A 126,927-nucleotide genomic window follows, 5' to 3' on the forward strand; every position below is an offset into this window, starting at 1 on the left:
CAGATGAATTTAGGAAGATGCTGGTACTTCAGGGAGCTGACATTCCCTCAAGTGTTGCTGACATCGCTGCAGTGAGGGTCTGACCTGACATCCTCAAGTGTGGGGAAGCAGGCATAGAATTTGGGTGTAATTAAGAGTATTCCACCCCCTCCCCCTGCTCCAGTTTGAGCTTATATGTCTGAAATAGAAAGCATTTAGTTGGGAATTAGCTCCACAGAGTGCATATGGTTTGTTTAAGACCTTGTACTGGCTCCCTGGCTGAGCAGAGTTTTAACTGCCAGAGCTTTAGCCTCCTTTCTCATGTTCTGTGCGGTAAACTACTGTGCCTCACTTGCAGTACATGTTCAACTCTTCTCTTGTACCAGAGGAAAAATAATGTTGATCAGAAGCAAATTTTAGCAGAGATGCCTGCTGTTACTTATTTTGGATCCTTTTACGCTGCTGCAGCGGAGCCAAGTTGGATCTCCTTCCAGGAAATAAATTTAGTTAGTTGTTGGTATTTTTCTGACAGAAACATAATTCTTATTCTAAATGGAATCTTTTCTGTTGGTCTGTGTTGCATTTATGTTTTCTTTTTACAGCCTGGGTAAAATTCATCTCTGGTATAGTGCCATTGGCTTCTGTGTTGTTTCACAAAGCATTAATTTGTTTTTCTGTGTTAAAATACAGATTTCTGTTGTCCTGCTTTCCATAGAATACTTTTTTTTTTAAAGAAAGAAGTTTGATTTTAGAAGGAGACAAACATAAAATGTACATCTTCATTTTTATTTTGCCCACCTTTACTACTCGTAAAGAGATCTCTTCTTTTTCCACTTCTTTGGTAAATTAGGTTGAGTATGTATGTTTAGAGAATGTCTAGGCAGGAGAAGGGAGTAGCTACTATCTTCCTAGCTGATAACACCTTCAAAAAACAGTAGAAGCGAAAGCCATTAGCACATTCCATATTGATGATGTATGCTGTAGCTTTAATAATCTTGGGTTCTCTAATGTGCATTTCAATCATGCTCTTAATCCCGAAATCAAACGAACAACATCCCGTATCCAAATGAGCCAAAGCTGATGCTGTAGAAAGTTCAGTTGCAATCCCGTGTTTATGAAGTGAATGGCTCACCTGATAACCTCTTCCTGACAGCTCCTCATCTGGCTGCCTTCCCCCACTGGCGGTGGAAGTCAGGGTTTGATGTGGTTGGCAGGTTTGTGCAGACGCGGCTTTGCAGGTGGTTTGTAGGGAGCTGGAGTTTGCGGGTGAGGGATACAAAGTTTAGGAGTGCTTGCTGGGACAAAGGACAACTCACCCTGACAAGTTATTTAATGGCTTTTACTCAACTAGTCTTCCTTGCCCAGTGCACTTATGGATCAGGAAAAGCCTTTAAAAAAACCCAAAACTGAAAAAACCACCTCTCAGCAGCAGGGTTGCTTGAAGATAATGGGAAAAGGAGTTCTGTCTCACACAGGTTAATGGCTCTTGCTGCTTCTCACTCTCAAACAAGACCTTTACATCTGTGGTTGTTCCCCCTCAGCCAGCGTTTATGACTCAGTTCTGCCTCAAACCTCAGGTTCAGGATAGGCATCTATGGGTTCTCCCTTATTTTCCCTGGCATAGCTGAGGATGATTTGCAGGGCAGAGCCACAGGCATGTGCATCCCTCTTCTGACTCTGTGATTGTGGTTGCCTCTATCTAACAGGCTGCTGGTGTGGGAACAAAACTGCTGTACTAGGCTTTGTCAGACCTCACCTGTCAGCTTTTAGTTCTCACAGGTGATCTCTGAAGTCACATCAAGATTGGATCAGGCAGAAGTGATGGGAGGTAGTCTCAGGCAAAATATCTCCAGCAGACAAGAGGAAATGTTAGTATTCCTGCATAAGCCATGGGTGAAACTTAATCTGTAGAACAGTGTGCATCTCCAAGCATTCATCTTTGAGGAGAGTGAGCTGGAGCTGGAACCACAGCTAGAAGGTTGACTGGAGAATGGACAGTTTGTCTTTTGAAAGGAGATTAGAAAAGGCTTCAATGTCCTTTTTAGCAATGTGTAGTCTGCAAAGTGGTATGAAAATTCCCTCTCAAGTCACACAGGGAGTGAATCCCAGAGAGAAGTCGCTGTTCAAGCTAAATGACAATAAATGTGGATATAAACTGGGCCTGTTTAGGCCATAGTTTCCCAGAACACTTTCGGATGCATTGTCTAGAAAATGCAGCATTGAAAGTGAGAGTTTAAATTTGGTAATACTCTGTTTTGTGCATGCCTTTAAAGCCTGGGCTACTTGGAGAATATTTCCAAAAAGGTACCTCTGTGACCTTAGTTGTGACCAATAGGCTATGATTGACTAAGTCTTTTTAATCAACATTTCTATCAGTTAGCTTTTTAAAAGAATATACACATTTCTATATATGTGTGTGTGTATATATAGATATATGTGTCAACAATCAATTTCCATACCCAAAACTCACTATTTATTTTGAATGTTCCTGAGGTAGAAATTTGAAAAATGCCAGCTGACAGAAACATTTTTTAAAACACAGAATTTTTCACAGAAAAAAAAATCAATATCTATATTTATTATCAGTGAAAATTTTGCATAAGTTTTGTCAATGCGAGGAATTTCTGATATGTCTTTCACATAGGATTCTTAGTTTATTTTCATTCCAGCTGCAAAACTATTTCGCTTTCTATAGTTCTTCAAGTTTTCCAAATTAGACCTTTAATGCTTACAGTTTTCCTATGATTTCTTTAGTAGCATTCACTTTATTTTCAACACATTCTATAAGAAGGAGAGGGGAGATTCAGCAAAGAAACATGAGCAAAACGCCCTTTTTTATTTTTCTGACTTTTTTACAAAGGTAACTTAAAAACATCCTCTCGATCATCCAGTCACCCAGTCAACTTTCAGCGCGCTAATTTGCCTTTATGCCCAGTGTGTAAATCCTGGTGGGGCAGGAGCATCTCCCCTCCTGCAGCAGGGCACCGCAGGTGTGCCATCCACAATTGATCACATCTGCTGCCATCAGTGTTGCCAGGAGAGCAGGGAGAGGAGAGGGCAGGTGTTGAGTATAAGAACTCCGAATAACTGGTGGAAGCCAGAGACTCCAGGGGCTGCCGAAGCGGCTGAAAGTTTGCTTCCTAAGAGCCCTTTGCCTTAAAACAGCTTTATTTCCTTCCGTGAACTGAACTCGGCGGCGGCATTAGGTGGAAGAGATGCTTCAAGGGGAATATAGGTCCGTCGGCACGATCCCAGAGCCGCCAAGGGAAGGAGGGAGGAGCGCCCGTTCGCCAGGGCCTGGGAAATGGAATGGAATGGAATGGAGGTCTCTAGCTAAAATACCTATTCGAGTCTCCCCAGGATGCTTTCTAAACAAGGCAAGGCTCACCAAGAGGTTTAGTTCAGTTGCCCTAACAGAGGTTGATGGGCCATCCCTTAGCGCAGGGGACCGGTGCTGAATAATTCACAGATCGTTATCATTTCTGTAGCCCATTATGTACCCATTACACCCAGTCTTTTCTAAACGCTAAAGAGAGATAATCCGTGCGCTAAGGACCGCTCACCAAGGTAAACAGACATTCCTGGCTTGCCACCAAGAGGCAGGTGTGAGACCATTCATCTACAGCCTGCTCTGCCCTAAGTGGGACGGCAGGAGAGGGGTTTGACGGGCCGAACATCTGTATGGGACAGAGGGATGGCAGGGCGGCTGTCCCAGCTGGTGGCTGTAGGTGGGGTGTGATAGATGAGTAATGCGGTGATTGACTCTCACAATTAATAGGCACATATCCTGTATATAGGTTAAGAAAAGTTTTTATAGGTTTATAGTTGTGTTTTACCCCCTCGCGTGGTTATCAAGGGAAAGCTGGAGTTGAGACATCTGGGAGGGCCGGCTTGTTAACATCTGTATGGGACAGGGCCCCGAGCGATGGCAGGGCAGCTGTACCAGCTGGTGGCTGTGGGTGAAGGCATGGAGATCCTCACAGGAGAAAATGAGAAAAGGGCTGACTAAATGGGCAGAGGACAATTTACACCCTGGTTATCAAAGGCGGGTCACAGGTGCTAGGGATTTAGGGAGAGCCTTGAAGACTGGTGAAAGTCCAAGGGAGGAATTCAAACAGTCAAAAGGGAGAGCTGGGGCAGGTAGGACTCCAGCCTGTGTGGACAAACAAAAGGCCAGTGTGTTTATTCTAGGCATTCAAGAGATGGTCACTGATGAGATCCCGGTGAAATCTTACATGGATCTGCAGCTTGGCTCTGGGGAAAGGGGGAAAGAAGCAGTGGAGTTCAAGATGGCTGCAGATGTGAGCTGAGAGACAAAATGAGAAAGTGCAACCTTCCGTATCCTCCAGCTTTTCCTTACAGTGGCCTCTGTGGTACAAAAATAGCTTGGGATACCTGGAGGCAAAATGAGGACGTGATTTTTGCTATTAGCAGAAAACGGAATTTCTGAGGCTGGTAATGCTTTTTCAAGAAACCAGTAGGCAGGAGCGTTCCTGTTTGGGAAGAACTCTGGTCAAGAATAAAACAGCTCTTTCTCAGGGAGAGAGGTGGTTCTTTCAGGGAAAACTGTGGCTTTGAAAAGGCATTTTCTTTAACTCAAAAATTTGTGTTTATTACTGGCTGCATACAGTCTTTCCTTTTTTCCTTAGTCTTCCTTGAGTACTTGCATCAATGTCCTGCAACTGAGAGTTCCACAGGTTGCTGAGAGATAAGCTGTAGAGTGATATCCTTATTCATTTATAAGCTACTGCCTTTTTTAATTCCATTAGGTGCCCTCTTGTTTTATGAAGGGCATCTGATTTCTCCTTCACACCATTCATTATTTTATATACCTCAATTCCATCATCTTTTACTGTTTTCCTTTCTAAATGAAATAGTTCTGGTTTTAATCTTTTTGTTTAGAAATACCCCCACATGTCTCTAATCTTTTTTGTTGCCTTTGGCTATCTAGTGTAGCTATCTATCACTCCCATCTTGCTTCTCACTGGATCTTTTAAAGCTAGTTCCAAAGTCATCAGTGTGAAATAGGCTGAAGGATGGTATTGTGGTTAAAGTATATTACCGAGACTCCAAATTTCTTCTTCCAGATCTCCTGCCCTATGACCTTAGACTAATCACTTGGCTGCAGTTTCACAGTTTCCCTTTTAGTTCCAGAAAATACAACAGGGAAATCTCAAGCAAAATATGTTAAGTGTTTCTCCATGTCTAGGTAGAAATTATTCTAGATGCATAGCCTATAGTGGTTTTGGTTGTTTTTCCACAAGGCATCTGCATGTGTGTTGAAATTTGTAACTGCTCCCTAACTCTTTGATTGTATGGTGCTTGACTGTTTCCTATTTGTTACACTCCTCTGATATTAGGTTCCAAACATACTCAATTAAGTAATTTCTTTTTTGTTATTTTATGGTGAGCTTTGTATGGAAAGTATGAGTTGCTGGCAGTTTCGGCCAAGCAGACATATGACTTTCATGTATCCTTGGGGATTTGGAAAGTCAGCGCAGTTCTGATGAAGGTGAAAAACAGGATGGAATTCTGACTTTATACATGTAGGACACAGCCTGTTCCTGGGAGACACAAGGTACACCTAACTCCCACTCACACTTCCCACGTGTGGGATCTAGACCAAGGTATTGCTGGCTTGCCTCCAGTCTACACAAACTAATTATCCACAACCTGTCAAGGCTCTTACAAGGAGCATAAGACTCACCCATCTGGTTCTCTCCTCTGACGTTTACAGCAGGGCCTGGCTGTTACATATTTTTAGCACCTCTTTCACTCTCCAAAAGCCCACATCAGGTCTGGACACCTTACTGCCTGGGTGTGTCACTTGGTGCCTCATTTCTGGCACACAGGAACCAGGAGCACTCTACTCTGGATGGGTGTACATTGCTGTCACAGCCCCACACTCCAAGGAATCTCCCAAGCACACACCTTCCCAAGTGTTGTCGCTTGCTGCAAAAAGGTCATGTGTCATGAGGTGTCTGAACTATTAAACCTTTCTTTTAAAATCTTCTTGTGCCACAAAAGATGCTGGAAAAGTGCACTTTGATAGGATGCTATTCCAGCAGAATGACAAAAGCAAGCTGCTTCTACATTTGTAGCATGAAACTAAAGAAAACTGCGTTGTTCTTTACACTGCATTTTTTTTATCTGCTTGTTTTCCCCCTAGCCCCATAGCTGCTTTTTTCCTTTTTTTTTTTTTTTTTTTGCCTTGATGTCCCTCTTTCCCTTTGTAAACAGATAGTCAGCTCCTGCTTTCATGAATCCCCCAGACAGCACTGTCTGCTGGAGCTCAAGCCTCTGTACATATTCCTGTGCAAGCCCCAGGAAATTTGGTGCTCTTGTGGTCTCTGTGAAAAGAGGCCAATCCTGGAAGACTCCTGATAACCCCATTCAGGTCGATAAGCTTGTTTGTGTGATTAAGGATAACACATAAGGATGCTCAGGGGTGTTGAGACATCAAGAATATTTGCAGCTTTAAAAAAGAAAAAGGGTAGTTTGGATTTTGGTGGGGTTTGGAGTGCTTTGTTTCCCTTATGCCTTATAGCTGGCATTTTGTCATAGCTTTCTGCTCAGTAGCATTCCCATGGCACATGAACATGCTCAAAAAAAACTTCTTGTGAGAAGTCAGTGAGCTTCATTAAATTTTCAAAGTTTAGAGCTGTGATCCTCTTTGCCCCTCTCTACGGGCGGCTGGCCCTGCCAGATTCTGATTGCTTATGTGAGCATTTGATAAATCTCACTGTGGACTACATTTGCTCTTTCACCCAAGCAGTCATCACACACATTTTCCTAACACTTTAAAATTATGCCTGCCAAACATTTTCTGATGTAAAGTTAAAAGCCATCTATTACTGAAGTGATTTTTCAGCCCTTGTGGGCATGTTTTTCTTTCTTCTTTTTTTTTTTCTTCTTGTGTAGTTCAGATAGTTTCAAGCTCTTTTAAACAGACTGCCAAGGGTCAGTTTCAAAAAAAAATTTTCTTTAGTTTTCTCCTAAAAAGTATGGTGGTGCTGTTGTTTTCTTTTATGCAACTCCTTTCAAAGCTGAATTCCAGTGAATTTAATGTTTTCTTTCTGCCGTGGTCACAGAGAACTTAATATAAAGCTGGAGATTGCTGCTTATTCTCTGTAAAGGTGTCAGTCCTGCACTTATATCAGGAAGGAGACTTTTCCCATTGACTTCAGTCAGCCACAGCCAAATAGGGCCCAGCCCACAATGCTGAAGTCGATGACACTCTCTCTGAAGTCGATGACACTCTCTCTGAAGTGGCCTCCACCATGTGCAGTGACATTTATGCCCTGCTGTGCTCCTGAGATGCCCAAACTGGCAATGAGGCTTGAAGGATGCACAGCTCCCCCCTGGCTGCCGTGCTCACCCGCAGGGAAGGGAACTGGGATAGAATTGGATCCAACTCATCCAGACTTGGAGCACTCCCAGGTTCCCCAGTCTAAGCTGGGTCTGTGTGGATTTGGTTGCATCTTTGCAGTCCAGTGATCTGGTGTCATTCATAGCCAGGCTCTACATGCAAACCATTTGTTCATAGTCAGAGCTTTGCCTGACCCTTCCCTAATTTTTACTCTCTGTAAAGATCATATTCCTCCAGTCAGTGTGTGAGCAGAAGGCAAGATGTCGCTTCTTTCCTCCCTTTCCTCCCCTTCTCAGTGCTCCGGGCATTTTCCTTTAAATGCCTTTATTTTTCCTCTGGGTTCCAGAGCTGTGCATGGTTTTTGAAACTGATTAAAGCAGTTTGTCCTACCATGGCAGAGAGATGCTAAAACAAAGCATGTGTGTCTCTTGGTCTTAAACCAGGATTTTTCTTACTCTTTTTTCCCAGCTGCTTGTTCAGCAAACATGGTTAAACAGGATCATGGTGTAAAAAAACAAATCAGCTCTTACCTTTCTAGAGACCCCCAGCCTGATAACACACCCAGCTTTTTTCCAGAACCCTGCTAGTGCCCTTGAACTCACTGAAGCCTGCTCCAGCATGGAATGGTCTGACCAATCTGAATTCATCATTTCTCTTCAAAGTGCCTTGGCAGGACCTTTATTTGAAATCGTATTTGTTGCTTGTTTGTGTCACAACTGCACTTCGTGCAGTTTCTAGAAGTGTAGAGACTTGGGTCTGGGCCAGTGCTAAATAAAGAAGCGAATACACAGTTACCCCCCCAGCCTGGTGAAAGACAGGAAATACAAAATATCATATAAAGCCTCCTCGGGTGCAGATAGAAACTCTATAGCAATATAACACTTAAACTGCACTGCAATTAAAATATAATCCTTTACATTTCTTGCATTTGGAGGGAGGAGAGAGTTGGACAGAAGTGCAGAGAAGGACTCAGAAGTGGAGGCATTACAATCTTTACCCTCAACATGGAACTACTTAAGCTTACCATAATTGCATCACAGAAGGTATGCATACCCTGAAACCAAAAAGGAAGCAGGAAGGCTAGAGAAAACAAACACAGCCTGATGAACCAAACAGGTAACCTTCAGGAAAAGGAAATCTAGCCCTGGCTAACCCAAAAGACAGTAACGTAAACTGGCAAGGGAAAATGAAACACGGGAAACAGGAGCACTGAGGGGATATTTCAAATGCAAAGAGACACATTTCTACAAACAAACGAGAAATTAAAATATCTAAAACAGAATTACTGAATTGCTGGATCAAAGGGGCAGTTAAAAATGACAAGATACAATTATAGAGACTACATTATATCCTCCCATCACTCTTTACCAATTGAAAATGCAGTCAGTCTCTAGATATTCTATTTAATTACTGTAGATGGGTGCCTGTCAAACACTGAGGTATCAGAAGAGAAACTGCAGGATTGACATGCTAAAGTAACAAACCTCCCAGAGCAGATGGCATCAATCAAGACTGATAGCTGTTAACAAAATCATGCAAGTTCCCCTTACAAATAGGCTATTCTGCTATACCAAAGCAATGGAACATTGCATGTATTTTACTTTAAAATCAGGATCATCTCAACCAAATGAAAAAGAAAGAAATGTTGAAATATATGTTAGCAAACTAAAAAATCTGCTTAATGCTAAGTATGGCTGATCCAGTAACAGTGAAACATGCCTTTTATAATTTCCTAAAAAAAATCTTTAAGTTCTCGGTGATTATGCAGAACCATTTAATATAAAGTTTTAAGGAAATTTCAGAAAGTCTTTGATAATTTATCTCAGATGTTGCTAAGAAACTCTAAATCATGAAGTGAGATGTGAAATTCTGCCCTAGATATGTTTTACAAAACAAAGGAACTGTTGCAGGAATGAAAAATGAAAGGTGACGAGGAAGCCAGTAGACTACTTTGATGAATTATCAGAACAATAAGGTGGGACATGTAAACATAACAACATTGGGAAAATTATCTGGCTCCTTGGTCACCCAGGGAGAGATGACTGGAAAACCTGGGGACCCAAATAAACTGAGTTGAAAAGTGGCATTAATTTTATTGCTTTCCCAACATGGAAAGTGCCAAATACGAGAAGAAATATTTTGTGTTCTCTGGAAACACTCTCAGGTTATGAAGAAGCTCTTGAACCCTCTTACTTTCTTAGTCATGTAAGAGCAGAGCAGCAGTGGAAGGGGCAGACTGGTGCCCAGTCCCCTGAAGGCAAAGCTGGAGAGGCTCCAGGCGGCCCCAGAACCTGGAGGGCAGCAAGAGGGGCTCCCTGAACACAGCCAGGCTCCTCACCCAGGTGTGCTGGTCTGGTCACCCTGATGAGCAAGAGTTAAACACAGAATGGACCCAAAGTGCACCAAAAGAGCTGGTTTGTTAAGAGAGGAGACTGAACATATCATAAAAGTAAATTATATAATCAATACAGTTGGGAAAATAAATTCAGTCCTTCATTTTGCTCTGCCACAATATTAGGAAATTTTTTTTGTAGCAGTGTTAGTTTGTAAAAAAGAAACCAGTGTTATTCCCAGTGTTAACCAGTGAAGACTCAGCTTTTCTAAATTCTTGGGTAGAGTTGCCTGCAGCATCACTTCTGCCTATTTCCATGTTTATTTCCCTGCGTTTGCATACTCAACCAGCCAGGGCAATGATCTCACAAAGATCAGAAATGCAAAAGGAAACCTAAATCCAGAAAGTCTAAAGCTGATAAGAGGAATTATATTTTGATACTAAATGGAAACTCCATGGTGCAGGATGGACTAGATGACCTTTAATGGTCCCTCCCAACTCAAACTATTCTATGATTTGAAGATTCTATAACTGACAGCAAATATCATTCAGCTCAGCATGGACTGGCACAGTGAGCTTCACCTGGGGTTGGTCCTTAGGAGAGAGACAGAAGTCTGTACAAAAATGGGACTTAGTGCCTTACAACAAAGCTGTGATCCAGTTTTAAGGAGAACTGTACTGGAGCCTTCACATTTTTTTCCTGTAAAAATTACTAAATTTTGTAATCCAAAGGTTCCTTTCACTGCTCTTGTAGATTTTCCTTTCCTTACTCCTGCAGTGATCATGTTCTGCTGCAAAAAGTGTTCCGTTTGTTATGAGTCATTTGAAATTTTGTCAGTCCTGAAGTGGGCAAGAAAGAAATGAAGAGATGCTTGAATAAAGAGAAATCCTAATTTATAGAAATGAATAGGACATGATTAAAGCAGTGAATAAGTTCCTTTCATCTCACACCAAATACAGTATTTGTGGGATGTCAGGATTATGAATTTCTTGTGAGTGACTGAAGTTCAAAATACTCCTATCTGTAATTTTGCAGCTAGTGGCACTTCAGGGTCCAGGAGTCACCAGACAAAATTGCAGAGAGGGAAATGATTTAGAGAAGAAACTTATGACACAAATCACAGCAGAGAAGGGAATTTAGTTCCAACATACAGTACATGCTTTAGTCTGCAAGCTAAGAAATAATCATGTGAAACCTCTCTGCCTAACCTGATCTACAAATAAAATCCATTTAATTCCTCCACCTTTCCCTGGCAAAGAGTAACATTACAGGTAAAATGGTAGATACCTTCAGGGTGATATTACCAAAACTTTTTTTTTTATTATCTGAAACAAAACAAAAGAAAAAAGGAAAAAAGAGATTGCATTTTGTTCTTCTTAATCAGTGTCCCCAGCGGATGCTTCTGATCTTCTTTAATACAGTATTTTAGAAGAAACTGCATTTGAAAGCCCAGGATTTGACTTTTGTCATTTATAACAGGACTGATAATTTTAGGTGCAAAGTTGCTAAACTCTGAGGGTGCTGAGATTCCAGGCTTTAGAGGGCACCAGAAAACACAATCATTCAATATCCAATGCCTTCCCAAGAGCTCTCCTACAGAGACTCCTGGGCTAACACCTTGTGCTGTGTGTGCAGGAGAAGGGCAAGGAGGAAAGAGAAAAGCCACATCACACAGTTTTCTGTTCACAAGCACAGACTGTGTAATCTCCACAGCTTGGTGCACATCTTTGTGTATATTCTGGGATTAATGAATGTGGCATTCATATCTGCCAGTCACAAAACAGCAATTTGCATGCAAGCTGCTCCAAGCATCCCTGCCTGTGCCAGGGTTTGGGGAGGTGGTCAGAACCTTACAGGATTAGGCAAGCTGGACAAAAATTGCTATATTTAGCTATGCATAGGGAGTTCCCCTGTTCCCTTGGTTATCTAGTATATTTGCAACCAGATGTTCTACTGAAGGCATTTTCAAGTGTTATCAATAACTTCTTCAATCCATAAACCGATCACAGAGCAGGGTAAAACTGGTTGCTAAATAGAAAGCACAACTACATCCCAGTAGACTGTCAAACAGGACAGGAGTCACTGTCCTAAGGCAAAGAAATCAATACCAAGGTCTGTCCAGAAGTTAAAACAGAGCAGGTGGAACCTTTCCTAGTCACTCGCGGGGAAGGACATGGCTGCTCAGTGCACCTTGCTTTTGTGAATGGTGGGAAGATGATGAGCAGACAGTTAAACAAGGAGACGTATTTTTGTGCTCTGTTCTAAGTGAAATGAGAGAAACAAGTTCCCAAAAGACACAGAGAGTAAGCCATAGAAGTTGTGGATTTGTTTTCACTGTGCTCAGAACCTTTCTTTTGCTATGAGCCGATGACAGCAAAGTCATTGTAAAAATTATGCTTATTTGAATAGAAAAAACCACAAATTAATATAATGGTAGTAATTATATTGGCCCCCTGTCCTGTTGCAATTTTTATCAGCAGATTTCAGAGTTTATAAAAAAGAGGTATTTTACTTTAAATGCATTTTCCAGAGAGGGTAACTGCTGCACAAAAGATGGAGCGACCTATCCAAATTCAGCCAGGAGGCAATTGGCTGAGTCAGGAATAGAAACCAGAGTGCCAGCCCAATGAAGGCATCCTAAAACAAATGGAACCAAGCAGAAATGGGAACAATGTTCCCACATTTCAGCAGTGAGAAGTGCCAGCTGCCTTATTCACCATTTCTTTAAAATATTAGCACACACCTTTTTTTTTTTTTTTTAAGATGAGTATTTAATTAATTACTGAACTGGCTCTGCCATTCCTCTACAGAATGAAAACAGGCACTTAAACAAGTCTCTCCTGTCAACCCCACCCAACACCTACTCAGTTACAACAGATGGATGAGTGCCACAGACCAGATGTCAAAATGATCCCAAATTTGACGCTGCACAAGAAACTGTAGCGTGCTGCAGAAAAGAACCACTCCCACAGTAATGCCATTGAAATGCCAGGTTGCACTGGTCCCTGTCAGAGGTGGTGTGCACAGAACCCAGACAGCAAAGGCTGTAACTGCTGCCACAGCCTCCTGAAATCTTTCCATCTCTTTTAGTAGTCTTGCCTAAATTTTGTTGTCTTCTGAAAGTTGGAAGGTTCGCTGGAAAAGGAGATAGAAATAGCTGGCTGGAGTCCAAGAGGGATGAGATGAGTGTCTCCTCTCCTTGGAACAGCCTCGATTACACCTGCTTTTGTAGTGCCTAGTAAATAGGCTGCCTAGGAGGCTCCTGGCCGCCCTTGGACATCAGCCTTGAAGGACAGGTGATTTCTCTTCTGAGACACCTAAAGTCTTCTCCTTAAAGAGATTCACATGGGGTGTGGACAGGGAAGTATGTATGTGAAGAAGGTATGAAGCTTTGACATTTCCATAGGTGCCAGCTTCATTCAAATGGTTTATGGGATGTGGTATCCATTGACCCCTTTAAGCCTGAAGCAGTGTAGCCTTCTGGGCAAACCTGAGGGCCTTGAGGTTGGATGGGTGGCACAGAGTTACTGGGCTTACCAAGGAAATTGGTCACCCCCTGTGTCTGTAACATAGCATGATGACCTGAGCCAGGAGAGCTCCCCTGGAACTGTAGAGCATCTGTAGTTGATACAGAAGAGTTCAGATGAGCTCCAAGACGTGCCTTTGCAAGCCTAGTTTGACTTCTCCCAGAGCAACAATTCTTGCAAACAAAAACTTGTTCAGTGGGACTGGCACACTCATCCCTGGGCCAGGCCATAGTCTCAGCAGTTCAGACAGAAAATATGTACAAAACAGGCATCTGACAAGAAAAGGTCTGTCAAAACTGAAGTTTTTTGCAGGAATTTTTCAGTTTTGATTAAATCACGAAGGGAAAAGCCTTCTTGGTTAAACTGAGTGGACAAATGATCTAGAAGTACCAAAAGTCTGCTGATTTGAGCAACTACATAGGAGAGCCTAAACACCTGGAACCTGTATGAGACAGAGGTCCACCCTTCAGGCCTGAGAATGGTTTTCTTTTTGTCCTAATGGGGATTTGAAACTTCAAAACTATAATTTCCCAGATATGTACTTGATTCTGTCGCACTCTCCCTATGCTGGAAGAAGTATTTTGGACACAGGAAAGGGAGTCCAGGGAGATCATGGATGACACTGTCTTACTAATTTTAATTTTGAACCTCTGAGTGTCTCTATTTTTCAGAGTATTTAGCATTTTGCAGCATTCTGCCCCAGTTGCATGTAATGAGCACTTAGCTCTTTCACAAATGAGATGTCAAGTCATTACAGTCAGACACCCACAGCAAAAAAAGTAGAATGTTTTTGTGCCCACTTTGTTTGTTTTAAGTTACTAGTCCAGTACCCTAAGACAGAAACTTTGCAGCAGAGCCAGGGATATAATCAAAGGATGTATCTTCAGCTCCAGGCAAATCTGAGACAAACTGTCGGACTACAGATGCCTATTCAATGAGTCGCATCCATCCTGGGCACTGAATGAGGCAAAGGCCCTGTAGAAAAAGAAGGATGTGATTAGACCATTAAGTGCAAAAGAAAATGTGGCAGCAGGAGAAGCAACATAGCTATGCTGGCTTTAAGCTAATTAGTGGGGAAACAGATTTATTTGAGCTGTGGCTGTGTACGGAAGGCTCTAGTGTTGGGTAACTTGTATTAATGTCACACCTCTAGTTTGCTGAGCAGACTTACCATATTCTCTTTGGTGCTCACAAACTCTCAGCAGCATAAGAGAGTCAGGATCCCTTTTCAGATCAAAGCTTAATCATGTTTCTGCTGCCTTATCACGTTCTCTTTATTTTCAGCACACGCGTGGGATCACACAAGGCAGGCATGGCCTGAAATACCAAGGCACTACATGGAAAATGGTGGCTGATTCTTGGCAGCAGAGTCAGGAATTCAACACGTTTTTAATATTCTGTAAGATCTTTGTTTTCCAACACTAAAGAATAGAATCTATTCCAAAATCCCTGCAGTGCCTCTGTGCATCCCTACGTTTTTGATGTTATGTCCATAAGACACAAGGAGCTGATCCATGTTAATCATTAACCGGCTCCAGGACAATGACATGGGAGTGCAAGTGCTTTGTGCATATTGGACCCCTTTACTGTGTTCCTTTTGGAGCAGTGACCTCACTGTTCTGGCTTGTGTTGCATCAACACCATCTAACACTGTAGCAATGGCGGTACCAGAGGGTTACATACATGGTTATTGAATTCCCTGCGCTTTAGTAGAGCTTTGGTATACTGCATAATTTTGCAAGACAGGATTTTGCAGCTCTGATTCCCAAGCTGGAGAGCAGTTTCTGTCATCTAGCCAAGATCAAGGAGGTGATGCCCACTTGTATTTTCACATCAGTGCAACTGTGCTAACAGAGATGAGACTCTATCAGTACAATTGTTAGTCAAACTAAAATGAAAAGTTCCCCATGAATCGGTCACATTATTAAAACTGTCAACAGACAAGTCCTGGTATAGTAAAGGAAGCCTAGTAACAGAGGACAGGGAGGGACATGGGAGATCTTCTAGAGTTTTCTAGTTGATATTTTATACTAGTTGATTAGAAGATCGCTGAAATTTCTTGGAATAAATATTTTCTTCATGATGATTATGTTTGAAAAAGTGTTGAAGAGAGCAAGGAATAGTAAAGAAGAACACCAAGCAATGCATATCAACTCTCTAGGTAGTGATGATACAAGTTGAAAGAGGAGTCAGAGAAGAAGGGATGATCTGAAAAAGAAAGGAGGAAGAAAAGACAATAGAAATGTGAGGAGGCATAAGAGAGCAATTGAGGAAGTTCCTTGACAGCTGAAAAGTGCCAAATACATGTCTCTGGACTGCCCTGAGTTCCCAGTGAAGCCCCCAAGTAGGGGTGCAAATCAGAGCTTGAAATGTTTTCTATCAATGCCCTTTCCACCCCACAGTCTGTTGCCAGAGCCAGTTATCTACCCTTATCATCCAGCAGCCCTTCAGGAGCCCTGGCTAAAGGCAAAGGGAAGGAGCATCTGAGGCCATGGTTTCTGTGGCTCAGAAGACTGATTTCCCTTCATTTAAGGATTAATGTTTTTCACAGTTCTAAGGATGACTGCTCAAATGTTCTTAATCGTGTGTGTGCTTGCCTGATGGGAAATGTGCAAGAGCATTTGGGGACTGTGGCATTGGTACATGGCAAATGGCCATTAACAGAACAAACTCTGCCTTTGGCAAATTGACTTTGCCCAGAATTCTAGAGGGGTTTTTGTATTGGTGGTGGTAGTGGGTTTATTTGAAAGTGAATTTATTTGATGAAATAAAGGAAATGGAGGATGTAATTTCAGAAGTTTTGTGAGGATGAAGTCCTTCTTCCCTGACGCGTGCACTTATTTTTCTGTTCTGCTTTCCCACTTCTGTTTGCCTAGGCATTGGCCTGCATCCTTTCATGTGTATTGCCTCTGATGTCTGACTCATTATGGCAACAGAAATGTTGATGCCAGACCCAGAAGCAGTACTTATAAACCTGCTATTCTCTCTCCTTCAAGCTCAAAGCTAACCCAGTTTGTGGCAAATGAATGAAATGCAATCATTTGGCACCTTGTCCATGCATCAGTTTGGAAACATAGGACCTTTCTCCTCTGCCCTTCTGTGTCTTTTTCTATTTAACCAGGCTGCCATAAAGACCAGTAACTCTAGGGTGTGGAGTTTAATGATTGGAAAATAAATAACTGGTTTAGTGCATTCTCTCTTGTGTTGCCAAGCCTCTCCTCTCACCTCCTAGTATGTTTCCCATTGTCTCACATCTAGGATTAAAGAGATTCCTGGATTTTAAAAGGGAAAAACAATCACCCTTTATGTTTGGGATGAAGGATACTTAGCCTTTATGTTTGAGGTGGAGGATAAACGGATAAGGCAGTAAGAGAAGGGAAAGGTAGAACAGGACTTGAAAATTATTGCAGCCTGAAAACTCAAACCCAGAAGTTAAGTGACTACTCCCAAACACACTGTTTAAAAAATAATCCAGGTTTCATCTCTTTCTTCATGCTTTGTTTTGGAACATCATGTCGTCATGAATACTAGAGATTAGCAAGAGCTGGGCAGTGTTTTACCCAAACACCAGCAAGGACACGTGGCTGAAAGCAGACAGATTCCCCCACACATGGCTAGGGGGGGTCCTGGCAAGCAGTCCTGGCAAGACTGCAGTGCTTGGTGCCACCTTGAGTAGAGCATTACAATTGTTGGGCACCACGTGCCAAGGTGAGGAGCTGGAACCTCCTGAGGAGGCAGGCAGGGTTATAGAAAAATGAAGAAATTTAGAGAAAGAGGGGTAGAATCATCCTGTCTTTCCCACAGATATTACTGCTGTTTGTTCAGCTGTTTGTGTGGCCTCATAGGAGCAAGAGAGCAGCCAGGGATTCTCCCAGAGAAGTGTGGGAAGTCATCTATCATGAGATGTAATCACAGCTCAGAGAGGAAGGGGTTTTTCTTTTCTCCTGCTTTGAAGCTGACAGCCATGCAGTGTTTTATTTCCTCCTGTTTTCCACGGGATTGCAAAGGAGAAGAGCTAAAGCAGAAGGAGGATTGTAGAAGGCATGTTCAGTGTGCTCCACGTGTCAGTTCAGTGTATTTTCTGCACCGCTTTTCCCCGTCTTTCATCTTTCCAATCTCTCCTAGCAGAAACACAGGAAACAGTGAAGGTGGATGGGTATGTAATTCTGCTCATTCCCAAAGGAAGAACAGGTGGTGAAGGAAAGGGCATGGGAGAAAGCATGATGTGATTTGGAGAGAGGGGAGGATGAATGAGGAGGGGGAGCACTGTCCAAGCTGGGACTGATGTGTAGCATTTCGGTTACCTGGGTATGATGCACAAGGAAGAGGGGAAAAACTGAGGAGTTTATCTTAGAAGAATAAGAAAGAAGAGTCCCAGGTCAAGGATAATTATCAGCCAGATTTACCAGCTCAAGACGACTGTTGACAGTGGCATCAAAATTCAATTTCTAGTTTCTTTCAACTGGAGTGAACAAAGAGAAACTATTACATTTTGTACCCCTTTGAGAGTTGTGAAAATGGCAAATGAGAGAACCCTCGGTGTACCTTAAAACACAACTTTTGTTCACTTTCAGCCACCTTTGGGACAAAGTGGCTGAAGCCAAGCAAGATATGTGCTGCTTGGCACCACTGTTTGGAGTCCTTACCAAGTGTCCCAGGAGAAATCCTCTCTTGCCTCTGCAGGCACAGCAAATTTCCTTAGGCTTCACCTGTGACTGCAGGAGTTTGTCTTGAGAGAAGGTTGCTGGAGGTTTTGTACAGAGCTAACCTGAGGCTCTAGCAACACAGAAACTGCTGAGAGCAGCAGATTGCCTTGAGGAACAAATCAGCTCTGGTTCCAAGTCTATGTCATCTGTGCCAGAGCCCTAGAAGATGAGACTTGCTCCTGCTGCTGCCTTCACCAAGGCAGAGTCACTGCTGGGAGGGAAAAGAGGCAAATCCCATCTCTTGTCAGCTGTGGGATGAAGGGATGAAAGCAATCTGGTTCTGCAGCATCCTTTTATGCCTCTGTTACATCTGTCCCCTCCCTTTTCTGTGTCAAATACGCTCTTGCCCTGAACCTTGTCCACTCCTGCCCTTTACTAGGACAAGAGCTCAAATTTAGTTTTGCTGCTGAGAATAATTCGCCTCTTTTGGATATGGAGCTCATGAATATGTCTGCATGTGCCAAAGGAACATAAATGGATCAGGGCTACGGGAATGCTCTTACAGTGACTTTTTCTATCCACTGGGTCTGCTGATGGGAAGTTCTGCAGGCAACCAGACCACATCTTCCTCTGTTAAATGCTCCTCTCAGCAAAATTTCGGAGAATTGTAGACAGTTTGACAATGGGATGGCTTTAGGGCTCTAAAGGTTTGGCTAACTGCCAACAAACTTATAGGGCACACAGGGATTGTTAGAGGAAAGCACAACCTGAGTGGGAGTAATTTCAGAACTATTTAATGTCCTTTTGTGGTACAGCTCCAGCCCCCCACCTTTTCCTGTTGTTCACTGTTGTTCCATCTTGGTTAACCCAGCCCAGCCCTGATATCCCAGTATCAAATCTTCTCTGATACAGCAGTGGCAGTGGTTCAGAAGGAGCAAGACAGGATGCTAATAGAGGAAAGAGCCATCTGTTTGGTCTGGATTTCTGTGGGGTTTGGTTGGGGTAGTTTTTTTGGCAGGGGGAGGTCTTTACTCGAGAGGAGTGTCCATGGTGAAATTTTACTTCTCTCTGTTATGACTTTTAAGTTATAATGGGTCAGACTGGTTGTCATGAGTCCAAGAAGAGTTCCCCTCAACATTGTTAATTTTACTAATGTGGTGGTAGATTTTCTAGAGTTCTTGCTCTCTCCTAGAAAATCTTCATGACCCTGAGCTCTGTTTCAACATTAAGGTCTCACATATATCATTAGGGCACAGCAGCAGTCTTGGCATCCTTGCAGTTTACTGAGAATGTCCTTTAAAAATATAATAGTTAGTTGAATGATGGTTGATTTCACAGAGCAAGGGGGCTTTCTATTTCTTCCATGAGGAAAAAAGCCAAATATGTGATTCAGATTATTCGACCGGAAAGTTTTTAGCTCTTGTGCCCAGATTACTAATATTTTCCCCCAAGGTGTATGCATTTTGCAGCGAGCACAAACAGAGTGGCATGGATCACCAGAAGCTCTCAGATGACTGCAAACAGCTGAGACAGAATTCTCCTTTCCCCAGTCTATTTGCTAAGCCTTATTCTGTTGGCAGATTGAACAGAGTCAACCCAGGCAGTGTCAGCCCAGAACAGAAGGATGTTCTTCATGGCTGAATGCAAAGAGACAGGTGCAACCAGTGGTCTTAGATTCTCTTTTCTTGCTTTTGGAGTGTTTCTTGAAGTACTTTGCAGGATTAGGTAATGGGTGCTTTATAAGCCATAGGTAATTTCCACATGATAAAAGTTTGGTCTTCATTATCCAGCCAAGTGTCTTCAAACTGGTTATGCCAATACAATAAAATCCCTGCCCATTTCTGTACACTATTCTGTGATTTGGCAACATTTTACACACACTTGAGAGATACACTCTTTTAGCACTGTTTAAAACAATTGTGTCATCCAAGCCAGAAGTTTTACTAACTGGTTTTGATGTTTCCTTATTGATATTAGTTGGTTTTCAGCTGAAGTAGTTTTTTCCTCTGTTTGTTTTTTTTTTTATTCCAGTTGAAGTTGTATAACATCCACAACATTTCCTGTTTGTTTCATGTCCTTTCTGCAAAGCAGAAGGAATTGAGAGGAGCAATTCTCTCTCTGAGGTTAAAATGAAGGATAAATTTTCATACGGGCAAGTGATAGCTTGCCTACTGCCTATTAAAATAATCATTTATGCATAGGACTTTGAGAAACTACTATTGTAGGGCCAATATTTGCCACCTTTCATTAAAAAATGTATTATTACTGATGTATGGTGTGGAGGAGTCTTGCCTAATACCAATACCACAGTGCTTACATTCAAATTATGCTGGAAAATGTTGCTTTACATTTCTGAACTCTTTAAATGGTGAAAACTTTTCTTATTTCTTAGCATCAAAATTGTTCTGTTGACCAGCAGATAACGCACTATAAGCTTTCAGATATTACTCCACTAATTTAACCAAAAACACTGAAAAAGTATTTGACTTATGTATATTTGTTGTTTTATCAGCAGTCACCAGCTCTAGAGAAAGCTTAAGAGATGGAGCAGTCCTTCAGAGAGCATGACCAAAACCAGAATTCAGCAGCCTGTACCTCAGGTGGGCTTTTGAGCAGTGCAGAGAAGGGAGGTAGTGGCATTTGTCCATGGTACTAGGGAGAAGCTTCATGAAAGCTCAGAGTTCATGGACAGAAAGTATAAAGAAATGAAGATCTGGCAAAATTCCCCAAGGTGGAGGTGGTTTGTAGCTTCTGTGTGTATCTGGTACTACTGCAGAGATCTGGAATTCTCAATATTTCTTCCTAGACTAATACCAGGCTTCTTGGACTTCATAGATTTAAGAGCCAGGCAGGCAGGTACCCCTGCAAGGGTCAGACTCGTTCTTCTGAGCAGCCAAAAGGCCTCTGGTTTGTGTCCTCCATACAACAGAATTTCAGCAAGCCCAGTAAGTGAGAAGGATTATACAGGTCCTGAGTGGAAGGCTGGCCCATGAGCATCCCACCACGAGCTTCTGGCATGATATAGCTTCAGAATCGTTTTCCTGTATGAGTTTGGATGTGACCAAAGCCAGGAAGCAAAGCAGGCAGGTTCAAACAGATTTCCTGTCTGTGGATGCTAATTAGTCCTGCTGACCTCAGTAGGACATCAGGATTTTTCTAGTTTATTCAGCTGCATGTGGAGTTCTCTCTACCCATCCCTAATTAGCCCAGGCACTAGTGGTCAAACTGGAATTCAGTAGCCAAAATCCTGTCCCTCTCTATGTGGGATCTGACAAACTCATTTGAAGCAACGGGTTAACAAAATTCTTCTACAAGTTCCTTTGAAATACAGTGCCTGCCCCAAAAAATGTTAAAAAATGTTCCAGATACTTTGATCCATTTAGCTTTACAAACAAAGCTCCTATAATTCTGCCTCTACACTTTAGATATGACTGACATTCCTAAGTACTTAAACTCCACTTCTTTCTGATTGAATAAAACTAGTTCTTAGAGAATATTATGAAACATTTAGTGTAAGCCAAGCCAAATATATCTTGCTGGACAAAAGAAAAGCTTGAAAATTTGGGAACTCCAGTGAAGCTAGAGGAACTAAGATGATTAAATGCTCTGTCTGGAGTTGTGCAGAACGATCCAAGGACAACTGCTGAAATAGTAGAAGATTTTGGTAAAGTATCCAGAAAGTCACATCTAGCTAATCTTAAGGGAAAGAAAAATGTGGTACAGAAAATATAAACCATAGAAAGAATGTATTTCCCTTCACTCTACTACCATGTGCCAGAAAGAGCGAAGGTCAGCTGTTCAGAAGAACACTGTGTTCACTAACTCTAATTTAATTATCTACATAAGCAGCCATGTTTGTAAATGGCTAAGGACCAAGCAGCTCCCATGGAAACCGTATCAGGTGCAAGCCTGTTTAAAAGTACAGCTGGCTTAAATACCTATGCAACCATTATGGAGTGCAGAGACCTTCTGATAATCAGAACAAAAAAAGTTAATTGTTCTGAGAACTTGAAGAAATCTGGGTACGAACTTCTTGAAGTAGTTCTTTGTGATTCTCTGACTCTTCTACACATATTGCCAAAGAGGTAGCAAAAATGGCTTGTGTGTAGGATTTGGATGGTGATTTTTTGATTAAGAAATTATGTGAGGCAAAGAAGTCAGTAATTTAGAGACTTGTCCAGAAAACCAATTCAAGTTATCAGCTCAGTCAGTTCTCAGAGGCAATTTTATCTGGGAAATCCCAGGAGTTCCAACCACCAGCGTTCAGAATAAAATCTTAATCATATCTTAAAATTACAGGGATTTCTTCTTCCTAAAATTGCAAAACTGTGGCTCGCCTCCTGATTTCCAAGTATTTACAGAGAAGTAATTCAAGCTTTCAAAGTTGTCTGCCAAAGACTAATTTTAAACCTCTCAGTTCCAGCATATGGAGGAGGAAACTCCAACCAAGTATCGTGAGGCTCTGAGATTTGGCAACCTTGCCATCAAGATGCTCCTCTTGAGGCCAAATCCGTAGGAATGGCTTGAAAGAAAGACCCTATTATCTCATCTCTCACCAGCTCTTCAAACTCTCCATCCCCCAAGAAGCTCTCAATTGCAATAGGATGCTGGGCTGTTTGCAAATAGATTAAATTGTTCACAGCTGCTTGGGAATTAACAAACTTCCTCCTCTTTACAGCGTATTTCTGAGCCAGGTGGAGGATGCCGCGTGAGGTTCTTGTAGGACCTGGAGTTGGCACAAAGAACGTTTTCAAGTCTGCACATATATCTGAGTTACCAGGGCTCAATAATAATTTTCTGGCAGATTAGTCCTGCCCTACAGCAGGATTCTGTGATCACTAAAGCCAGAATGAAAGCAATGGGTCTGGATTTCACACTTTATATCCTTCCACACTGAAGCTTTGATTTTAAACACTGCTTTATTTTTTTCTTTTTCTTTTGACACTGATCTGCAAGAACAAGTGTGACAGTTCACAGGTAAACAGCAGAGTAAACTGAAGGAACAGGTCCATAACAGACCAAGTGACACACTCATAACTTGAAGGAAATTACTCAGAATAACTCGATAAACCTTTGCCAAGATTGCTGAGGGAGAGATCAAGCACTGCAAATTGCAAATGTGACCTTGTTTTGTCCAAGGCAAAGGAAGAGCTTGTAAATCTTCTCTTGCTTATTTTAACAATGCTCATTTCTACTAAAAGCAGGGTCTTTACTGGCAAATAACTACCTGCTCATAGTTGTATAATTCATGAATGTGCAAAGTCTTGGCTCTAGGATTTTTAGATTATTTTAATTTATTTGATGATACCTTTTGTTCTGTAAAAAGAAATTGAGTTTTAGCCTTGATCTTCAAATAAGAAAACTTTGATTCAAGCCCAGCTTAACCTTTCATAGATAGAAAAAGCAAGGCTATTCAAAGCACAGTACAGTTCGGGGCTGGACAAAAAAGCTTTGCAGTTAAGCATTCTCAACAGTTGCAGAAGTGGTTTGTTGGGGTGTTTTTAATGCCAAACTCTTACAAAATACTGATGCTTACCACATGCTAGAAGGTATTTATCATCTGTTTTATTACCTGATGCTGGAAAAAGAGAGGTATATCCAATACATCCAGTCTTTTTCACTAAACTTTATCAATTTTCGTTTTCTCTGAATCATTTCAGGTTTTCTACTTTTCCAGGCTTCACTCTCTATAACTTAAAATGCAGCAAAATGCAGGTGCAAACTGCAAAGAGACCTGAAAGGTCCTTTATGGCCTCTGGCTTTAAACCTCAAATGAAAGTCCTGACAGTATCCTGAGGCTTTTCCCCCGGTTTCATTTGAAGGCAGATACAGTGGGAACATTTAGTTCATGCAAGTGGTTTTGCATAATAGACATCCTTTATTTTTAAATATTCTGCCACATTTTCTACCATTTTTTTCTTGGTATGAATTAAACCACACTGATAAAGGAGGTGATGGGGTCTGGCAGTAAACATTGCAATGCTTTTTTTATCCCAGCACTCTTCTTTCATATGACCTATGAATTTATTCCCTTCTACTCGAATGCTGCTTTACAAGTTAGTGTAACTTAAAACTCAACAGCAGTGGAAAGGTGGGTCTGGGTGACAGCCTGAGCAGGGCTCTGGCACTGTTTAACAGTGTGTATACACCCTCTGTGGGCCTCCTTTGAACTCACACAATTCTAAAGTTGCTTAAATTGGGTTTGTGTCAACCCAGCTGAGATAACTCAATTGAGAAGACAAAATCCAAGAAGACAGACCATTGGTACTGGGGTTTTTGCTACATAAATACCTGAAAGGGAATTTCCAAATTCATGATGACACAGACATAATACTGGTGGAAAAGGGGAATAATCAGTTTATTTCAGTCACTAAATCAAAACAAAAGTATATTGACAGTGAATTCATTCTATAAAGAGGCTTTAAAGCCACTAGTTGACAGTCAAAAGAAGATTCCCTTTTCCATGCTGGGCTGTAGGCCAGCTGTTGTCCTGTCCCTTGAGGACCCCATGCTCTGAGAAAAGCCTGGTATGAATAAGATGCATGGGATGTAAAGCTCTACCTCTGGCCCTGTGCAGGAATCAGTGCTCAGCATACCTCATGGCAGCACAGAAGCTTTGGGTCATGCAATGGGGATGGTAACAGGAACCAAGATAAAATCCATATGGTACAGAAACAAGTGAGAAAGTGCACTCCCTCAGAGTCTCATGTTATTACATTCTTGTTTGGATTCAAGGCTTTTGGGTTTTTTCCCTTTTTTGATAAAGGAATGTTTAAGGAGTTTTCTTAGCCAGATCTTGTTATCACGTCATCAGCTGTCCCTCCTTGCATTTGTAGACCTCATCCAGCCCAGTGTGACTTCCAGCCAGAACTCATAGTTCAAAATAAACTTTTACTGGAAGATTATGATCAGAAAATAGGATTTCAAGAACTCCATATCCAATACAGCATAAAGTTATGCTCTATTACATAGTACTTAAAACACTGTATGAAGTAAAAACTTGTGCTTAGACCTACAACAAGACCCGTAAGCTTTGTGGTTTTGCAGGGATCCCTCTCTTTGGAGCTCCCTTTCTTGAGTTACTGGCTACGTCCTTCTAAATTTCCCTCCCCTTCATGTGGAATGTATGGACTCAGTTGAGAAGGAATACAAACTAACCAATTATCAGGCTGGACAGAAAGAGCTCTTTCTGCCTCCATGGAGAGCAAACTTTGTGCCACTAACACACCAGGTTGCTTGGTGTCAGTAGTTCATAGAAATGATCAGACAACCACGAGAGCAACTTTAACCAGCTACCACTGTGCCACACAGACCAGCCAATTTGTTTCATGTGCCTCAACACCAGAGAAGCAAAGACAAACACAAACTGAAATACAGCTAAATAAAAGCATTAATATATCTCCTGGCAACTTACCTCCAGCACATTTTAAAAGAACCTTAAAACCTTTGTGCAGCACAATGCAATTTATTACCTGCCTCTCTCCAAGCTGTCTGACAACATAGCTCTTCCATATTTTTGGAAGCAAAAGTGCTCCAGCTGCTTGACACTGAAAATAAAGGTGATTTGCAAAGTCTTGCCTTTTAGTTTGCCAAGCACTGAATGTGTGCTTTCTTACAAAGATGATGGCTTGGGGTTTCTCTGGTTTGTTTTGAAAACAAAGCAGTTGGGAAACAAAGTGTGGCCTCGGTAGTAGAAATATTGCTTTTGTAAAAAGAATAAAAAAAAAAAAAAAAAAGACCCGTGAGTGAGTAACGGCAAATACCTGCAGGGGAAAAAATAAAATAGGAGCGTACGGGGGAAATAGGCTTTCAATTGGCATCGGGGAGCTTCACAAGGGGGCTGGCTTGATGCTGCCTTCACGTTTCACAAGGTTTGGCTGGTAGCTGGTGCTTTGATATGTGCAAGTACTACTAACATTTCATAATATGACAATCTAAGAGGTGAAATAGCTTTTGTATTTTAAAATCCATTAAGAACAGCTGCAACTTAGTGCTGATGGATACATCCTCACTTTCCTAAATCAATGTCTCCTTTGTTGAGGTATATGAAGCTATTTCATTGCCATGCAGATGGGAGATGCTAAAAAAAAAAAAAAAGAAAAAGAAATTAAATAAAGGAGATTTAAAATCTGTTATAGCACACTACATGTTAGCATTAGCTGTCCCTAGTATGAAGAAGTAACGAAACAACTAGAAATATCATATACAAAAATAAAAGAGTAAAATAAAAACGGAATTAGCATTTGAAGCGACAGTTCTGAAATGCTAAAAAAGCTTATCTCAAAACTGCATGTTTCTGGGTGGGAGAAGGATTTCTAGGACATGCTTTTTCCCTAAGTGAATTTTCCAAGAGTCCCAAGTGTTATTTGCCTTCTAGTTCTGTAGTGTCAATATGGATTTCTCATACCAATTTCCACATAGGCTGCCCCTACAGTGAAAACATCTTGTGTTTAGAAAACGTATTACGACATTTAAAAATGTTTACTGTATTTAACAGTAAAAGCATGTGTGGAGGGAAAGTTATTGTCTTTAAAAAATGCCTGGTGGCCAGCATTAGGGTTAACCCACAAGCTTGTTTTAAGCAGTGTTTTTTAAATAAACTTTTCTAGATGCCTAGACAGGATCCTAAGAAGCAAACGGACCCCATGGTTTTTCTTTGCTTGTTGGCTTTTGGGATATTCCAGTTTAGTTCCTCGTGAAGCCTCATGATGAAACACCTACCAAGACTCACCAAAGCATGAAGGTTTAGGTGGCTGTAATGCAATAACCACTTACAGAGGCTACGGGAGAAGTAGATTTTGTTAGTCTGAAGGAGAATTGGGCTGTGGAAAGCTTTAGCACAATAGCCGATTGTCAAAGAACACAGCTCTAGCAAGCTCTCCGCTTGCCAGAGGCGACGCCAGGGGCAAGAGTAGCTTAAAAAAGAAGTGAAGAAAGACCTGAAACTATTTGCTAATGTGGTAACAAGCACTACCTTTATTATAAACCAACTGACTCATGGAGGAGGTTGTTTTGGTTTTTAAACTGGCGTGCTCAATCTGTGGTACATGAACTGATCTCCAAGTACTTCCAAGGATAATCCTTAGCGAGGCCAGTCCCTTATTAGTGTTCTGTGGGTATCACATCCCCTCTCCCGACAGCGGTAATAAAATGTATTCTCCAAGTGCGGACAGGACCTATTTGATAAACAGCCTCAAACCTTGAGTCCTAGGGGAGAATGCTGTCTCTGCCTGCACAGAGCTCTCAGCAGGATAAACCTCTGATTAGTGACGTGGAGGGTGGAGTGGATGTAAGTTTAATGTTATATGCCAGCTCACATTAGACAACCTTGTGCAACTCTGTCAGTTTTGGAATGCAGTTCGATTACCTTATCTAACTGGGGAGCTTGAACAATAGGATTTAAACTTCTGGAATACAACTGACTAGGCTAAATGCTATTTTTAGGAACATAGACAGATAGGTTAGTTAACATATATGTATATGATTAACTTACCTATTTGCATATAGATTATACAGGTATATAACTTACGCATGTGTCTTCCCAGTTATGGGCACCTGCAGCATTCTGAACACCTCACTTGCTACTCTCTCAATTCCCCCTGGCTGCTGAGGTGCTTCCAGTTGATGTGTGTAATACGGATGCTCCGTATACATTTTCCCCTCCAACCTCACTGCAAGTTCTTTATGTCCTTTATAGTTACTATTCGTATACGGGGCTGCATATTCATCTGCAAGTCTGTCAACACAGTTCACCTCCTGTAATCAGAAAATGGTGATTAAATGAACATCCAAGTACAGAAGCTGTCAACCTCGTGTTCATCTTTTTTAAAGTTAAAAAAAATATTCAATTACCTTTTGCACTCATATGGCTCTGAAAAAGTCTTAAAAAAAAAAAGTGTCTTCCACGATCGTAAAACAGAATCAAAGGTCAATGCCGATCACGTAGTTTTAAGCATTTACGGGAACAATAAAGAAAAATAATGTCTGTAAAAAAGTTTATGCTGCAAGCCCTGCAGTTCTCTGTCTTCTAGGGTGGGTTGTAATAGCTCCTAAAAGGAGCTTGTCTGGGGAATTTAGCTTTTAACCCCAACAAGGTACTGTTTGTTTTAGCTATCTGTTTCAGCATTTGGTCCATCTCATGGGACGTCTTTGAGACTTTGTTTCAGGATTAGGTTACAGATAGAGTATGACAAGGAAAGGGAAAAAAAAATCCTTATTTATATTCTCCTACGTGTATAGGGAAAAAAAATGCAGAATTTTATATATGTGCCATCGACCTAAGAGGCAACATAATCCACTCTCAAACTACAGAGTGAGCACAACTTCTGTAGTACGTGCAACAACTTTGACCTCCGTGTAATTACTCCAGGCTTACATCAATATAACAGTGCCGGGTTTCTCTTCAATTATTTCCCGGGAGTGGCAGGCTCTCTTCCCGCAGTGCTTATTTATTTCGAATTGGCCTAATTTGCCCAACAGTTTGCACATCCCTTCTTTGGCATCCCACGTCTCCCCGGACGGCGGGAGCTGGGGCTGTCCGGGCCGCCCCGTCCGTGGCCGTCGGTCTCTGCCCCGGAGGAGCGGCCGCGGGGCTCGGCACCGCCCAGCACCGGCGGGCACCGAGCCCCCCCAAAGGGAACCATCGCGGCTGGGGCCCGGCGCTGAGCAATTCTTACGGATGAGTAAGCAGCAAATGTGGTAACTCAGGCCAACAGCTCTGCAATTAGGGCTATAATTTCAGGTGTAGCCAGCAGTCGCAATGAATATTTATTTCATCGTACCGAATAAAAGAAATGGCTCTGCTAAATAGTTCGGGGAGCTATGTGGGGTACTTTGGTTTGGAGAGTTGGGGTGCTACCGGCGGGGACCCACCCTCCCGCCCACCCTCCCGTCCCGAGTGGGACAGGCTCCCTCTCCCCGCGGTGCGCGGCCTTACGCTTATGCCCTCGCTCCTGCCCGAGCCAAGCCCGGCCAAGGACCCTTCCCGGGAAGGAAGGGTAAGGAAGGCAGCGTGCAACCACCCGCCTTCCCGGGGCAGAGCCGGGCGGGGACGGAGCGCCCGGCGGGCAGGGGGCGCGGGCAGCGGGGCAGGGCTGAGCCGGGGCTCCGCGCCCCCCGCCCGCGCTGCGCCGCTCCGGGGCTCCCCTCTGCGAAAACACCCGCAAAGTGTCGGGTGGTTTTGGGTCCGGCGGCTCCGCACCCCGGCGCGGTTGCGGGAGCCCCCTCGGGCTTTGCTCCGTCGCGGAAGAGGGTAGCAGAGGAAGAGCGCGGCGGGCGCGATGGGAGGCAGCGGCGGCACGGGGGGGCCGAGGCCCCTCCGGCTGCCCTGAGGTCTGCAGCCCCAGCGAGCAAGAGGGCGGCCCGGAGCGCCCGTCAGCCCCCGAGTCCTTATTGCTCCCTCTCCGCAGCCAACCTCGCCGAGGCTCCCGCAAGCCAAGCGAGTGCCGCGGCTACCGACTGGCTGTTCCCGGGCGGACTCCAAGCCGCACGGATGCAATGCCCCGAGCGTCCGTCTCCTCCCGAGCCCCTCGACCGAAATCCGGGCGCCCGATTAAAGGTGCGAGGTCGGCGGCAGGCGATGTCGCGGCAGCACGGCAGGCGGGGAACGGGGCCGGGTCCTCCGCCCGCTCCCCGGCAGCATCCTATCGAGGTCTGAGCCGTCCTGCGGACAGGCACAGCCCGAGTCTTTTGTGTGGGGGGGGCTTGGGTTTCGTTTGGGTTTTTGTTTGGTTTTTCTTTTCTTCGCTTTGCGGGTTTTTTTTGGTTTTTTTTTTTCTCTTTTTGGTCTGTGTTTAAGTTACTGTGGAAAGAGGAGGTGCGAGGCGTCGTAGCAGCTCGGTGGCGGTGCGTCCCTATCGAAAGAGCCGCTCCACACGCGGAGTGCTTTCTTTTTCGGGGATGGGGAGGTGGGACGGGCGCCGGGGATGGCGGGGGAGCCTCCGGGCCGGGGCGCACCTGCCCGGCGGTTCCCCCCCGCGCCCGGCGCCCATCAGCGTTGCTCGACGGGACGGACCCGAGGTGAGCGGCGGGCGCGGTAAGTACCGCTCCCTTCCCCGCGGTACCCCCTCAGCGCGACTCAGCCTCCTCCCCATCCATCCCAAGCTCTCCCGCCCCTTCCCCGCCGCCGCCAGTGGGAGCGCGGCCCCTTTAAGAGCCCGGCTTTGCCTCCCGGTAGCTGAAGGTCATTAAAACACAAAAGCGCTCCAGCGCTGCGGTCCAATATAGCGCATGCGCCCTGCCCGAGGACTGGCAGGGAGACGGCAATATGGCGAGAATGCCTGGCAGCGGCGGCGGCGGCGGAGAGTGGAGCGGCGGCGGCGGAGGGGGCGGCGGACGCGGCGGAGGCGGCGGGAACAATGCGGGGGACCGGCCGTCCGGCCGCGGCGTCGCCCCCCGCCCGCACCGCTACTGCAGCGCCGGCGAGGAGGAGGAGGGCGAGGAGGAGGATGAGATCCAGGAGGTGCAGATAACGGGGGACGAGGAGGAGGAGGACGGAGCCGATGGGGGGCTGCTGCTGGACGAGGAGGAGGAGGAAGAGGAGATGGGTCTGGAGTGGGACGGCGAGGAGGAGACGGAGCCGCTGCCGCCCGCCCCGGGCTGTACGCCGGGCGGCGGCAGCAGCGGCGTCGGGGCTGCCCCGGGGGGCGCCGCGGCGGCTGCCCCGGGGGGCGGCGGCGGCGGCGGCCCCGGGGGGGCGGCGGAGGACGCGGAGCTGGAGGCGGCCCTGCTGCTGCAGCGGCCGGAGCGGGCGCGGCTGAGCGAGAACACGCGGCTGGCCACCCGCTACGCCGTGCGCATCTTCCGCGAGTACCTGAGCGAGAAGGCGCAGAGCCCCGACTTCGAGACCATGGACAAGGGGGCGCTCTGCCGGGTCCTGCGCTCCTTCTACGCCGAGGCGCGCTCCAAGAGCGGGCAGCTCTACTCCAAGTCCTCCCTCATCAGCATCCGCAGCTCCCTCAACCGCTACCTCAACGAGCCGCCCTACTGCCGCACCCTCGACCTCACCAAGGACCCCGAGCTGCGCGCCGCCAACCTCACCCTGGCCGCTGTCATCCGCAAGCTGGAGGAGCAGGGCGCCGGGCCGGTGGTGCAGAAGCAGGCCATCACCCGCGCCGACCTCCGCAAGCTCTACACGTGCAGCGTGTTCAGCACCCAGAGCCCCTTCGGGCTCCTCAACAAGGTCTGGTTTGAGACCTGCATGTACTTCTGCACCCGGGGCCGGGAGAACCAGCGGGAGCTGGAGGAGGACTCGTTTGGGCTGGCCGTGGATGAGGATGGACGCAAGTTCGTCTACTTCAAGGCGCTGGGGCCCTACCACAAGTCGCGCTCGTCCTCCTGGAGCAAGAAGCGGGCGGAGAGCAGCGATGAGGAGAACCTGCCTCGTATGTACGAGACTGGCACAGAGTTCTGCCCCTACGCCAGCTTTGTCAAGTACCTCTCCAAGCGCAACCCCCTCTGCAAGGCCTTCTTCCAGCGCCCGCGGGACCACTGCAGCGAGGGCGACATCACCTGGTACGAGAACAAGGCCATCGGGAAGAACCTCCTGGGTACCCGCATGCAGATGCTCTCCAAGGCGGCCAAGCTCTCCAAGACCTACACCAACCACTGCATTGGTGCCGTCTCCATTGCCACCCTCAACAGTATCGCTGGCATTGGCACCAAGCTGGGAGGACTGCAGCCACCCCACCACCACCACCCCCCTCCCCACCACCACCACCTCCTCCACCACCCCGCTGGCGGGGGCTGCTACACCCCCGCCGCCCTCAATGGTGGACCTCGGCCGCGGCCACCTGCTGCCAACCCCTATGTGCTGCCCAAAGACGGTGACGCTGCGCCGGTGAAAGCAGAAGCGGCCGCAGTGGCCCCGGCCAAGCGGGCGCTCTACGAGGCAGTGTTCCCGGCAGGGGCTGCGGCCGGCGGCGATGCCTGTGGGCCCTCCGCCTCCCCAAAAAGACTCTGCCGCCGCGCCGCTGAGCCCCTGGATGCCGCTGCACCCGCCGTGGTGGTGGTCTCAGTGAAACATGACCCCTTGCCTCACCTCCTCCCCGAAGCAAATGGGCACAGAAGCACCACCTCACCCACAGTAGTTTCACCTGCTATTGTTACCCCCACACAGGTAACCGGAAAAAGAAAAAGGAAAAAAAAAAAAAAGTGGCAACCCCTCACCCTGTTCCACATAGTCTGCACTGCCCCCCTCCTTTCTTGCCCCAAGGCTGGGCACTGAGGCACACTGCCAGCATTGGGGTGGCTCTTGGGTCACGCTCACTCTTCAGGCACCCAAAGAGCCCAGACGCGAGTTATCCAACTTACTTGCCCCCCCAGTCTCTTCATGCCCTGCCACTGGTCCAGTGGCCACTCACTGTGTGCCTGGTTGTTGGACTTGATGGGTGCCTAGGTGCTGCCATGCTTCCCGTCAGCGGCAGCACCGACAGCTCAGCCCTATGGGCTTCCCTTTTCCTCTTTTTAATTCTTTCCCCCCTCTTTTATTTCTCTTTTTGCGGGAGATGTGACTTAGGAAAGTCGAAAGTCGGGCCAGAATAGTAGATAGGGGCATCAGGTATCATTAGTGTGTGTGGTGTTCTTGATGTGCTAATGAACTATTTGAATAACCTCAAATGCAAGAAACAGCCGGGAGAATACTCAATTACACACTAGTAATGAGGGTGTAATTTTAAACTTCAGAAGTTAACAAGAGGGTTAATATGGCAATTGCATTCATCTTGTATTTGTTTATTTAAAATAGCTCTGTTTCCTGGCAGTGATCCTTTTTTTTTTTTTTTTAAGGCACATTGGCTTTACTTGCATTAGTTACCATAGTGGCGAAATATACAGTAAGAGCACAATTAAACGGGTTTAGGTGCAGCTTAGCGGTGGAATGAGCCCAAGTTCATTAGATGTGTTTCGTTAAGGTAAAACGGTGTTGTCGAAAACGCTGTTGAGCTGTGCCTTAATGTGTGCCTTGCAGAGCCCCCTCTGCTGTGTGCCAGCACGTGCTGGTGCCTGCTCCCCATCCCCTCCAAAAGTACTTTCCTCTCGGGTGTTTGAGCGCCGGAGCTAAATTACTTCAATTAAAGCCTCGCTGCACCTCTGCAATTGGCTTGGAAGTTTGGAAGCCATTCTAAGTAAATCTGTAAAGTGTGTGCAGTTACGTTGTGCCCCATAAAATTCCGCTTTTCGGGCAAGAACTTTACTGCTGGCTGCCCTACATGATTACAAAACCCCTCTGACATTCTTGTGTCAAGTAATAACAGGGATCGCAGCCGTCAGCCAGGGAGTGCGGCGCTGGGCAAGCACAGGTATATGACATGCCTGAGCTGTTTCCCGAGTGGAAATACCAGTTCTGGACAGACTGACCCTTTCAAAGAGTTTGCCAACTAATCAACCAGCCTGAAGGCTAATTGGGGTGGGGAGGGGGAGGGCAGGGCTCCCAGCGAATGCCTGCATAAGCATCTATGTTCTTTGAGATACCTGTGACCTCTCCTTTCTTTCAGGAGGCTTTTTTTGGGACCACTTCAGTGGAGTACTGTAGCTTGATCCCCTGCTGTGTGTATCTGGTGTCTCTGAATGGCTTAGAGGCTTGATTATGTGCAGATAATGTTTTTGTTCTAGTTCATTATTTCAGGTAAAAGCTAATGCTCCTTGCTGTATTTAACCCTAGATTCCTCTTCCCCTAATTTTTTAATGATCTTGAAAGCAATTTTGAAACTTCGAGCACAGTTCAGCTTTTTAGGAGGAGCACTGCACGTGTGTGCGTCTGGGAAGGGGAAGACGGAACTGAGCAGAGCAGTCAGTGGTCAGGGGGTGTTTGTGTCTTTAACCTGTTAAACGAGGTTAGTACTTTCAGTTGTCAGACTAGAGATCTATACCCTGGCCCACGAATCCCTTCACACTTGCATAAAGCTTAGGCGAGGAGAAATTCAGCTGCTATAGTGTTTGTTGCAAAGCTGAGCTTCCTGCAGGAAGCGTTTGGAACTGTAATTTTCATTAGCAGTGGGCTGTGGGGAGAAAGGGAGAAATAGCTAAAATAGAGTACACAGGCATTTGCTGTCTTCCTAAGAGTATCAAGAAAGAAAATGTGCAATCAGCAAGGGTAATAGAACTAGACAATGTGAGTTTTATCAGTAATTATATGGAAATGTTCACCTCCATTCATAATTTCATGAGTTAAACAAGGTGCCCACTCACTTTTGTAGCCGAATCTTGCCTTTGCTACAAACCTCATTAACTTAAATCTTTAATAGGAAAAAAAGCGTCTCTCTCTGGTTTTTTTTTCCCCATTTTCATCACCAATTTTTCCTGTGTCAGTTTTAACTTATGCACTTCTGGGATGTGACAAAATGAAAAAATACTGGCTGTGGAATGGATTTCCTTGGGAGACTGTTAATGCTAAACTTTTTCTCTCTAGCTACCTTTTATGATACTTACACTAATCGAGGTCCAGGGCATTTCCTGGGGAAATTAATGACTGGCTGAGGTTAATGGCCCAAGGCATTGCCTCAAGCCATTGGCTCTCCCAGCCCGGTCATTAATCCTCAGGAAATGCCCTGGCCCTCAATCGTTATTGCTTAATTATAAACAAAGAGTTTCTGGGCCTTTTTACTGAATATATCTCATCAAGTACCATGACATTAAATTCCAGTGTTGACAAATATTACTGATTCCTTGAAAACATGAAGGTCACAAGTTTGGGGTTTATTGGTTGTCTTTGTAATTAGTCTTCCAGGGGACGGATTGTGCAGAACTCATGGATTTGTGTAATACTCTGGTGAAAAAGTGGTGGCATAATGTGTGGGTTTCTTAGCATGTATTCTTTATACTGTGAGTTTTGGTTTTCTTTTTTTTAATAGCATTTAGTAAAGTGTGGAAAATGAAAGTACTTAATGGGGTGTCTTCAATTGGCATTGACTATCTGAGCAAGAATGTTAATTTCGTGCTTTTGTGTTGTCGCTCCCATTTTTCGTTTAGTCCCAAATTGTCTTTTCAACACTGAGTTTGTAGGAGCCTTCTCCAGAGCTCAGGAAAGGTACATTAAATGTTCATCTTGATCCAACTATTGCTTTAGGTTTTAGCCTTAAGAACATCATTTATAGTGTATTTTAAGCATCTGCGCTGCCATCATGGCACAACTTTCTTTTCAGTCCTTATTTGCTCTGAAGTGTAGCAATTTTCCTGCCACTGACAGCAGTACTTCAGTTCAAGTTGATGACAGAGAGATGTAATTTGGCTGTTGTTCATCTCCCATGTTGCTGAAAGATGAACAATAGCTAAAGCTTGAACTTTTGATGCTACAATGTAGTGGTAGCTCTTGGGTTTTATAGATCTGGTACATGCTGAACTTACTACAGTAGTAATACCCAAAAATAGGTGTAGGAAAATAGTTTGGCCTCTGCTGGAGGGAGGAGAGTTGCCTGTCACTTGCAAATGCTTTGGTTACATTTGTTCTGTTACTCAGTTGTGTTTCTCTGTGCTGTTTGTGAAGAATTTATTAGCTATTAAGATATCTACCAAAAGCTTGGTCATTAAAACCTGAGCCGTGTGCATTTGTCGTAGCTGTTTTGGAGAATCCTGAAATGCCTTTTTTTTCCCTGCTTTAAATTCAGAGTTGCGCTTTTTGCTATCTTTTGATCTGGCAAATGCCTTTTCATTGCCTTTCATTCTCTTTGAAGGGCTTAAGTTGACCTGAACCAGAAATCTAGTTCTGGCTGCAGGTTTTGCAAAAGAAGGCAGAACAATAGCACATGAGGAATATGTGTAGACAGTAGGCACAACCGGGAGCAAATCAAAAGTAGCTAACAATTCTAACCCTTTTTAGTCTTGGATTTTGGAGGAAGCAGATAAAAATCTGATCTGGGAACATCCTGCATTCCTTAAATAGCCACAAAATAGACTTGTGTTTTGTGCAAGTATCTCTAGTACTCTGACCAGAATCGTTGGTAGCTGCTTCCCCAGCGTTCAGGGCAGAACTCATCGGGTAGCTCCAGGGGAAGGATGCTTAGGATAGTGGTGTAAGGATGCTAGGCTTTAGTTCTCGCAGGGTAATAGATGCAGCAATATCCCTATCTTAAGGGCTTGAAGTACATTGGCTATTAAGACTGATGACTGCTAAAGACCTTGTTAGTTCTTGTGACAGTACTGCTATTGATCAGGTTTCAGAGGTTAGGGCTGTGCTGGCTGCCCTACTGCATAGTTAGTGCTCTTCTCTTTGATTACTGGATTATCCTAGGTTGCAAGAAAATCCACAGTTTGCTAGGTGTCTTTTTTAAAAGAAGTGCTGAGGTTAAAATCGTAGAAGATAAGGGTTAAAGAAACTTTAATCTATGGTTTGAGAAATTGTATCTACCGTGTAGGCTACTGTTTGTTACTTTGCTACTGACTGGTTTTTTAATGAAGAAGGTTTTTTGGTCTTCTGCTAAGTTACTGATGTGGAAAGTAGATCTGTGGAAGGGACTCTTATACCTTATACTCATCAAAATTGCCCTGAAATCCTTGGAGAGCAGGGGGATAAAGTAGTAGTGGTGTCAAGTATGGTCCCCAAAGCTTTCTTATCAATCTCCATAGTGAAATGCGGGAATCCTGGCTATGGCTCTTTCAGGTGGAAGTCAGTGTTTTTGTAACTGGGCGCTTCTAAAGATTGTTGAAGAGAGATAGGGTTTTTCTTTTTAAGAAAGTAGGATATCCCAGGATACATTTCTTATAATGAAGATGAAGCTTGTTAGGCATATGAATGTTTCCCAAGATGAGTAAAAGACAAGCAGAATAGAGATTAGGCATAGTGATCTTATATAGAGCTCTGGGGGCAGTACATGCACTGAAAGCAATGAAGGGAACTGGTTTTTCTTTCCTTGGCTGAGGTTGCTCCATGTTGAATCAGCTGTAAGGGAGTTGTTTAGGGTGACTTGGGAGAGTATTTCAGAGCAGATCCAAGAATGATGTTTTGATACATGCATTTAGAATCGTGGCTGTGCAGCTACTCTCTTTGTAGGTCCTCTTGGTCGCATTGGCATGATATGTTGGAGGTATTAAATTGTGCAACTATTTCAGCTGGTGATTTCTACTATCATTTAATTCTTCAAAATATTTCTCCTTTTTAGAAGTTTGGCTAATTTTATTTAGTTGCATCACATGAGCTGGTCAGAGAACTTGCTTTGTCCAGCCTTCAGCGATGGCAGGAATGCAAGAGGTGACCCGTTCCTTGTAGCTCAAATGAATCTGACTTTTGTGATACAGTCAGGAGAAAAGAAAACAACATCACTGAAGGTGCTGCTGTATTTTGACACTCTTTTACATCCTATAGAATCTGAAATGACTATGTTGGTACTCTATGCACATCAAAGATAAAATGCACAAGCTTAAAGGCAGCAGAGAGCTGATTTTTTTTTTTAACATAAAAAGTATTCTGTGATTATCCTGTAAAAGATTTCCCATTGCCCACTGCTCTGTTTCTAGAGAGCAAGAGATCAGAAACTGCTCAGTCTAATTGGTGAGTCTGTGTGACAGGGAGCTGCCTTATTTCATGTATGGTGTAGAAATAAATGAGTGCTTAAACCCTTTGAAACACACCACTACTGCAAAAGCCATAGGCTGTAATTAAATTGAATGTGGGGTTGTATTGTCTTGTGCCCTTGGCTATAAACTTGATAACAGGCCATGGTACCCCCACTATTGTGTTGGAAGCTGGAACCTAATTAGAGATGTTGTAGATTTTCAGTCACTTTCGAAACCCTTCTGTTCATCTTTTTCCCTGTGTCCTTTCTTATTATTTTGCTTTTCTGTTTCTGAAGCAAATGCACCCTTCTTTTCTGAAGGAAATTGTTAAGGGCATGTAGCCAAATATGTATGTGCAAGATAATTTTTTTATCATATTTTGGATTCAAGGGACAAGTGTTGGTAACTGCATTTTATCTGATGTGGAAGAGATTTATTAGTGTTGAGACAGTAAAAATATATAATCATGTTTCCAGGGAATGCTTTCAGATTCTTCTAGGCATTAGAATGGGGAATAAGGAAGAAATTGGAACTTCTCATAATACCTTGATCTGAAAGTAACATTGGAAGATGTACAATTGAATTCTGTTCTGGTTGTTTTTTGGGGATTATCAACAAGGAAAAATGGCTTTTCTGGGCTTTTAGAAGTTTACATGCTTTGCATTCAGCCAGTTTTAGTTGATCTGAAAAACTTCAAACTTGCTAAGGACTTAATCCCCAATGAGAACAAGTATCTTTGATGCGTTCTTAATGCAACTTCTAGTTTCAAAAATAATCAAAACCGTAGTGCACAAATGTATTATAAACATTTCCAATAAATTCTTAGTTAATTGATAAGCTTACCTGTTGTGTGCACCAGTACACTTCTGTAGCTAGGACCAATCATTTCAATGAAATGGAAGTTGAATGACATTTTAAAGCCCTATTCACTTTACCAGTGTATGTTTGGGGGTTTTTTTCCACTGTATGTTTAGGACACATCTGCTCCATATAGCATAGTTCTGAGGTAGCACCTCCTTGGGACTTCTGGCTTGCTTCAAATCCTAGCCTGGGTGTTCTGATGTGGTTTGCAGTGTTCTTGGTACTTAAAATAGGTCATGTAGTCTGGATATAATGCATTAGTGTGTGACTTCTGGAAAGAGGTATTCACTTCTCTTCAAACAGTGTCACCAGCTGTAGGAAACCAATCCTTCCCCAAGGTGGAAATAGGAGATGAGGAGTGAGTGGAGCTTTTTTGGTAGTGAGGATAGTTTGTGGTGGAAGGAAGGTTGTTTGGTAGGTGCTGTTCAGGTATCACAGGCTGGAGCATTTGTCTGTGTAAAGGGAAGAGAGCAGAAAACTCTTTACAGGAGGCAAGGTGTGAAGCTGAATTTTGGCTTTCCTTTCCAAAGGAATTTTGGCATTCCTTTTTCTGCTTCTTTATCCAAAAAGTCTTGTGGAGGTGCTGGGGTGATTTCTGAGCTGAGCTTAACTCTACCACAGTGCTTCTCACTCTCTCCTCAAAGTGCCAGGGACTACGTCTGATGATGCTGTTGTTTGTTTTAGTTTGGTTTTTGATATCAAGAGTGAGAGGAAGAGGAGCCTGTGTAGTTGAGACTCTTCTGCTTGGTAGCACTAATGAAGGAGCCACAGCTCTCAGGCTCCCCTGCAAATTGGCACCTGTGTGTACTCTGTTAGTACTTCTCTGTCAGCCTGTCAGAAATGTAATGCATAAATTCCTAAAACACCTTCTTTTAAGCCTTTTGTGTGTGCGTGTGTCCGCTTATGTTTATTCAAAATGAGGGATTGCTGGAAAAATTTCAAGAGTGATTTCTCAACACCCTTCAGCTGAATCCTGAGCTTTTACTCACCACAGCGATATTTTTAGCTGCTTCTTCTGCTGCTGTTGATTTTTCTCTGTATGGTTCTAGGAGGCTTCAATAGTGGCAGAGTTGGTCTGGAGTAAGGGCAGCATCCACTGTCTGATGCCTTGGCTTTGAGTCATTCGAGTCCAGTGTAGTCATACTGAGCTCCTGCTCTGGTGCAGGGTGGGGAGCTTGTCCCTCCCTTGCTGGTGAGAGCTCTTGTTTGATGGGTGAGGTGTCTGCAGTGCACACCAAGGGACAGCACTGAAACTTCTGGGCTCAGCAGCACCAGTGGTTAACTGCTGAGCATCCTCTGGTTGAAAGCTGCCCTGGAGAAGTAGCAGCAGAAGCGTGTGGTGTGTCTGGCCAGCGTGGGGGTGGGAGCATGAGTGTGTGGGTTTAGCGTGAAAGAGAAGGGGAAATCCGCTCGTGTTGCCCTCCTTGCTTCATTTCTATTTGAGAAATGGCTTGACACTCTTTTTGACCTTTTGTCTGAAATGTGGGGAAGAGGAGAAGCAAGGAAGATGAAGTTGACTTAAATAGCTTCCTTCCTTCCTTCTTAACAAGGGCTGGCAGTTTCACCTGTGACATGCCTGATAAATTCCTTCCTCCTTGTATTGAAATCGCCCCGCTCAGAAGAATGCGAGTCATCTGAAGTGCTGTAATTAACCCATCTAGTTTTGATGCCAAATTGGGAAGACCTAGCTGAGAGTTGGGTTGACAAGTTGGAAAGTGTAAATGGGAGCACAGATGTCCTAACAGAATCCTATGGCTGTAGTACAAACTGTTTGAAATTCAAATAAAGAGGGAGCCTGCTTCAACTGATTGCCTTTTTGAGGGTTTCCCTGTGCTTCTAATGATTTTATAACTAGCAGCACTGGCTAGTCACAAAAAAAGCTTGTGTGCAATTCCTCCTTATCTCAGATATGACAGTGATACTGACTGTTTGTGCTGATGCTTTTTGTACGCTTTTATCAAGTTGATCAGTACTAGTTTCCGTCTTGAGTTTAGAAAATGTCTTTCTTGTCATGATACAGTAGTTTCTGCAAGCTCTCCTAGACTGTTGCAAGACCAGGTTCACATTTTGCTCAAGTTCTTTAGATGCTTTTTAAGGGATGAGGGAAATAATAAGATGCTCTAAGCTTGCACAGTTTGACTAATCAGCAGTTCAGAATGACCTGTTGAGCTTTTTGGTTTATTTTCTCTTGTCTCTTAATTTAGTAATGCTGAAGTGTGTATCTTGCTGATTATCTCTTTGAAAATACAGTTTCTTGGGAGAAAAAGCAAAACACTTTCTTGGAAAACACACACTGATGAGTGACTGACTTAGAAGGGGAAAAGTAATTGTTCTTTGAGGAAGAACAGATAAGGCAAAGCTATGTGGTCCACAAAACCACGTGAGGAAAACTTAAGTTCTCTAGAACTGACTGGATCTGGTAAGAATATGATTATGATTTTTTTTTCCCCAGCACAAACACTTGAAAAAGTCATATTCCTTAGCAGGGATGGCAGTGCAAAATTCCTCAGCCTTTGAATTTGCTTTTTCTCTTCCTCAAGTGCTGTTTGAAAATAAAAGAGGCAGAATTGGACTAACGTGGTTTTGGTGTCAGCCTCAAACTGCTGCAAAATCGGCTTTCTGAAGCAGCTGCCAATCCAGAGCAGTATGTGTAACACAGTTACAGTTTGATTTTTGAAAAGCAAAAATAACTTTTATGTCCTTTCAGAACTTTGTAGTTTTGCCTTCCTTTTAGGGTATTTGACACACTTTCAAAGTGACCTTATTACTGGTTTTATCTCTTAGAAGTCTTTGTAAGTTACCCTTTTCCGGGAGACTTTTAGTGTGTTACTTTTGAAATGCACTTGAATACAATTTTTTGTTGTTGTTGTTTCTACTGAAAGTACTCTAGATACAAGCTGTTCTGTTCAGGTTTAGGCATTGGAAAGTATCAAAAGTAAGGAATTTTTAAAAAGCTAAGGAAAATGAGGTTTATTCAAACTAGGAAGTACAAATGTGTCAAAATGAGCATGGCATGTAGAATGTACAGTGACTCAATAGTAAATAGAGTATTAGCTGAGTTGCTAATGCATTTTATTGATGTGTGGAAGTAGCACTACGCTACTGTGTAACTGGCAAAATTATCCCCATGGTACAGAGGAGGATAATTCAAGACTTCAGAGTTTATTGTGGTAATTCATTAAGAAAAGATCTCTCCTTCTTGTGCTAAAGTAGAATTTTAACCACTCAGTTTTTCTCAGTCTCAGTATATTTACTTCCAGACTGCCAGTGGATATAATCAGATTCATGAATGTAATAGCAGGCTAGATTTACAGTACAGGATAATGATATGGTAGTAACTGTGATTGCCGTGTAAAATATTCAGAAGCTTGTGTATGTTGTTTTAATTGTTGAGAGATACAAAGGCATCAGGTCAAATCTGTATCTTTCCAGGAAAAAAATATAATAGATGAGATTTTTTTTTTTTTAATATAGAAGGCCCATGTCCAAGTTTTTGCTAAAACAGCAAAACACATTCCTCCTCTTCCTGCTTGGTAACTCAGCTGACTATTCTAACTTATTAAGGCATTTTTATTTCTGTAGAGTGCTGGACTGACTTGACTGGACACTTCTTTTGCTACAGGGTTATGATCTTGCCAATTTAGCTGCTGTGAAACGCTCTGGCGTTGTGGCATTGTTCTGCAGAGATTACCAGCAGCAGAGCTGCCAGAGCTACCCAGCTACCCTAACCCTGCCAGAGCTGCCCCTGGCCTGGCACAGGGGCTGGCAGTGCCCTCCGTGGCCCTGTCCCTCCTGCAGGGAGCTGGTTCAGCTTCAGCTGCAGGAGCACTGCCACCGGAGCAGTGGCCATGCAGCCCTGCCTGTGGCTCAGGGTTCTGCAGGTCTTCTCAGCTCCCCTGCCAAAAAGGGAACTAATGCTAGAAGGAAAAATTAAAGTGTCTTCCCCCTCACCCCAATCTTTATAAAATCAAAAAGCTCCAAAATAGCCCTACCCTGAAACGCTTTAATTGTCTTTACCGTTAATGACAGTGGTCTGAAATAGCTGTTATTTAATTTATCTGAAGGGACTGGATTTTTAGGAGATGAAAGGAGCAGATGTGAGCTTTCCAACCTATCAGGAGGCCAGAAAGGTTAAATAACTGAGCTAGCAGGATTTTGAAGGCAGAGCATGATTACTTTGTGAGAAGAAAGAGATGGAATTAATAAGTTGAAATGGAAAATAAGACGGGGAGGAAAAGCAGGGTGAGAATACCTTACCAACTATTTTGTTGCAGCATTTCAGTTGGGGAATTAGATTAACTTCTGTATGCCAGTGTGCTTCTGCTGGATTAGTTAATGGATTCAAGGATCAAAAAATAATGTCTCTGTTTGGAGAGGGGCTAAAATTGGAGGAAGAAATTAGGGGGGCAAACATCCTTCTTTCCTAATGCCAAATAGCAAATTTAGTAGGTGCACTGAAACAAAATCTGATCAAGGAAAAGATGGACCCAGAGGGATGGCAAAGAAGAACTATGCATATTTTTCTTTAAAGTAGAAAAGCTAGAGGAAAATATAAAAGAACAGTTAAGGGGCAGGGAGGGAAGTCTGAGTTTTTTTCAACTTCAGAGTGAGTTAAAAAAAAAGTGAGTGGGACTTAAATTAAGCGCGTTGTATTATTGCCTCTTAGGGGAGCTAAAATCTAAAAGATTTTTTTCCTTAACCTTCAAAAATGTGAAATTTAAAACAGTGGTTTCCTGTAGAGTTTTGTATTGGAGTAAGCCTTGGTTCTTGGGTATGTATTCTCAAAGAAATCTGCTGTCAGCACGGTGGTAAAATGGCCTGTAAGCATTGTGTTTGGTTTTATGCCTAATGGACAATAAAGTAGTTTCCTCAAGCTACTTGAAATACTCCTTGTAAACTAAAGTGTCCGGATCAATTTCTCATTCACATCTTATTAAAGCTCACTGAGGAAGTTGGGAAAGCATGTTTTTGATCAGAGCACTGTAGAAGCTGGTCATAAACTCTCTTAATCCTTAAGCTACTTCATAAAATTCCTGAGAAGAGCCCCGGTGGGTTCCTGCTTTCAGAGACAGCTTCATCCCACCTGGATGCCAGGCAGGGAGAGCAGCTCCACTCCATGGTGGGAGGGCACTCGGGAAGTGCATGGGGTCGAGGGGAGACACTTGGAGTGTCTTGTTTTTCCCATGTTTGTCTGACTCACAGTTTCCTAGTGGAATACTAGGATTGTTGAATTATTTGCATGAATAGCTGTCTGCATCCAAAATGACTTGTGCATGCTAGTCTATTCTCTGTATGTTAATGCCTGAATTTCTCTTGTGTAGTCAGTTCATGTTACATGACAACCTTTAATGCCTCGGTGGTGTGCTTGATCAAAACACTTTTTTTCCCCCCCTAAGGAAACACATGGTGTCACAGCTCTGAGAAGTCAGGAATTTCTTGTTGGTAGGTAGATGGCTGAGTGCTGGCTTTCAGCATCCCATTCTTGAGAAGAAGTTAAGCTGTTATCATACTGTCCTCCACTTTTTTTCATAAATATATTTTAAACTTTTATGATCTCTTCTGTCAAGTTCCTGCCTATGCATCTGCATGAGTAGGAGGCTCAAATCAATATTTACAGGATCTGCTCTCATGCTTTATAGATGCAGCTATATCAAGTTATGTGGTTGTGCATTTTATAAGAAACTTATGCAAGGGGCAGTGTTCATCTGATCAGCAATATCTGCTTTTTTAACAATGATAGGAGGATGCTTTGAGCACAGTTGTATAAGGAATGTGCTTTTTAGAAACTGTCAAATATGCTGGCCATTTTGTGATTTGAAAACTGTGTTTAACTGTGGAGAAACGTGGCCACCACAACATCAAGCCTTCCTGGAGCAACAAGTGTGCTGCCTGCATGCCAGTGGGACAGTGCCACCAAAGCAGGTTGTGTTTCAAGACACAGGAGATAACAGTGTTGGAGATGCTGTACCAGCCAATGGAAGGCTGTAAGCAGGATACAGGATAGATGGCAGAGATGTTATTCTGGCTGCACTTGTGTAAAAAAATGGGGTGGGGAAAAAGGTTCCCATCTGTAAAAATGGAAAGCGTGTTAGCTGTTCCTAAAGCACATTTTTTGGTGACTTCTAAGAAAATTAGCAGTCTCAGTGTGGGTCTTAGTGGGCTAGTAGTATCCTTGCAGTGGAAGCTCTGAACTCATGCTGGTTGTCCCTGCTGTTGGCAGCCTGGCTGGTGAAGAGTTGCTCTTGCCCCAGAGGTGAGCTCCTGACTGGCAGGACAGGGTGACAGTCACAAGGGAAAGCTTGCTCTGCCAGTGGTGCACTTTTTGCCTGGGTAGTCTGCTAGGCTGTTGATGTGATGTTACCTCAAAGCAGCACACTCCTGTACCAATTTCAGTAGAAAAATGAGACTAATGGCCAGATTTCTACACTCTGTGTCTTTCACTAATTGTGAAAAATAGCAGTTTGCTTCTCCATCCTCCTGGCTTCACCATCTTTTTCATATAACTCACTGACTTTTACTTACGGCTTCTTGTCTCTAATAATTTCTTAATGAAGCAGACAATTATATTTTATTTTATCCTGTGTGAGCTGCTTCTCATCATTTATTCTTGTTTCCCTCTACTCCATGTCCACTCCAGGCAAAAATTATTTCCAGTGAAGAAGGGCTGGATGTGTGTCATTCCAACACTATTGTAAATGACCCTACAGATTTTCTTGCATACCCCATTTTCTCACCTAGAATCCATGCAAGGAAGGTCGTAAGGGGCCTGTCCCCTTATCCCATCCCCCATCAGTGGCCAAGAGCAGATGTCTGTAGAAGAGAACAGAAATGGACAGATAGGTGATGCTTTTCATGTGGGTGTTATAAAGATGCTTGCCACTTCTCCCTCTGAGGTGTGACAGTGACATGTCAGAAGCACATTAACCATTAAAAAGCAGATATTAACAGAGTCACGTTGGGCCTGTGGATGTATGGACCCCTTTACATTTTCCTCTCAAACTGTTTTGATGGGAACGTTGATTACAGACAAGGTAAACTTGTTTGTACTTCATTCATTAATAACAAACTATAAACTGCCCTGCCTCCCCTCCCCACAGGCAAGGCACTTGAGGAGATGCCAGGCAATTAAAGTACTTAAGACAGTAATTACAGTCAAATATACAACAAAAATAAAATCACTGCACATGATTTTTTTATGCTTGGTTTTGTTCTGTGCTTTTATTAAACCGCAATTCTTGCCTCACGATTGAACAGGAATCTCTCAACTGGTAATACCAAAGTGTTTGACAAGCTTGCTTTGGTTCATCTGGGTATTTAGCAAACTCTTTGATCGTCTTCCTACTGAATTCATCACAGCTCAGATTCCTGCTTTTTAGATGTTTCTTGCTATACAAAGCTGGTGTACCTCTGAGCCTCAGCGCGGATCGGTAGGGAGGTGATACCAATGCTATCTTGGAACTCTTCCTTTCTTACTTTTCTTGCTGGTTTTCTTACTGTACAAGGAGTAGCATCTCTAGTTGTAGTGATGCTTAGGAGGAAAGGCTGAATTAGGCTGAGCTGTTCATTTGGCTTCAGATATTTGAATTGAACCTGATGCATTTTAAACTCCAGAAATAAGTGTCAACAGGTTTGATTTGTGAACCTATTTACTGAGGTAGCATCCTGCAGTAGAGAGTTGTGTGTATGTCAGCTCAGTATTTTTAAGTGAAATTCTAAGGGACTTCAGCATTCCAGATAAAGTAGACTTTAAAAAGACAGAAACTTAGCTGTAATGAGATCCAGCTGGTGTGCATAAACCTTTCACATTGTGTTACATAGTTAAGTTGGTAAGTAATGTATGGGGAAAAGTTCTGGTGGCTTATTCTTTTGTACTGGAGTTTTACGAGGCTGTATAAATGCTGTAAGTATTTAATGGGGGAAATGCAGGATTAAAAGCAAACAGCTGCTGATGTATGGTACAGAAATGTCATGGAGCAAATGTGTAGTATTATCCTTTCAGTAAATATGAGATGACTGAAACTTGACAGCGTTGACTTATGTTAAAATAGCTCTCATAAGAACAATTTCCAATTGATTGGTTTGATTAATGTGACTATTGCAGATTATGCTGAATGCCATCAGAGTGTAGATCCTCTCTGAGTAATGTTTTGACTGGTCTTTTTATTCAGTAAAATCTACATTGCTGTGGTATTCAAAGCAAAGGACAGGCTCATGGGCTCCTTACCATAGCTTAACAACCTGTTCTCCTTTTAACAAACTGTAATTACAGAAACATAAACTACATCTTCATTTACTTCAACGGTAAGAGCATGGGAGAAGAATGTGGGAAGGCATTCTTTGTGCCGCCATCAATTTACTTGCCTACCCTGCAGTTGTTTCATAAACATCCTAGAAAGCTCCTGAAAATACCGAATGTGGAATGTGCCAAAAGTGGTTAAAATGCAAAACTTTGTCCTCCGACAGACAAGTCCTGGCAAATCTTAGTTTGATGTTACTGCCCTCGGCTGCCCTCCTCCTTTGTGAAAGGCTTTGCTCCCTTGTGGAGTCAGCAAAAGGAGCCGTGTGCCTGCACTTCAGCAGCTACAACAAACCTCGGTCAAGGGATTCGGGTTTTTTGGGTGCTGTCACTGTCGCTGGTAAATTGAATTGCCATGTTTATTCTGTGAACTGGAGCAGATGAGGCAGGGGCATACAGTCTGTTTTGCCAGCTGTGCTATGGGGGTGGTAGCCCTGGGGAGAGGAGTGGTTAAAAAAGAGTTGTCCGAAATTGCACAGCTATTTGCTGCGTGATGATGTCTGAGCCCTCAGCTATCCTCATTTAAAGGGAATGGTCAGGGAGGTATCATAACATATTTAAAGCTTAGGTAGCTGCTCTTACGAAGAGGATAATTTACAATAATTGCCACTTTTAATAATGAACTGATCTATTTGAGATGGCTCAATGCCCACTAAACAGTTAAAATGACAACGTAATTTTAAGATGCTGTTACCAATGTAGGTATATTGACCTCGAGCTGTTCAGAGGGATATTGTGGGGGGATTTTTCCGTAGCAAAGGTGTATTATGCTTAGGCACCCTTCTCCAAAAGGGAAGGTGAATTTAAAACTAGAAATAAATCTTCACCTTCTCAAGATTTATTTAATGAAAGGTGAAAGGAACATTCAGAACATGAGTGAATAATAAAAATCTTCTGGTTATGTGGGTTTGTATGTTCCTGTAAATCAGTCAGCAAGTTCCCTGTCATGAAAACCACGTCCCACACTCCGACATTGCAGCCACCACAAAACTCAAGAGAGGGATGTAATCAACCCCTAATAAAAGTGGCGAACCAAACAAGCAGCATTAAAAAAACCAAGGTGCTGTCTTGCAGATTTCTGACTTATTTTTTTGCAGGCTGTCAGTATGCCAACAGACTCCTTAAACCTTCCCCCCTTTCCTCTGTGGGTCTCCACCTTGGCTCTTTCTGCTTGGTAAAGAAGCAAGCAAAAATTGCATAATGGCATTCGTGCAGGGAAAATGGGCTGAAGACCTTTAATAGCTTATACATAAGGATTTGACATGGCTCAATGTTTTGTGAGCCTTGTTTTTATGGAAATGCTCATGTAAAATATGGAAAAGAAATAGGCTGAAAGACAAAGCAGTGATAATGAGTGCTCCTCTGTTTCTCTCACTGCTCTGGGGGCTGAGATCCACACTGCTCCTGGTGAAGCCAGCATGAGGAGTTGGGCTGCACTGCTGGGCATCAGCCCTGCCTCAGGATTTCCAGCACGGGTGAGCTCTGGGCATGCTGCACCATGCCACCCAGATGTCTTGGGTTAAAAAATGAGGGTAAAAGAAGCATTGCTGCTCAGCAGCCTTGGATCACTTGGCAGGGCTGTGCTTCTTGCCAGCTTCTCGCTGTGTGCAGGACCTGTGAATAGCCAGCGGACCTGCCAAAGCATGGCAGCAGTGGCTGAAGGTGCTGCTAGGGATGACTGTGTACCCAACACCTCGAGTGCTTCCCCTGTGTGAACTGGCCTCTCTGGGAGCGAGACGTGAGCTCGCTTCATCCTCGGAATGGCTGATCCCAGTGCTCTGCCAGCCTCTGGCCAGAAGCTGGCCTGAACCGACCCTGCTTGGCTTGGTGGGATGGCAGTGCAGTGGGAATAAGAGGCACTTTGTTCTCCATCGTAGATACACTGTGATTAAACTTGGTAGTCATGAGGCCAGATTTACTGCTGCGCTCTCCCTGTTCTGCATTGCACAACAGCACAAACGCCCAGAGAGCAAGCAAATTTGATCCGTGTTTCCTAAGGATTGTGAAATTCTCCTTCTGTACAAATTTGCTGGCTGAATTTAAAGCGTGATTTATAAAAAGGGCCTTTCCTCTTCGAGTAAATGCGATTGCCCTTTCTGTAGGGCTGCAAGATAAATGTTCTTAGTCTTCAAGGGAACTTTTTTGGCATGCTATCCTTAACAAGATTTTGGCTCATCTTCTCTGCTGCACACTTTACTAAGTTAAAGCTATTTAACTGAGATGCAAAAGAAAAATATTGCTTCTTCAGCATTTGGACTTGATGATGGTATACAAGAAACACAGAGTAAGGCAAGCATTTGTTTTGGACTGTTCAGAGGCTTTAAAAAATCCTCCAGTCTGCTGTGGTTCTTAATTTTGGTCAGTTTCCTCTGACTGCCATTGCAAGTAGACTTTCTCTTGCTAATCTGCTGCCTGAAATACTCTTTGTTCAGGAAACCAAGTCTCTTTCTGTTGTAATCAGGGCTAGGAATTCAGCTGCAGGGTCACTCTTTGTGCTGTAGAGTTCACTGACCATGTTTTGCTTCTGGCAGTCCTAGCTTTGGCCCCTTTACACAGATCAATGCCAGGCTAACCCCGTTTATTGCTACTACTGAATCAAAACTCTGCTTCTCCTATTTAATTTAGCTCAAAATAGATGTAATGCAAACAAGCGTCAGCATGGAAAAAGGAGGAGAAGAAAAAACCATACTCAGTTTTTTTAAAAATTAGATGTACACTAAATGGTTCCAGGCTGCAAGAGGCAGAATTATTTGGTGTTGTATCATTAGAACCTTTCTAAAAATCAATCATCATAATTGATTCTAATTTGCATATGAGTATTAGAGTTGTCTGCTTATCTTGCATTCCTTTGTTGTGTTTGAAACCATTTATAATGTAACTGCTACTGCTTAAGCTCAGCCATGCATTCACATTTCTCCTGGGTTTCTCAGTCCTAGATGAACCTCCTGGTCCTGGCTTGCTTCACTGTGCCCTCACGAGGTGAACCTCCATCCTTTATGATTGGATTCCACAGTGTCAGCATCATAGAAACTTCCAGACTTGCTTCTGGTCGAGTGAGGCTGCTGTTGGCAGCAGTGTGTTATTCTCAGTGAAGCCACTTGAGCAGTTTGTAAGACCCATCACTGTGAGATGAGTTAAGAGGTTTTGTTGAAGCAAGCGTGTGGCAGGCAAGACTCCTGCGGCTATCAAACCCTGTGAGTCTGATAGAAATTTTTTCTGTGTCTGTGGCACACCTCAGTGTGAGAAAGTGTTGGACACCTCAGGACTTACTTGAATTTTAGATGACAAGAGCTTCGTGGTGTGGTTGGCATCCAGCCATCTTTCCTGGCCAGGGCTGGAGTTAGGAATTCCACTTGCCACACCTCATTCCATGCTGCTTTTCAAATATGTGGAATAAGGCACACACATACCCTCGCCCGTTGTTGATTTCTGGATTGAAGTTCTGTTCGTTGTGCAAGGCAGTGTGGGTGGAAATCATGAGGTCTGTTTTTTCTGCTGGAAAACAAAATCTAGCCGTTCATCCTTCCACTCCAGCCCCTTTCCCCAAGCTATTCCCTTTTGGTTCTTCAACTCTAAGATGGTGTTCATCAGAAACCAAGTGTCTAGTTCACTGTATTTGTAATGAGATGGAAGATGCCTGAGACAATCTACAACTTTGGGATTGTTACTGAAGTTAAGTGCTCTTATGCTCTACTGGGTGATCACCACAAGACTCCTGAAAGAAACCCTTCCTGTTTGATTCAAATGCTCCTTTTTTTCTGACATTACAAATCTTCTCTTCTTGAAGCCAGGCTTCTCAAATATTTTTTCTGGAACAGAGACCTTTGAAGTGAAATGTTTGGCATTTGGGGGGAGTTTGCTTTAGTTTTGGTTTTTTCCCCCATTCCCAGCAATTTAATGCCTTCTCCTTCTTCTATCTGCACTTTCCTTTTCCTTGAAGGGCTTTGTTGTTTCAAAAGGGGGCTCTTTGTGAAATTCCCACATGCACTCCTGTCTCTGTTGCACTCTGTCCTTGCCCTTTTCAGGAAAGCTAGTGCTTCAGCCTCTGCTTTCCACCTTTTCCATACCAGGGAGAGAGCTGATGGTTTCCCCCACTGCTCCTGAGTGGGAAGCTAGCATGAAGTGAGACCCCAGCTGTAGGGCCTTCCTTATGTTTCCCTCAATTCACCTGGCTCCAGACAAAATCCTTCACAGTTATCTCCCATACATTATCTGAGATTGGTTTTTTAAACACTCTGGATGTGATGCCATATACAATTGTCCCTTTACCTGTCAACCTTTCATCTTGCAAATGTTTCTTCCACTTTTCAGGTTCCTATTGGAATGTGGTGGGTTTCTTGCAAGTGGTTTTAAAAAATTATTTCATCATAGTTGATGGTTTTCTGCACCTGACCCCTTTCATACTTTTGATATTCAAAACTGTTCTTCTAATGATTTTTTAAAAAATCTTTTTTGTCCCCAGTCTTGTAGTCTTTATCCTTCTTTCAAGTTGTTTTTTCTGTATTGCAGAAGATAGGTTCAGAACTCTGTTTGGGCCTAGGGAGGCCCCTGAGCAGCATGGTCTTACTGGTTATTACCACTCAAGACAGTCAGTGAGTTTCTTTCCTCTAGCTTTGGTTAAATGAAGTCTTCCCTTGCTTCCCTACACACTCAACAAAAGATTTCTTCAAGTATTATTCTGAATGAGGAGGGTGAGTTCATCTAAAGCTTACTGCCTCAACAGCAGTTTAAGTGAGCTGAGCTGAGCCTTTTGGCCACTGCCAGCTTCTCTGAGAGCCCCGTTACAGGGCAGCCTGACAGAGGAGACATTTATTTCATAGCCAAATGCCTGTTGCCCCTTGGTGGCTGGTCCAGCTGTGGCAAGTGGCAGCCCATGTCCAGGGTTGTCTCACTTAACTTCTGTGTGGTTAGAAAATAATGTACCTTTATTATGTTTATCTTTTGTTTTCTTGATGAAGCTGCTGTTTGCTGGTTTAAGTTTGAGGTGTCCCTTGGAATCATCTCAGGATGTGATTCTTCTCTGTGCAATGACATAGATAGGGTGACTGTTGGTGTATGCCAATGTGTTTTTATTTTCAGTTTTATTGACATGTCTTGTACATTAGAGGCAATAAAAGCTAGTAGCTAGAGAAAGTGAGACAGGCGTTTATCTTTGATTGATCAGCCTGGGTTTTGCTGCTCCTTTAAACATTTTCAGGTCCTTTTGTTGCCCAGACACTGGTGTTTTGTGTTTTAGTAATGACCAGAGAAGTATTACCACAGACTTAGAAGCAGGCCATGCCATCCAAAGGAGTGCATATTGTATACAATGAAGATTTCATCCACTCTTCTGAGGTTGTATGCATGATCTGATTTGGCGTTGGATCAAGTAAAAGCCTTTTAATATAAAATTAAGAGTTTGCTGAGCTATTTAGCAGAGACTGTTTGTCCTCAACTAAATAGTGGATTGCTGCTTCATGAGGTTGGCAGAGGCAATGATGGCTGCTGTTAGCATATAGTACAGGGTTATATAGATTTGGGGTTAATCACCCCTGTGGGTAAAAAATGCTAAAATTAGCTGCCAAATGGATGTTTTTATCATATACGCTACAAGGACTACTTGGGGAAATCCCTACGGGTCTGAAAACAATAACCAAAATTGTATTTCTTAGCCATGGATCTTAGAGTATCTTTTACATATAATGGAATCAAATGAACCAGATCTAAAATATGCTTTGTTCATGTGCCATATGGTCGTTGTCTTGCCAAGCACTCTTTTTGCCTGCCAGAGCAGACTCCTGTGTTCTCCTTCCTTTGAATCCCGCCCTTCACACTAACAAAACAGAATTGCTGCTTGACCCTCCTAGGGAATGGTGGGCATATGATTTTCTCCATTCCTCCCTGAATACATTTCCAGCATTTAAGAAAACTCCAAACACCAGAAAAGAGGCAAAGTGAAATAAAAAACCTTCATGTGATACTGCATTGAGGAGCCTTTTGAATTTACTCACAGCAATATTTAGCTTAGTTTGGGACTTCAGCATCTTCCTACCGGTCATCCAAAAATAAACCTGCTTCTGTAGGGCATTTAAAATCCAGAGGTGGACAGATTTTGGAGTAGGGTGGGGGTAGAGAAGTGTCTGGGTCACCAATGGGTTTGAGTGCAGGTTTCATGTGCCACGTGCATAGCCCATTCCCTGAACTCTGGGAAGAGGCCCCCATTGCTGTGTGCTGCCTCGTGCATATTTTTAGCAGGGGGCTGTTTCCTGCCCCCATACAGTGACACCTTTATGGTGTTATGCTGCCTGTCCCAAGGTATTAAGTAACCCACAGGCATTTTGAAATAGTTAATCATAATATGATTTCTCTCGCGATAATGTTTGGGGTTTTTCATTCTCCTGCTTGTTATGAAATCTGTAGGCTGATAATTTTAATGGGAGTTACAAGAGGAGAGGAAAAATTCCCAGCTAGCCCTGGAAGTGCATGGGAGATGCAGGTAAATGCTCCCTATTGCAGTCCGTCCTGACAAGAACCTCCAAAAAGCCTGTCATCTCAGCAAGGTCAGCTCTCACTCTTTCCTTGCACTCTTCTCCCTCTTGGCAGTCTCTGTCCCTCTAGTGGGGTTTTGATAAATTATCATTTTAGTGAGACTGGGACGTTGCTTTGCTAAGTTCAGCTTCAGAGACTTGTTGGAAGGGGAACAGATGAGAAAGAAAGAAAGAAAACTGAGTGACACAGGGGTCCTGAAGGTCAGGGTTTTTTGCTCATGGTGTTTCATTGATCCCAGACTGAGGAATGCATCATTTAATACTACAATTTCACACCCTATTTCTAATTCTCTACAAGACTGAGCTGTGACTTTCAAAATTGTGGTTCTGTTTACATCTTTATCATAAATGAGATAATTACAAATGTGTGGCTTCAAAGCACTTTTCATGCCTTTTTCCTGCATTCAGGTTATAGATTAAGCTGTCTGTTTTACTGGCTACTGCCATATTTACCAAATAGACTCAATGTCTTCAAAATTGCAATTCCAACTGAGAATATTTTATTACTGGTTGCTTCAAGAAACATCTGAAGAGTGCTTAAAGCTCTTGTGTCTTACAACGTTTCAAAGATGTGGTTTTGTCAGATCCTTCTATTTTGTCCTTTACCTTTTTCCTCTTAATATGGCCAGGAGACCTAATAGAGACTTTCTTGTATTTTTCTTAAGCATGGTAAAGGTGATTCTAGATACAAAATTCTTCAGATAGTCCACAAGTGGGGGTGGTTTTTTGTTTTCGTATTCAGTCTGAAGTAGATATCTTCTCTAGATGGGTCAGTGCTATTTCTTTCTGCTCCTAGGCAAATTAATAAACCAAATTTAAAAGTGCAAAGGAAAGCAGGCGGCTGGCTGATTCAAAGGGAGAGGCTATGTTTTTCATCACCACCCTTTCAAAGCCTCTCTGAATCAAAAGAACCATTGGATTGCGAAGGCAAGACCTATGCCACACCAGAAGCTCCCAGTTCAGCAATTTTCCCAGGGTAAAATTATAACTCATGTTTCCTCAGCACAGGCTGTAACTGGCAGCGTTCCTTCTACTTCTAAGGGTGAAATCGCTGGGGGGAGAACAGACATCTAATGTGCCTCTGGAAGTTTTACAATGGGTGTTAGCCTCCCTTTGTGGAAAGGTAGATGTTCTTCTGGAACATACCCAAGGGCAGGTGCTATTCAAACTGGAGTGTAAACTGACTTCAAATAAGGCAGTACAGGCTTCTTTTTGTTCAGTTTGTGAGTCAAATCTAAAGAAGAAAAACCCATTTCTCAAATTCTGACGATTCATTACAGTCTTCCAGTTATCCCACTGAAGTCTACATTTTTATGGGTCTTTGAAATCTTCAGATACAACTGCAATTCAAGACATTAATCTTTATTCATGTACTGCTGATAGGATCTTACCTTGCAAACAAAACAGATTTTAACAATGCTTGTTTTTTAGTGTTACTTCTCACCAGAAGATTATTGGACAGATTGCAAATTTGGTCCAAGAAGACGTAACCACTTGGTTTCTTTCCCACTAAAATCTTGACACCATTTGTGAGGATTTGTTTGATTTTGCATTCAAATATACCAGCATGGTTCTGGCAAAGAGAAGTCCTTTCCTTCTAAACCCAGGAGGGAGTGTTTGTTGTTGTTATTCCCTTTTCCTTATGTGAAGACTCTTGCAAAATATGTGTAGAGTAGCTGCTAGAAGTGGATAAAAGGCAACAGCGCTCGAGTGAAAAGTCTGACTAAAAATTACATTATTAATAAATCTCAACCTACAAGTAGTTTACTTGGGAACAGTTGAAAGATGGATTCCAGTGTTCAGAGTTCCCCTGTTTGTTCCCATAGCTGTTCCTGGCCCATACCCCATGTATGTGTAGTGAAGGTGGCTGTCACATTCCTGCCCTCACTGGTGCAGGAGATGAGCTGGCAGATGCTGCATCCCTCACAGAGGTACTGGGAGCTGTTGACTGCTCTGTGCTGGGCTATTCCCTGGGACTGGGAAGAGCTGACTGAGTGGCTGCCTCTTTCAGGGAGGAGCTGTAGACTCTGAATGGAGCCCCAGAGCATTTAGGCATGCTATCTGCAAAGTAGCATGCCAAACCTCTTGCAGCAGGGATGGAGTGGTCCGAGATATTTGGATCTATGCTTCTCGCTGGAATGGGTGAAACCTTGTTTGGTGGCAAAGTAGTCTGTCATCTCTGCCCTTTACAAAAGGTGGAACTCCCTTTGTGTGTGCTTGCTTTCCTATGGAGTACAAGTAAATTCACGTTTTCTCTGCTACCTGAGGTTTGATAGAGGTACGAGAAGAAAAGCGACCTATTTTCCAGGTTTAAAGGAAAGTAAATGAAACTGTCCTCAGGGCAGCAGAAGCAAAGGCTTTAGTATCAAGCTGTAGTGTTGTGGGCAGGGCTGCCAGGCTGCTGAAGGCTCTTCAGACCTGGAAGCCTTTCCCAGGGACTGCTCATCTTTTAATAGTGTTTCCTCTTTTTTTTTTTTTTTTTTTTTTTTAAGTGTCCACAATGGCTGCAATCATTCTGTGCTCAGGCAAGGGAGCACTTTGTGCTTACTGGCTTGTTTCTGCAGTATCTGGTGGAATACTTGTCCCCTCTTGCAAGTAAGAATAAAGAAGTTTGAGTGAAGGTGACTGAAGCACTGCATTGTGTACCTCATAAAATTTTTTGAATTGGTCATGTCCAGCTCAGGAGTTACACTTTCATTTGGTCACTCCTAACTCGCTTTCATTGCTAATTTGAGTAGATGCTGGTGCAGAACAGACAACCCCTTGGTGGAGCAAGTGGCCTGAAATGCCAGCTGTCCAGTCTGTATCATAGGACACCCTTAGCAGCATCATGGCAAGTCTGTTACCTTTGGTCCCATGTCCTCCTGCATATAAACACTGTGTCCTCCAGCATGGTTAGGGGATGTTTTTGCCTGCTGCATCCTGAGTGAACACCCTGTGATTAGAGTGTCAGGTGGGCAGTGGTGTGCTGTGCACTAACTGGGAGCAGCTTTCAAATCCGGTTTTGCTTGTAAATTAAATGGACGCTTTTGCTGAGTGAGAATTGAATCGGCGCCTCTAAAGGCTGTAGAAGTTCTCTTTCCGTGGTGAAAGCCAAAGTGTTTGTGTTTGGAGGTAGTGGGCTGGACCCCCAAGTTTTGTTTGTTTTTTTCATAATACAGTGGGTTTGATCTATTCCAAAGATCCTGCTGGTGTTAGGGGCTTCAGTCAGATTCTGTGCTGGCCATGTTTGTCACTTGCTTGACCCAAGCACAGCGAGTGTGCACGCCAGCCACCTCCTACAGAATGGTTGTGCTTGACCCAAGGAAGAAATGGGTAGGCAGTGCAGAAGAACAGGGATGTAATAAATGACAACATTTGGGCTGACCTCAGCACTACTCACCCAAACAAGCAAGGGGCTGAGTTAATCTTCCATAAAGAGTGCAAACTTATAAAATATTTTGAGGGAGGTATTAAACTTTTGTCTGCAGTTTCGAGGCTTAGGGAGGTTTTCAGAGAACTTCACAAGCACTCGAGAAAATACATCCTGTCTCTGTAAACCTTGCCAGGTTTTTGGACTCGCCTTTACTGCTGTACTGGTGTAGGCACAAGCCCTCATTTGATTTCTGCCATTATCCATGAATTCTTTTTCTCCACTTAAAGATTTTTCTTAAGGGCTCAATGACAAGTTTCTGATGAAAGTGTGGTTAGAGCTGTTCTGCTCAAGCTAGTTGTGTGCTATAGACTTGGCTCCTGGAATTATCAAGGTGCCTCCAAGCTCTTGTCCAAGGGTGGTTTTTAACTGTCCTGCGTTTCCAGGTAGGCAGCTTTCTCCACCCAGCACAAACAAATACCTCACTTCCTTCAGCCCTTTGCCTTGCATTTGGTTCTCTGCACCTGTGTCATTTATTCTAGGTCCTGGTCAGCTCTGAAATCCCAGTAAGGCTCATTTTCCCAAGGAAATGCCACCACATCTCTCCAGCGCTTGCAGCACTTAGCGTGCGTATATGCTCTGCAGTGCCAGCATATCCAGGAGGAGAAGGCTGAAAGCAGCCAGAATTTGGGATGTGCTGCAAGAGACCCCTGCCTTGAGGGTCCAGATCAGCGCTCCACTCCAGGGACAGTGATCTGGGACAAGGAGAATGTACCAGTTAAAATTGTCCCATCAGGTAAGTCCAGTAATCACTGCTGTAGCCACTCTGGTGTGACCAGAGGTGCATTTATCTCCTTTGTAGGCTTGATCTGCATTTGGACTATTTCAGGATACAGAGAGAACAGCCCAGTACTGTTCCTGACACCTTCAGGAAAGAGTTTCAGCCAAGGTTTTTGTTTCACGATGAACTATACCCTCCACTTCAGCTATGAGGGACCCTTCTGGGTATCTCTGTCCCCCCTCTCAGGTGGCCCTGTGACACCCACCTTTCTAAAAAGCATTGCTGCATGTGTTTCTGCAAATAATACTGAGTGCCCCAAGCATGGCACTTGTGGTGTGAGGAGTGAACAGCTGCTTGGCATAGTAGATCTTCTGCAATTCAGTGGCTCAGCATATCCAGAAAAACCTTCCTGCTTTTCAAGCTCTCCATTGTATTTGACAGTCTTGCATAGGATAATTTGACCTTCTGTTGTATATTGACAGACATTCAGGGTTTAAAATGAAGCTTTAGAGATTTAGAATAATAAATCTAGCACTACTATTGAGTCTCAGTGGACCTGGTGTCTTAGCTTACTGTGGCATTGAATTGCAGCTGATTGTGTTTTGGGCCTGTTTCTCGTGTGACGCTCAAACACAATTGTTCTGGAGCTTTGCCTTATAAACATAATTCCTAATGTTCAGAGTCAGCAATCCTAAACCTTGCAGCTGTGAGAGAAAGGGCAGTTGTATTATATTGATGAAAGGCAAAACATGACAGTGCAATCGGCATATTTTTGCTGGGGAAAACAATGGGCTGTTTCTTTGTTTTGCAGACCCAGTGGCAGCAGTAAAGCCCAACCATGTCCTCAGGGAGCTACCAACCATTGGTGTCAGGGTGAAGAAGCAGAAGAAAAGGATGGATGTGCTTACATGTAAAGACTTTTTGACAAAGATCTGAGCAATTTCTTTGTGCTTCTGGGCTCTTCAGAATGAAGGTGAAGAGAAAGCACCATGATGGCATGCACACCTTGAGATCAAAATGCAGTTTTCGTGCTCTGTGTGGTGCACTTGGTCATCTTTGAGCACCTTGCAGGGCTCTGTCTGAGGGGCCAGCACAGTTGGTGCCATCTGTAGATGCTGAGTACCAGAGCCACAGCTAGAGAATTTGGTGTGAGGACATCACCAGCCCATAGAGGTACCCAGGGTGCAATTTTCCCCTTCCAGCAGGATAAGCTCCTGGGTTTCTTGGACATGTAGCTTTGTATCTCTGCCTGCTTGCTACACCTTCCAGAAGTGCTGTTTGTACTATACTGTTATTGTTTATGTTGAATAAATGCTTTCTCCAGCCTCTTTGTTGTGGCAACTCTTTTTGCTGAATTCAAAAAAGTGGGGTGGGGGGCAACTTGTCTAAGCATTGTGGTGAGACCTGATGATGATTATTGTTTAATCTTTAATGAAATGTTTGTTTTGAAAAAGTGCATCTTCAAAATGGGGACACTTGTGCAGGAGCCAACTCCAAGAGCGGTCCTAATGTTCCTGGTTTGGATGAGGTTCTTGAGCTGCACTTTCCCCCGTCCCACAGGTACCCCAGAGCATCAGCCTGCTGTTTATTTCAGAGTGCAGGCACACAGATGTCCCTGACACTTGTGGCAGAGCAGAGTGATTTCTGCTCTGTACTGGAGGAGAAGGGATTTGACACCAGCTTCTGAAGTTAGTTTGCTTTTGGATTAATTCCCCATACAGTGGGATATGTGTGTTCAGACTCTTCTGCTGGAGGTGGCTGATGTGGATGTGTTAACTGCTGTTTGCAGTTGTTCTTGGGCACCAAGCTTTTGTGAGGAGAAGCATCTGTCTCATGTCTCTCTGTTGTGTAAAAAGGATAATGAACACTGACTGACTTGGTTCTTTAGAATAAACTACTGCATGATTTTTCATTCTAATGCCTAGAACAGACAAGCTTGCCCTCACCTCCCCCAAAAAGTCCAAGGGAGTTAGAAATGTGTAAATCTGAGTTTCTCAGCAGTAATAATTGCTGGGGCTTTGCCAGGGAATATATATGCTACTGAGTACCATATACACTTCTTCTTGAGCTGGGATGGCTTACAGGGAGACACTGACTAAAATAATTCCGGCCAGCAGTGTCTTGACCTGCAAAGTGAAATGCTCGTCGCAGTCCGGTGAGTCAAGCAGACAGTTTGTACTCGAATGCCGGTCCTTCTGTGCCTGAGCTTGGCTTGTCTTGTGGTGGCACTGTTTTTGTCAAGGTTTCTGTCTTAAGAAGGGAGCCAGGATGACTTTACTCAAGGCCACAGAGTGTAAATAAATAACACTTAGGACACCAGTGCTATTTTGAGGGGAGGAGTAAGCCTCCCATCTCTTTGATTTTTGTGCACTTAGCACATTGCAGTGACTCATGTTCTTCAGATATCTCCTATTCCTTCCACCTGCTGCCAGAACACTGACATGGTTCCTGTGTTATTGTTGTTTGGTGGTCCAGTTGCACCAGTGCACATCTCAGCCCTGCAGCTACTGTGGTTTGTTTGACCCAGGTGTAAAGGCTTACTCTTTAACAATGTTTTTGAGAGGAACTGGGGAGAAGATGGTATAGAAGAAAAGGCAGGGAGAGGAGAAGGGATTTGTAAGCTCTTCTCCATGATCCTTGGCCCCCTTTGGTAGGAAGGCTTCTAAATCATAGAGATTTTTGTAAATCCCAGGAGGAGCAGTTAAAGCAGGGCTGCTTTTGCTTTTGTTGAGCCTTCAGGAGGGCTTGCCTAGAGCAGAAAATGTGAAGCAGGTTCAGATATACTCTAAAGACCTGTGCCTGTAAGCTGCTTGTAGTGGAGAGACTCCTTCAAATATCAACAAGGAAGTGGAGGAGCCCCAAACTGCTCTAAGAGCAGTGCTTTTGTGTGCTAAACCAAATCTGAAAAGTTTTAGGCAACCTTATGGCCTTTAGCCTGCCTAGCACATAGATTTTGGCATTTTTGATTACATAATTTCACTTATTCTGAGTGAAAGTGGGAACTAATTTTTATGAAAAGTTGGGGGGGAAAATTATCTGGATATTAATAATGATAAATGCTTTACAGGATATTTGAAGTATTTTGGTTCATGGAACTGTTATAAAACTGTATTTTCTGTTCTTACTTTCTTTTTTTTGTAGGATAAATAATAAATGTGTGAGAAGGAAAGCTATGAGGGGTCAGCCTGTTGACAGGTCAGGAGGGTCACTGACCATCCAGCCAGTGCAGGTGCTGGCCATGGTTTGTGCCCCACTCATGAACAAAGCTGATGCAGTTCCCAAGGCAAACAACCTCTGTGCTCTCCTGTGTGGGAACAGCCATGGCTGAGCTCTGAACCCGTTCTGGGTTCATGCCTCACCTGCCTGACACCAGGAAAAGTTTCTGAAGAGCTTTTTGATTCTTTTTGTTGTCAGCCGTTGATAGCTTGCTGGAGCCCGTTGAGTTTAGTTTCTCTCACTCCCTTCTCTCCACCTGTAATTGTTGCTAAGGAATTGTATTTGTAATCACATTAGGTGGTGGAAGCTTAGCTTACCAGCAGTGCCATGTTTTAATTATTTTTTACCAAAGCTTGTTCACTTCCACGTTTGCAGTAATGCAATGCAAGCCATGTATTTCTTCAGAGACTGTCTGCCCCTGTGTTATCCTTACCATAGCTGAACAATACAGTGATTTAACTAATGCAGTTATATAACTCTGATCTGTTAAATGTTGTACCCATTGGATGGTGATCTTCTGTGCTCTGACAGTGCTATTGAGTTGTGCCACATTAAAAAAAAAAAAGGGATTTTTTTAATGGACTTGCTTCTATGAATACAAATTTTGCTTTAGTTTCTCTGGGTCAACAGCAGTAGAAATACAATTGTTTAATTTCAAAGTATCTCCAAAATGGTACTGAACTGTTTTTATGCAGGGAAATGTGCTTTGTGGGCTGAGACTGGAGCAAGGTTAGCATTATAGTGCTGAATATCAGCCACTGAGAAGAAGGACTTTGTTTCATGAGACACAATAAACACAGGTAACTTGAAGAGGAAACGTTGAAAAGGAGGAGGATGAAATAAAAGAGCAAAAGGTTTTACTATAAAGCATTTTTATTTCTTGGGGATTTTAGTAGGTAAACGGTTATGACTTGGGTTTGGAAACTGGTTCCCTTATGCTTTGTGGGTTCTTTTGCCTTTTAAAATGCCCACGGTCCTCCAACCTATCTCCCATCCTGGCAGTGATGTTTATACTACACATTCTTCTACTGTTTTGTGCAGCCAGTGCTATCACAGCTACGCTGAATGAGGTTCCAGCCTAACTACAATATTAACCCTGCAAATCTGTTCATTTTCTCTCGAGCAGCCCCAGGCAGGGTATACAGGAGAATGTGTCCAATTGAAAAACTGTGACAGACTCCGTGGTGCTGCACTGTGCTAAATTGCAAGAGAGCTGTTTTTTCTGCCAGAGAGAATCCTGTGAAGGGACATGCTGGTGTCTGTCTCGTACAAGTTACAGAATTTGGTTTTTGATTTAGTCTCAACTTTCATTGATAATTCTATCTTTATTTTTGCCAAACAGTCTGCTTTTAAGCACTGAAATGTGTTCCTCGGACCTGCTGCTTTCCTCCTGCTAATCGTCCAATGCATGCTCCCCCCACCCCTAGTTTGTATCAGTCCTTGACTTTTTACTTTCACCTTTGTAGTTGTTGTTTTTAATTTTTTTCATTATTTTACTAAATACCGCTCTGCAGATCAGTAGCATCTTGGGTGGTGGTTGTACCACATAGCATTTGTAGCAGACATTAGTTTTGCATAGCGTGTGTACCTTATTTTGTCTGGACTTGTCTTCTTTGCGCTGCAGGCACCTCCTCCAGCAATTGTAGTGATTAAGCCTGGTATTTCTGCAGATTTATATTAACTTCTGCTTATAAAGAAAGAGAAAAAAAACAAACCTTTCCCTCCACCCCCTCCCCCCCCCCAACGTCTAAACTAGATTTTTTTTCTTCATTCCCTTAGTTTTTATCAGTATTAGACCGAAGCTTGCTTTTGTGTATGAAAGAAAATTAGCTAAGTACCTTGTGGTTTATAGATGCCTTTTGTTGCATGCTACTCGGATTTATTGTGCAACGTTGGCCTGTAAATCATTTCAGGCAGACGATTACCTGGCTCACGTTGCCTTTGTGATTTGAGCCCTTGAACAGCCATGGAAAAGGGAGAAGCGCTGGGTTTTGGCGGCGGCGGACTTTACGGGTCCGAGCGCCCCGTGACCCTCTCTGCCGGCCGCGCTCCGCTGTGCTGAGGTTTGCTGCCTGGCTCCGAGGAGATGTTTACAAGGAATCCATTACTCTGTGCGGCCGAAAGACGGTGTTGAAAGAACAAAGGGAGTTTTGTGATGAAGTGTATCTGACTTCTCGCTGCTTTGCTTACCTTTTAAATGTAAAACTCGGTCATTTGCAAAGGCTTTTAGTTCTCAGGGCATCCCTATAAGATTCCACCCCGCGTGGAGCTGTCCTTCAGTCGAAAGCGGCGTTGTCTCAAAACCGCTCTCGAGAACGCATTTCTATTTTAATCCCCAACTTTGCCTGCCGCCTGCCTTCCTGGCTCCAGCTCACCGCCCTGCCCTGCCCTGCCCTGCCCTGCCCTGCCCCGCCCGCAGCGCGCAGGGGCCGCCGCTCTCTCCGCGCTGCTGCAGCGCTCCCCTCGCCGCGGCTCAAAGCTGCCTTCACCCGCCGAGCATCGGCTCCCGCTCCGCGCTGCTGCGGCGCTCCCGCTGCCGGCACCCAAAGTCGGCTTCATCCCGGAGCATCGGCTCAGCCCGCCGGCCCCGCGGCGCCGCTCGGACCCGCAGCCTATGTGCGGCACGCCGGGGCAGCTGTCGCCATACGTATAACTTTTAAATGGAAAATGTCTTTCTCAAAGGCTGTCGATGTCCAGTGGTCTGCAGTCCATGAGCAGTTGACTAGTCCAGGTGTTTCTGCTTCTGTTCCTGTGCTATGTGAATTGGGAATTCAAGAGAAGAGTGTGCAGGATGGAGGAGTTGAGGGTTTGTATTCCTGTTCTGGTGGTACGGCAGTGACGGAGGGCTTGGGAAGGAGCAGAAAGTCTACCTGGGGCTGTCTCAGTTGAAGGAAATACTGTTCTCAGTCTTTTTGTCTGCACCTCTTTCTGTCAGTGTTTTCGTCAGCTCTTAAAAGTGAGAATGACCCTTTTTGTTGGTATGGATTGACTGTCGCAAATCGCGTTCAGGAAAAACTTGGTTTTGAACGTGATTTCTTCTTTGTGGGTTTTATCAGTGCGTTTTGCCCCACTTATTTAAAACGTAGCCATTTCAAACTCTCGGAGCTGGATTAGTTTTAAAAACTGCCGAATATTTGTCTGTGCTTTACTAAGATAAAAGTCATAATCTGAGGCTATGAGACAGTCCTATTGATTCAAGACTGAGGGTTTCTGTAAGGTTTTTAAGGAGATCATTAACCCAGGTCTATCTTTTCACAGGACAGTCGGCCCAATATGTCAAGACCTCTGATCACTAGATCCCCTGCATCTCCATTGAACAATCAAGGCATCCCCACTCCAGCACAGCTCACAAAATCCAACGCACCAGTTCACATTGATGTGGGTGGGCATATGTATACCAGCAGCTTGGCCACGCTTACAAAATATCCCGATTCCAGGTAACTTTAAAAAGCTTCTTCTGCATGTCTTTGGCAAACTCCTTTTCTTCCTTTTCGTGCTTGGACGTCCTGGGGCTGTCTCAAAATGATGAATTTAGCTCCTTTTGTTTCAAAATTAAATTAGCTTTCTTTGTTAGTAGGCAGTTAGAGACTTACTTTTGTTTCCCTGCTCCATTGTGTTTCTGACAAATGGCACTTCTGCAAATCCTGGTGCGTGTGTACTAAAACAAAGCTGAGAGGAAAGAGCACTTACTTTCTACTACCTAGGATTCTGGGTTTATGCCAGGGCACCCATGCTGTGGTTTGTTACATTCAGAAAACTGTAGTGATACTGCATTTAATCCCAAAGGTGGGGGTGTTGGAGTATTTGTTTTGTTTCTTTTGGAACAGCAACCGCTCTCCTGTGCTGTCAACACGCCATCTCAGATGTGTCACTTGAGGCAAAGGCAAGGCTGAATGAAATAAACTCCAGGACAGTATTAACTGAACACTTTTTATAGAATCTTAGGACTTTTCAAATAATTAGGCTCTTAACTCTCGTGTACCTTTTGAATGAAGTATTTGTGACTCTGGTAGCTCGCTGGTGTTAAGCAGTCAGAGAACTGCTGCATGTGTGAGCAAACGGTACCTGTAGAGCAGTAAAACAAGAGTGCATCTCTAAGAAATCTGGAGTGCGTTTAGCAGTGTGTGTGGGCATTGCCTGGTGGGGCTGGCAGACAAGCAGTGTAGCTGGAACTCTAAGGGTTGGTCATGGACAGCAGGAAGTCATTGTGTCCACAGTAGAAATCTGTACCTTGCCCTTTGCTGCCCAGTCCTGCTCTAGAGGGCAGGCAGTTGTTCCCACTGTGCTTTCTCCAGTCTGAGGAGGGAGATTTTCAGTTTCTTGATGCCACGGCTCTGACCTGCCTTTTCAAAGGACACAAAGCCCCCTTGATGGGATGTGACTTCGTTCAAAGCCTGGGTTTCCCTTGGTGCTGCTGCCTCTGCATCAGCAGCTCACAGTGTTAGGTGGGCTGAAGCAGTGCTCCTGGCAGGGCTGGAGGAGGAGAGCCCTGCACACAGCAAGGCACAAGGCCGTGCTTGTGCCAGCCTCCTCAAGGAATGCCCGGCAGAGGGGAGCAAAAGAAGCCATGCCAGAGCCTGGATCTGCCAGGAGAGATGGAAGTAATGTCTGGGAAAACCTGAACTGTTCTTCAAAAACCAAGTCTGTTCTTTTGGTTTTTTTTTTTTAGAAGCTTCTTGTGTTCAGCTCCTAGTCGTTGTGATGACTTTGTGGGTTTTTTGGTAGTTGGAGCAGTGATGGTGTCTGACACGGTTGTGTAGGCAGAATGAGAGGTTCCTGCTTCTGTTTTCATGCGAAATTCACAGAGAGAGTGTATTACTTCAAGTGAAGAAACACTAAAAATGTCATTCAAAAATGTGTCTGGTGGCAGTGGAATTTAAGCTTAATGTATTCTGTGCTCAATTGAGCCATTGTAGCACTTGAAAGTGAAAGCTATGCCTGTAGTATCAAAGCCAGTTTAATAAATTAAACATTTTAAAAGCTCTTCAAACATAATATAAAGAAAACCAAACTCTGAGTTGCAGTCATTCTGTTTCAAGTCGTTCTGACATGTGTTTGTGTTTCAGTTCTGACAGTGTCTTTTGAACCTCTTGATGAGTGAATATTTCCAGCGTAGCTGTTAGAACCTGGAATTCCCAGCCACTTCCAGAACTTGAGAGATTGTTTTTTAACATTAGCAGCTTCAAAAGAGCAATTATTAAACTCGTTTGAATGTCAAGACAATGGCATGAAGCAATATGCAAGTAATCATGATATAGTTGTTTGGGTTTTGTCTGAGATTTTGCCATGAGGTTTTTCCAGTGTTGGGTTGGGATGTATATATGCATGTGTATATATCTGTACATATTTATATAGAGTGAGTGCTGGGTAAAAAGTATCCAGTAATATTTAGACATTAATACAAATTGTTTCTTGAAGCCTGACCTGGTCAGTTTCATATCTAGCTAGACTCTAACTTCATTACTCACAAGGTTTTTGTCAACATTGCTTTTATGTTTCTTTTTCTGCCAATATCACGTGTGTGAATGATATCAAAACTAAGGAAGGTCTCATAGATATTTTTGAGCCAGTTGAAACCTCCTGAGACTTACTGTTATATGAAGTATTGTCTATGAAAAATAAGGTCTTGATTATCTTGCCTGAAAGAGCACTGCTCCAGGGATGAGTCAAGGCATCAGTTACAGGCTCCAGCAGGTAACAGGTTGAGACATGAAAGTCATTAGGTTTCTGACTCGTATTACATGTAGTCTAAGGGCCAGAAGCCTAAAATGAACCTTTCATCTGTGGGCCAGGTACCAGAGTCATCTTTCTTTGTGAGATTGAAAGGGTGATATTCAAACCAGCAGCTCTGGAGTCACTCTGACTTGCTGGTGTGAGGGAGACTATTCTGATAGAGCAGTCTCTGCTTTGGAGCAAGTGTGCTCTTCCTTCTCCTTTAGGAGTCAATAGTTCCTCATCTTGTACATCATTGTTTTCTTCTTCCTGGACAGTAGAGCACAAATTTGAAAGAGTACTTTAAAAAAGAGTTCCTTAAATGATATCAGGTAAAGACTTGTAGCTTGAAGGGATCATTTTCCATAATTCTTCTGTTAGGTTCCCCAACCTGGTTTGTGCCTTGACATGTAAAATGCCTACTGACAGATACCTATTCATCCCTCCAAAGAAACCTTGGTGTGACTGTAAAAGTGTCTTGCTACTGTTGCTGGATCCCTGCCCTTTGCTTTGGAAAGACAGTTGTGGGTTTCCCTCAAATGCTCTAGTGCTCGAAGAGGCCAAAGAATCAGAATCGATCTGGTTTTGGGCAAAAGCTGACTTGGTGAAGCAATCCGACAGACAAGCAGCTTATCTAATAGATGGTTTGGATTGAAAAATCCTGGAATTATAAATTCTGAAGCTAAAATAATGCTTAAAAAAAGCCCTCAAAGTTAATTTTAAAATCTAGTAGCATATAATTTCAAAGAGTCCAGTTGTAATCTAGACTAGGGAGAACCTATTGTTTTCTCAAGGAAAACTCAAATGCCTCAAACATGGTCTCATGAAGCTCAATAAAAATATTTGCAAGACTTAGGCTTTGGGAAGAAGCCTAAGTTTGAATCAGCCTGTCTACCAGGAAGACCTAATGTGAGGTCTCTCTGCTGAAATAAATAGCAATTTTCTTTTAAAGTCTGAGGAGGGAGCAGGTGTCCTTCTATGTAGCTCTCTCCCCTGAGACTGTAGACCTTGGTGCATCCACCCCTGCACAGACTGTACAACCTTTGGTTTACTTGAAGTCACCAGATCTTCAGGTTGGTATCTGGCAACCTATCTTCTAAAGATTTGGGTGTACAAATTTTTTTTAAAATTGCTTGGGTTTTGAAAATAAAGATTTTAAGTTTTTTATTTTCCACAGCCATGGGAAAAAAATTTTCCAGGAAAGGAGGGTCCAAGATGAGGGTCTGGTAAAGGAGCCTTACTCCCCCAAGAGCTCAGGCGCATGCATGCAGCGCCATTGTTCCCCTTGGTCACCAAAAAGCTTGAGGGGAACGGGTTGAGGTGTTAGGATTTGTGATTGTGAGGAGAGGAGGCACTGGCTGCTTAGCTCTGCTATTTAACCCAAGCAGCCTACTCTCCTTCCAGTGCTTGGTCACCTTGCAGCAGGATCGAACCCTTTGCTTGGAGTCGGCATTCCTGCATCTCTCAGCCTTAATGCTGTCTGCACGGCATCTACCAGAAGTTATTGTGCACCAGGCTAAGACAACCTCAACTGAATATCCCAGCTGAATGGGAAGATGTTGAACTTTGATCATACAAGCATCAGCTGTCTGATATCTCTGATATCAGCAATATCAGCAGTGTTGTATATCTCGTATGTTCAAAGCATCTGAAGTTTTAATTAGGTCTGTCCAAGTCATCTGGTACAAATATTTGCATAACACCATGGCATTGGATTGCCACATCCTATATTCCCACCACAGAATGAGAAAAAATCACTTAAAACCTTGTATATAACTCTATAGAACCTTTTGGAGTATCTGTTTGTGTTGCTACATCTCCCATCTTGAGTTACTCCCTGCATATGAAGATGGATTCTTCTTATACAGTATTTCACAATCCTTCCATATTTCTGCCCAGGGCTATTTCAGGTTTTCATATGAACCAATCCATTCGTGTCCCAGTTTTCTTACCCAATCTTCACTCTCAGCCCTCAGGGAAATTAAATTTCACACACTTGGATCCAGTTAGGGCACTGGCATTTTTTATTTTTTTTTATTGGTAAGGGTTTCTTTTGCATCAAGAGCACAGAATTACTTAGGAGAATGCCCAGACTGTCCTTGGCCTTTTTTGACAGTTTGCAAGAAAGACCTATCCTTCACAAGTTGTGTAGGTAGACTTCCAAGGACGTGCTGTGAATCAGGCAGCACTGCTTGCCTGTATCAGAGTTCTGGCAGTTTCTGTTATCAGTTCTCACATCCAAACCAAACTGACATGGCCCTTAGCTCAAACTCCTGCAAATTGCAGCCCCATGCTGGAGACTCCTGTCTTGGCAGGAGACCTGCTGAGGTGAGGGTGGTCTGCGCTTTGCATAGGCCTCCCTCTGTAGCACCTCTGTAAAAGCAGCCCTGCCACAACTTTCCTGCTCACCTTGGAATGTGCCTCTCAAACGGCTCTAAGTTATGCTAAACTTGAAGAAATACAAAATTTTCTAACTAATGAGCATTTGGTGATTTGGGTTTTTTAAGGAAATATTGGGAGAGTGGGTGTTACTGCATCTTTATTTCCACTCTCCTTATTTGGATTTATCTTCCTGAGAGGTACAGTTGTATCTTTGTAGAACAGTAACATCAAGGGCAAGCTTCTGTGAAAGAGCAAGCTTCTGTGAAAGTTTTCAGTATTGCTGTAGCCAGCTTTGTCTGCTGTATGAGCATCAATGGTCCAGGCCACAGCTTTTTAATGTTTTGTAACATTCCTGGCAGGAGGGAGATCGGCAGAAGAAGTTGGCAGAGGGTCAGTTCAGTCTTTGTTATCTATCCTGTCTTAATCGTGTCATTATTCACCTTTTATATTTCATCATTTGATTGCTGCATGGTCTTATGGCAAGGAAGAGTGAGGGCTTGAGATAGGGAAATACATTGACTCTCACTGACCTGTTCTGTGACCCAAGATAACTGATTTAACTTTGAGCTTCACTTGCTTCCTACCAAGGTTAACAAAAAAGCAATTTGTAGAGTGCTTTGGGATGATGATTGAAAGTGTAAAAGATTACTATCTCTAAGCATAAATATTTATAGATCCAGTGACTGAGATAGAGGTTGATGATGTTGGTATCATCAGTAACATGTATTAATAAAAAATTGACTGTTGATTCATGAGGACCAGACTGAACACAGGCAGTACAGTTCTGTTGGTTGGTGTAACCACGTATACAGACTTGGAAAGAAAATGGGAACAGAATCGTGAATGATACTATGGTTCATGCCTATTTAAAGAAATTCAGAGAATTTGCACAACTGATACTTTAAAGAGAGCTCTCTTGCAACTCACATCTGTCAATAAAGAGCTCGGAGGGGTATTTTCTAGTCCTGGCTGAACCATGATTAATTGTAGCTCTAGGTATGTGTATTGAACTTAGGGTATATATTGACCTCATTTTGCCTCAATTAATGATCACCACCGGTCAGTCATCACTGTTGCCTCCGTAGAAGTAAATATTTTTCAAACTGTAGTCCTGTAATATGTTTAATTTGCAAGGTCAGCAAGTTGCTGCTGTTTCTTGTGGCTGGTGACTAGTGAAAGAAATAGCACAATCAGATTAGCAGGTTCTCACATCATGTGGTCAATAACTGATGGTGAGTCATCACTGAAAGGGGCCACAAAATTGATGTCTGTCTTCCTGTTCTAAATGTCAGTAAAAGTGAGCTTGTGTGTATTTACTTGGAGGGTAAAAAGCAGCGTCCTGTGCTTGTTCAATGCTTTTGCACTCAAATCTGTAAAATGACAGTAAAATCAAGATAGTGGGTTGTTGGAGAGCTCTTTGCACACATGCAGAGCCAGGGAAAGTAGAGTGCAGACTTGATGCTGCAGGGGTTCATTACATGCTTGTTCTGGCTGCCTGGCTATGACAGTGTATAAGGAAGTATGTTCGGAGGAATAAGTGTCTACGTTCAGGAGTGTTGGAAAGCTAAAGACTTCAGCTCCTGATTTCTGAGGCTAATAATCCTCAGAAGTCACAATCATTTTTTCTTGAGGGGAAAGAAGAAAATCCATAGCCATATAATCAGTGTAGGGATTTCTTTGCCCAGGCTTATGTGGGTTTGTCCGGGTTGGATCAGCCTGTAAGTCCGGCAGAGGGGAGGGTGTCAATAACTAGTTTAAAGCTCTGTACTTTGAGAAATCATTTGATTGCAAAGGCTGCTTGGAATCCTTGGTGGATGGAAATTTGTGAATGGGAACCTTACAACTTTTGTATTTTTCTGCCCAATAGCATGGTTTCATAAGCTAGACTGAAGGCACCCAAACAGTATTTCTCACTCTGCCTGACCAATACCTGGGAAGATAAAACAATATTCTGAGTCTCTAGGTCTCACTGTCCTAACAAGAAAAAATCCCATTAGAAACTGAGGTGGCACTGAAGTATTCTCCTTATTGGTCACTTCTGATAAGGCCCAGGTTTGAACCATAGTCATGAGGTTCAGTGGTTTGTTTTGCCTTTTGCTGTACTTACAGAGGTTCCTGATGGCAAGGAGTGTGTTAGCACAAGGTTTTCATTCTGCTCCCACATAAACTGTTTGTACTTCATTGGTCTTTCATAAATTGCAATGTAGTTGCTAAGCAAATTGGCATCTAGTACGTACATAATTGCAGAAGCAAACGTATTTGGCTTCCAGTTTTGCCGTCAACACCCGGCCACCTGGGTGTGTTTGAAGCTTTAGGATATAGATTCCAACTTCTGGCTTACTTCTTTCTGGTGATGATCAACCTTCTGGCTGGGTTTCATGTATACAAGTATGCTTGCCATTTGGGGATGTATTTGCAGAGGCTGCATAGGGAATGGTGAAAACTGCTCAGGACTCAATGGTTATCTGCAGTCATTTTAATGCAAATAAGGCAAAATGCCGTGTTGGCCAAGGGAATGTCACTAGTTCCTGTTATGTGAACTTTTCCTCTAACTCAACTAGTCTGCAGTTTATTCAAATATCATAACCAGACAAGTGTCATCTGGCAAGATTTATTTTCCTTTTGTCTTTTGTTCTCAACCTTTTTTTTGCCTTTGTCTGCACCATGCAAGATGTTGATGTCTCTTTGACTCTTGCCTTTCAGTATCTCTTTTTCTGTCCCTGTTCTGCTCTGAGCATTGACCCTACTTCTGTCAACTAAAGTCTCTCATTGCTTTGTCTTCATTTCTTTTTCTACACACTTTTCTATCTCTGTTGGAAGGAGTCAGAGCTCACAGAAATCACAAGTGATCTTTGCCTGACCAGATCAAAGCACACTGCTGGCTTGCTTGTCCTTTTCCCCCCACACATGTATGGTTTTCTGGCTCTTGTTAATAGTGAGCTGTCTTAGAGTAGATAAGCAGCCAGCGTATTTTAAGGCTATCTCAGATACTGCCTTTGCTCTTAGTGACATCAGCTCACGGATGTCTCTGAGACTCATTCACATTGATTCCTTTCATTGAGTCCTTAAATCAGTAATCAAATAAATTGTTTCTAGCCCTGATGTGTACATTAGCTTGGGTCTGTAGTACTCTTCCAGCACAGTTGCAGCTCTCTGCAGAAAATGTGGGCACTTTTCTAGGCATTTTCAGGGCACTTTGTGTTTCTGAGAACCAACGGGCTTCTGTAACCGTTGGAAAGCATTTAAGCTGAGCTTGTAGCTGCTACTTGTGGACTGCTTTGTAGGGACATGCCTTTAGGAGAGCAGTGGGCTCACAGTCCCTTTGCTCTCCAGTCCTTCCGCTGTGCAGCGCCGTGTGCGCAGACACTGGGGTGGCTCAGGCGCTCAAAGCAATGTAGCACGACGCTCCACCTGGACTCGTTTTTCCTGCTTCCAGCAAACTCAGCTGTGCCACGTCTGGTACCCAAGCTAATTACTGAAGACCTATCTTTGCAATTTCTTCACGCTGCTGCATTTTGCAGAACAGGCATTCGGTGATGGAGAGCAACACTGGCAAGTCAGTTCCTGTGAATCAAAAACTTTCTGTTTGCAAAGGATTAAAAGAGGCAAACGGGGAGAGTGACAGAAAGATGAAAGGGTTTTGTTCAGAGGATGAGATAGTTGCACAAAGCAGTGTTAAATGCAATGGGGTACGCTTCTGCAGTTCAGCAGTTTAGAAAGATAAATTCTACCTGCTAGACTGCAGCGGGATTTACTTGATAAAATGGTGAGAAGCCTGTCAATCAAATGGTAGGCATAATTGTTCTTTAAGTGACCTATTAACATCCCATTCCTTTTAATTAAAAATTGTATTTAAGTTCTCGTTCAGGCCGTATTTGAACGGTAAAAATGCTCTCGTTCAGGCCGTATTTGAACGGTAAAAATGCTCTCCGCATGAGGCGTGTTGCAGGTGAAAGGCTGTCACAAGCTGTGTGACACATGCAAAACAGGAGTGATTGAAGTCCCAGTGCAGCAACATGTGGCTTGCCTTTGGCTCCCTGCTGACACAGAGGGAGATGGAGGGATAAGCAGTATCTCACAGAACCACACCCAAACCCTTTGCATTCCTTGCCTAAGAAATTGCTTGTAGTTGCTTATTGTGGCATAGAAAGTTATAATATGCAGCATTTGCCATAAGTGTGTCACTTCAGAGCAAATGATGGATTATGTCCTTCCACACCCCAAAAGTTGTTCTTTGTTCTGTAATTAAAAAATAAATGTTGCAATGTTGAATTGGAAATATTTTGTGCCGTACAATAAATTTGTTTTGTTAGGTTGCCTGGGTGTAATTGCAGCAATGTCACTGCATTAAACCCGTGTCATGGGGCAATGGTTTCCTGCCCTAGCCAGTGCCAAGCGCTGCTTTGCTTAGCAGCTCTATTGCTGTTTATCTCCATCAGCCCCTGTGATTATTTTGCTTCTGTGAAACTTTTTTTCCTATTTTGTTCCACGCAGACTATAAATTACAGTTCTGTTCGAGTGCTAACCACAAATCCCAAACAGTGTGAAGCTCTGCCATGCCAGAGTGGCTCAGCTGGGAGCTGGTTTTAGGTTTGCCCGAACTTGTTGGTGATAGGAGGGGAGGAAGGTGCTCCAAACCGTGACGGTCTGCTGGGCCCCTTCTACCCATCTGAAAATTGATCCCTCTTAAACAGTTCAGAGGACCCTCAGGGTCTTGCAGCTTACATAAAAAATGAAAGCCCTTCCTGTCTTAGAGCAGTGCAAGCAGTCAATACAAAAGAGAAAAATGATCTTTTAAGTGTATCCCATTGAATCCATTATCTCGAGGGCCCGTGCTTGATGCTTCATCAAAACATCATCGTCTTGGTGATACACAGGGGAGAGGGTGAGGGGCATTCAGGGGATTTCAGAGCAAATGCTGCAGTGCTCTCAGTGCCACCGGACAGGCTAAATATGATAGCAGCCAGAAAACAAGAGCTGCAGAAAAACTGATATGTTCTTCCTTGTAGCATATTGAATTCTGCATGTTTGAAACAAGCAAATCTTTCAGGAGAAGTTTTGAGTGTTTCTTTTGTGGTAAGAAAGTCCTGTTGGGTGGCTTGTACAGTAATATCTTTGCTTTCAATGAGAATGTAAATTTTATTTTTTTTTCATTACAGTGATAAAGAAAATAAAGGAGCAAATAAAAATCAGTGTTTGTACCATGAGTACCTTCTACCCTTGTTGTGGGAGGTAGTGATAGGGTTGAACTGCTCTATCATTACCTCAGCTGGTGTTGCATTTCTGGTTCTCTTCAGCTAGTGTCAGGATTGTTAGTTTTTAAATGCTGAAGTTTTAAAAATCTTTTGCATGCCTGTAGTAATGATTCATATGTTTTTCTTCGACTAGCATGAAGGGAAAATCACTGATTTCTGTTGTTCTGAGTTTGAAGTATTTATAGCAGCACAGTGGAGTTTTTTACCAGATTACAGGGGTAGGAGCTTGCCATCAGTGTTTCCTTACTGGAAATAGTAAGAATATTGCTCTTTTGCTAGATTATAAGCAGTAAAACAGAAGAACTGGAATTTGTTTTCAATAATCAGTAGCATCAGTTACATTCAGAAATACTATTGAAAAAAGGTGGATTTTTTGGAAGACAGAACAACAAAGAAGCACTATTTCTGAATGTAACTGAGCTGTCAAACACACATCCTTTGGGGTGTCCTTCATTTCCTTTGGTGAAAGCCTAGCTTAAATAAACTGAGCAGTAGGCAGAGGGTGTGTGCCTTTGCACAACAACATACACCCAGGTGCTTTGTTGGCCAGGGTGATCCCAAAGGCAGAGTGCTGTCAACATTCCTAATTGGTTATTACCCAATAACACACACCCTCCAGTGTCTTGGGACTACAAAACACTTTTTACCTAGCCTTCCTACATGAATAATGAAGCGCTTCAAATATTCATCCAATTATAGTCAGCCTCTCTCTTGCTAAGGATTGCCAAATGCAATTGGACATACTTCTGACATAGAATTTCAGGCTATATCTATGTTGGAAGGGTTTAGTCATAATTCTTGACTTCTGGGGAGAGATTAGATATCACCATGATGGTAATTTCTCCAGCCTCAAAAGCTATTGTTTATTCACTTTTGCTATGAAATTCTAGTTTACCAGCGGTATAATGTGGGAGTTTTAGGAATATTTTTTTCATTTTATACTTGGAGCTTGTCACATGAAACTGCTCATGTTTGTTTGAAAGAATGAGATGTTTTGCTTTTTCTCCAAGTGCTGTGGCTACAGCTGCACAGGATTGAAGTTGCCATAAAGCATGTGAAAAGGAGTTAATGTTTACTTTCAAACATGTAAGCTATATTTATGTTCATCTTATATTTTTTCTGAATATTTTGCTGCCCAGCACGGTTGACTCCTGATGTGCCAGTGGCTGACTTTTAAATACGTTTTTCTCTTGCCTTGCTAACATTTTCAAAAATAATGTCCTTACCCTTTGCAGAATATTAAGGCTTAATTTTGCTTTACTGGCTTCTCCTGTGTATGGGCTCCCCTGAGTGATAATCTTCCCTCTGGCCTTCCAAAACCTGATGAGGGTGGTGCTCTGCTCATGGCAGCTTCCAGCCCTGCTGCAGTAATGCCATAGGGAACCGTGCTGGCTCCATCGTGCTGCCACAGAGAAAAGCCCAGCGTCCATCACTGGAGATGCAAAGGAGGTGCATGAGTAGGGAAGTGGTTATTCTAGGGAGATACAAGCTGGCAAAACAGTGGCAGGTAGGATACCTGCCTGCTTATTTCCCTTTTGGAAGAGCTTATAGGAAAGGAAAAGGAGAAAAACTGCTGCTTTTCTGTAGCTAAAGCATATTTGGAGGCTCCACTTTTCATCAGACATTCTCATTTTCCCAGTTTCTAATATTGCAGTCTCATAAAGCTGGGCCTTGGGCCATGCCTCTCATACTGGCCTTCCCTTGCTTAGCAGCTAACCTCGATAAACTCATCAGCAGAGCTACAATTGCACTTTCCCACTTCCACTTTGGATTAATGGTGTAGCTGAATGGATGCTGCTCTCCCGACCACAGAGGTCTGATTCTAGGTGAGCATTTAATTCCCCTCTTGGGAAGTAGAAATAAAAACCCTAATCAGGTACGTTTCATGCTTCTCTCTTGGGTAGGCTCAACAAAATGAAGGTTGAAAAAGATGCTATTGGAAGTCGCTGCTGTCTGCTATCATTACAAGGCATAAAGCACTGGTTTGAAAATAGAAACAGCTGGTATGGGTGCAACCTTCAATTGTGTTTAGTTTCCATGTGGGTCAGTTTATTATTTCCTATTAAAATGCAAAGTAGTTCAAGGCATAAGCCCTTCTTCCTTTTGTTTATTAATGAAATCCTGGAAACATGATAAAGATGAATGGTACTTGGAGTGATGAACAACATATAACAGGTTTGGTACCGTGTAAAAAGGTAAAGCTGGCAGTGCAGTTCCTATTCAGAGAAGAAAAATGAGTCATGTTGTTCTGCAAACCTGAACCTGAGCCTGCAGAAACTGTTGGGCTGTGCCAGGCTGTTTCACATTGGGACAACTCATCTGCAGCTCTTCTGGGAATATTTCTTCCAATACCCCTTTCTGTTGCTGTGAAGAACCACAGAAAGGGCTCTGTCCCTTGACCTTGCATGACAGAATATTTTTCTTTGCAGTGTGATTCCACTGGGAAAGGTGATGAAAGTTTTATCAGTTGGAAATTGCAGACGCCGTAGACAGAACAAAATAAATGGGGTGAGGTCCCAAAAAAGCAGTCAGTGAAACCTAGTGCTGAGAAAGGTCAAGTTTGTTGTAGCACGTTGCTGACTAAATGCACATCCATCATAACAGAGAGTTTATTTTCCTCACTGATGTCCTAATATTATTCTGCCGTAGTAACAAAATACTGGCAGTGGTAGGGCAGGTAGTGTGGAGGGAGTTGATGCCCCTGCTCTGAAGTGACTCCACACACTTCAGCCAGCAAGAATGTGCTACTATCAGCTCTCCCTACTTCAGAGTTGAGGTGAAGCTTCTTCTTTGTCATTTCTGAGTTTCTGTTTCTAATAAATAATAAGCCAGTGATGTGCTCCCAAAATTAGACGTGGAATTTAATTTCGCCTGTGTTCACGGACCATGAGGAGCAAACGTGCTTTGTCTGACTTCAGTCCTGCAAAGTAGCCTGAGCTGCTGTCTGAAGTCATATGCTGGCTGTTTCTGTGCCCCTCAGTATTTGTTTAGCAGAGGATTTTCCTCGAAGATCAACCAATCCTTGAAGCACAGTGGAGAAATACCCCTTCCTTTTGTCATGTGTTGCGAGGCTCAGTTCTTTGTAAACACTGCTCAGGGATCCCTGCAAAGCTGTTTCTGCCTTTGTGTTACCCCTGTGAGTGTGGCAGACTCGTCTTTACTGCAGCGTAAATCCCTGGGGCGGATCTCTGCCGGAGGTCTTCTGACATCAAAGCACACGGATAGGGGTTGGTGGCAATTAGAGGCAGCAGAGATGGATTATGTGCCTGCACCCACTGTGGCTGGAGCTCTGGGTGGGCTGCAGGATTCAGGGATGGAGTGGGCACAGCTGCTGAGCTGTAGGGCTTGGGGAAAGCGTGATGCGAGGGGCAGCTGCAAGCAAATGAGACCTGTGGTCTTGCTGCTCTTGTTGACTGTGCTGCTGCAGTATCAGTGGTGATACAAGAGCCCAGTCTGACCTCAGGTGCCTTCTCTCTCCTGTTAAAACCCATCATGGTGCTCAGCAACTGGTTCTGCCTTCTGCTGGACCTGCCCAGATCCATTTCGCCTCCTGTCATTACTTGTGGGTATATTACTTGTACTATACACCGAAGGAAGAAAAGCTGTGCAAAAGTGGGGGGCCAAGAACTGCCCTGTCAGCTTCCATCGCAGGACTGTGAGGTTAAAAACAATAAATACAGACTCTTGTGCACAGGGGGGTTAGCAATATTTAATGTGGTGGTCTGACTTCCTAGTCAAAGTTGGTCCTTTTAACACATTATCTTTCTCCAGAGTTCTTCCTTTCATGGTGCTAATTGGCTTCTGCCTGCCACAAAAAGAGGAGGTTTTTAGGAAGGTAATGGAAAATAATCAAAATCAAACTATAGCCCCAAACTGTTTATTGCAACACCAGTGGCTTTTGGAGAGATGGGGCTTTGATGAAACAGTGCAGCTCTTGATTACCTTAAACTATTTTCAGTCTTCTGCAACTTTTGATAACGTTGTTCCGTAGATCTCCTGTAAAGATAGCAGAATACAATTTATATCTATGCCTTGGGGAGAGGAAAGAAAAAAAAAATCAGAAATCTACCAAGACACCTGGATTTCTGCGAAATTAAATTTTTATTACATTCACATACAGAGCATAAAGCATTGGTATTAACTAAGTACACAAGTGGAGGAAATAATGCAAGGTGGTTGTAATGTGTTTGATTTTCAACGGAGGGGAGGAGAACTTTCTGGAATAGTTTTCTGTCCCCAAAAATGTCTATATTAGAACTTGCATTGTTCTAAAAAACTGTAGGTTTGAAATTCAGTATTTTTCTCAGTAAATTCTTAGCTGTTTTTTCTTCTTGTTGTTAAGGAAATCCTTGTCTTTTGGTATATGTACTCCTGTTGATTCTTGATCAGGGTTTTTTTTTTTTTCAATATTAGTGCAGGCTGCAACTTAATTTATTGATATGAGGGTTGTGTGGTGTTACTAGCATCTGGGGAAAAGGGCAGATGCAGTATGGAGAGACCCTTAGGAAATGGTGCTTTTTTCGCTTCTATTGTTCCAGGTGTAGTTATATTTTCCTCTTTTTAGAGGAAAGCTTCACAGTTAAGTGAATGAAATAATGAAAACCTACAAACTCAAGCAGTAGTCTGCTTCATCAGCAGCATATTTCTGCTAGTTTAAAAGCAGTGCTCAGGCATCTTGTTTATTAGCAGCCTGGAACCACCCTAGGAAGATTTTCACTGTTGAGTTGTGCTTGTTTCCACCAGGAACATCACAACGGATGTAGGACATATATCCTCCCTGCTGTAAATCCTCCAGACTGATGGAATTAAGCTTGTTTGAGTGTTTCTCCACAGATCATTTCCCAGCTGCATTCAGCATTTATTAGTTGCTGCTTGACAGAGCTGTTGCAATCCTTGGGGTGCACGATCACTGCTGCGGTGGTGCACAAGGTGTGCGTGGAATGAGAGCCAGCCCGGGTGGGTGGGCTGCCCTCCACGGCTGTCTGTGTCTGTCCATGTAGCTTGATTTTACAGCCAGCTCACCTCAGCACCCTACTAAAATACTTGAGGCTGACTGGCTGCATTTAGGAAGCAGAGCTCCTAAGTACGACTTTGGATGTCACCCTTCTGTATTCCTGTAGTGAAGCTGTAGCTCAGGAGGAAGTTAGGACCAGTCAGCTCCTCTGTGTGAGAGTAACCTGACCTGCCGGATAAAACTCTTAAATTAAAAATGTTGCAAATTCCTATACAATTTAGGAGCACTAGAAACTTTTGCTCTGAATTTAATATCATATAAATTTGTAATTTTTTATTTAATAGAGCCTGACTTTTTAAAAATTGAAATGAGTGTCTAGGAAGAATGTTAGATTTTGTTTAATAAATGAATTTGGTACATTTAGTTTCTGGTCATTTTTGTGAGTGGGACACACTCACCCTGACATGGGAAGCCTGTGCACAGTTTCTGCTTGGACTCTGTGGCTGCTCCAGCAGGGCACAAGCCTGCAGTAGTGTCCCTGTGCCATCACCCAGCACTTTGGGATGCCCTAGAGTATCTCAAGTGGCAACAGGCAGCTGAATCACATCCTGAATGTTGTTTGTTAAAGAAACCATGTTGTAACATTTACTTTTGTCATGTGGCATTTTTGCAGTTTTGCTTTCTACAGTTACGGCATCTGTTTCACATCCATGGATTATTCCTTGCACCACTAGTTTATGGGGCTGTATTGCTTCTGTGCTGTGTCTCACTTCTCTTCCTTTCTCCCCTCTCTGCCTCCTCCACAGGATTGCATCTGGCCTACTGTTGGGTTTGGTATGGCTGCAGGGATGATTACACCATGGCAGCATCTAATTTAATAAACAATAAAGCCACTGTTTTGTATATGTAAAGTTTGTCAATGGAAGTAATGTTATCTGTGTGTTTTTTTATCACCCCACCACCTGCAAAATGTTCAGGTGTGGCTTTGGCATTTCTAACCTGTGCAATAAGCATTATTTATTGCTCAGAGCCACTGTCTAAGATGTTTTAGGTGGACTTTCCTGTCCTCTTAACTGACTAGCATGCAGGCTCTGTATGAACTGATTTGGTTAATGGAGTGATTTTTCTAGTTACCAAAGTGCATAAATCACTGCAACCTCTAGCATGGAAGTGATTAAACATGGAAATGTATGAGAATGAGTTATACGGGTATAAACACGTTTCTCTGTGTAGACACTTGTGTGTCCACATGAGGAATCGCAGCAGTGTAATTGTACTGGATGTGAGTTAATCAAGAAAAGAGCAGTGTATGGTCCTGTGTTTCCCATATTAAATTCTGTGCTCATAACACCCCCCTCTTCCTTGCCTCTGTTGTGCATGCTTTTGTGCTATATGGATTGCCTTTCTAGAAGAATCTGTAATCTAGGGTGTTAGTTTGAAAGTACTGCTTTCTATCTCGGTAGAGGAATCTAGGTAGAGGAGCAGGCTGGCTAAGTAAGTAAGGAAAAACACTAATATTTGAAGTATAATAAATGTGCTGTTGGGTAGATGGCCTTGCAGCTTCTCTCATTGCAATTAAAGTAAGCTTTATAGGGAAAGAACATTATTTGGGCAGCCAGGGTGACCTTTGTAGCTTTCATAGTTTATGTGTAATAATATTATCTCCAGTACATTTGCCTGCCTCGGTGCAGAGAGATGTGTTGCTTATTTACTAAACATGTCATCAGCATCTCCTGTTCCTCCTCTGTTCAGCATGTGTCCCTTGGGCTGTATTTTCTTGAGTCCTGTTCTGAAGAGTCATTCTTGCGTGCTTTCTTCACAACGTTCCTTAGTCTGGTACCTTCTTGCTTCACTCAAAAAGGTGCTTACTGGTAGCATCACAGAGGAAATCTGGCACGTGCTTGGACAGAGTCCATTTTTCTAGGTCAGCTCCCATCTACCTTACCCATTTTCCCTTCCTGCAGCCCCTTCCTCATCCACTAGAGCTCCAGCAGGTGAAGCAGGGATCCCATGGGCAACAGCCTGCTAGGCTGTACAACCCAGGCTTACACCTGGCTTGGGTGCCAATTCAGTGTACTGTGAGAAAAGAGTGGATCATTAAAATCTAAAGTCTGAAATCCTTCACACAAAGGGAGGTTTGCAAATGTGACTTGCAGGAGCATCTCTAATATCTGACATATCTTAACTTGTGAAGCTTGTTTTCACGACCTTAATAGTGTTCTTTGTACATGCATTTTTTCTCCTTTGTCTGTTTGTGTAGGGATTTTAAAAAGCAGACTGAACATCTTTTCCACCTTCCCTGGCAAATTTGTCTTCTTACCGTCCAAGCACTAGTTCAGCAGCTGGGTTGGGACCTGGTAATCTGTTTTACAGGCTTCTGCTGCACAAGCTAACAGCAGCAAATTGTTGTCCTCTGCGTGAACCACACTTACGGAGGATGTTACAAAGTTTGTGTGTGACTTTCATGGGTATTTTTTGAAAGCAGAAGAGTGAGGATGTTTGGGAATACTTCCTTCGTTCTGGGCTCTGGAGGGTGGTGTTTTCTGGGGACACAGGCACAAACATAGTTAAGACACAGACGTCTAAAAGTTTTAGAAGTGCTTTATCTCTCTGAATTTTATTCATTCATGGGAAGCTTTTACTCAGGCTTTAATGCAGTAGGGGCCTCTTTCTCTCTCTCAGGAAGCAGTTCCTGTAGAATCCCCCACAGAGCACACAGAGGTTAATTGTGCAGTCTCTTGCTTTTATGGGCTGCAATGAAGAAGGAGCTTGTGCAACTCTTGCAAAGGGAAAGGCAAGTGTCTTCTTGTCTTGTCTATGGAAACGTGCTATCCTTTCTCTTAGAGAAGGCAGCAGTTAACAAAACAACATAGATGTGCTTTCTGGCTAAGTAGTCACAGTTGTGAAGATCTTGGAAAGTTTAATTCATTAATTGGTTTCATGGTTTCATTGCCATGTTTGTAATTTATATGGAAAGAGGTTCCAGGCATGTGAGAGTGATGCCAGGTTCTCAAAGTAACGTCCTGGAAAGGGGAAGAATTAGCAACACCTTACTGATTTTACAAAGCATATATATGCTGTAGTGGGATCTCTATTGGGCTTGGATCCAGAACTTGTTTGGCCACTACTTTTCTAAGGCATTTCATGGAGAAACTTGGAGTGTTTCCTGATTTCTAGTGATTCGTACATGGAATTTTGATGCTGAGTCTTCTCAAGGATACAGAGGAAATACTGAGAACTAATAATGGTTTAAATGAAATTCATGAAAGCTGAGGGGCAAACTTGATGTACAAAGGAATACATCAAAGGATTTACCCTATTCTGAGAAGGTTTTTCTGTTGGTTGTTTGGTTTTTCTTGATCATGAGTTTTGAAAGGGAAGTGGCTTTGGTAGTTTTTTCCAAGCTGCTTTAACAGTGTCCTCTCTTTGTGGAATCTGCATGAACAGATTTATCAACAGGGATTTGAGGATGGGTATTGTTAACTATCATTTTATTTAAAAAAAAAATGTTGACAGGCTCAAAGGCGGCTGAGTTGAAACTGATATATTTTTTGCTTTTTACTTAAATGTGATCCTAAGACACAAGTTCCACTTTTTTACATTGCTGCCTGTGAAGGAGTTCAGTGTTCTGAATATATAGATTATCATGGCCTTTGGGATGTTGTGCATCCACTGGTTTACCTACTTTCTGGCTTTTGGTATTGAATGATAAACACTCCTGTTCTGCTCCTATCCTCCATTATCTGCACTCACAGCCAACCTGACCATCTTAAACATGATTAAAATATAATTCAAAAGTTATTAGCTAATTATGACGCAAAGTACTTAATTTGCCATTGCACCCTAATAACTTAAAGGTACTCCTGATAGCTCAGTAATAACCATATCACAAGCAAAAGGACACGGTTGCTACTAACTTAATAGGCAGCTTCCCTCAAGATAAAACAAATAACATACCTCAATGAAATCGGATTCAAGCTTAGTAAAATCATCTTGGCAAGCAAAGAGAGTATTTGTTAATTTTTTCTGTGAAATGTTATCATTGCCAAGAAAACTTGGTTACAAAAAACAGAGATGGCAAAAGTATTTGCATGAATAATTGATTTAACATTTCATTGGTTTAAGTGATTTTAGGAAAAGTGGTTTTGATATGCTCTGGAAAACTAGAAAGTTTTTAAGGACTTATTTGCGCGATACCAAACACTGTAGGAGATGTGGGGCTTAAAGGCTTGTAGACTGTTCTTCGGTATATCCAGTGCATGCACAAGCCTGAAAAGAAAGAATAGCAGAGATGGCATTTTAAAAGGCCAAAATCCTGGTGCTCAGGCTGTGGCTATGGTCTCTGGGTGTGCAGGGAAGCCCATGTGTGGAGCTCCTTATTGCCTGATGTCCTCACAAATACCTCGAGCGAATTGCTGCCCGTGATGAGAGGGATGAGACTCCAGGATTTGGCAGGTGGGTCACTCAGGGTGCTGGCTGGTCCCAGAGGTCTCTCAAAGTCCTAGAGGAAGAGAGGGGCTGTGGCACCAGTCCGTGGCTTGGCTGAAGAAACAGCCAAGCAATTCCCCAATTTGGGGATTGCAAGGCTTAGGTTTTCTGGAGACATATCTGTATGGTAGCAAAAGGACTTGAGGGTGTGTTTGGTATCTGAAGACAAGCAAAACTGTGAGGATCAGGAATGTATTCAGTCACAGGATACTCTGAATTGCAATGGGTCCACAAGGATCATTGAGTCCAGCTCTTAAGTGAATGTCCCATACATGTCTTGGGAGGTGTCAGCGATTGCAGGGTCTGTCAGATGGTGGAGCCTCACTTTCTGAAAAGTGATGGGGTTTGTCGGATAAAGATCCTGGTTTGAGCGGGGAGAACAACTGGTGAGCAGTAGATAGACCCCTCTCAGCCACATCTGAAGCCTGTAATGCAACCTAAAGATCCAGGAGGTTTGGTTGACATGGTATTAAAATTGCTTTTAAAACACTTACCTGCCCAGCCTTGTGTGAAAAAATGCAGATTAGGGTTTCAGTTGTTCCTCTTATCAGTCTGCATCTCCCTGGTACACCTGAGCACAGAGAGAAGGAATATGGTAAACACAAACTCCCTGGCCCATCCATAGTCTGGGATAGTAGTGTTTTCCTAGCCTCACCCCTGTTACCATCTTGCAGTGTGGGAGATGGTTTCCATCTACCTGCATATGCTGTTCTCTGGTCATGAGTCAACAGCTCTCAACATCCCATCCCAACTATATACTCCTTTCTATTCTAAAATGTCAGCATTTCTACCAGTGCCATTTGTGTCTGGGCAGATGATGGTCCTGATTCCATGGTTTGGGAATGAGGGTTTGAACATCCCAAGAGAAGGCAGTGACAGAGACTACATTTTTGGACTGGCTTCTGTTGAACATTCAGGCACCCTACATGCACCAAGGTGACTGACTGTCATCTAGTATGTTCTGTACAGCAGAGGAGTTCCTGTTTTAGCTCTATTTCATGGTGTAATCATTAGCTCTGGTGTGAAACTCCTAGGTGGCTAGGTCACCTCTTTAGCAGGGAAAATGCAGCTTTTATTTTATTTTGGGCAAACTTCCTTTTTGGGCAAACAGAGGTTAGGGTGCTTCTACTGACTTGTGGAACCTTGGCCATCCATTTTTTGAGGCACCCCTGTGTTTGCAGTGACCCATGTGTCCATGTTTGTTCTGCTGTCGTTTCGATACCTGTCTCTCATTCTCCACGCTCATCTGCGGTGCGCGTAGAAAGACGTAGTTTGCTCTCGTGTCAGTAGCATTCCTGCAACATGACTACACCGTGTTGTGCAATTCATACTTTTCCAGTTAATGTGTCAGTTTGTCCATCTGGATTAGAGCCAGCAACTATTAGTTCATTTTGTAATACGTCTGATTGGCTTTCATCTCTGCTCCTGATGCTGCCTCTGATCAGGCAGGTTGTAGCAAATCCCTTGTTTCTCTCTTTTTTCTTAGTTGTTTGGGTTTTTTTTTTTGTCTCTAGTCTGTTCCCTGATGATACCATGTCACTCATTGCTTCAGATCCTTCCCATCTGCTGCTCTCATGCTTTGCTCTGCCTTTAAGATTATTCACCACTTTTTGTCTATCTCACTTCCTTCTAAATGCCTTATGAGCCCTCTGAGCTTGCCCCTACCTTTTCTTTTACTGTCATGCTGAAGTTAACAATCTTAAGATGTTTGAAATCTTCTTCATGTAAATGATTCAGTTCCTTAATCTTTAGCAAATATTTCTACAAAGGTTTGACATCCTTTTACTCAGTATTTGGCATTTTTCTGTTCTTTAAAATGCCATGTAACTTTTTTTTTTTACATCTTGTAAGAACTGGTGTTTAAATACCTCTTCCCGTACATTCTTCTTCTCTGTAATTTTGGCTTCTATATAAATACTTTTTCTGTAGAAGGTTTAATGAGCTTTTAGGTTTTAATGCATTTTTCCCCTGTTACCTTTGCTTTATAATTATTTGTATTAATGCATCTTCTCAAAATGTAGGTACTGTAGGAACTGTAGGTGCCAAGAAATTCCTGAGACTCATGGACATGAAACGTTAAATTAAATGTAAGAAGAAAAAGATAAGAACAAATTATAATAGCACTGAGAGCAAGAGATTACAACAGGGTATTTGTTTAAAATGTGGTTTTCGTAATGTATGTTCCTGAAAATTGCAAATGTATTCTGTTATGTTAATGAGCCAACTTTTGTTATGCAGAATTATAAAGGTTGCTATGTATTCAGTCTCTGTGGATCCAAATTATGTGAGTTATTCAAAAAAGAAAAGCAGGTTGATACTGTCAAAGTGGTTTTCTGAAAAAAAAAAGAATAGAAACCTCATAATTCTCCACTTGAGTAGGATAACATTTCTCACTGGCATGGACACCACTTCAACTGTAGTAGCTGCTAGGGGACAGTGCAAAATTATATAATTTAGACATACGAGGAAGTAAAATTTAATAGCCATGAGATGAGCATACCATTAAACAGATCTAATTTATAATGGACTCTTATGCAAATTGCCTTTGAGCACTCAGTAAAAGAAAATGAAAAGAAATTAATAAGGACAGCTCGGACTAAAAGTTGCAGAGGAAAAAAAAAGTAAAAGCTTGTTACAGCTCACTCTCCACACACTCCAGAGTGTTAAATAAGCATTCCCATTAGCCACATAAATATAATGATGTGATAATAAAACTTGCACTTAACTTTTAAGGACCAAACTCCTAATGACTTTGCTGCATGCCTCCAACCAGATGAGTAAGATTTCATATAAAATCCATTTACTTTGTCATGTGATTCATTATTGGAGGGAAAGAGATGTGCTTTCATGAGTATTTTGCTCTTTGCTAGCTGCTGAATACCCTCCCTCAGTGAAATCCAGGTGGTTACTTGCCTTGCCATTAGTGTGGGATTGCAGGTTCCAGGGCATCACTGCTGCCCCTCCTGCTGCAGCCCCCTCTGATGGGTTATGGAAAGGATTTCTCACCAGTTTTCCTCCCTTTTTCTTGTTCTGTGAAAGACCTGGGGAGCACGGGACTCTGGCAGCTCAGAACTGTTGAAAGTAGTTTATTGCCAAAGATTTTCAGTTAGTTTGGAGTTTGTAGTGTCCTCTGATAAAGATGTTAATATAAGAAACCATATACTGAATATATTCAATTATAAGAAATCTGTATTTTCTCAGACAGAAAATAGAGAAAGAATTTTTACCTTAGTTTGAAAGTGATGTAATATTCTGCGTGTTTGCAAACATCAAGGCTTGCAGCTTTCCCATGTTTCCTGGATCCTTTTGATTACAGAAATGAAGAATTTTAGCTCGGTCCAGTTAAGCCATTGAAACAATCTGTAGAACTCTGACATTTTTTCTTGGCATTACGAGAGTTTTGCAATAGTTGACTTGTTTAATTACTACTGGCCTCTTGTTCCTAATTATTGCTGCTTTCCCACATTTCCAGCTGAGGCAGAATACACTAAAGTGAAGTCTTTTCTCTTTATGTGTATAATAATAGTATATTTAAATATTTATACAACGAGAGATCAAGGCTATAAGCACACTGTGAATGCAGTTTTGCTGCAGACAGTATATTTTTATACTTGACAAGCAGGACTTTTTTCTGAAGAATTTGAGAAATCCTGCAAGCAATCATCTTCCTGTGCTAGCTTTTTGGTATAGAAATGCTGTTACAGGAGTGCTGATCTGTGGGAAGAAACATCCATCCCTGTAGTATTTTATGGAATTAAAACAATGATACTTTTCATTCCCTGTTGTTTTTTCTCCAGTAAACAAGGGCTTGTAGCTATACCTAGTTTGTGTCTTTTAAGTAGAACCAAATTCTCACATGGAAGCAGGGTTTTCCACTGGTTATATTTTCAACCCTTGAAGCATTCGATTTCTGACAGTGGAATATGATACTCAAAGCCACAGACATTAATTATTACCCATTGGAGGTCGCACTTTCAACCCATGGGACGTTAATTTTCCTGATATATGGAAAATTCCAGCCTGTTAGTTTTAATTAAATATTTCAGAAGCACATTTTCTTGTAAATGGACTACAGTTTCTTATCCTTTACCCTTGATATTTGGCTAATTCTGCATATAATTATCATCTTATTTTGCAAGCCTCCTTCAAAGTGCTCTCCTGTCTCGAAACTCCATTCAGCTGTTGCGTATTTGTGATTTAAAACACAAAGGTGTCTTTGCCAGTCATCAGCCAACATTGTCAAGAAGGAGATGGGAAAAAACATCTTTCAGGTTTTCTTGGGAAGTGAAATTATAATGACTTACCAGTCCCTTCTTGTGCTAGCAAACTGGTGTCTCTTAAGCATGTATAACCCCAGTGTGAGACCAAGCAGGAGTGCCAGCAAAGCCATGGGTGGCAGGGAGGATGGTGAAAATTGTATTGTACAGAGGAGGTGACAAGTGAGGCATGAGAGGGTGCTTCCCACTGTGCCCCTGGGAACACAAGAGTTCCTGGTGGGGATGCTGGAAGGTGAGGATGCTGGTTGTTCCCAGATCCTGGCATAGCCCAGTCTCCTCTCCTGGTGGGTGTAGCAAATGCAGAGTAGGAGCAGGACTATGTCACCAGATTTGGATCCCATAGTCCTCAGGTTTTTCCGTGAAGACCACATGAAGGATGCTGGAATCTACATTTTTCCATCTGAAAAGGGAAAAAAAAATTATTTACAGAAGCCTCTCTGCTGGGGGTCTACCTTTCCAATGCTATTTTAATATGTAAAAGTGTATTGCAGAGAGATCATGGGAGGGGAGTCAGGAGGGAATTGGGACTTTGCAGTTCCTGGGATTTCGCTGCTGCTGCTGCTGCAGAGCAGTAAGGCAGTGCTTTCTGTTAACACTTCCAGTCCATTCCCAAAGCATTCAGTCCCAGGTAGTGCTCCCACTGGCTGAGCACTCTCTTCAGCCATTATGGGTTTGTCTGAAGGCTCCATCCTCTGATACTATCTTGCTCTTCTCTAAACAATTAATAAAATGGAGACAAAAAGCCTAGAGGTTTAAAATATGTAATTATATAAGTAATTTAGAACTAGGAAAATGCTGCAGAAACCAATTACAATTATACATTTCAGTAATGACTGACTTGGCCAAATACATATTTTGTGTGTGAATTCCGTGATAAATTTGAAGATGACATGCTTGAGTATAAGGGAAAATTAATTCTAAATGCTGAGTACTTCCATATTAGACACAAAATGTGGCTCATACACCACATGAACAGGAGCCTGTTTTATATGGGTTGTCCCAGCTTTTGAGCAGCAGGGCAGGCAGTAACAAGTCTTTGAGGAAGAAAGCTCGATTAGTTCAAGGGATGGCTTTGAAAAAAAGTGTTCTGCACCTGCTCATGATGCAAAATATATTTAATTCCTTATATGTTACAGATTTCATGAAACTTGAATTGATTCATGCATTTATTACAGAATTGTAAATGGCTAGCTGGGGTTAATGGAGTTTTATTTGTTTTCTGGTCTCCTCCCAGCTGGTGAGAAACTATAGATGAGATTTGTATTCTGTTCACAACTTATATATATACCTGCTCCAGGCACAGACATCGTTCCAAACTCAATTTGGGTTGCCTGTGCCGTTTTCAAAGGGAGGATATTTGGCTGTTGATACAACACAGTGTATGGTTGCCTGGAGCCCTGCCCCACTGCAGTTCCCTGAGACCCTGCTGCAAGCCCTGCTGCCACCCCCTCTTTGGGAGCCACTTCTGTCTTTTGCCTCTTGAACACCTTCTGGACATCCCCTTCTGCTGGCCACTGGATGAGGCATCTCTCAGCCTGGGGTGCTTTGTGCAGCCAGGAGGGCTGATCACCTCTGAGTATTTGGTGGCTTCTTTTTGTATTGCTGGTAGTGGGGGTTCATTGTTTATTCACTGCTTTTAAAACAAAACAAAAACAGTGTGCCATGGCTGTTTGTTGTCAAAAAGTACTTCCACATTGCAGGTACAGACATATGAACAGGCGCACAAAATCAGACCTGCCGGTCACTCCTGCTCATTTCATTGGGAAACCACCAGTGACTCAGGATTATTTTGCAGATGCCCCAGTGCAGTAACAAAACATTTATTTGGTGTCACTCTGAGGGTTTTCTTTGGCTTTTTCAGCCCTTCCTGTTGCTCTAACTAAAGCTGGTTTGGGAGGCCCACATCCAGAAGTGTATGTGTACTCAGTGGTTGATGTTGCAAGACCTGTTGTCAAGCAAAGGCTCTGTAGGTGGCTGTGTGGTTCTGGTGGTCAGTGGGTGGTGTCTAAAAGCTGAGACATTTTTCTGTATTATTTGAGTGTTCTGCTTGATACCTGCCACAAGCACTTAACTTTTACATTAAAGCATTACCTCACATTGAAATGTTATCGACTCTGTACCCCCATCCTTTTGTTATGACAATGTGCTGCCTCTCACCTTAGCTGTGCCTTCCCTAATGTTGGTTGTAGTAAATGGTATCCAAAAAGTGACCTGAGTTTAAAAGCAAGTGAAAACCAAGCAAAGAACCAAACCAAACAATTCCCCAGGTACAGTTTCCAAACTAAATCAAGTTCCCCATGCTGTGCTCTATAAAGCAGAATGAGTCAGTCTAGGGCATTGGAGCATCTAAAGGGGATGGGCTGTATCAAAAGAGGTGTCCAAAATAATTGAGGGATTGTCATCTTATGAGATACAGATTGGGGCAGTGAGGTGGGTGGGAGAGGCTGCTGGCCTGGCTTCTTCCCTTCCACCTCCCCAGCTGTGCTGCTTGGAGCTTAATGAGGCCATGCTGGAAAATATGTGGCTTACACAGTGGTTTGAAACCAGCTCTTTTTTAATGAAACAAAGCCACAGAGCTGCTTCAGTGAAGTTTGCATTGGAGGGTTTTGTAGTGCTGGGCTATTTGAGCAGCTCTTGAGCTGAGCTTGGTCTGACTGTGCTCCTTGTCTCTTGTTTCCTCTCCAGAATTGGCCGGCTTTTTGATGGCACGGAGCCCATAGTCCTCGACAGTCTCAAGCAGCATTATTTCATCGACAGAGATGGGCAGATGTTCAGATATATCTTGAATTTCTTAAGAACATCAAAACTCCTCATTCCCGATGATTTCAAGGTGAGATTTCAAGGGACTTGGGTGTTTTGCATGTACCTTGGTAAAGCAAGTATCTGGTGTGTAGTCAAAACAGAGCCCTGGATAGGGAAGGTGGACTTGCAGGGTATGGTGTTTGATTCAGGTACATGGCAAAAGAAGAATGGGGATACTAAAGTGGTGCCTTCCTTTCCTAGAGTGGCATCAATATTAAACTTTCCCCTCCTGGCTATAGGGATAATGAAGCAACCTTGCCAGATTTGACCTAGGGAAATTAAATGTTGTACCATACTCATGGAAACAGAAGCGATGTTTCAATCTGCAACTGACTGCTCATGAGCTTTACTGATTATTTGTCCTCTCATCCATTTTTATGCTTCCCCAGTGATTGCAGCAGTTCCAGTTTCCACTCCCACACTGAAATTCAGAAAATGGTGTGTGAATCACAATATTGACAAAATAAACTGCACACATGGTAGGATTTGGGCATTAAGTCATAGACTGTTTTCTCCCTCAGACTCTTGAATGCATACTGCAAGTTTAATTTTGGAGTTTTAGAGAAGTCAGGAGTGAATCGTTCTATGTTTATTATTTAAACTTAATTAAAGAGCCTGCTTTTTTTTTTTCCAGTTTTTAGTAACAAACTGAGTTAGTGCTAGTTCAATGCCAGACAAAGGCTACAGAGGCAGAGCTTCAGAACCCATGTGATGTTTATCTGCTAGTAGGTATGAGGATGTATATGTGATGTCTTCAATCAGAACAGATCCTTACCTTCACTTAATGATCACACATCAGTGCACCTGGTTCACTGTAGGAAATGCAGCAATTAGGATTGAACTGGTGATGGGTGATGAGGAAGGGATGGAGCAGTTCACACTGGTATTCAGTCCTTTTCCCCTCGTGGCTGAGACAGTTTTTCAGGCATTGGGGCATAACAGGTGTGATGTTGAGTTCAAGAGCTGTATTTCAGCAAGCTTTTAATCATCTGCTGCAGACACATCCTTGCTGCTCCCCTAGTGACAAGGGCAGATCTCCCTGAATAAGTTGGGAGTTTGGAGCAAACAGATAAGCATCATTTCCTTCTTTTGAAGCCTTAGCGTGGCTTTGTGCTGCTCTCAGCACTTCTCCTGCAGGTAATCAGAAATACAGAAAAAGGAAAAGCCACCTTTCATGCAATATTAAAAAATTACATATGTAGAGCTTTTTAAACACATAAATATACTGTAGCTGTATCGAAATTAAAAATGTAATTCCTGGCAAGTTCACCCAATTGTGATGTTCAAAGGGGTGTCCTCCTCAGTTATGCTTTAAGATGTACAAAAAAACCAGTGATTAAAATGAACAGTGTTTATTGTTTCTTAGAAATACATAGGTTGGATTACTTTTTTGTTACACAATAAATGTATGCAGTATTTTAACCATGATTTTTAGGTGTACTTATCAAGTATTTGGTTTCTAGTTCAAATTCAGCACCATATTAACTGTTAGCAGGCTTCTCTTATCATTCTGTTTCTCTCTCATCCGTAATTCTCATGTGTCTCTTTTCTCTGTATAGATATTTTCCAAATGGTTTTATGATCTTACACCTAGAAAAACAAGATTTTTTTAAAAATGTTTTTTTAAATTTAAAAAATGGCAGTAGGCAGACTCCACATCATCAGTTCTAAATTACTTCTGCAGTGGCTATGCCTAGAAATGCGTTCCCTCTGCTCTGGCATTTGAGATGATGTAGTAAACAATACTAGTGGCAAAATAGGGAAGTATTAAAAAATACTTAATTTTTAAAATGCACTAATATGTGCAAACATTATGCAAATATCTGAATCATTTTACACTAACAAACATTGCAGTCTTCCTCATTTACATTCTTATACCTGTTACAATGCCTGCTAGTATTGCTGTAAGACACAGTGGATCCTAGTGATGAATTTTCTGAATCCTGATTGAATTCTGTTCCATCTGTTCAATGAGATCATTATTATATGACATCACTGTGGGGATGAAATATGGGGAAAAGTGGGAATTTTTTTTTTTTTTTTTGCAGAAGGGAGTTGAGCAAGCCTAATCTTGCAAGTGTTGCTATACTCACTGTGTTCCAAGTGGCTGATTGTCAGAACCCAGGAAATTCCTCTGGCTGCCCTGGAGGACTTGAGACCCTGACAGGGGCTCGGAGACCTTGGCATGGAGTCAAAAACACCTGTGCCTTTGATTTTAGCCCTTGGAAAAAACAATTACCAACTCTGTATGAAGATGCCCAAGCCACAAGAGTTTGAATAGAATGTTAGTGAATTTATCACAGGGTGAAAATGCAGAATTTTGTTTTTAGAATGGGGGTCCAGAAGCCAAGATGGAGGGATTTGGGCATGCCTTGTCCTTCTTCCTTCTTCTTCTTAGCCTCCATCTTCTGGGTGATGTTGGTGCTTTTAGATTGGTTTAGAGTAGAAACACACTGTCTAACACAGGTGATAGGTACTGGGAAATTATTGTAAATAATGTACACATAGTTTTTAGTATAAAAGATAACACCGCCTCTGAAGGCAGGCAGTGTGCCTCAGCCCGACCTGACAGACCTCAGCGGGTCAGAGAAAGAATGTTATAGATAAGAAATAATAAACAACCTTGAGAATGAGAACAGAAGAATCCTGACTCCCTTCTTCAGCTGCCTGGCTGGAAAAAGAGACTCTCTAACACATCTTGGGATCATGGTAACCACAGTGACCTCTGAGAGCTGATGGTTATTTTTTGCTTGCACTGATACTTTATTCCACCTTCCTACACAGTCATTAGGAGCTCTGTCCGAAGGGTCCCAGACCTAGAGCAGCATTGGCCGGAATATCCATCTACCTTAAGCACCACATCAGCAATGCCTCTCTTAATGTGTGTGTCTTTCAGGACTACAGCTTGCTATACGAAGAAGCAAAGTATTTCCAGCTTCAGCCCATGCTGGGAGAGATGGAACGGTGGAAACAGGACCGGGAGAGCGGCCGCTTCTCAAAGTCTTGCGAGTGCCTGGTGGTGCGAGTGGCCCCAGATCTCGGCGAGAGGATCACGCTGAGTGGAGATAAGTCATTGATAGAGGAGGTGTTCCCGGAGATCGGGGATGTCATGTGTAATTCCGTCAACGCCGGCTGGAACCACGACTCTACACACGTCATCCGCTTCCCGCTGAACGGATACTGTCACCTCAACTCAGTTCAGGTAGGACGTCACACCTGCTGCTTTTGAAAGGGAGCTGCTGGCCAGGTGCCAGGGGGCTGACCCTGTTCCATGTCACTGCAGCGTTTTGGTGAGCAGCATCAGCTGGAGGCTTTAAGCAAGTTATTTACTTCTGTGTGTCAAGTTGTCTTTCTTCATTTAATTCATGTATCACCAAATCTCTTTCAAACAAATTAGTGATGTTAAAATTTTCTGTGGTCATAGGGAAAACTCTTCACTTTCACTTCCAGTGTTTTTTCCTGATTTTTTTAGAGCATAGTAGAGTCCTGTTGCAATCGACAGGACAAGGGATAATGATTTAAATTAAAAGAGGGTAGATTTTCACTAGATAAAAGGAGAAAAATTTTACAGTGAGGGTGGTGAAACACTGGAACAGGTTGCCCAGAGAGGTGGTGGATGCCCCATCCATGGAAATATTCAAGGGTCAGGGTGGAGAGGGCTCTGAGCAGCCTGATTTAATTAAAGATTAGATTTAGTCCCTGCTCGTTGCAGAGGGGTTGAACTTGATGGTCTTTAAAGGTTCCTTTCAACCCAAAGTATTCTATGATGCAATGTAGCAATGTCTAAAATCAGTAGATGTTATGAAATGGATAAGAAAAAATCTGGGAGACAAATGCAGGTAATTCCTGGAATAATTATAATCAACTTCAGTGTTAGTGTTATGTTTTTATCCTTTGCTAGTTAAAAGCAATCACCCTCAGACACCTGCCTGCCCCTAGTTAGCACATCCTGCATAGCCAGCACTTCCCATGTGAAATCATCAATGGCACAATTGATGCTGCTTGGTTTAAACACACCTCCAAAATGCTGCAGGCTCATGGGTGAATTCTTTTACAGAACAGGCTTGCAAGCTGAGCTTGGCATCTTTTCATCTGCCAAGTCCCACTGTCCAGGTAGAGAATCACAATCATTAAGGCTGGAAAAGATTTCCAAGATCAACAAGTTCAGTTTTTGATCAATCACCACCACATCAACTAAGCCAGAGCACTAACTGCCACATCCAGTGATTTCTTGAATATTTCCAGGGATGGTGACTTCACCACTGCCCTGGGTAGTCCATTCCAATGCTGAACTATCCTCATAGTGAAGAAATTCTTTCTGATGTCCAACCCAATCTGAATACCCCCTGGTGCATCTTGAGGCCATTTCTTCTTGACCTGTTGCTGGTTTCCTGGTAGAAGAGCTTGACACCGACCTTGCTACAGCCTACTTTCAGGTAGTTTTAGAAAGTCACCCTTCTAGAGCCTCTTTTTCTCCAGATGAAGCAAGCTGAGCACTGGGGTACACTCTGAAGGCTGGCCAGGCACTGCACTTGTGCTAGCATTTAACATGAGGGTTTAGATAGACCTCTCTAGACCTATCTAACCCATGTTACACTTGGACAGTTGTCTCTTACTGGCCTTGACTGTCATGCTGAGACATCAAAATTGTTTTGTCCTGGAGATTAATGCAAATTTAGGACAGCCTTAGATGTCAGATTACAACTGAAAAGGCATTTCAAGGAAGGCTGCTTAGCTGTATCATGTGATAGTTATCAAGGTATGGTATCCTTCAGCACTTTGTGACTTACTCTGATGCTTACATTTTTGTTGCACAAATAAGAATTACAAAGCGTATTTATTCATGTGAAAAACCTGAGTCAGAGTGGCAAAATATGTACAGACCTGTGTAATGATCCCACATTTATAGTGGGAGGGCATAAGTATCTCCCAGTACTAATAAAAATGGGAGACAGAACAAGGACTACCAATAGACCTGAAGGGTGAGGTACAGACCAAATGGATTGTCCAGGGCTGAGCTAGTTTCCAGAGTTGCTTCTGCCACATTTTTTTCTCAGGACCCAAGATCTCCTGTTCTTTTTTCCAGTTTCCAGGCTTGCACTGACACATTTGGGCAGGGGCAGGGGATTTTGGCATATATTGTTAAAGGCTAAAGAGCACATGTGTTTTGATCGCTGTTTCCAAGTCTCTTTTCCCATCCCTTCCGTTTTTATATGACTGCTGTGCAATTAGCCATGCTCAAATACTTCGGAAAGACATTTGCCAACCTGAAGCATTTTATGTAAAGATGTGGCATGTCTTCTTTGAAGCATTTTTAAACCTCAGCTTGCTTCTTTCCCTGCCCTAGTCCTTTGCGGGCTTCTGCCATTCTGCTTGCCAGTGTTGTCCCAGCACTCATGCAAGTCAATTTGACAATTGATGAAAGTGCTGCCATGGTAGGCACCAGATTCCAGCACAACCCTTGTGAGGTCTGCTCATGCTGAAGAGACCCCACATCCTCTGGGGTCTCCAGGAGCATCAGCCCCTTCCTTGGGTTTGGCAGCTGTCAGGCTGACCCTGGTAAATCCCAGGAACTCTCCTTCACAGGTGAGGCAAAGGAAGCCCAGAACAGGTGAAGGTGATGATAGAAGTAACAAAGAGTTGGTTTTTAAGTCTCTAGTAAATATCATGGTAAGTTTTCTGAAATTATGACCATTGTTATCTACACTGTCACCATTACATTTCATTGTGGTGTTTGCTCAGCATCCACTGTGCAATCATGTATTTGCCCTTTTTTGTTGTAAATTCTGTGAAGAAGAGAATGCATTTTTCTAGTCCTGCTTCTGTGGCCAGAAGAAGACTGCATTTGTTGGCAGTACTAAAAAAATAAAATAAATTTTTATTCATTTTTCTTTTTCACTGCTCAGTGGCCATAGACAGCAGAAATCAATCCAGTACAGTTAAGCTATGTAACCACTTTTTTTTTCCCCTAGCTGAATCCATTTGAAAACAGCAGTTATTATCATTGGACAGCAAATAGTCTGTTAATTTACTTTTACATTGGTATTTGTTTCCTCTTTTTTGCAGGTACTTGAGAGGTTACAGCAAAGAGGGTTTGAGATTGTTGGCTCATGTGGAGGTGGGGTGGACTCTTCCCAATTCAGTGAATACGTACTGAGACGAGAACTCAGAAGGACATCTCGTGCACCCTCTGTCATTCGAATAAAGCAAGAGCCTCTGGACTAAAATGGACATGTTTCTTTATGCAAAAAAAAAAAAAAAAAAAAAGGAAAACAAAGAGGAAAAACAAAAAGGGGGACATTTCATGTGCAGTTTGGACTCCAAACAAGTCCTGGAACTAAAATTGAATAAAAGACACATTTATATCAAATATAGAGACCACACCTGAATTCATATGGGAACACTTGGAATAGTAGTGATAATAATAATAACCTCAAGGTATAAAAGAAAACACACACACACATAAAAAATATGTATGTATATGTATGTCTGTACATATATATATGTATGTATATGTCAAAGGGTAGGAAATGCAATGACAAAATGTGGTAGATGAGGTTGGTGCTGTGATGGCCATTAAGTGTCCCAGGCCCTTCCCGGGCCACTTAACGGTGTACAAGCCATTGCCGGGGGGGGATTCATGGACTGTTCTTCACCCATTTTCATTGCCAAACAGCCATCCACTTTTTAATGTGTACACACCTTGACTCAACTTTATTTGCATATGGAGGTTTATGTCTGTCTTTTTTAGAGGTGGATGGGCAGGTGTTCAGGAGATGACCATCCATTGCATTGGAAAGCTGAAATTTTAAATGTAGTTTGTACAGAAGTCGCACACTTTTTGTCAGCCCTCACAGATGTGAAAGGTTAACTTTTCTTTTGAATGAGTTTTTTTGTTGTTTTGTTTTGTGTTTTTCAAAGGGGGCCAGAATAATTAATATTTGGTAGAGATGCTCTGGTTTGAATCTGCTGCTTTCCTACAATTTTTTCAAATTTTATAATGTATTAAATACAATAAACTCCTGTTTAAAATAAGAAGGGTCTGGTTTAAGCCAACAGAAGCAGAGAGGTTGGATTGCACTGCACTCCAGCATGTAGAGGGGCAAGGCAGTGGGCAGGCAGAGCTGCCTGCACAGGGTGGAGTGAGTTTAAGTCAGCAGAGGCTGTTGAGGGATCTTCTGGTGTGGTGCACGTGGCTGCTGTTCCTTCAGCACTGTCCCAGTTGGATGAAACTGTTGGTCAGGTGTGAAAATAACACCAGCTCAGCCCAGGGAAACCCATGAAAAAATGACACCTGGTTCTGTCACCTTCAGTGTAACAGTGAATTCTTGCATCATTCCTTCTTAATTAAGGAGTTGGCAGCTTTGACTCTCCAAGCCCTTGCCTTGCTGAGTGTTAGACTGTTTGGTCTTCAGCTTGCTCATTTCCCTCATTTCAAGCCGTTGTTCTTCTGTCTGGAGAGTGACGTGGCCTGCCCCTTGTGTTACCATCGGCTGCGTGTCCCTTGGGAGCAGGCAGTCATTCCACGTTCTGCGTTAGAAGCCCTGCAAGCTGCTCTCTTGCAGAGCCTCACCGAGGCACCTCTGCAGGCATGGGCTCCAGGCCTGTGAGATTTTGCAGAGGCACCACATCCCAATGCCACTGCACAGACCGCTCACGGGTTGATGCACCAGCAACCACCACCTTTCCTCCAAAGTCTCTTTTTATGCCCTGTTACAGAATACAACTCTGTGTCCATCCTAGTATGGAAATTTCTATCAACGCAATGGTGCTGGCATTCTCTTCATTTTGGTGACACTTTGCTATTTATTTAAGAAAAGACAAAAAGAAACTGTTAGATATGTGTAACAAGGTTTCCAATATAGTCTAACTAAAAAAAAAAAAGTTATATTTTTCTGGGTTTTATTAAAATATGTCTGAGGACATCTTTAAATAACTGGCAGCACATATCAATGTTTTGGAATTACTGAAGTGTGAAAATGGGGGGGGGGCTCTAAAAATTAAGGTTCATTAGTGGGTTATTAGATCTTCAGTATGATGCTGATCGGTCTATTCACAGTACTGAAACAGCTGCCTCATTGAAAATGCTTGTTTTCAATTAGCAGCAACAAGTCCTCTTACAAAATAAATAAATGCTTGCTCTTACTGCCCACAATTTGGTTGTTGCATAGAAGTTGGAAAGCTAAAACCCAGGGAAATAAATATTTTAAACAGATCTTCAAACCGTTGGAAGTGATGAAATTTGTGATGTCCAAAAAGATGCCGGTCCCCATGGGTTTGAGAGTCTGTGAGTGCCAGTGCAAGGTTATGTGATTCTTCAGAGACTGCTGTGAAGGCTGGAGGTGGGGGGAGTGCAGCTCCTTTCCTGCTCCTTGGCAAGCAGTCACCACAAGCCTGCCTGGCCAGGAGCACCAGCAGCCCCAAAGGTGTCCCCCCAGTGCTGGCAGGGCCCGCACTGCCTGCAGCCTCTGCACAGGCAGGGACTGGAAGGCGAGGAGCTTTGCCTCTGATACTCTCCAACATGTGGGTCCCAGAGCCAGCACGTTGTGCTCTGCTGGTGGTTTTGCTTGCTCAGAGTGTATCTGTCCAAGTCAATGACCTTAAAGATACCACTGTGCTCCTTCCAAATCCTCAACTGGCTGGGCACCCTTTCACCAAGCCTGCTTTTGTTGTTGATGGAGTCAAAAATCACTCTGAGACCCTGAATATAAATGTCTCTGCAGTTACAATGTGGTCATGGAGTAAGAGGTCATGAATATTCAAAGTAATGGCTGATGAAAAATGTATGCAGGAATAAACTGGCTGTGGATTTTTAGAGAGCAAATGAGATTAGTCCTGTTTGCAATTGAAGTTTATAACCATGTGTTTTTAAAATGTTCTTTAGAAAAAACGGATCAACAAACAAATGAGCAATTTCTCCAGGAATGTGGGGGGAGTGGGGGGAACCAAGAAGGACCAGATTACTGTCAGCTTGTCTCTGGAGATTAGTAATTTTGACATCTAAATTTATCTAATTTTTTTAGAAAGTGTTGACTCCATTTTATGCCATTGGTGTATTTAATAACAAGAGGCAAAACTGCAGTGAGTGGTAGCTGCCAACACGGTACTTCAGCAAGTTGGTTAAGCAGCTGCCAAGAGAACTCCTACAGACGTGCAGAGATTGCAGATGGCACCAACTCCCCTTCCCACAGTGAGACACAGGCAGAGGAATTTGGTCCTCACCTTTTTTTTTGGGTAATGCCAATGTTGGATTTCTGCAACAGCCATCGACCCAGGGTTTAGTTCTTCCCCTAAATGTACCAAACAGCTGTGTAATGTAAGTATGGATCCTGGAAAGCTTGGCTGAACCTTAAAACTGAGTCCCATTGGAGACTGAGCTAAATTTACTCTGTGCTGGAGAAAGTGAAGTCCTGCTTTGTCACTGGGTTAAACTATCTTTCCAGAAGCAGTACAGGTAAATAGGTGCTGCTAATTTATTCTGTCTTCAGGTAGGTACTAGCCAGGCAGTCTGGCCCAATGAAGGATTTTCCTCTCTGTTGCTACATGTCTATAGAAGGAAGCTGATCATCTCAGTGCTTGACTGGAACAAGCAAGTCGAGTTGACACATTGTTTTATGATGGCCACTAAAATGCATAACGAAAACCAATGGAGAAAACTTAGTAAACTCCAAAAACATGAAAGTTGAGCCACCCATTCAATTATTTTCCTTTATGCTGAACAGGCACTGAATTCAATTTGAAGTCAAACATTTTGTTCATAAGCATAATTTTTTGCAGCAAGCTTTAAAAATTGATTTCTATACTAATTACAGGGTTTTTACTGCCACCCAAATGACTTGTCAAGTGAATTTTTCTTTAATGTTTCCATTGCATGAGTTGGGGAGGGGGGAAGAAGTGGATATTGGGGGGTGAGAAAAGCATTTTTATTGACCAGTGGTCAGTTTTTCAGAGAAATAAAAACATTTATTTCCATCTGTCATTTCTTCACTGCAGAATTCTATATTATGAATTATTTCTATGGACAACTGGTATTTGTATGTCGGCATTCAAGCTGCCTGAGGTTTATTTACAGTGGAAGGGAAACCAAGATATCCTTAGGGTCTGTAGACCAGTTGCTTTTTCTCAGATTTCAGTTTGAATGGTTTATTATTTCTTGAGGGTCTGGAGAGATCGCCACCACCAAAAATCAATATGTTGCACCAGGTCCCAGCGTTGGCTTTGGCTGCTGCCTCATTGATCTATTTTCTTGAAGACCCCAAAACTGACTTAGCAAAGGGGTCCTTTATTTGAGGCTGAAACTGCTAAAATCATAGCCCTAGCTCCTCTTAAAAAGAAAAAATGCAGGCACATAGTACACAAGTTCATCCTCTTGTAAGCTGAGCTAGCTCTGCTAGCTGGTAACCAGGATGTTAACATTGATACTGTGGGGAAACCCTAGTGCTAGCCCACTGAAGCATCTTCTATTTGCACAAGAGCTCCAGAAATGGAAATGTCATCTGACATGGAGAAAAGCCCACTTCTCCTTGAATCTGTTTTGGGAGGGGTTTTTTTGTTTGTTTGTTTTTGGGGGGTTTTTTGTTTGGGTTTTGGGGTTTTTTGTTTTTGTTTGTTTGGGTTTTTTTCACATTTTTTTACTAAGGACCTAATAGGAGTCCTGTGCCTCTCAATAGTATGTCATCTCTGTTGCTTATAAAAATACAATATTTTCCACTGCAGGTCAGAGGAAGTATGGGTTGATGAGACTCTTCTCTCAGCCTCATTAAAGCCCCATATACATGAGTTCTCTCTGGAGAGGCTATTGAACAGGCTGGATTTGTGCTTCTTGGGGAGCACGGAGTGCCGGTGCCATGGCCCAGCCCATTGATCCCTGTCCTGTGGTCCTCAGAGCGCAGCTCTGGCTTGCTGGTCTGAGGAGAGATGGAGAGAGGGACATTTGTCTCTGTGCTCTGGAGTTGGGACTGATAAATGATCTCATCTACAACCCTAAATGGTCTTGTGGCTTCTGTTATGTAGCTTGTCAGTGTTGTTATTAATTTTCCTGAGGAAAATGCGAAGCATGGGATGGCTGGCCTTGCCTCCTTACCATTAGGATGCAGTCTAAAAGACAGGGTGACATTGACTTAAAAAAAAACCTGCATACAGTGAAGTCCCCTAAATTCATGTACTGCATTCATTCTGACTTCAGGTCAAACCAGAGGGCTCAGTGAGGCTCACCAGTGGATGTTTGATACTTCTTTTGATTAACTGCCAAGAAATTGCAAAAACAAAAGGCAAAACAAGCAGAGCACAGATGCTTGTTCTGAAGATCTGGAGCCATAATTTCACTAATCCCTGCTGCTTCTGAATAAATATTTCAGTTCTGGGTGGCTTACATTAAAACCAAAAGCAGCTGTGCATTTCTTTCCCTCGCTTTCTCCAGTTCAGAAGGCTTGTTTTTCTTCTGCTGGGGGCTGTGCCTGGGTAGCTCAAGAGTAATAACTTTGGCCCTAATGCACTTCTTGGTCTCTTCAAATCATTGTACAGAGCTTCAATTAAGCATCTCTCTACTTCTGAGGGAGGAAGGCAGCAATAAACTCACCTTGCAGCTGGGGAGGCTGAAGAAGCTCGACTGCCACTCACTTGGGTCTAAAACTGCACATCTGGAATTCCACTTTTCCCCAAGCCCTCTTGCAGTACAGAAAGAGTTGGAAATCAAGGAGGAACTGTGGCGCTTTTTTTTTTTGAGCTGAGAGTTTGAAGCTATTCAAGCACATAGAAGGCATTGCTGGGATGTCTGAATGAGCTTAAAATGTTAGCATTACAGCCATGTTAGGCTTGACACATCTTCTGATTTATTTTTCTAATTCCTTCCAAAGTGAGAGAAAAATAAATTAAATGAAATAAAATTTCCTTTACCTTACATGTTTTAAGTGAAGTCAACTGATAGTCTACTTAATTTCTTTTCTCTGCCTCAGCTCTTCAACTGGGACTATAATTTTCTGTTTATGTCTATGTTCCTTAACACGGAAATCAGGCATTAAAATGGGTGAAGGCACCAGTGCAGTTTGTGAAAGAACTTTGTTTGTTCATACAGTGGTCACAACAAAATCCTACTGCATGCCAGGATGACAGGAATGTTTTTCAGGTGTGGTTGTTGAGATGGGGCAAGGCACGGCTGGCTCCCAGCTTCAAATGCTCCACAATAAAAATTACAACAGTGGGAAACCTGGCCTCAAACCCTCATGGATTATCTTCCTCCTTAAGCATCTGCTCATCTTTCTCACAGTTGTAGCCTTCAGATGAGTAAAAGCTGTGCTATCATCTCCACTGTAACCAGTGCAGCTATTCCAGAAGAAAGCTGCTTGGATCAGGGACAGCTGTTCTGCAGAAAAATTCTCTTCTGATGCATTATTGATAGATGTAAGTTAAAGCCATAAAGCTCACAGCTTTATCAGGCAATATCTACTAAATCCTGGAAGCATGTACGATAACCTAAACGTAATCTACTGCATACCAGCTTCTTCAGTGATGGATAGCACAACAAAAGCAGGACTAATGAAAAATTAATGAAAACAGTTACTTCCATAAGAAAAATGATCTGTTTTCTCCCACCTTTGTATTGATTTTAACTGGCCCTGTAATTGGAAGTGTATAATTTTTTCCTCAGGTAAAGAGGATTGAGGGTGAGGGAGAGTGAGTGTATAATTCTATTCATGTTTGTGACATACTTTCAGGCTACAAAAACAAAGCATTTTCCTTAGGATGTTGAAGCCGCCTGTGAATGCCGACTTCAAGCATATTTTCTCAGCTCAGGCAAACTGCCATGCTGGTTTGCCTGAAACCAGATATTGCATGAGCAGAGTACTTGGCATACTTTGAAGGCTAGCAAGGAAGTACAAAGCAACAATGTTTAAGGAAAACCAAATACAGTGCACGTAACTTGGTGGGTTCAACATGTTTCATGCATTTAAGTTAATTCCTGATTGATCTGCTCCTTGGTGAAGGAAAAATCCTCCATTGCTCTTTGGAGAGGGAAGGAATGTCAGGCTCTGAGGAAAGACCTTCTCTGTGAGACCAAACCAAATGTACCATGATGTTCATGTGCCAGCTTGGCAGAGAGATTGGCCACAGTGAGCCTCAGCCTCTTCTCACTAACACACTTAAACACAACTGTCTTTTTCTCTAAATTTAATAGAGCATTTCTGTCTTTTGTACCATCTCACAGCAGAATTCAGTCAGATTTGCAGCTGCTGTAAACTCTATTTTAAATTATTCCTAAATCTTTACCTGCTTAATGTTAATATATCCACTGAGCCCGAAGGGCAATGCTGAGATAATAAATCAATCAGAACAGCATATAGTTTGTTTTGCTAGGGTAAAAAAGTGCACATTTTTAAAGTGTTTAGGAAATGCTGCTTTCCTGTTCCCTGTTGTATATGCTATGGGTCTTTTTCTAATCTCTTCTATCAAAGACATGATATGGCCCCGTAGCGTTTTGAGGACCAGGATGTTCCTACACATTTGTAGTAAATGTTACTCTTAATCTTTGGGGATTTTTTTAGCTGATATGCCTTCATTTAAAAAGTAATCTTTTTTTTTTCAACTTGAGAGATTTATCCATGTCTTTGGTTTTTGCTTTTATTCCTTGCTTTTCTTACTGGCCTGATAACAGCTGCAATACAAAATGAACCACCCCTTTCAATGCATGTATTTAAAATTTAGGGCATTTACATGTCCTCAGTGTTTGGCTTTATTTTTGTCTCAGCAGCCTGCTCTGGTCCAGCCTCAGCTGGTGCTCCACACAGCAGATGTGGTGACTGCTTGGCACCAGTGACCACAGAGCCTTTGTGATGGTGTCCTGCGCAGCTCATGGGGCCCTGCTGCACGAGTGAGAGCTGCAAGAGCAGCACCAGTGGAGAAACCACCTAAAAAGTGTTACAGCTGTAACCATGCAACAGCCAGAGGGGGTGCATGCAGCCCAGGGCAGTGCCTGTACTCACTGCTGGGGCTGGGAGAGGTGCTGCTGCCAGCAAAGGGTTCGGGGTGTCCAGCTCCCTGTTCCACCATCAGGCAAATCCTCTGGGTCCCCCTGGAGATCCAAAGGCATCTGGACACATACCTGAGTAACAGGCTCAAGGTGGCCCTGCTTGTGCCAGGTAGGAGTGAACAAGATGATCTCTAGAGACCACTTCCAACCTCAACCACTGCATATTTTCTGTCATTTCCAAGAAGAGTGGACTGATTGAGATGGGAAAGGTTCCCCAAGAAGTGTGAAATGTGGCCCTCTTTACTTGGTGCCACTGTCATATTATCTGGAGATTTAATTCTGTCCTCTCTTTCTTTCCAGTCAAGAGAGATCTTTTACATTTTTTTCAGTAGGGAGCAGAATGGGGATTCTGTCCTAATGGGACTTGAAAGCCATTGGGTGCAAGTGCTGAACCTAATGTAATGAACTGTATTTAAAGTATTACTCACAGAAATTCTGTGAACAGTGAAGCTGCCTCTCATAATTACATGTCACTGTTGCTGAAGAACAAACAAGGAACTTCAAGAAAAGCAGATACAGAGCTCCTTCACATCTTCTTTGTGGGGTCCTGATTTGGGGAGGCATTTCAGGGGCCCCTTAGCTTTTGTTACCGTAGAAGTTCGGTCTTCATTTCATGGAACACCCACAGTACTGAAATTGTGTTTGTATTTCCATATCTCACCAAGTGAAGACACAGAGGGGCAAGAACACACCAGAGAAAGCTTCCCCCAAGTTCTCTCTTCCAGATTTTTTTTTGTTTGTTTTACTTACTGTAGGGCTAAATATTGATTTTTCAGCTCTGAAAAACTGAAGACATAGCATCTTCTTCTGCCATGTTCTCAATATGCTTAAAATGAAAAAAGCACTCCATGACCACATTTTTCCCCTACAAAAATATGAGCAATTAGCACAGCAGGTTCTCAGCTCAATATGTATAATTTATTGTAAAATGTATATAATTAGTTTGGCAGACAGCAAAAGCACCAACACAAGCATAAACCCTTTTATGAATCCATATGTAATATTGGATGTGGATGGATTATTACTTCAGCAAGATGTCATATTAAATAACTGATGCAGATGTACAGTAGCAAATAGTATGCCATTTTCATTAAAAAAGAACCAAACAGGAAAAAAAATTCTTCACATCTTCATTATTTATTGAAGTTGGGGGTTTTTTATACGCTCACTGCTGGAGCATCTGGGTGTATTAAACAGCTGAATTCAATATCACATTAAGCTAAATTGCCCACAATGGGCAGCTGCCTCATTTCACTCTTCTTAAAAGTCCAAAATGTGTTTTCTGAACCTGAGGCATTTGTCTCCTTGCCGAAGTGATGTGCTGGTTAGCATTTCACCGAAGGGAGAAGCAGAGGGGGATATGTCCTTCTGCTGCTAAGACCCTGGCCAAAACATTCTCCGTGCAGGAGAGAGGACAGGGATAGGAGGAGAGGTCAAAACAGTGCTCCCAGCTTTGTCTGTGTGGATCTGGTTTAAAACCTGGTAGACAGGGAGCATCATGTGCTGTCACTGTGGGGCTGGATCTGAGGAAAGAGCCACCCTCCTGGACGAGCTCAGAAGTCTCCTCAGTCCTCTGGCTCCCAAATATGTATGTGCCATGTAGGGCTGTAGAGCAGCACAGGCTGCAGCCCTTTGGCTTCCTGGTCAGCTCTTGGATAGCCCTGCAGCGCTGGACCGTGGGCTGGGAGCAGCAGGGTGGTAAAAAGACAGATGGGGGGTGTTGGTGTGTCTGGGCAGGGGGATGTTCTGGAGGAGCCACTTGGGTTTGCCTTGCTCACCACTTGGACCACATCCCTGACCTGGGCTTCTCAGTCCTGCCAGAAACCCTGAAGCCCCTCAGAAAAAAGCGGGAACTCATGCAGCACCTGTCCAGGCTTGATCTCTGGGGCATGTCCAGTAAAGTGGGCCAGACAAGGGATCCCCCTCCATTCCTTCCCTGCTCCATTTTCCCCTATGTCTTTTTCCATAGAGACTACAAAGAGCTCAGATATTTTCCAGCCTCTTTGGAGGTGTCCACACTCCTCCCAGTGCTTCTTCCTGTCATCTGTGAGGCTCAGAGCCAGATGTCAAAGCCCCCTTATTGGTGCCTGTACCCAGAATTAGCTGTGTTTCATACCAACCTTCCTACATTTGTGTCTTCCTTCTATCTCTTCAGCCTCTCTCTCATCCCCAAGTGTTTTCCAATTAACTTGCCACCTTTTATACCTTCCTCCTCCCTTAGCCCATTTTTCATCATCTCTTTCCAGTTGTCTGTTTTCTTTCTTCTCCTATAATCCTGTACATTTGGATAATTTTCATTTGGACTGTTTAACATAACCACCAGATTTGTGTTTTAGCCTTGTTTAGCAGGTTGGAGACTCTTTTTTCTATCTTATGTTCTGCATTTTCTTCTCCTTCTTAATATGTCAGCATTAACAGACTGGGATCCAGCTTCACTTCAGTGGGAAGTTTCACCAGTGATTTCCATAGGAGAAGAGGGAGAACATTTAAAATGTGAGAGGCTAAACCCAAGTGAATGGGTTTGTCTATTGCTACGTTTCCCAAGCTTCTCCATGCTTCCAGCATCTCCTAGCTCCAAAGGGACCTATAAGTAGAAAGAACAATGTTTCTGAAAAACCGGCCACATTTCCTTAAATTACAGAGATGGAGGCAGCATCCTACTTGGAACCTTACCCCCAGCATGTCCCTGCTAGGCATGGTGCCTACTCCTTCAGCCACATTTTCAAGTATCAGTGGTATATTTAAAGGGAAGGAAGGAGAAACCTTTTTTTGCCTTCCAACTTTTTTCGCCTTCCAACTTTTTTCTAGGGGAAGCTTGTAGAGGTTCATATGTTCCAAACAAGCCAGAAATCTCCCTCCAATCCCCCAGATTACCCAGTGACATATTACCTGCCTGTGGTGCTGCCCCACAGTATTGTTCTGAGCACATGTATCCTGCAGACATGCTGTGGCCATATGACAGCTGCGATGGCTGAAGTCACTCATCCACATAGATAATCCAACAAAACCACCAGTAATGTACATTCAGTGATATGCTAGAAAATATAGTTTTTCTGGCAGTATTTATTCTGTGACCCTGCTCTCTTCAAGCAAAGCAGTCGAGATGTGAGGGATGCCCACAGGAAGCCTGCCCAACATCTGCATAGCCTGGGATGGCTATGCTGCCAAAGCGCTGCTAATACATCCCTAGGAATGGGCAACCCTGGTTGTTTTCAGCCTTGGCGTGTAGAAAGATTCCTACATTGTGCTCTGATCACATTCAGGTGGGTTTTATTCTGGAACTGCAAAACACCTCAGAAAAAGAATCCAAACTGTCCTCAAGAGTGAAAGAAAAATAGAAGGGCAGCTGGTTTTGAGTGAAGCTCCTTTATCAAATGGTGTCTGTTCCAGCCCCTTCTGTTCAGGAACAGCCCCAGTAGAAAAAGCCCCACTTTCCAGCTTATCGTTTCTGCAGCTGTCACTGCACTGCTCTTTGTTCGTGAAGTTACCAGCACCCATGTCTCCGATGTGATCTAGAGGCTCCCACTGTTTATTTCAGTGTAAATATTTTTTTTGTTGAGAAACAAAAGGGGCTGGAAAAAGGGAGGTTATGGGAATATTCAGGATGAGATAAGGAATCTGAGGCAGAAAAGAACACACCAATTACCTCAGCTCACATGCTCATCTGCCAGATGAAACCAGTTTTACCGGCTGTTGCCCAAAGGCAAAACACCACAGGGCTTCTGATGTCATGTTGGCCTTTGGTTATGAGCCTGGGTAAATGGGTACCTGGCAGAGAGAGAAAAAGGGCTGTGCTGCTTAATGCCAGCTTCATCTATTTATGTTCCTCTAGCATCAATTAAAAATATCTCTGTCTCATTCTGCCTGCCTGCCTGCTACTGTGGTATTTGTTTTCTTTCCATAGCACTGCAGATTGCCTTGCCTTACAGTTTACAACAGTGAGAGCTGACACTTGCCTCTGGCAGGGCAGAGGATGAGAAACCATTTCACTTTTCCTCCACTCTCTCTTCGTGTGGAGCCGCAAAGGTGTTTGATGGGCTGGTTGTTGTGAAGGGGTGATGTACAAGGCCAGGGCTGTTGTTAATTTGCAGTGCTTCAATAGCATTAGCTTTTTCCTTAGGATTTAAATTGAATTGGTGGCATTGCTGGGACAATATAGTGCTGTACATCTGAAGTGTGTTCTGTGTACTCATCTGTCTTTTTGTTCTTTATTATATTACCCTTCTTTTTCTCCCTCTTTTTTTTTTCTTTTTTTTATATCACCAAGACCCAGGGAAGCAGATTTTATGCTGCAATAATTCTGCGTGTTTTGGTTATAAATATCCCAAAGCAAAGTTAAGGGTTTTTTCATATAACTATCAAAGCAAGTGTCTGCTTCAGCCCAAATTTAAAGGGATGTTTTAGAGATAAAAGTTCATCAGTGGATGGTAAACAGGTTCTGTCCTAACACAATTGCAAATATTCTGCTGAGGCACAGACCAACACCTTTGGTGAAACTGGTGGTAACTGACCTAAACACAACAGTTCCCTGTGCTAGTTGTTGTCCCTGGAACTTAACCAGGGTCTGAGCATCCAAGAAATCCCAGGAAAATCAAGTCTTTTGCCCAAAGCAATATAAAACATGCTTCCAGCCTCCAGTTTCTCCTTGCATTCCTAGCTGTCTCTTTGAGAGCAAATAATGCCGCAAAGTAATTTAAAAACAGAGGAGGTAAAAATCAGTAACTTCAGCAATAGCAGCACAGACAGTTTCCTCCATCACGATTTCCCATCTAGATTTTCCAAGCAGACTTGCAATTTCAGTGGTTGCCTTGGCATGTGCCCAGCATGATACGACTGAAAGCAGCCAGGCTGTCTGAGAGCAAATGCACAATCATTTTGAAAAATCAGGGTTCTTCAAGAGCTCTCAAGTTGATCATCAAATACTACTAAATATTCCTCATTTTTCTCCTTCCTCAGAGTTGCACACCCTCAGAATGGCAAATGCTTCATGATCTGAAGCCAACACAACAGCACTGGTATCACTGGCTTGCAACAACATCTATTTGAAGGGATGTTTTAAAGCAGTCTGCAGTGCTGGAAGGCGGCTTTTTCTGTACTGCTTCTAGCTAGGATGTGCTGATCTGAGCACTCGGCAGCATAATTTATTTATTAGGACTTCATACAATTTTTTTCCCCATTGACACAGGATTAAAATTAAACATTCCTAACTGCACAAGATGAAAGTATAGCTTAGCTCATTCAGGTACGTCCACATTAGACACATGTGTAAGCGACTGCTCTCCACTAGCTTCATCTTACTTTCATGTACAGGCAAAACTCCCCCAAGATGACTCGCCTGAGTTGGATGTTCAGCTGAACCCTGACTGTGCCCAGAGGTGGCAGTGATTGGAAAAGACCAGAGCAAACCTTTACTGCCTTTGATTCTCCAAAGACTCCACCAATAGCTGCCATTGATACTAAGGGGGGCTGTGATTAGAGATGAGATCCTTGGGAATGCATTGATTCCTTGGCCCCATCATTTCAGCTGCCAAGCACAGTGCTGCACCCACATGCAGTGAAGCTCAATAAGTCACCTCTTCATGAGCTGCTGGAGAGGCGATGCATTCCCAAGCCATGCAGCTGCCTGGCTGCCGAGTACTGGAGGCACAAGACAGCCACCATCAGCATGGCCTGTGGTCACTTGGGCTGACTCCACTTCCCTTGAATACTTTGCTCATACCAGTTACCAAGTCTGAGGCTAAGGGAAAGGGTGGTACCTTGCCATGGTCTCATCCCTTAATGCTGCCTCTCCCAGAGACAGTCCAGGCAGACAGAAAATGTCTGGCTTAGTGTCCTACTGCTAGTGCACAGCAACATCTCACAGGGTGGTGCTGTGGGGGGCCAAAATCCTAAGAGCAGCCCTCGAGACCCCCAGGACCCAGGAGAGGGAAAGGAAAAGCATCGCCCACCAAAGATCCATTGTCAGGGAGGCAGCACTAACTGCTGTGGGTGCTGGGAAAAGATCAGATGCCTGCAAAAACCCATCTGTCAGGGAAGGCATCAGATGCAGAATAAAAGGTCTCTCTGCATCCAGCCACTGCTATGGGGAGCTGGTTGACCCAACCCTGAAAAACGCTGCTGGGCCCAACCCGGCTCCTGCAAGCAGGTTGCATTCTGCTTCTCAGTCAATAAATTTTCTCCTGCTCCATCAAGCACTTTTATCCCAGTGTCTGGGCTGATGAGCATGAGTTTAGGGTTCCAACATGACAGATGGGGAAGAAGGACTCCAGAAGATACTACCAGCTTTTCAGGGAAGGAGTTTGTCTGCACATCTTCTTCCCCTGGTGTCTTTGCTGCCCTTGCACCTGGGAGAAGAGTGGTGGGAAACAGTCACTCACCCTGGACACAGGGCATGGGGCCTGCTGGTCCTTTGCTGGTGGATGTGATAAAGAGAAGTCTGAGTCAGGCAGCTGATTTGGTAGTTTGTGGCATACTAGGAGCATGCATGGTGCAGACTTGCTTGAGTGGACAATGTAAAGGCCTTGTCAGGGATGGAAAGGGTTTTTTCAGGAGAAGTGTTGCCTGTGAGTGTCCCTAAGCTTTGCAAAGTCTGGAAGCGAGCACAGTGCTCTGAAAGGAGTGGGATGGACTGTGGTGGACTACTATGATAGAGCAGATGTGGACTTCCAGCAAAAACAACCCCTAGTGTTATCTAAAAGTTGAATGCTTCCCTGGGAAAGATCATGAAGGAGAGATGAAATATACCTGGAATATCATTGCTGGAAATATTCTTGAATGCAGAACTTGCTGCCTTTTACACCACTGACTTTGAAAGAGATCCTCATCCTGCAAGGTCTGCTCTGTCCTTCAGACTCCCTCCTTTTGTGATAAGCAACACATGTATTATTTTGTCCATTGCTCCCTGTGCATACATTATGGGGTAGCATATGATGTGGTGATGACACTGAAACCACCTGTTGGTGGCCCAAGGTTTGAAAAGGTGGCCTGGAATGGAAACTATTGTCACAAAGACACATGGGTTGGTTGCTTGCTTGGTTGGTTGGTGATTACAGACTACTAAGGGATGAGTGAGTAGAGCCTGGGCAGTTTTGCTGCAAACACTGTGGTCCAAAGTTATGCTGTAGATGTTGGGGTGTCCTCATTCATGGAGATTAAAGCACTCGATAGGAGAAGCCACCATGTTACTAATGCCAGCAGAAGCATAACGTATATGGAAGTACTTCCAGTGCTTCCATCTCCCCAGAAGTAAACAGAAATTAAAACATACTCTAAGTTTGCACACACAGAATCATTAACTTTGTATAGTTAGGGACTAGAGAGAGGGAGGGAAGGGGGATTTTTGGTAGGATTTTTTTTTTTTTTTTTGCCCTGGGCAAAATTTTCAACATTAACTAATTAATGTTTATAAAGCACTTTGCATATATAGTGCCTTTCATCAGGGGATCTCCAAGTATTAGATTATATTATCTTGAAGGCCCCAGGCCTGTGCATACTAGCCCTATAAAGTATTACCCTTATAAACTTTAGTAATTCACTTTGGGTTTTTTCCTGGGGTTTTTTTTTTTTTTTTTGGTGGGTTTTGGGGTTTTTTGGGTTTTTTTGGTTTGTTTTTTTTTTTTCTGTTGGGTTTTTAATCTTCCCTCTTCTGAAAATGTGCAGAGTATTTTGGCTGTGTATGTAAAAAGGTGGTAAAAAGAGTGGTGTCAGCCAGAATGACCATATGAAAACTTAGGGCTCCATAATGAACTTCTCAAATCCACTAATTGCCAGGGTTGGGGAGTAGCAACTGTGCCAAACTAAAATTCAAGTATAAACCCCACTCATCAAGTAGGGCTGAGGGGGAAGCATCATCACTGGTGAGGGAAGCAGCTCTGACATTTGTTCTGGTAATGACAATGGGGATAGGGAGAAAAGAGGAAGAAAGGGATACCTCTGAAGTCCAGCAGCATCAGGAGAAAAGTCCCTTGCTCCAGCTTGGGTGCAAGCTGGCGGCTCCTCTGTATTGCGTTAAGTTTCTGTTACTGGAGGCTGGAGGCTGGGAAAGCAAGGATGGGCATGAAATGGCCCATCTGGAGTGTGTTCATTGCTGCCATCCTCCTGGGCAGAGGCAGGAGGTAGGGTACCCCAAAGCCACGCCAACAGCAGTGAATCTCCCATGTTCTAAATCTGAAAGAGCCTGCTTGGGTGTGGGCTCAGTGGATGACTCAAACAATTACTTAACAATAGCTGCTTGCGTGAGCTGGCAGGGATGAAGCCAGGTTCACAATGGAAAAAATGTGTGGGCATCTTGGCTTTAGCGAAACACGCGGGGAGCAGACTTGCTGCTGCATGCAGGAACTACCAACAGAGAAAGCAAGGCCTTGGGGAGCAGAAACTTGACAGGGACAAGGCAAAGGATGTCTTTGCCCTTACTTGCACATCTTACAGGTGGAATTCCCCCAGCTGAATTTAGCTGGATAAGAGCTGCTACTCTGAGGGAAAGGCTGAGCAGCAAATCCAGTCTTTTGAAGAGTCAGCAGTATTCAGAACTCCAGAATGGAGGAATGGAGCCATCACTTGTGAGGCCATCTTGTCCATGCTGAAGTGTTCTTTCATGAGAGAAAGTTCACAGCAAGGATGGGAAATCCCTCCCCATTCAAAGGAGAGGAGAATTCAGCAGAGTGATGGCACACATAGCTACAACCAGACAGGTACTCTGTCACAAAAACAACCTGATAGCTCTTTAGAGTCTGCATACACTGAAGAATCTAATAGGGAGCTTGGAACAGGTAAAAGTGCTCACTTGCTGCTTGTGGACTGACGTTCCAAATCTCAAAATATCCACTCTGCATGCGACTCCCAAGAGACAGACAACTGGGAGAAGTGTACAAGGCAGCTGTGGGGTATGGTTCTCCAGATAGGTTGTGGGCTGCATCTGGCCATGGAAAAACATATCAGGAAACCCAGCAAGTAGGGATCACTCACCAGGCTTGCAATGTGGATAAGAGCTTGGTACGCTAAGCCTAGCAACCTGCACTATGCACTCCTGGTCCCAAGGAAGAGTGGGAACTCCACAGATATCTGGAGGGTGCTCACTGTGTGGGCCTAGAGCAGCATTCAGATGAAGATCCAACTGTAGCAGAGCTCCTGCTGGGAGAGAAAAGGCAGAGACATCTTTGCCATGTCCACATGCTTTATCCCTGGAGCCAGTGCTGTGGGAGAGCAGGAGGCTCAAGTCTTGTGTTGGCAGATGGCCTAGGAAGCATGGCCCACATGGGTCTGTTGTTGCGAACAAGAGGGGGTTGTGAGGGCCAGCTGTACATTGAGAGTGAAAGAGAGAGTGAACTTTCCTGCTCTGGAGACACCACAATACAGAGAGCTGGCCTGAGAGCAGCCAAAGGTCCCACCACCTTGCTCCAACCAACAGCATGGGCTGTTGTGATTGCACATCACTATGCAATTGCAGTGAGCATTGAGAGGGACTTCTGTTCTTTTTCTCTCCCCTTCAGGCAGCTGTGGCTATAGAGAGACAGGGAGAAGAGGAATCAAAGCAAGAACTACGCTGTGATACGGCTGGGTCTGTTCTCCTGGGCTCCAGCGGTGCTCTTCTCCTGGCATTGCCGTGTATGCTGGACACATTTTGCTCTTCCAGTTTCTCCAGCGCTTTATGCACTGTGTTCGACCCCTGCTGGCAAGTGTGTATTTGTATTGGCAAATGAGTCCATCTACCAGATAAAAGGCCTGTAACGAGACAAGCAGGCATAGTACAAAAGGTCACTGCCACGAGCTGTCCATGTACATGTTAATCTTGCATCCTCTTTGATGCAGATGCTTCACTTACGGGTCAGGCTAATACATCTGGTCTTTCAGGCCAGGATACTCCCAAACTTGATATGCAGCGGGAGGGAATGCTTGATGCTATTGGCATTATCTCCAACCTAGGGCAAGCACGGATTAATCTACAGTCATCAACAGGGGGCAAGGCACCTTTTCCCTTTCACTGAACTCAGGAAGCAGACATTGCTGCACCAGGCCCTGGGGAGCTGGGAGTCGGGCATGAGGACTCACAGGTAATCATAGATGGGCTGTGAGTCATTCCTGCCCTGGAAACCAACCAGCTTCTGCTCATCAGCTACCATTACAAGAGCTGCAGCTTCTGTTAGATGTGAGTGGTTTCGCTGCCTGCTGGTTACTGTGCATCCAGTTGGAAGTCACCAGCACTCCTCTTTCACAGGTGGGTGGTACAACTGCTTTGGAGCAAAATATGATGCTTGGCTTTGAAGGAGAAAGGCTGTGAGGTTTACCCATTGCACAGCCACAGCTCCACCCCTCACCAAAGCAGGTGCACTGCCAACTGCAGTCTTTAGCCTCAGCAGATCTGGGAGAATTGGGGCTCTTTGGTTGCTCTTCCCATTTGCATGCAATTCCCTCTAACTCTTGAATTCTCTCCCTGCAACAGGTGATTTGCCTAGCTCAGGAAGAGCCATGCAGCCTGGGATCTCCCCACATTTCACACCAATGAGTCCTGACTGGCACGAGTTGAGATGTAAGAGCAGCAAGGAGGCAACACGCAAAGATGAGAGTGGCTTCTGCTGAAACAGAAGAGATGTTGGTCCAGCGCAGGGAAGCAACACTGTGCTGGGCTTGGGTAGACCATTTCATGGTGCTGTGTAGCAAATCACCTAGGAAGGGAATCCTCTCCCATGGACATCATGCTGCTCCTTCGGTGGGGACAGCTGTAGCTGACCAGTTGCAGCATGACCAAAGAGCTTGCAAGGACTGACATTGTGGCATGGATAGTAACTGAGGGACTCCAGAGGGAAACAAGAAAGGACTTGCAGCAAAGCTGACTCTGCAAGGCCAAGTTGGGCAACTGCAGTTTAGATCAGTTATAGATCTAGAGGCCCTCAAGTGAGGCAGGAGACAGAGGAAGCTTCTCTCTCCTGCCAGCACACCCATATTTGGAGGTGTGGGTGAAGGCTGCTCCCTGCCTGGGGGCTCAGGAACCAACAAATTGGGCCACTTGGTCTAGTACAAAGGAAGATTGCCAAAACACTCTTCTTCTCAGGTTTTTGGGGGTTTTGAGTAACTTTGGGGGAGGAGGTATTAATTTGTACCCCCAGATAAAAATGTTTCAGCTTTGTCTTAAAGCAAGCTCCTGCATAGTACAGAAAAACAATTGATGTCCCTCCAGAACAGGTGTTGCAGGCAGCTCTCCCTACCTCGGGCAGTGCTGAGCTGGTTTTATGGCCCTGGCTAAGTATATCTTTGGACTATTCAAAGCTGTGTCTCTCTCCTATTAAAGTCTGAGGACTAAATAAAGATGCCTCTTCCTCACCACCTATCCACAGGGAGGAGAATAATTCTGGTACAAGCAGCTGTCGTTCCCAACTGTGGCAAGGTGGGCACTGGGGCTTGGCTGTGCTTCCAGGCGGTGCATCAGGGATATGAGGGAGCAGCAGCAATGCCCCACAGTGGGGAGAGCACTGCAACAAGGCAGGTTTGGGGGATTTGGAGTGCAACACAACCACCTCAGGCTCCAGCAAAGGGAGGATGGATTTATAAGCATGTGTAAGCCTCAACTCCAGCCCACCAACACTCTCTCCCCGAGGGAGGGCATACGGCTTCCCCTAGAGCATTGAAAACATGGAGGGAAATACCCTTCAGGAACTGCCCAGATTTCATACTTGGAATTTAGACCACCAGTCTTGTGATTCCTGGAGATCTGATTCATACTTTTTGAACGTGTGGGTTTGGCAATCCTGTGCTTACACTTACAGCCATTTCCCAACCCCTTATTTTCCCCAGAGGTGTTCTTACTTTCCCCTTTTTTTACTCTTGTACACATGAAATAAACTGCTTGGGGGTTAGGGGGGTTGTTACTGATAGCAAAACTCATCTATTAAATTCACAGTGAGTTGCTCACTAAATAACAGCAAAAAAAATCCCCCACAATTTTATAGTCTAAACCAACCACAGCAGGTTGGAGTGACTCCTCACGGCTTTTGCTTTGCCTTTGGGCAGGATATACTGAGCAAGGGTTTTTCTCCCCAAGGAGCAGCAGGAAAATGCTGGCCCCCCACTGCAGCCATGCTGTGGGTGGCAGACAAGCCCTGTACCGTTGTGGTGGATGTGACCTATCTGTCCCCACATGTTTTTGTGGGAAATGTGAGCCCCTGTCCCCCCAGCTGCTATGGGGAGGGAGGTGTGGGTACGTGGAGGCACATAAGCTCCTAGGAGAGCATCTAAGGGCCTTTTCTGGGGTCGTGAAAATAGGATGGTTGTGTTCTGGGAGATTTAATGTGTGAGTTTTGGGCCCATATTAATTTGGACCAGCAAAAATTCCATTTTTTCCTCCCATATATTTCTTTTGTGCAGTCGTAGAAATGACCGTATCTTTATCATTGTAGACATCAACCAGAGGCATAAGTAATACTGTAGCTGAAAGAAACAGTATTAATTATCCAACCCCTGTGCTGAGCACCATTTGTATTCCCTCAGACAGCCTGCTGTTGGCACAATGGAAGGCAAAACCACGAACCCATGGGAGTGGAGACTGTTTTCCATTTTCTCTGAGAGCTCCCTGCCCATCTGAGCACAGAGCAGAATCACAGAGCAAAAGGATGAGGGAGAGGGTTTGCAAAGTGCCATCCGAAAAGCAGCCCCAGATGCTCGGAGGTGTTACAAGATGTGACCTTTCAGTCAGCTTAGGATTCACAGCCAATTTCAGGAAAAGGCTTTGTTGTGGTAAACCTTAGGAAGGTATAATATAGTGCTGTCCTTGGTCTACATTGCCTCAAGCAATGGGCCACGGACATCCACAGAGGAGGGCACATTGGGAAAGGGAACTGCCAAAAACTAGATGGAGGGAAATCCCCAGTGCAGGGTTTCAGCTGCTGAGGAGTGCTTCCTTCTCATGGCATTCTCTGTGATGCCGCAGAAGCCTAACACCAGCAAGTTTTTATTGGCATCACAGCAAAGCCCAACTTGAACAAGACATCTGAAAGAGCTTAATAGCCTAGAAGCACTGCAGCTGCCTGGGACAGCGTGCCTTCTTTCTGCAGGAGGTGCACACAGGAATCTAGGGAAGGAGAGCTCCTCCACCCGGGCTGTCCTTCTCTGGGAAAAAGGGAACCTGCTTCTCTGACACCTAGGAAAGGCAGAAATGACAGCAGAGACTTTTGCAGCCAGCACTCCTCAAGGCTCTCGAGCAGTTACATTCAAGGTTTGGAAGCTCTCAAGATCGCAAATACCACAGGACTGACACTGCCTACTCATTAACAAAGATAATGGGAGAGAAAGTAACAGCCCTATTTTAGCCCTGTTCAAATTGATTTAATGTCTCAACATGCCCACAGGGACCCCCAAGTCCTCACAATTCCTGCCTGGACAACAGGTTTGCAATAAAGCTTTGTGAGCTCTCAGCTCAGACAAGGGGCAGCCGAGGACTTACTTGTGCGGGAGACGTCTCCTATGGAAGGCAATCAAAGCAGCAAACCTGAAGAAGGCTGAGAAGCAATGGCAGTCATCCAAGGGAAACAAATTATTTGAGGGATGGGGAGGAGAATCAGGAAGCTAAAGAGAAAGGCAGACTTTCAAGCAGAGCAGAAGTGCCCAACAGCTGTGAAAGATGAAGGTGGAAGCACCTGGTCTGGGTGTTGCTGGTCCATGAGCACTTCACCTGGGTTTTGCCTAAGCACAGAAGTTCAAGTCAGGCTGGAGGATGTCTGAATGAAGCAGACAATTCCCTCCCAGTTCAGAACTCATAGAATCATCATAGCGGAGTAGAGGGGCTGAATCACCTTCCTTGATCTTCCGACCATGCTGCAGCCCAGGACACAGTTGGTTTTCCAGGCTGCAAGTACATGTTGCCTGCTCATGTCCAGCCTCTCATCCACCAGAACCACCAAGTCCTTCTCATCAGTGCTGCTCTCAGTGACCTCTTCCCCCATCTGTACTCATGTCTGGGGTTGCCCCAACCCAGGTGCAGCACTTGCACTTGGTCTTGTTAAATCTCAGGAGGTTTCCATGGGCCTACTTTTTGAGCTTGTCCAGGTCCCTCTGGATAGCATCCTTCAGGTGTGTCAACTGCACCACTCAGCTTGGTGTCATCTGCAAACTTGCTGAAGGGGCACCCGTTCCTTCTATCTATGTCATTAATGAAGACATTAAATGACACCAGTCCCAATACAGACCCCTGTGGGGCATCACTTGTCACTGATTTCCTTCAGGGCTCTGAGCCATTGACCACTATCCTCCAAATATGATCATCCAACCAATTTCTTATCCATCTAATAGTTCATCCACCAAATTGGATGGACTGTTCTCTCTCTAATTTAGAGAGAAGGATGTTGTAGGATATTGTGTCAAAGGCTTTACAGATACCGAGTTAGATGACATCTGTAGCCCTTCCCTTGTCCACTGATGTAGTCACTCCATCATGGAAGGCCACTGGGTTGGTCAGGCAGGACTTGCCCTTGGGGAAGCTGTGCTGGCTGTCTGAAATCATGTCCCTGTCCTTCATGTGCCTTAGCACAGCTTCTGGGAGGATCTGTCCATTATCTTCCCAGGCATGAAGATGAGACTGACAGGTCCATAGTTCCCAAGGTCCCCCATTCTACTCTTTCCAGAGATTAGTACTATGTTTCCCTTTTTCCAGACATCTGGGTTTTCAGTTGAGTGGCTTCAGTTTTCAAATATGGAGAGTGGCTTGACAACTACATCAGCCAATTCCCTCAGGATTCTGGGAGAGTAATGTACATTCAGGTTCCTCAGGTGGTCATGCTTACACAGTGGAAAACACTTTGCTCCCCAAGTCCCCATCCTGCTGTCCATCCACTTCAGCGATGTGGAAAAGAGGTTGCCATTGAAGCCAAAAAATTGTTGAGTACCTCAGCCTTGTCCTCATCTGCTGTCACCACTATCCCAGAATTGTTTACTGGGGAGGGTACACCTTATACTCTCAAAACATAATTCCCAGGGGTCAAAACACTGAGAAAGGGAAGGCTGGGGAGAACAGTAAGGGAAGGCAGGCAGTGACAGCAGGTTTGTACAAGGCATGAGTAAGGGAAAAAGATGCAAAACTAAGGCAGCTGTAGGGGTAAAGAACTGGTGGGAAGGAGATCCAACACCACAGAAAACAGATGGAAGGGACAAGAGTGGGAGCATGTTGGCCACTGCATGTTGGTCAGATGTGCGTGGGGAGGTTTGTTCCAAAAGCCAGGGAGTGCTTGCGCTGCATCCCAACGTGAGGAACTCGAGGCCCTTACGTATGTATGGCTTACTGCCTGCGATGCAGACTGGCTTCTCAAGGAGACCTTCTCAGTGAGAGATGTGCCAGAGGAGGCTGGTGCCATGTCACATCAAGGAGTACCCAGGGAATCATGTTCCAGGGAGGGCTCACAGCCCCCCCAGCCAGGCCTCCCGCCCGCCCTCTGGCCGAGAGCCGCCAGCGCGCCGAGGGGAAGCGCCTTCCCCAGGGCAGGGCCTTCCCCAGGGCTGCGCCGGGCCGGGCCGGGCAGGCCCGGCGGCCCTGGGGCAGCAGGGCGGTGCTGGCTCCTCTGGGCCCCGAGCCAAGCCGGAGCTTTCTCAAGGCTGCCTCCGCCAGCGCAGCCTCTCCGCCCTTCCCGGGGCTGGGTCGCCGCGCAGGAGCTGCCGGAGGGCCGAACGCCAGCGCCCGCCAGCCATCGCCCCTGTGGCAGCCACCCTGCCCAGCCCTGTGCTGATTCGGCTGCTCCCGTTGTCAGGTGCCGCCCAAGGCGGGTGACAGCCTAACAGGAATTTTCAATCTCTTCTTGATCCCTTCTTTAAATGATCCGTGTGTTTTTGGGGAAGGGGAAGGATTCACCAAATGAGGCAGCCCTTCCACTCTGCGAGGGCTGGGTGGCACCTCCCGGGCTTTCTTCCTTGGGGGATAGTGCTCCTGGGGTCAGCTCGGCTTCCCTGCTCCCAGACATGGCTCAGAACTGCAGAAAGCTGAGCCTGTTAAGGAGAAAAAGCCTGAAAAGGCAGACGTCTAGCTCAGGAGGTGGAGGAGCCTCACCCAGGTACAGGGAGGTCTGGAAGAGTCGGGTCTCTGGAAAGTGTTCATCCCTACGAAGATTTTATTTGATCAGGACTGCAGAGAAGAAGAAAAAAAAAAAAAAGAAAGAAAGAAAGAAAGAAAAGAAAGAAAGAAAGAAAGAAAGAAAGAAAGAAAGAAAGAAAGAAAGAAAGAAAGAAAGAAAGAAAGAAAGAAAGAAAGAAAGAAAGAAAGAAAGAAAGAAAGAAAGAAAGAAAGAAAGAAAGAAAGAAAGAAAGAAAGAAAGAAAGAAAGAAAGAAAGAAAGAAAAAGAGAGAGAGGGAAGAAAGGAATAAAGAAAGGAAGGAATGAAAGAAAGAAAAGAAAGAAAAGAAAGAAAGAAAAGAAAGCGCTCCTGACTCATTCTCTTCCCAAGACTGCCCTAGCCCAGGGCATTTTCCCTGCCTTGGGAAGTGTTGCAAAATTTGAGCTTGCCCTGGAGGTATCTCTCACTAATAACTGGATATCCTGGTTTTGTGTAAGGACATAGGCAGGACCTTCCCACAGGTTCTTCTTTGCCGCATGGGAAAAAAAAACTCGAAACGCTGATTTCTGTTCCAGCATCCCCAGCAGACTGCTGTGAAGGGCTGATTGCACACTTGAGGGGATCTTTTTCTGGAGCCATCCTCCCCAGCTCTGGGGCATCACTCACCAACAGCTTCTAAGAAGTGTGGAATTTCAAAGGCAAAAACAAGCTTACTTTTAATATTTGCCCTCTGTACCTGATGTTTGGGTCACTTTCAGGTTTTTTTTTCCCTGTAATAAAGAAGGCTAAAGCTTTCAAATTAGAAGCAAAGACTGAGAGCTGTGTGAGATGAGGCCTCTTTGAGCTTGCACCACCCACCAGCCCGGTCTGCAAAGGGCTAAGGAATGGGCTGGTGAAAGGCAGGGTGCAGAAAATTACAGACCTGGCCTTGACAAGAGGTAGCACAAGCCTGATTACCACCTCAGCTTGATGCAAGGCAGGTGCTCACACAGGCTATAAGCCTCCAACCGGGGTTTATTCACATCAGTAGAGGAAAATTGCTTCAGCTATGAGATGTTGAGTAGCCCATGCTGTATTTACACAGCTCCTGGTCTGTCTAATGTAGCTACACATCTTCTCCTTACTCCAGCCTCTTCTTTCAGCATGGGGCCACCAACTCCCATGGACAGCATGTGGCCCACAGCCCGCAGTAGCTCAGTTGTGTGCTGGTGAAAATACCCGCTACTCCTTCAGAGACATGAGGTGATAACGGAGGGGTTTTCCAAATTTTAAGAGACATGAAGTTAAAAATGAAAATTGCATTGAGCAGGAAGCAACAATATAAGGATTTCTTCCTCAGTAAGTCTGCTTCATTAAATACACAGCCTGCCTACATGTAGTCAGCTACTTTGTTTCTAGGAAGCTCCTTTTCTGTCTTTTCTGTAAAAGAAAGCCTCTGCCAGAATGCACGTAAATGTATCACTGAAGCTCCTGAAGAGAGGAGCAAGCTCTGTTTTCGATTCTCTGTATGCATTCTCCTTTTCTTACTCTTCCTTCTTGAGACTTCCCACTGATGAGCTCTTCAAGGGAGTCTTTATTCTCTGCCCAATTTTGCACAAAGGTATCAAAGGATTTTAACACATTAAAACTTGAAACCTCTTAAAGAAAGAAGATAATTTATCTCCTTCCTCCCTCTCTCCTTATTGCTGGAGTTTCACACCTGGGAGCTGTTATAACTCAGTCTTTACATAGAGTATTTCTTTTTAAAAGTTACTCAGCCATCCTTATACACACAGAGTACATGTATATTCACACATAATTACTTGAAAAAAAGGCTTCCATCTTCCCTTCCAGCTTCTAAGAGCAGAAATTAGAAACACCTTAAAATAACTGTAAATAATAAACCCCGTCATGCTAAACACTTCAAAGTGGAAGAGCAAATATCTCAAGAAGCTTGGGGAACTACACATAATTATGAATTAGCTCTCAAAAACAGATACAGATGATCTGTCAGATAATTTTTCATTTCAAATAGATTTAAAAATACTATTCCCTGTGATCCGGTAGAGACAGTAACTGCTTACTGATAACTGCAGAGCAGTTATCAAACAAAGCCTGTGGAGCAGGAGCATGGCATGCCAGGCTGCTAAGAGGCACTTTATGCCTTAGGAGTACCTATGCAGAAGACCCCCACCTTTGCTCCCTCCCACCAGGGCGCAGCCCCAGGGGAGGTAGTCTTTTAGTGACACTGCAAATGGGCAGAACTCTGGTGAAACACATATTGGTCACCCTCTGGGGCCTCAGTGTGGTTCCTGACACCCCTCAGTGTCCACCTGAATCACACAAAACAGGCTCTGTACCCTTTGCTAGTTCTGAGATACACAGGCAGACAATGAGACACATGGAAGAGCTATGGGACTGTGGGATGGGGCTGGGGAAGAGAATGGATGACCATTTCTGGTAGGGTATCCAGCAGGAACTTTGGGTGGCTCTGCCAGGGAAACATCACTTGGAAGATGGGAGGCACCTACTGCTATAAGGACCTTGTAGAAAACCTCTGACTGAAGTAGGACTTAATGGTGGAAGTCTTAGCAACCTTGAAGCACCATCTTCCTGCAAGGATCTTCCCAGTGCACAAAGTAGCAGCCTCAGGGCTATGGGCTGACCTGTGCCACCATCTCCTTCCACTGCAGAATAATTATTAAAGTCCAGGATGAAAATCCTCCTTTTCCTCCCTTCTTCACAGCAAAAAACCCTTTCAAAACCAGACTCCCCAGAAGAGGAACTGTCAAGCTGTTATAACTCAGTCTTTACATAGAGTATTTCTTTTGTAAAAGTTACTCAGCCATCCTTATACACACAGAGTACATGTATATTCACACATAATTACTTGGAAAAAATACTTCCATCCTCTCTTCCAGCTTCTAAGAACAGAAATAATGTTTCTCATGAGGAGAGACTGGGTAGCAAAGTTATCAGCTTACATGCCAGAATAGCTACAGAGAGCAGGCAGTGAGTGACCATCTCATGCCTGCAAGAGAAGAGGAAAGAAGAGGCCATAGGATATATCTGAAAGGAAAAGATGAAGTTTATTGCTTACTCCTTCAGTGTTACAAATGGGATGCTTATCTATGTTACTGAAGGCCTGCACCAAGTGAAACACTTGCATTGTGGCCTGCACACAAGCAGCCTTTGTATCCAGTGAGGAAGGGACAAGGCACTGACACGTGGTAATGAACCCAGAACCCAAAGTGTCAAAACAGACAGGTCCGGTGTGCTGTGCTCTTTAGTCTTGGTACTCAGCTTTGCACCCCTCAAAGGAGTGAAGCCTTCACTACAGGTTGTAGTTGTTTCCAGAGCTACAGTCGTGGGACCTGGGCTAACAATGGCATCCAGCTTTCACAGCATGCACAGACATTGTGTGCTACATGCACGGGGAAGAGTGTGGAGCACTTGGCCTCAGAAACCCAGCAGCCCTCATTTGAAAAGCTGCTGGGAACAAGCCTGTTTCACCAAGTCCAATCACTTGGACTGTCTGCCCCTTCAGGACATCCTCACTTGCTTTAGTCTTTCCCTCTTCACCCCAGTGATTACAAATGAAGAGGAAAGCAAAGAACAGAGCAAAGAAATGAACCTGGAGAACAGCTGACAGCACTTTTGCTCAGCACAGTGCACTCACATGGCAGGACACAGGTGCCTACAAAGAGAGGGGGCCTAGAACAACTTGATGCAAACAGTAGCCTTAAGCTACTCGTGTCAAAGTGTCCAAGAGAGTGCAATGGCTTTGAGGAATCATCCAGCAATGTCTCACGATCCCCTGCTACCTTCCTCATTAAACCTCGAACAAAGCTGCAGGGTGTGTTAGTGCACTCCAGCTAGGCTTTCCCACGGGGAGAAGGGAAAAGCTGGAGTCAAAGACAGTGCAAAGGGCTAGATTCAGTGCTAAACTTGAAAATGGCAATAAAAGGAAAAAGCAGCAGTTGGAGGAGAAGCATTACAGGCCCCCTTTTGTCAGCAGGTAACACACAAAATTTGGCATAGAATGGTACTGAGATAGTAGCAAAGAGCAAGCAACAACAGCTTTCCCCCCCAACTGTATCCCCTTTTCTTTGAAGGCTGAGCACTTCAGTGGCAGGGATAGTTGCCCAGCCAGCTCAGTGCTTCAGAAACAGCCACTAGGCTAGCAGGCCAGCGGGAAAGCAGGAAGTGCCTGGAGCAAGTTTTAGAGCCCTCCCAGCACCGGTGGCACAGACAGTTCCCCTAGGTTCCCAAGCTTGAACATGAGCACACTGAGAACTGAAAGGCAAGGAAGCACGATAGCAGGTTTTGTCCTCATAACTTTATGACTGGGATTTCAGTATTCCCATAAAGGCAGGAAGAGCAGGGAAAAGCATGGAAGTGAACCCTTGGTAATCTCTCCTTTAATTCCTCATGTAGCCACTTCAGAGGACACTTTTCTCAGAAGCAAAGCTGAGCTCATCTGGGGGGGCAGGATGAACCCTTGGCAAGGAGACAAGTATTTTCAGTTTTTGCACCAAGGACAAAGTTGTTCCTGTCTGAAATTGGGCCTAAAGACTTGCTGAAAAACCTTTTTGAAACATCTGCTACTCCTTACAGTATAAAATTTTGGATTTGAGAGGTCTTTTGGGAGTGGGGTGTGTGTGGACATGACACATGGGGGAAGAGGGAGCACACAGGGAGAATCTATTGGTGAGAGACAACTTGTTCTGGCAGCAATAAAAGCATGTGATCCGCATCATAGGCAGGCCATAAAAACACCTGAATCATCCATAATCCTTTAGATATATCTATTTATCAATTATTTTCTCCAACATATTTCACTTCAGTATTGCACTGGTTTCGAGAGAAAGAGGCAGGCAAATTTGCAGATGCTCTTTGTGGTTCTCCAGCCTGCATTTAATTAATTTTGAGTTGCTTTAAAAATAATTTAGGACAGTGCTTCCACAGCACATTGCTTTAGTCTGACACAGTTCATGCTTTCGCTTCCCAGAACATGTGCAAAGCTCTCACCTCTGCCCAGCTGTTACCAAAAACCCCCACAACTCAGTCTCTGTGCTGAGAGGAGAAAATCAGAGACATTTCTTTTTCTCCCTGCCCACCCCTCCCATTTCCAGCAATCCTTTTCTCTGTCACCTACTTCTGTTTAAAACCCCTTCAAACAGAGATGTTCATAGTTAATATGTTACATGAGGGAACCGTGCCAGCTCCTGCAATGGGCAGACAGCTGGGACTGGCTCTCCAAATCACACCATTAGTCATGGTGCTGACAACTTCAGATGCTGAAGTTCTCACGTCAGGAAACAAAGTTACCACTTTATTATTTTTAATAAAATAATTGCTTTAATGCAGTATTTAAAATAATTTTTAACATCTGATCAATAAGATAACAGTACACAAATAGGGAAAATGCTGCACTTTACATAAAAAGTAAAGCTAAGCATTTAATAATACAAAACAATTTTGCCCAATGTCATCAATATCCTGCAAACTATAGTCAAAGTACTGCTTTTCTTATATATATATATATGTGCTATATATACATATATAAATAATTTACAGCATTCTTTTACTAGATTTGTTTACTACTGTTCCAACAAAAACCAACATAACTGATTCACAACTTCGTGAATTTGGTAACCATCTACAGTGGTTCTGACAGTGCAGAATAGTTGTGTAAATAGTTGCTTCAAGTTTTGAAGCAGCATGCCAAGTAACCCTAGGAAGCTTGTTTCTTGTCAAAGAAAAGAAAATTCAGCAGGAAGCCATTCAATAGTTGGTTAGAGCATGGTGCTAATAATGTTCTGTGTTCGATCCCTGTAGGCCATTCACTTTGGAGTTGGACTCGATGATCCTTGGGGCAGGTCCCTTCCAACTCAGGATATTCTGTGATTCCGTGGATGTAGTCAGTGTCTTTCCCACCAGTCCTGGGAAACAGCCATGCTATACAGTGCTGTGTCATGAAAGGCAACATGTTTGGAGCCTGGGGAGAAGGGTGACCCAGAGGGCTTTCCTTCCACCACAAGGCAGTCTTTACCAGCAAGTAGACAATCTTTGAACCTGTTCTAACAGTCTCTATAATCCAGAGTCCTCCTTCTCACTGAATGGGAACAAAGCAACTGTCTAAATACTTTCTATTTGAGAAGCTTCCCTGTTACACCACATTAAAGTATTAAAACAATATTCTAAAGCAGTGAATCCTGTGCTTTGCAAACACTGCTCCTCTACAAGGAGAGTCTTCAACTCCAGAGTTTCAATGCATCTCAACTTTTTCCTTTTTTGTAGTCTTTCCACATCTATGCTCAAGTTCAATGCTATTTTTTGTATCCACAGAAAGATAAACTGTTTTTTCTGTTTACCCTCCCTTTTTAGGATGTTTTACTCCTTTTGTTTTTAGTAACTCCAAATTTTCCATGACCATCCAAGTATGCCCTAACTACTATGTGTGGTGTACTTCAATCACAAGAATGACTGATTTGTCCTCCTTCCCTCAGTCACTTTCTGAGAGGAAAGGCTGAGGGCAACTGAGGCAAAGTGTGGAGTACAAAGGACCCCTCATTCCTTTTGCTTGCTACTTTTATCTCCACAAATGAGCATCTAGTAGTAATTCTAAATCCAGAAAATTTAAGATGTTGAG

The 126,927-nt window shown here is 43.6% G+C and overlaps 1 protein-coding gene across 2 annotated transcripts; it reads left to right on the forward strand.

The window, feature by feature from the left end:
* Nucleotides 1-29,793: 29,793 nt before the first annotated feature.
* Nucleotides 29,794-97,526, forward strand: KCTD1 (potassium channel tetramerization domain containing 1). 2 transcript variants are annotated; one of them, XM_084208216.1, is made up of 5 exons: nt 29,794-29,888; nt 63,631-63,809; nt 90,126-90,270; nt 93,139-93,444; nt 96,309-97,526. In XM_084208216.1, the coding sequence occupies exons 2-5, from the start codon at nt 63,646-63,648 to the stop codon at nt 96,465-96,467; spliced, it is 774 nt and encodes a 257-aa protein (XP_084064342.1). In that variant the 5' UTR covers nt 29,794-29,888; nt 63,631-63,645; the 3' UTR covers nt 96,468-97,526. The 2 variants fall into 2 exon arrangements, with proteins under 2 accessions (XP_084064342.1, XP_084064343.1); XM_084208217.1 differs by lacking the exon at nt 29,794-29,888 and adding an exon at nt 31,623-31,970.
* Nucleotides 97,527-126,927: the final 29,401 nt, after the last annotated feature.

Source organism: Fringilla coelebs (assembly GCF_963513975.1).
Source record: "Fringilla coelebs genome assembly, chromosome: 1".
Lineage (NCBI taxonomy): Eukaryota > Metazoa > Chordata > Aves > Passeriformes > Fringillidae > Fringilla > Fringilla coelebs.

What these genes read in the sequence shown, in the direction of transcription:
- KCTD1 (XM_084208216.1), top strand. Translation starts at nt 63,646, where the DNA reads ATGTCAAGACCTCTGATCACTAGATCCCCTGCATCTCCATTGAACAAT. An exon ending in ACAAAATATCCCGATTCCAG is followed by an intron (nt 63,810 to 90,125) that starts GTAACTTTAAAA and finishes TTTCCTCTCCAG; the next exon opens with AATTGGCCGGCTTTTTGATG. An exon ending in GTCACCTCAACTCAGTTCAG is followed by an intron (nt 93,445 to 96,308) that starts GTAGGACGTCAC and finishes TCTTTTTTGCAG; the next exon opens with GTACTTGAGAGGTTACAGCA.